We start from the raw sequence: 140,018 nt of genomic DNA, 5'->3' as shown, positions 1-140,018 counted from the left end.
CCAACCTCCGAGAGGAAAAGAAACGCGACAGTCGATGGTTCGTCTTCACTCGCCTGCTAAAGGCGTGTTCCTCTGCCCGCTGGCTTAGCTTTTTTGCAACATTTTTTGGAAAGGCTCCTCGGATCAGAAAGCGCAGGGCTGAGCACCTCCAAGTCCAGGTCTCCCCCAAAAAACTTTTTTCCAAAGTTGGCTTTGCAGCGGCGGCCCAAGCACCCGGGCAGGGAGAGGTGCAAACTCCCGCCCGGGCCGGGTGGCGGGGCGGGAGCGTGTGCGCCCTGGCGCGGGGCCCAAGCGGCGGGCACGGCTGCTCCGAGCGCGCGGCGCGCCCACTGCGCGCTGGGCCGACCCGGGCCGACAGGTGGACGCGGCGCGGGTCAGTCGGTCGATCCGCCCACCAGCTCGCTGCTCAGGGCGTCCTCTGCGGGTTTCGAGCTGCGGCAGCTCCGGCTTACTCGTTACAACGAGGCTGGGGGGTGGGCTTTTTCTCCCCTCCTTTCCCTTTTGCGCGTGTGTGTATGTGTGTGTGCGCAAAATATCTCTGGAGAAAAAAAGATGGGCGCTGGCGGCCGGAGGGGAGCCCTCAGGGAGGCAGCGGGGGAGGCAGGCAGGCTGCTCCCGGCTGCAGGAGAAGTTGCCACCCTTCAGCTGTTCCGGCCTTTATAAAGGAGAAGGGAGAGTGCAAGAGGTGGGTGGAGACAGCCTTTCCTCCCCTGGCCCCGAGTCAGCGCCGGGAGGGGGGCAGGAGCCAAGGGAGGGCCTAAGGCGAGGACTGCAGCTTAAGGGGTCTCTGAGAGCCAGGCAGCCCCTCTAGTAGTAAATCTAGCCCTTTGGCAAGTACTGGAGGCGAACCAGGGCCCCACCCCTTGGCACAGTGACCTGTGTTTAGGGGCATGTCTGCAGGGCCAGGACCAAGACCAGGAGTGTAGCCCCTGAACCCCAGAACCAGACATCTGCAGCCTGGCAAAGGCATGATGATGAAGGACTGGGGCTCCGCAACCTGGCAGCTTAGATTCAGTTTCTGTCTAATTGAGTAGCTGGGTCACCTTGGGCAAGTCACTTTCTTCTGTGCTTCACCATACATTTCTTTAAGTGGGGACAGGGTATTGGGTGGCTTAAATGTCAAAATGATCAGAAAGCATCTAGCCACACACCAGCCCCAAGGTTAAAACTCTTAAACCCACAGTGGGAACCCTTCAGCTCCAAACTGGGTCTGCCTCTCCTTGCTTATTGCCTGGCACACAGAAGGCGCTGCCATGCCAGCATGGGTTGGATTTGAATTTGTTGAACTGCAAAGTCACACAAACCCCCACAGCCCTGCAGCAAGCATCCTCACAAGGCTGCCACCAAGATGCCACCATCACCAGGGTGTTTACTACCTCCCTATGTCCCTCAGTTCCAGGCCCAGAGGCCACCCACCCACACCAGCACTCTCACAGTTAACACCTTCCACCCCCAGCTCGGGGAGCTGCTGTGTCCCTGCCTTCAGCAGTCACAGTGACACAGTCATACTCACGCTTGTTGGCCCAGCACCCACCACAAGACCAGCAGGCTCACTGCATTGCCTCCTGCCTTTAGGGCACCTTGTCCTCATCCACTTCTGCCTGTCATCTCTCCTTGGTCCCCATGTCAGCCTGCAACCCCACACACGCTGAGTGGTGCTACGGCCTCTCTTGACCCTGAAGAGGGTGGTGCTGGGTGAGGGAGGACCTCCCAGACCTCTTTACACATGACTCCAGGCATCCACTTTCCCAAATGACCAGCTAGCAGAGTGGCCCAGTGGCTGAAAGATCACCGTGGGTAGGTGACCTTTGGGCGGGTTATTTACCCTCTCCAGTGGTACCTTGCTTTCCTCCTCTGTATCTTGGAGATGCAATTGGAGGAAAAGAGGAATTTCAGTGGAGCCTGGGAAAACCATAGGGGGTTGGAAGTGTTTACCATCTTTGTGGTTGATGATAGGTCCATAGGATCGCGGGTCTAGGGGGTAGGTTTGTTGATTAAGTGCTTACATGAAGACCTGAGTCTGCTCCCCAGAACTCATCGAGAAAACTCAACAGAGCCGCACACACTTATAAGCCCAGTGCTGGGGAGGTGGAGATCAGAGCTTGTCGGTCAGCCAGTCTAAACTAATCAGTGAACTTCAGACCAATAAGAGATTTTGTCTCAAAGGAGGTGGACTACCCAAGTTTCTCTAGTCTCCACACTCACCTGCACACATTTGCACGTGTGCACACACAACAACGCACACACACACATTAACTTTGTTTTTTAACCCATACGTGCAGTTGGTTGTACCTCAGAGCAGTGAAAGGGGTTTGCCCTCCTCACAGGGTGGTAGGAAGCTCACAAAAGATAATCCTCCATAGGACCACCACTCAGGACAGACAGATGTGCCGGGAGACAAGATGGCCAGCCTGATTGTGAGGAGATAGTCCAGCACACTGATCCCATGTCAAGATTTAAAAATGCTTCCACCAGACAGCTGGGTGAGCTCCCCCTTACCATGTTCCTTTCTGGGAATACAGTGATAGAGCCACCATTGAGTGGAGCATACACACCCCCTTGGTGCTTCTGGGAGATATGTTAGTCCATTGGTACCAGCATGGACTCAGCGGCTTGGACCAGATCACGTGATACCAGTAAGTGGTGGAGCCACGGCTTGGGCTCCAGAGTCCAGCTACAGAGCTCAAATCTGTAACCCACCATTCTGTACTATTTTCTGCAGGTAATGGGATGATGGCCACAGTGGCACTATAATTTTTTTTTATGTATGTGTATAGTTTTGTGTGGGTATGTCACATGCGTGCAGTAACCATAGAGGCCAGGAGAGGGCGTCAGAGCCACTGGGCCTGAAATTACACGAGCCACCATGGAGGTGCTGGGAATTGAACCCCACTCCTCTGGAAGAGCAGCAACGTCCTTTAATCTCTCTAGCCCCGCCCCCCACACCCACAAGGGCATTTTTGCACAGAGGCAGGAGAGGCAGCAGGGACAGCAGGTGCTGAGATGACTGCTCCTTGCAGGGGAGCCTCTCCCAGGACCACCCTCTTCTCTCTCTCACCAGGATCGACAGACACAGCAGGCACCTCTTCCAGGAAGCCTGTCAGGCTTGACACTTGCTCCGGGCTCTCTGTATGCGCCCCCACAGAGTTGTCTGGACACTGCTCTTGTATCAGGACTAAACTGAGTTGAGCATAAATCGAGGTTCTTGGTGAGTATCTGCTGGTGCAGTAAATGAACGAGCAGATACCTTGCCTGTTTCCCCCTCTCCACCCTGGCCAGAGACATCTTGTGCGGAGACACCGAACCCTTCCTAAAAGGTGGCATGCTACAAAACTCAAGCACAGGGGATCCGAGATCTAAGGTGTATCCCGTCCTGTCTATCCATCTGTGTCACCTGCCCCTCTGCTGCCGCTGCCATTGTTACCAGAGGTGGATCTGGAAGTCTCAGACCTGGGAAGACAAGACCTGAATTCTGCATTAGGGCCAGGAAGGAACCAGATTCCCCTGTCAGCTCAGGCTAGAAATAGGAATTGACTTTGGAGTGGGGGGGGGCCTCACCCACCCCACACTCTGACCCACCCATATGAGCTAAGTGGTGTAGTGACTGCCAGACCTCTAAGTGCTGGGGTAGGTTTGCCCACAACGGGGGACTTAGCCAACTTTAGGGTGGTCTCAGCCCTCGTCCACTGAAACCATCTGACTTAGTTTGGTTTCTGTTGTGGTGATGAAACACCGTGACCAAAAGCAGTCAGTGTGGGAAGGAGAGGGTTGATTTGGCTTTCACAGCCTGATCACAGTTCTCCACTGAAGGAAGTCAGGGCAGCAACTCCAGGCAGGGTCCCGGAGGCAGAAACTGATGCAGAGGCAGTGGAGAGGTGCTGCTTACTGGCTTGCTTCCTTGTGGCTTGCTCAGTCTGCTTTCTTTTACAACCCAGGCCTACCTGATCTAGGTGGCACTGCCCACAGTAGGCTGGGCCCTCCCACATTAATCATTAATCAAGAATATGCCCCACAGACCCGTCTGACGGAGATGTTTTCTCAGCTGAGGTTCCCTCTTCCCAGATGTTCCTAGCTTATGTCGAGGGGACAAAAAAACTGACCAGGACACCATCTACACCTGGGTGTGGTCTCCTGAGGCCTGGCTGGAGCTAGGAGATGTCAAGGAAGAAGGTGGCTTCCCACCTTCTCTACCTTCCCAGGGTCTCTACCTTCAACAATGCGTGGCAGCCATGCTTTTCCCTGTTACAAATGAGCTTGCATCCAAGCCCTGAACCGTGCAATGGCAATGCCCATGCACTGCCCCACTGTGTATGGCAGCCATCCCCTGCCTTCCTGTGGAAGAAGCCTATGGTAAGATCAATGGGGTCTCCTCCCTGTTCTGCCTCACCTCAGAGCTGCCAGATGGGGAGAGAAGGCTGTCACCCACACTCATTTTACAGACAAGAGACCAAAAAGTCAAACCTCCATGGAAAGACTGCCTAGATCTAAAGTCCACTTACTCGCTGTGGGACCTTGGGAAAATTACTTAACCTCTCTGAGCCTCAGTTAACTCATCTGTAGCTGTGTGTACCAGTAGTAAAGTGATAGACTCCTCATTGGTTAAAATGACTTCACACACGCGACCACTGAAGGTGCAGCATGGGCACTATACAAATGCTGACCTTTATAATACTAAGGTGGTGCATGTGTGCACACACCCACCTCCAAACCCAGCATCCAGTGTTAGGAAAACAGTCCACGATTGGAAGGAGCATAGGCCTCCAGAAATGGGAGCAGCTTGTCCTCGTGTAGGGCCCGCGCCTTTCTGTCAGATAGATACTCCCTTCTTCCATGAGGCTCTGGGCCCTGTGCTGTGAGTCTTAGGGTGCAGGGAGCCCAGAAAACCAGGCAGATGGACCATGGGTCTAGGCTACCCACAGGAGCCTACCCTGCTGCCTTGGGCCTGTCAGGTACACAGGGCAAGGGAAGCCAGTGTTTGTTTACGCCACCAGCCAGAGCCGAAACATTTTTAGATCCTCCAGGCTCCAGACAAGGAAAAGGATGTGAATGTTTGGACCAGCAAAGCAGAGCTACCTACCTGGAAATGGCTGGAAGAAGCCGAGTCCTCCAGTGTCGCGGAGCCGGCCCAGATGGCTGGGAGGAGGCCCACCCACGGCTTTCTTACTGGAGTGAACAAAGGTCCCTTCTCCCTGGAGAAGACACCCCCCCACCAGCTGCGCCCGTGCCAGGGTTGGGGCACCAGCAAAGTACAGGCTCAGGTCAGCCTGGAGGCACTTCCTGGACCTCTGTCATGGCCGCCTCAGCTGTAGACTACAGCGGGGGGTAGGGCAGCTGTGCCCCTGGAAAGCAAGGACAAGGAGATGGCTGCATCCACCCTGAGCCCTGTTCCATGGTGCCTCCCATGTTGCCTGGCTCAGGGTGGCCCAGCTTTGGTATGTTGTGGGGTGCAGAAGACCATATGTGCTCCATGGAGGGTCCTATTAGAAGTGAAAAGTCAAGGATTCAGTGTACCCCAGGACTCACCCAGGGCAGGGAGCCACTTACTGGAGAAACGCACCTCGAGGGAGAAGCAGTGTTCTGGGGATGGGTTAGCCAGCTCTCTCTAAATCAGCGTCATCAGCCATGTTCTGAACATTCTGGAAGGAATGGGACAGGAGGGAGGGACAGAGGCAGCCCCTCTTGGTGGGGTACCAGCTTGCTTGACAGAACTGTGTGTAACTGTGGCGGGCCTGTGAAAAGAACAGGAAGCCTGTTACAACATAAAAGTCACCGATTTCCCATCAAAGGCTCACACTCTGAGGCCCAGTGCTCAGCAGGCAGCTTGCCCCGAATTCTCTGTGCAGTCACTCATTCAAGCTGCTCAGCCTGCAAGAGCAGGGTGTTCTCACAGGTAGGGACACCGAGGCCCTTAGCAGCCCTGCCAAGGTGCAGCCTATGCTGTGGCCCCTGCCTGTCCACCTGGGCTCTACCCTCCCCCCTCCCCCACTTTGGTGGACTGTCTCTGTACCTTCCCCTTGTACGCGCAGCAAATAAACAAAGCCTTTAAAAGAAAGATGTGTGTTTATTTTAAAGTGTGTGTGTGTGAGAGAGAGAGAGAAACAGACAGACTGTGTTTGTGAATGTCCGTGCCCTTGAGCTTCAGAGGCCTCAGATTCCCCGGAGCTGGAGTTAAGGCAGTTGTGAGCCACGTGATGGGTGCTGAGAACAGAACCCAGGTCCTCTGTAAGAGCAGTAGACACTCTTTACTGCTGAGCCGTCTCTCCAGCCCCTCCTAAAGTCTTTTTGTTTTCTTTCTTTTTCCTTTTTTCTTTCCTTTTTCCCCCTTGAGACAGGGTGTTACTATGTAGCCCAGGCTGGCCTTGAACTCACAGAGCTCCTCCTACCTCTGCCTTGGCAGCACTGGGATTAAAGATATTCACCACCGTGCCCACCTGGAGTCTTTTTTAAATTTTTTTTAAAGGAATGAAACCGATTTCATTTTTTTAGGGAGGTTGGTTGGAGACAGAGTCTCTTGTAGCCCAGGCTAACTTCTAACTCACTGTGGAGTCAAGACATCTTAGAACTCTCAAGTCTCCCACTTTTACTTCTCAATGCTGGGATGAAAGGCACGGACGACTATGCATGGCATTTTTATTTGGGGGACAGTGGTTTTTGGGGGTGTGGTTTTGCAGTCTGAGGTATATCATCAAGACTCACCTGGAACTAGCCATATAGCTCAGGGTGTCTTCAGACTAGGAATCCACCTGCCTCTGCTCCCAAGTGTTGATTACAGGTGTGAACCACCACATCTGGAAAAATACACTAATTTTTTTATGGTTTGCATCAACCTTCTCAACTGCCCAGTCACGTGGGGAAAGCACATTATCCCTGTGGACCAGACAGGAAAGTAGAATCCGGCCTTGGAGGAGCAATGCCAGAGACATCAGTGTCCTTGTCTGTAGAATGGAGATGCAGACACTGAGTGCCAGCAATGTGGTACCATACCATAGGGCTTCCTCATAAAGATCTGGGCATGACACTGCCTGCTCACTCTCAGGGCTGTCCGCTCTGTACTGGGGTCTGGAGGGTGGTTTACAGACTCAGAGAGCCGGAAATATCTAGATGATGGTACAGCTTGCGTCAGGTAGCCGGGTGACCGGTGGTCTCCGTGACCTCCACTGTCGGGGTGCAGTGCAGGAAGGAGATAGGCCCCAGCCATTGAGTGAGCTGTCAGTGGAGTCCCAGAAGATGGACTTCTCATCCCCTCCCCTTTCTCCTGCCCCTCGTCCCTCCTTGTGCCTGGGACTCTTTGGTACCTCCTTTATTCTACCATGGCTGCAAGCAGCACCCCTCAGGTCCCAACCTTTTGACCAGGACTTGTCCCATTCTGAAGCCAGCCACATTAGCGATGGTGTTGGGTTAATGGAATGAATGGAGGCAAATGTGTGGCACCAGCATACACAGAAGGGAACTGTGGTCACTGTCCCTCACTAAGGTTTCTGGGAGATTCTCTGCTACTTAGAGTTGGATCTAGGCTTGAATACCCAGGACTCCCCCTACTGTGCTCAAAGGAGGAAGAAGAAGAATGGTGTGGAGAGATGTCTCAGTGGTTAACAGCACAGACTGCCCTTGCAGAGGACCCAAGTTCAATTCCCAGCGCTCCTTCACCCCCAGAGGATCCATGGCCCCTTTATGGCTTCTTAGGGCATCTGTACTCAAATACTTGTGCATCCACGTACATATAACTAGAAATGAAATAAATCTTGGGTACAGCGACACACAACATTTAACTCAGCACGGGGGGGGGGGCAGAGGTGGGTAGATCTCTGAATTCAAGGCTACTTTGGTCTACAGAGTGAGTTCCAGGACAGCTAGGGGTACGTGGTATGTGCGCTTAAATGCAGAACTCAGGAGACAGGCAGGCAGATCTCTGAGTCTAAGGCCAGCCTAGTATAATAGCAAGTAACAGGTCAGCCAGTGTGACCCTGTTTTCACAAAAAGAACTGGTCTACAGAGCAACTTCCAGGACAGCCAAAGCTACACAGAGAAACCCTGTCTCGAACAACAACAAAAGTCAAAGACATGTTGGTTTAGTTTGCTTGTGACCGTCTAGCTTGGTAGCCAAGGCTATCTTCAAACTCTTGGTCCTCTTGCCTCAACCACCTAATTGCTGGGACTACAGGCTTGCGCCATCACACCCTGTCAGGAAGACAGGCAGATCCTTCTTTAGATGATTGAGCTATTTCCCTTGTGGAATAGCTTGGGTGTGCTGGGAGGGTAAGCATGCCTCTGCGACATGGTCTGAATGGGTCTGTGTGCATCAGAGTACATGCTGGGAAGAAGTGAGACCTTGAACACCCAGGGATGGCCAGGCTGGCTAGTGGGTCCCCATGTACAGGCACAGAAGGGCTTCCAATCCGGGAAGACCACCTCAGGGTGGAGAATGACACCTCAGCCTCCACACTCATCTCCCCTTCATCTCCCGCCATCCCCCACCTCCCCAGCTTCTTCCTGTTTTGATGGAAGGAAAAAATTTTCAGCTTTTTCCTTCTTTATTTTTCCAGACGGGTGACTCGCTCAGGAGAGGAATTCCCCCCTCCCCAGTCCCCATCCCCTGTCATCCTATGCATCGATACCATAGGTCCGGCCCATCCTGTTGTGCTGGGACAGTCATGTCTATTTTTGGGTGCTTTATGGGGGTGGCGCCTCAGGGGAGGGGATGTGGGGGTGCCTCGGCAGCCTCCTTCCAGTCCCCTTCCCCCTTCCAGGTTCCTCTCCACCCCCACCCATCCTCTGGCCGGCCAGGCTCTGGGAGGAGGGAAGGAAGCCTGCTTAGCCTGGGTATAAATAACTCAGGTGGTTACTCAGCCCTGCGAACATGACAATGTGAGTCACCGTGTGAAATCCAGAGGAGCAGCGAACAGCCTCGGAGCCTCCCAGGGCAGGGTTTGGGCTGCACGAGGGCAGAGTGGTACCCGGTACCCGGGGACCTGCACCGCGGGGCGCTGCCCGGCAAAGCCTTCGAGCAGGGTGTGGTGCCAGACCCTCAGGATTCCTCTTTAGGATTTCGAGGGGAGTGGCTTCATTTCCAAGGTCCCGTCTGAGCCTGGGAGCTGGCGGGATGCAGGACCAAGCTCTGAGCATCACCACGTCCCCTCCCCCTGCCTATCAGACGCCAGGATATAGAGCAAGTCTACTGGCCTCCCCTATTTCCAGGGCAACTGGGCCAAGCAGTGGACCTGTGGAGTGGGAGTGGGGACTGGACTGGAGGAGGAGGGTCTCAATACTTGGCCCGCTGAGTCTTCACCCCCGAGATTAGCTCTAAATGAGAACAGCAATATTACCACCTTCCTTTGGAGGCTGACTGTAGTGTGGGTGCAGAAACAGGACACCCTGAAGGATGTGTGACCCAACAGTAGGATTAGCCTGGGCAGCCAACAGTGGGACCCAACTGGGCAGCCTGCTGGGCTGTAAGCCATTCCTCAGCTTTGGCAAGCTAAGTCAGGGGCACCCTAGCCCCAGCTTCACCATCTCCAGAGCCACACAGGTCTGGAACATCGTTGCCATGGCAATAGGTTTGGGTGCCTAGGAAGGCCCAGCTTCTTCCGTCACTCTGCCTGACAGGCCTGGAGCAGGCAACAGGACCATGAGGTCAGGGAGACAACTAACACCTCCCCCAGGAGGAGAGTATCAGGCCAGGGACACTGTCGGGATAGTCCGGCCTAGAGCAAGCAGGACACTAGGGTATCTATCCATGAGGCCTTGGATGCAGTGTCCCTGGATCTGAGCCTGAGATCTCTCACCTGGACAATGGCAGAACAAGGTAGAGAATCATGACCTTCCTAGCTGTGACTTCACGAAGCTAAGAGTTGGAGATGAAAATCTGAAAACCGCCAGGGCTCCTCTGAAAAACTCCAGGGCATCTCCCTCCCACCGTTGAGCTTAGTCCAAAGGGCAGTGCTCCCCGAGCCCAGAACCTACCTCGCTCTACCCTGACCTCAACCCAACTTCTTCTCCAGCTCCATCTTGACCCCCAACCCTGCTCTCACCCCAGCCACCACCCCCCTGTGCCAGACAACTTGGCATGAAACAGGACTTGCCCTTTAGCAGGCGGCCTGCCCTCTGGTCCCTCACGAACAATAGGGACTCCAGGAATATTGTCTACCCGGACTGAATCAAACACTCTAAATTTAGTCTGTCTGATGCACCCTCTGCTTCCTGCCCCTGTTGCCCTCCTTTCAAGGCGATGAGGTCACCCCGGAACTACATGCCTTGGCAACCAGACCCAGGGGGTTTCCAGGTCCAGGGCACTCTCCTGCTCTTGGGAAATGGACCATGGGGGTAAGAGGTCCTGAGACTTTCCCCTTGCCCCACCCTGAATCTCATGAACTTCTCCAAAGTGATTTAGGGATAACCCATGCTTGCAGAAGCCAGCACCAGGGAGAGACTGGGAGCGGAAAGCCGAAAACGACCAGGCTTTGTCCCTGCCCTGGAGGTGACAGCCTGAAGGAAGGACAGTCAGCAAATAAACAGGAGTGAGCAGAGCTAAGTCAGCAGCGGTGTCAGGGTGGCAGAAAGGACGCACACCAGAAATCTGATCGACAGACACGGAGTGGGTGGAGGCCTTGGCTTAAGAAAGAGGTCAGAGCAGGCTTCTGGGAGGGTGATATTTGAGCTGAGGCTTGAATGCCCAGGAGGCTGAAGTCCTAGGTTGGGCTACTCCCTGAAGGCCGGAGGAGGCTAAGTGCAGAGTTCAGCAGGGAGACACTTGCCCGGTTGAGACACAGCGAGGACACCAGTGTGACTGGGTGGCAAGGGTGGCGAGGGAAGAAAGAGCGACACCCCCGTGATGAGGTTGAAGGGCTGCGATCGTGACAGGTTGGGCAAGTCTAAGCCCCCGTAGCTCAGACCAAGAGCATCTGGCATTCTAAACTGGCCGATGGAAGGCACCTTCTCAGGTACCTGCTTTGGTTGGTCCTTGAGTCACTGATGAGAGAGGGCATGTGTCTTGCCCAGTCACACAGTAAATCAGTCTCTTCCTATAACACTTTGGACAATAGGAAGAATAGGAGGCGCTGGCCACCTGGCCTCTGCCCAGTCCTACTGAATCCACAGCGGAAGAAGCAACCCCTGAGATCCATCTGGTGGATGAGAGGCCCCTCCCCCACGCTCCTCACATTGCTACCCTGAGCATCCTGAAGCCCCTGCTCTCCCATGTTGCCAAGAATCTAAGGTTGGCAGGAATGTGATGGGGTGCGGGGGGGGGGGCGTGCGTTCTGGAATGTTGCTTCCTAGTGCCAGCACCAACGTGCCAGCCTCACCAGAGGCCTCGGGGGCGGATGGGGGATCACCAGAACTTGTCTGGAATGGGGAGCTGGCAGCAGTGCCACCATGGGAAGGCAGGGCCCTGCTTGCCTGCCGAAGCGCGAGTGGAGACGTCCCCTTTTGAAACTGTTCCACCTGACCTCTCCTGCTTACCATGTAGGGTGACTCAGGAGTGCCACCTCGGTGCCTCTTGGGTCACACGTGAAACCCAACGCCAGGGAAGGTGAAGGGCTCCTGGAAACCTTCTAGACACTGTCTAGAGAAGAAAGCTTTGGGCGCAGGTCCCCCCTGAACTGTGATCATCTGTCTGACCTTGTTTCTCCACGGCTGCCCCAAGGTTCTGAGTGAGCACTGAACACCAGGACTCAGACCTTGCCCTGGCCTCAGCATACTTCAGTGTCCTTGCCATGCTCCCTGTGTCCCCACTGCCCCACTGGGTGTCTCCTCTCCCCGGAGAGGCAGAAGTCTTTGTGAGCGAGGATGAGGAATGGATATCCCAGGAAGGCAGAACATTACAGTTGCAGGAGGTGGCAGATTACCTGGTGAAGGCATCAGCTCGAAAGCCCAGAAGACTTCACTGTGAGCCCTGACTCCTCCACGGTCAGCTGTGTGGCCTTGGCAAATTACTAACCCTCTCTGAACCGCGGCTTCCTCTTGTGTGCAGGGATAACAATTACCATGAACACACCAGGGCTTGTGGGCTGTAGTTTTTACTGTGGAACCATTAGCTAATAGGGAAAGGAGGATACTGGGAGGAGGGCATGTCCCCATTGGTCAGGGACTGTTAGGGACTTGGGGAGGGGCAGCTCCCCTACCCCACCCTAAAAGTGCAGTGAGAAGTACTGCCCCACCCCCATACTGTTAGCCCAGAAGAGGCTGAGGGACCACCATGTTCCCAGCGATGCTGGTGGAAGAGCTGGGTAAGGCTCCTTATTCTGCCAGATGTCATTGAGCCCCGGGCCGGCACTGCCCCTCTGATCTCCAGTAGGGTTCAGGCCAAGAAACCTTTATTTTTAACCTTTGAACAATGGCTGGTGGGGCATAGCCTCTGCAGAAGACAGAGAGGGTGGGAGGGAGGGGAGTCTCCCTTCCCAGGCCTGCACTGTAGCCCAGGGAACCCTTCCTCCCTCCAAGAGAGGCATGGAGTCTAAGACTCCATTCCTCCTGCTCAACTTAGCCCTTCACTTCTTCATTGTCCATATTCTAGAGCCAACCATCACCCGCTTAGCTGGCACACATAGGCCTCTCTCATCAGACGGTGAGGGACACCAGTGGACATTGGGCCCCTCGGGGAATTAATCAGCACCCCCTCCATCTTTTACAACCTCCTGGAGAGAAGAGAGGATAGCTGTGAGGAGCCCACGCATCCAGCACCCAGGATGCCCACTGTTGCCCCTCATGACTCCCTTACACACAGCCCAGCATAAAACTCCCAAGTGTATCAGGAGACACTGTCCCCAAAGGTGACCAGAAGCAACTGTCCCCGAGAGCCTGACAAGAGAGGGTGGTCCTCTTTACTGGTATCTCCTGCTAAGACAGAGAGGATCTCTCCCTGGAGTCTGGCCTCATCACCAGCCCCTGGGGAACCCTGCCCCTCAGTGAGTAGGAGAGGGGACAGGGCATAGATGATGTGCCAATAGGAGGAGCTTCCCGTCCTCCCCACCTCTGTGTGCTCTTGGACTTGCTGCAAATGGTACTTCCTGTAGTTATTCTCTTGTGTGTCCTGTCCCCACCTCCCCACTCACCATAGGAGCACTGGAATTACAGGTGTTCATGTCACCACATCTGGCTTTACCTATGTTTTGGGGAACTGAAGTTCTCACACTTGTACAACAAGCCCAGTACACCCCCCCCCCCAAGCCATCTCCTCAGCCAAGTTTTGCCTTTGATATCTGTCTGCCCATCCATCTACCCATCTATCTATTTTTCTCTTGGTGGTACGGGCAGTACCTTTTCCCAACAGTAAGAACCCCAGCACTCTTACTGTGAGATGGGAAACAGAGACAGAAGAATCATCCAGAAGTCCTCAGGCCTGCTATCCCAGAATACACAACTCAGAAACAAGATGGACCCTATCTCAACCAGGGAGGAGAGAACAGATGCCCAAAGTTGTCCTCTGAGCTTCACAGTTGAACCAAGGCACACAGGAAGCTGTACCACAAACACAGTTAATTAATTTTTCTAATTGGAGAGATGTCTGAGTTGATACAATGTACAAGGACCTGAGTTCAGTCCAGCATGGTTACAGCATCCATATAAAAGTCATGCATGCATGTAGCCCCAGTGTTGGGGAGATGTAAACAGGATAATCCCTGGGGCTCTCTGGCTAGCTTGTCTAGTCAGATCAATGCACTCCAGGTTCAATGAGAAACTGTTCTTAAAAAACAAAGCAAAATAAAACAAACCAAAGTAGAAAACAATTGAGGAAGCACCCGTTGCCAACCTCTGATACCCACACACATGCGCACATGCACACTGCACCCCCAATCACACAGACACATGCATACTAAAATAAAAGTGAATACAAAATGTGATGAATGCTGGGCAGAGATGCAGAGAAAAACCAACAGACAGACGCTGTTGGTGGGACTGTCAGTTGGTGCCAGCCTCATGGAGCTAGTGTGGAAAGCTTCTCAGAAAGCAGAAAGGCTCTGCTTTGCGGTGCAGTCCATCACTAGGCACGCTAGGCATAGGAGGGGAAGTAGTGTGCTGGAGAAACCAGTGTTGTCCCCCTATCCCTAAAGCCAGAGCATGGAACCAGTCCTAGGGCTGTCAGCCCAGAGCCATCAGCTGATGACTGGAGAGAGATGTGGTACCTAAGTGTCACGAAGTCCTAGTCAAGGGGAAGAGAAGGAACCTCTGCCCTTCCCAGCAGCGTGCACAAGCCTGGAGGTTATTCCATTATGTGAAATGAGCTAGGCTGAGACGGAAACCACACGTTCTCACTTCCATGGGGAAGTTGAAAAAGTAGATCTCGTGGGAGTAGAAAATAGAGGCGTGCTTACCAGAGACTGGGCTGGGGGCAGGGAAAGGAGGGGGGATCGTGAACAGTTTGGGGTTCAGCTGGACAGGAAGAGTGGCTTCTAGTTTTGGACCACGCGGTAGGTGTATTGGTTACTTCTGGCTGTGACGAAATACTTGACGAAGTAGTCTTTAAGGAAGGAAGGGTTTATTGTGACTCCTCGTCCCCGGGTACAGTCAGTCCGTCGTGGTGCGGAGGCGTGGGGAAAAGAGCTGGAGGAAGCTGGTCACGCCGCCTCCACACTAAGGAAGCAGAAAGAGTTGGATGCTGGCACCCTGCTCTCTTTCTTTTCTATTTATTTTGGGACTCCAGTCCAAGGAGTGGTGCTGCCCACATGTTCGGTGGGTCTTCCCACATCACCTAATCCCTGAGAGACATGCCCAGAGACTTGTTTCCATAGTGATTCTAAGTGTCATCAAATTGGTAATTAAGATTAACCAAGGCTGGAGAGATGGCTCACCAATTAAGAACACAAACTGTTCTTCTGGAGGACCCGAGTTTCCAGTACTCACAGCTGGCAAGTGGCTCACGACCACCTGGATCTCCGGCTCCAAGAGAGCAGACGCCTTCTTCTGGCCTCCAGAGGCACTGCACTCACATGTGCAAACCCACACACAGACACATACACAAATTATATTTATAATTTGTGGAGAAATGCTATAGCCATTAAGAGTGCTGGCTCGGCTGGGCCATGGTGGCGCATGACTTTAATCCCAGCACTCGGGAGGCAGAGGCAGGTGAATCCCTGCGAGTTCGAGGCCAGCCTGGTCTACAAGAGCTACTTCCAGGACAGCTAGGACTGTTACACAAGGAAACCCTGTCTCGAAAAACAAAACAAACAAACAAAAAAAAAGTGCTGGCTCATCTTGCATAGGATCCAGCATCTATGGGTGTTCACAGCTCTCTGTAACTCCAGTTCCAGGAGAGCCAATACCTCTCCTGAGCTCAGTGAACGCCTACATGCACGTGGGACACAGACATACTCTCAGGCACACACATACACACATAAAAATAAATAAATAAATAAACAAATAAATGCCAAAAAACTAAAGCCAGGCAGTAGTGGTGCATGCCTTCAGTCCTAGTACTAAGAAGGCAGAGGCAGGAGGATCTCTGTGAGTTCAAGGCCAACGTGGTCTACAGAGCAAGTTCCAGGACAGCCAGGGCTACTTAACAAACCCCATCTCAAAAAAACAAAACAGGGCTGGAGAGATGGCTCAGAGGTTAAGAGCATTGCCTGCTCTTCCAAAGGTCCTGAGTTCAGTTTCCAGCAACCACATGGTGGCTCACAACCATCTGTAATGAGGTCTGGTGCCCTCTTCTGGCCTACAGACATACACACAGACAGAATATTGTATACATAATTAATAAACAAACAAACAAACATTAAAAAACAAACAACAACAACAAAAGACAAAGAAATGCTGACATTTACGTACAGTTGAGGAAAAGAAGCCTGGAGTCCACAGGACATCCAAAGGGGTCTCTACACATTCTCCATGCCCATGTTACATATTCTACAAATGCTGTAGCAGAAAAGCCATGGGTTGTCTGACCCTTCAGTGTCTGACCCCAGAGCCCCAGGTTAAATCCCAGAGCCACTACAGGCAAGCCAAGGGGACAGTGTTTTGCCTCTCGAAGTGTTTTGCCTCTCAATGCGTCAGTTTCCTGGTGTCTAACATTGGAATGACAGGGTGTGCCCTGCAGGCAGCCAATCACCTCCCCTGCAGCTCCTTACCTCTCTTGGCCTCTGAATCGAGCTGGTTCCTTTAAAGGCGATCCCACAATTGAAGCCCCTTAGAGGAGACCCCAGGAAGATGACGCCAAGGGGACGAACTGCAGTAGCTACCTTTCTGTCCCTGTGACCAAACGACCTGACACACATAGCTTAAAGGAGATTTCTTTTGTTCATGGTTTCAGAGAGTTCAGCCCATCCTTCTAGGCAGGAGGAGCAGAGAGGAGCCCGGGGTGCAGGTGAAGGAGCTGCTGAGCTCATGGGATTTCTCCTCTTTATTCTTCGCAGGCCACGGTTCACCAGCGTCACCCACATTCAAGGCAGGTCTCTCCCCCGTTAACTCTCTTTGAAAACTTCCCATAGTAGGCATACCCAGAGGTGTGCCTCCATCTCCTCAGAGATTCTAAGCCCAGGCCAGTTGATAGTAATCAGCCATTGTGCTGAGTGTCATGGTGCAGGTTAACCCCAATTTCCAGACCAACCAATGTTGCACACACTCAAAAAAAAAAAAAAAAAGTTAACTGGGCAGTGGTGGCGCACGCCTTTAATCCCAGCGCTTGGGAGGCAGAGGCAGGCGGATCTTTCTGAGTTTAAGGCCAGCCTGGTCTACAGAGTTAATTCCAGGCAAATCAAGGCTACACAGAGAAATCTTGTCTTAAAAAAAAAAACCCAAGAACAAACAAACAGACAAAAAGTTAACTCACAAGAATGGTTATAAGAGAGAGAAAGTGTCAATCCTGGCTGAAGGAGGAGCGAGCAAGTACAGAGGCCCAGTGGTGGGAAGGAGTTTGCTCATCAGAGAAGAAGACAAGGGGGAGGTGCATGAGGAGAGCAGTGGCTGGAGAGATGTCAGACACACTAGGGTACTGCCGGCCTCCCCTTTCCCTCCCCACTTACCACCTTGACCCACCTATCCCTACCTCTAGCCTTGACTTCCCCTTCTCATTGTGGCTGGGAAAGGAAGGACCACATCCTTTCCTAGATGGCACCCCCACCACCATTCCCTGAGAGTGGGTGGCCTCATTTATTCTCCTGGAGGCGTGAGGACCCAGCAGCTGACCCTCACTCTGGTCCCAGCAGCTGCCGATCCTGGAGATTCTTCATTTTTGCCATTCACAGCTAAGACACACACACACCCTCCAGACTCAGCATGCTGCGAACTCACCCCGGCCTACATGGTCCTTCCTGCCCTTCTCCATCTAGCCTCACTGTGCCCTGGGCATCCTGGGGTGGCAGAGAGAGTGAGGCTTATCCTTCTCTGTACCCCAAGGACTGGCATAGGGCTGCTCTCTGAGAAGCATCTTGAAGAACAGAAGGATGGACAGAAAGACTGGGTGGACATGGGCAAGAAGCTCGGCCACCTCTGATAGTTGACTCCTCTCAATATTCATGGGCAAAGATCTCTTCCCCAGTCTAGGACTCTAGAACCACTCTGGACCCCACATTAGTCTGCTGTGACCTTGGGAAGCCTTGAGCTATGCATTTATGAGAGCAGCCGCAAGAGTCTCAGTTCTCAAAGCACAAGCCCCAAGGTTGGATGTGGACCAGATAGCCTGGGGTCAAAGCCTGGCCTTGGTCGTTGCCAACCATGTGACCCCAGATATACTGAGATCAAATGGTTGGTTCAGTAGCCGAACCTCAGTACCCGTCTCATAGATTCCCGAATATTCATGGAGACAGCTCAACAGAAGCTCTGTCAAACAGGAGTCAAAGTTAGCTCTTAGGTGTGTGTGTGTGTGTGTGTGTGTGTGTGTGTGTGTGTGTGTGTGTACAGAAATGGGATGTGCCTGTAATTGCTTCAGAGAAGCAAACTGGGGTGTCCCAGGCTGCTGCTCTGAGATTTCTGCAGTGTCCAGAACAGGGGTGGGGTGAAACTTTGGCAGGGCCGCAGTATCAGGTGGCCCTTGCTGAGCTTGCTCGCAATGCAGGATGTGTGGACTGTCCATACACAGGGTCTTGGTGGACATACACACTGCTGTCCAGAGGCAGCTTCCACGCTGCCTTCACACAGACCTTCTGCAGGTGTACTGGAGACTGAGGGAATCTGAGGACAAACTTCTCAATGGCCTGAGCCTTCAGAGCCCCTGGAACATCTTTGTACCTACACATATTCTAACCCAGGGAAGAGGGCTCGAAACAATAGATTAGACAGGCAAGGTGTCAGCTACCCCAGGCAGAAAGGAGCACCTTCTCAGATCCCTGTATTCCTGCTCCAAGGAATACATGTGGAGACAAAACAGGGTATTTAAGGACCCAGGTGGTCCTGATAGCAGAGCCTACTGAACAGGGACACTGAGGCACAAGAAGGCTAAGTTACTCTCCTAAGCTCACACAGATGCAAGGGAAAAGCCGGCTCCGAAGCCAAGATTTTGACTCCTGACTGTGTGTCACCCCCTCCACTCCCCTGCACACCCCTCCACCCCCTTCCACACCCCTTCACCCCCTCCACACCCCCCACATACCCCCAGTGATGTGATTCTGGAAACTACCCCAGCTCTAATGTGCAAAATGAGTCAAGGACATCTCTACCTTCCGGGGTGGAAGACAATCAATTCCAGGGGCTCCCTGGCCAGAGACTGACATCAGTCTGAGTGTCTAGAAGAGCTCTTCTGGAGAACCTAACAATGACACTTTCTCCTCCTGCACTTTGCCCAAACCCATTGGGTAGGAATTACCGTTAAGGCACAAAGCATTTGTCCAGGAACACAAAGGCGGTCCTGGTCCTGACCCTTGGGCAACCTCCAAGCCCAGAACTGGCCCCGGGCCCGTTCTCCCTCAGACTCTCCAGCACCTGGGCAGATCTTGGGTGCTCACCCCCAAAGTCCAAATTCTCATTTTTAATGTCTTTGCTATAAAAGGCATGATGCGTGCCTACTTGGGAAAATCTGAAAAATGCAGAAACGTCAAAATAAGGAAGAGCGATCACCACCCACACCTCCACCACCCGGGCCCAGTCATTGTTAGGATTTGATGTATTTCCGTCCATAGTGTTTTGTTTGACGACCGTTTTAAAAAGCATAGCTGAGATCACACTGTATATTAAAAGGAAAAAAAAAGCCCTAACGGTAGTATCCTGCTTTTCTGGCCTGCCATTTTATCCCAGGCTCTTTTTTTGGATATTTGACTTCCGGCCTGGTTTCCTTTCTCCATCTCTGAACCTCATTTTTATTGGCTGCCTAATATTTTATCAAGTGAAAGTTCCATAGTTGACTTAGCCATTCCCTTGTTATTGGGCACCTCCATTATTTCCAGTTTGGGCGAGTTATGAATAACGGGCTTTGATGGGTATCTCGGTACGGAAAGTGTCCTGTTTTCCACAGTTAGGAGTAACTCCTTAGCTGGAATGGAATTACTGGGTTGATGAGGCATGTGTGCCCTGGAACCCTTAGCCCAATAGCTTCCCTGAGGACACAGCCACGCCTGGTCAACACTTGAGTGCAGAAGGCCTAGAGGTGGCAGCAGTGCCCACAGTCGCTTGGACGCTCAACAGCGCCGTTCCTCTTCCTCTGCAGCTCATTTGCCAATGCCATTCTTCCTCTGGCCAATCATTCATTCACTCATTTGATACATAAGGGGAAAGCAGCTGTCTCCAGGCGCAGGGCTCAACTCCAGGATGCTGCAGGAAGCTGAGCAGTCAGGAAAGACTCCGCCATCAAGATGAGAAGGGAATGCGCTAAGCAGAAGGAAGGTGAAGCATATGCATCTGAAATTTGACTACATGCAAATCAGGGTGCTACGAGGCTCACCCTCTCATTTGGGTGCCTCCCCAGAAGAGCGGGCAGGCAGAAGGTGACATTGATGTCCTTCAAAACTTGGATGGAAGACAGGAGGCTAAGGCAGGTGGATCTCTACAAGTTCAAGGCCAGCCTGTTCTACAAAATAAGTTCCAGGCCAGCCAAGGCTACAGAGTGAGACCCTGTTTCAAAAGAACAAACAAAGTAAAACTTGGAGGGTGCCTGGTATGGTGGCACAAGCTTCATTCCAGCAACATGGGAGGGTCAAAAGTTCAAGGCGTGCTTGGGCTAAAGAGTGAGTTCAAGGCCCACCTGGAAAACTTAGTGAGAAGTTAGCTTAAAATAAAAAGTCAGGGGCTGGAGACTTAGCAGTTAAGAGCCTACTCTTCCTCCAGAGAACCTGAGTTCAGTTTCCAGGACCCACATGGCAGCTCACAACTACCTGTACCTGGAGTTCCGGGCAGATGCGGCGCTCTATTCTGACCTCCACAGGCACTACACCCACATGGTGCACAAACGTACATGCGTGTGAAACACCCATACACATAAAAATAAGAAGTCTTTTTTTTTAAGTAAAAGGAGGGCTGACTCAGTGGTAGAGCCCTTGTTTACCATGTGTACAGCTCTGGGTTCAACTTCTTGTACTCCAAAGCAAAGCAAACCGTGGGTGGGTCTCCAATTTCCTTCGCTGTAGCTGTGATAAAATACTTCTAAAAACAGCCAGGGGAGGAAAGGGTTTATTTGGTTTATGACTCCAGGTCACAATCCAGCCCTGGGGAAGGCAGGACAGGAACTCAAGACAGGCGCCTGGAGGCAGGAACCATAGAGAAAGGCTACAGCCTGGGAGACAGACAGACTAGTGATCAGCTAGCTTCCTTACACAGCCTAGGACTATCTCCACCCACTGTGGGCTGGACCTTCTTTCTTTCTTTCTTTCTTTCTTTCTTTCTTTCTTTCTTTCTTTCTTTCTTTCTTTTCCTTCCTTCCTTCCTTCCTTCCTTCCTTCCTTCCTTCCTTCCTTTTCTTTCTTTCTTTTTAGTTTTTTGAGACAAGGTTTCTCTGTGTAACAGCCCTGGCTGTCCTGGATGGAACTCGCTTTGTAGACCAAGCTAGCCTCAAACTCACAGAGATTCATCTCCTCTGCTTCCCGGGTAATGGGATTAAAGGTGCTGGACTCTCTTACATCAATTAGCAATCAAGACAGTCCCTTGCAGACACACCCTCCTACCAACGTGATAAAGACAATTACTCAGTGGAGGCTCCTTTTTCATTCTAGTGCACATCCAGTTGACAGCGCTAACCGGTCAGGTGGTTTCCTCAAAGCCTGGACTTCTGGCTTCTTCTGGGCCCTGAAAACTATACCATGCTAGCCCAGTTCCCCAGGCGTCCCTAGGAGCTCAGCCACAGCTTCTGCTCAACCCCTGCTGGCCACATCCCCTCCCAGTGCACTCAGCTCTTCGGCCATCTTTCCCTAACACAGCAGCTCAATCACAGGCTTTAGAGCTACAATGACAAAGGAAAGATTTGTTTTGTTTTTGGGTTTTTGTGTGTGTGTGTGTGTGTGTGTGTGTGTGTGTGTGTGTGAGGGGGTTCAAGACAGGGTTTCTCTGTGGGCTTTGGTGCCTGTCCTAGAACTAGCTCTTGTAGACTAGACTGGCCTCGAACTCACAGAGATTCACCTGCCTCTGCCTCCCGAGTGCTGGGATTAAAGGCGTGTGCCACAACCGCCCGTCCAAAGGAAAGATTGGAACATACAAACAAACTCCCTGAGCCCACCACACTGCTAGTCCTAGGGGAAATCTTTGAGAGATGGAAGGCCTAGCAGGTGGACAGACTGTCCTGCCAAAGCCAGTGGCTGTTCGGTGTCTCCCATGGGGAAAGGGGCCTGGTAGCCGGAACTCACAAATCAGGCTGGAGATTTCCTATTCCTTTGACCTGGGATTCCCTCTGCTCAGAATGCTCTTGCCCTTTCTCTCCCAGCTTGACGTTGAACTGAGATGCTTCCTCCTCCAGGAAGCCCTCTCTAGCTCTGGCCAGGATTGGGGAGGACACACTGTACATCTGGCTTCTGAACCCTGATCCAGGAAAGAGGGGAAGCTGGGTCTAGCTAGAGGAGAGTGGATTAACCGTGACACGGATCCCAGGCTCATGCTCTCCCTCCCCGAGTGTGCTCTGTGAAGTGAGGAGAGGAAGGGACAAAAGGCAATGACTGATACCTGGCAGCCCTGAGAGTCCTGGGATCCTGGCTATAACTCCCAGCTTCAGGACCAGCATGTAGCATAAACCTTTGATCCCCGAGGAAGAGGAAGGAAGAACTCTGGTTTACACTGCGAATTCCAAGCTATCCATGGCTACAAGAGTGAGAACCTGTCTTTTTTTTTTTTTTTTTTTTTTTTTTTTTTTGAGACAAAGTTTCTCTGTAGCTTTGGTGCCTGTCCTGGAACTAGCTCTTGTAGACCAGGCTGGCCTCAAACTCACAGAGATCCACCTGCCTCTGCCTCCCAATTGCTGGGATTAAAGGCATGCACCGCCTGGCAAGAACCTGGTCTTAAAGAAAATTAAAAAAAAAAAAAAAAGGTTAAAAACAAACCAACACTTTCCTATTTCTACATGACCTTGAGCTTTTCTTGGTGGTTCTGTGCCTTGGTACTCGCCTCAAGCAGGCTGTCTGGAGAAAATCCCCACCCACCCCATCCCTGGCGGCTATCATGAGACCCCGTGAAGCAGATGAATGTGGGGCTTCCACGGGACCACCGGGAGCAGATCACCCTTAACGAGAGCCCTCAATCTCCTCGCCCTCTTTGACCTGGGTCCACTCCTCCTCAAAGGATTCTAGTAGAGGGACAGAGGACTCTTGGGGGAGAGCAGCTCTCTGAGCCGCACGCCCTGACACACAGTGTATGCCCAAGTCTAGGCACACACGGCCAGCTCCTGGGCCTTTGTCTCCCTGGGAAGAAATAACTTGTCAGAGGCCACCTCCCCTGGCCACGGAGGGTGGGTGGTTTCCTGGCCTGAACAATGGGGCTGGGATATCCCTCAGCTTCTGGTGTGCAGGGGTGTGAGGACATCTGAGTAGGATGTGATTACCATTCATTCAGGGAGCCTAGCAAACATGGCCTGAGGCAGGAGAATGGCCAGCAATCCAGGTGCCTGCAAGTAGTTGCCTGCTGTGGGCCACTGAGTCCCTATCTTCCTCATTATCCTGATCCTCGTGACTCTGAGCAAGAGACTTATCATGCCAGGCCTCAGTTTCTCCACCTGTAAAGTAAAGAATGGCAAGAATATTGACTCCATGGGGTAGTTGGAAAACTGAACAAAAAAAATTTGGGGGCAGGGGAACAGGGCTCCCACCACTCACATTTTACAAAGATTTTGTTGTTGTTGTTGTTTTGGGTTTTTTTTTTTTTTTGGACAAGGTTTCAAGGTTTCTCTGTGAAACAGTCCTGACTGTCCTGGAACTCACTCTGTAAACCAGGCTGGCCTCAAACTCACAGAGATCGCCTGCCTCTGCCTCCCAAGTCCTGGGATTAGCAGTGTGAGCCACCGCTGACCGGCTCACCAATTTTCTTAAAGGCTCAGCAGGTGGCCTTTGAGTTCACAAAGTAAAAGCGTGCGGTGGGGAACAGTGGTCACATGCCAAGACCCAGCCACCACCTACATGGGCGAGATTCTCACTGCATCACTTGCAGATGTGGGACCTTGGACAAGTCGCTTCTTTGTACCTGTGTTTCCTTGGCCGTAAGAGAAAGCTGACCACACCACAGTCTGTCTGAGGCTGGAGAGATGGCACAGCAGGTAGAGGTGCCAGCCAGAGGCTGACAACCTGAGATGGAGCCCTGGGACCCACAATGCTGGAAGACGAGAACAGACGCCACACATCGTCCTCTGACCTCCACATGTGTCATGGCATGTGTATACACACACACACACACACATACACACACACATACACATACACACACACATACATACACATACACACACACATACACACACACATACATACACACATACACACACACATACACACACACACATACACATACACACACACATACATACACATACACACACACATACACACACACATACACATACACACACACATACACACACACATACACATACACACACATACATACACATACACACACACATACACACACACACATACACATACACACACATACACACACACATACATACACATACACACACACATACATACACATACACACACACACATACACATACACACACATATACACACACATACACACACATACACAGACACATACACACACACACACACACACATACACACACACTTGAATCCCTCCGCAGAGAGATGTGTGAAAAGCTGAACAACACAGGCAGTGCTCTCTCGGATGCTCGGAGTTCCCAGAGCAGCCGGCTATTCAGTCTGGCCTCCTCACCTCCGGATTGCCATAAGCAATCATCATGGAATTGGTGGTGGTGTGGTTTGAATATGGTCAGTCTTTGCCCAATGTCAACTGAAGCTTAGGCCTCGGCGTAACCATAATGAGAGGTAACAGGGCAGGGGAGTGGGTAGAGCTGAGTTAGTTCTCATAGCACCGATTAGTTCTCACAGGACTGGTTAGTTCTCGCTGGCTGGGTTAGTTCTCACAGGCTGGGTTAGTTCTCTCAGGACTAGCTGGTTAGTTCTCACAGGACTGGTTGGTTAGGTCTTACAGGCTGGGTTAGTTCTCATAGGAATGATTAGTTCTCACAGGACTGGTTAGTTCTCGCTGGCTGGGTTAGTTCTCATAGGCTGGGTTAGTTCTCTCAGGACTGGTTAGTTAGTTCTCACAGGACTAGTTAGTTCTCGCTGGCTGGGTTAGTTCTCACAGAACTGGTTGGTTAGTTCTCATAGACTGGGTTAGTTCCCACAGGACTGGTTAGGTCTCATGGGCTGGGTTAGTTATCATGATAGAATTGTATTAGTTATCTCAAAAGCAAGTTCTTATGAATTGGGCTGCTCCTTGGGTTTTGTGCCCCCCTGTGCCTGCCCTTCCACTTTACCGTAAGCACAGGGACGAGGGGTCTTCCTAGAAGCCAAGCAGATACCCGCACCACGCACTTGGACCTCAGCCTCCCCTGCTGAGAGCCAGATAATCTTCTTCACAGGTTACCCCACCTCTCTATTCTGTCATAGCAATGAGAAATTCTTGATGAATTAAGAGGGCATACTTATTTTTTCTAGACAAGGTCTCAGTGTGTAGCCCAGGCTGGCCTAGGACTCCCTGTGTAGTCTGGGCTAGCCTCAAACTCACAGAGATCGTCTTGCCTCTGCCTCCTGGAACTGGGGTTTCAGTCTGTGCCGTGGCACACTTGCAGGTGACATGCCCAGGGCAGAACCCCATCCCAGACAGACAATTGCGGTGAAGTGGAGTGTCGAGGTATCCAGTAGAGGGTGGAGCTATCTGGGCATACCCCTGAGAACCAAACTGTGTGTACCTCGAGGAGGCCTCTGTGCTGTGGACTCTGAAATAATGACAAAGCCAGAAAAGGACCTGGGACATAGTGCCACACTTCTGTGATCCTAGCACTGGGGAGAATGAGGCAAGGAAATCAAGAGTTTAAGGCCAACCTGGGCTACAGAGTGAGACTCTGTCTCAAAATGTAAACTATAAATCAAAGCCAGGAGAGCATACAGAAGGATAAAGCAAAAACAGTTATTAAATATAAAGGGTGAAGGCACTACTACCAACATTATCCTGCCACCTAAACCTGGTGGTGACATCACCACCTTTCCCACTGACGTCCCTTTTCCTGCTTCAGGACCTACATGCCATTTAACCTGGCAGCCTTTATGGTCCTCTCCACATTTGATGGTCCCAGCAGGTGTTTGTCATTTTCTCTATCTTTATTTACAGTGTATGTGTGTCCCTGCTTGTTTATATGTGTATTGTGTGTGCAGTACCTGTGGGAGCCAGCAGAGAGTGCCAGAGCTCCTGGAACTGGAGTTACAGGCAGTTGTGAGCTGCCATGTGGGTTCTGGGCACAAACCCAGATCCTCTGCAAGAGCAGTGAGGATCCCAACCTCTTAACCACTGAGCTACCTATCTGTCCAGTCCAGCATTTTCATTTTAACCTTTTTATTTCTTCTTTTGTTTCTTTTTTTAACTTTTTTAAAAAAATTATTTATTTATTATGTAGACAATGTTCTGCCTGCATGTATGCCTGCACACCCGAAGAGGAAACCAGATCTCATTATAGATAGTTATGAGCCACCGTGCAGTTGATAGGGCTTACCCTCTGAGCCATCTCTCCAGCCCCACCCCCTTGTTTTTTGGGCTTTTTTTTTTTTGATACAGAGTCTCACTATGTAGTCCTGGCCTCTCCCCTCTCCTGCTCACAGAGATCCACTCGTCTCAGTCTCTCAAGTGCTGGTGCCAAGGCTGTGCTACCACAGCCAGCATCATTTTCATCTTTTCAAAATCCTGGTTATTTATTTGTATGTTTGTCAGACTCCTTGGAACTGGAGTTATAAAGGTTTGCTTATAAACCACATGTGGATGCTGAGAATTGGACCTACAATTTCTTGAAGAGCAACCAGTGCGCCTAACCACTGAGCCATCTCTCCAGCCCTTATTTTAACCTTTTAAAAACATGCAGTTTGGTCGGGTGTGGTAGCACATGCCCCAGGACTCCAGAGGTAGAGGCAGGCAGATCGCTATGAATTTGAAGTCAGCCTGGTCTACAAAGAGAGTTCCAGGACAGCCAGGGCTGTTATGCAGAGAAACCCTGTCTTGAAAAACCATGCAGTTCATCTTGCCCCTCCTTTCTGAAGCTCTGTGATCACGTCTGGCCTGGCTACTCCACCTGAGACTCGGTCGCATCTGCAGCATCCTGGAGCTGCATGTGGTGTGGGATTCGCGGGTTCGGAGAGTTACAGGTAGCAGATAGCAACAGCAGAGGGAGAAGGAGGGGCTGTCACTACTACATGGGCAGCCCCTTCCCTCCACACCTTACCGTCCCCGGTGCCCACAGGCCTGGAAGACATGAACTCCATCGCTCTTCAGCGATGCTCTTACCCAAGCATGTGACGTGACTACTTTGGAGTTGGTTCAATAGCAGCACTGTCACCAGATTCCCCCTCATTCACATCAGGTGACATACAGGGCAGTTCACAGGAGGGCGCATACTTCTTGTGTCCCAGCTGAAGCACTGTGAGCCACCCACAGATTCATCTTATTTTTTTTTCCTCTTTCTGATTTATGAGCTTTGTGAGTAGAATTATGAGGTTATATTATTTTTATTTTGTAATTTTTGGGGAATAGCCATTTTGGTTTACCAAGTAGTTTTCCCATTGATATATTTTTTTAATGATTTATTTAACTTTTTTATGTGCATTGGTGTGAAGGTGTTAGATCCCTGGGACTGGACTCTCAGACAGCTGTGAGCTGCCATGAGAGTGCTGGGAATTGAACCCGGGTCCTCTGGAAGAGCAGTCAGTGCTCCTAACCGCTGAGCCATCTCTCCAGCCCCCACAGATTCATCTTAAAACCAGGAAACTGAGGCCCAGAGAGACACACAAGGTCGCCACATATGCGTGGGCAGGCTCGACTCCTTATTGTATCGCTGCAGATTGTTAAAACTCTGGAACCAGGGGCTTAGAGTGCAGGTCAGTTGGTAGTGTTTTGCCTGGCATGCATGAAACACTCTGTTCTCTCCAGGACCACATTAAATGTGTATGGTGGCTCACATCTGTAATTTTAGAACTGAGGAGGTGGAGGCTAGAGGGCAGAAGTTCAAGGTCATTCTTGTCTACAAACCTGAACTACCCAGAGACTCCTGTAGGCCCCTTGCCCCATCACCCTAACAGCAAACCTTTCCGCACATTCCAGTCCCATTCAAGTTCCAGCAACTAACAGGTATTGTGAGCCCTAAAGGAAGCCCCGGCCACCTGATGCTTCTCAGCTCAGTCACACTGGAGTGGGAGTGATGGCTTGAGGTCCCCTGTGGTGTTCCGTTTGGTATAAGATAGATGGTCAGGGAGCAGGCAGGGAGGGAAGAGGCCTGGAACTCCTCCTGCCCCATCCCACCCTACTCCTTGCCCCTAGCTGTGGCCTCCAGGTTGGGGAGCATCTCAGGGCTACAGGTAGCTCCTCTTTCCTTGCTCCATCTCCCTGGGGCCTGGGATGAGAGGAGGCGGCAGGTACGGAACAACAGAGCTTTGAGGCGGTATCTGTAGAGGGAAGTGGGGGAGATTAGGGCTTCTCATTTTTCCCACCGTACCAGGAGGAGATAACCGGGTGAGGGCTTGTGACAGTGCTGGGTCCTCATGCCAGCTAGCGGCACAGTCATCCACCTGCCCCCAGGTCTCCCACCACCCATCCGTTCTCCAAGACTCCAGGCTGAAACCCAAGGAGCAGCTCGGAAGAATGGTAGAGACAGCAGATAAGGCTTCAGGCTGGGCTGGCCTATGCCCAAACTCGTAAACATCACCCGAACTGCCCTCACCCTCATTCATCTGCCCTCCCTGAAGCTGCCCTAAGGCATAGCCCCTGCCTGGAGCCATTCATCACTACCAGCCTCCGGTCCACATGCTGGAAACTAACCACGATCTCTGGAAGTAAACTCAGGAGGACTGGAGGTTGGCACAAGTTCAAGGCTAGCCTGCACTACACAGCGCTACCCTGTGCCAATGTCAGAAAACAAAACATGCCTGGCAATCCGACTTGGATTACCAGGAGAGACCCAACTCCACAAAGCGGTCCTCTGAACTCCACATGTGTGCTGTGGCATGCATACAAGTCAATGGGAAGGGGGTGTACATAGACCATATGTGTAGCTCAGAGACGGAATGCTCGGCCGATGTGTACAAGGGTCCTTCTGCAGCGGCACATGCAGGAGAGAACACTGGTTTGACCGTAAGTGTTGCCTCCCAAACTAAGCGGGCTTCGTACGTGAGGGGACGGGCCACATCAGGCCCCAGCATACTGTCCCCGCAGCGCCTTCTGCCCTTGCTCTTTCTGTTTTTCCTGATCCCTCTGGAACCCTGTGAAGGCAGGGCTGGCATTCTGTGGTGTAGACCCCTTCAGCAGATTTCCTGAGGAGCGGCCACTTGTGGGCAGAGCTGTCATGGGAGGCCCGGGGAATAAAGATGGTAGAAGTGTTCCTTGCACCTGGGCTGGCCACCCACAGATGGCAGGTGGGTGGGCGAACAAATGAATGAGTCAATCTACTCGTTTCTCAGCGGAGGGGGGGCTTCCTTCCCAGCCTGTCCACCCCCACCCTTCCCCTAGGGGAAGCAGCAGGTGGCTGGGGCGCCAAGGACTGAGGGACTTCTTCCCCTTGACCAGCAGTCCAGAGCTCCCTCCTGCTCCACCTCCCAGGTCTGAGCACTGGCCGTTATCACATCTGCTTTAGCACCAAATCTGGTTCTTTTAGCTGAACAGAATGATCGGAATGATCGTTAGATGGGGAAACTGAGGCCCACAGGAGGAAAGGCCTTCTTTGAGGTCACAGAATGCAATGAAGTAAATAGGAGTAGGTCTCAGGGGTCAGGCCTGCAATTCTAGGGCTCCGCAGACCTCCTTGTCCTGCCCCACGGCCTCACCTCTTACCCTTACCCCCACCTCCGGCGACTGGAATGCTGAGGACTCTTCTCCCAGTGGGGCCTGGCATGGGCCCAGAACTGCACCTGTGTCTCTATAGTTCTCCCTAGGGACTCTCAGCCTCAGTTTCCTTGTTGTGAGTGTTGCTGCTGATAGGCCCATGCCCAGCCCCCTGTAAACCTGATTATGATGCTGCAACCCTGTAACCCCAAGCACTCAAGAGGTAGAAATGGAAGGATCAGAAGTTCAAGGTCATCCTCTGGCACAAGCAAGTTAAGCAAGTTAGAGGGAGCAGCCAGGGACTCCTGAGACCTTATCTCAAAACAAAACAAACTAAGAACTACTCCAAGGAACCTGAGGCAGAAAAGGGATTTCAGTCCCGCTGGTGAGAGGATGTCCTAGGTCCCCAAGGACTCCACCCACATCCCTGTCTCCTCTTCAAGACTGGCTTGGCCCACCCCTCAGAGCAGGATGTAGCTTCTGAAGGTAGGTGGGGAAGAGGAAGGTGTGGGGGCAGGGTGCACAGGAATCTACATCCTGGGGACCAGGAGATGGCAACTCCAGGTGTTGGTGGCCCAGCTTCCGGCTTAGACCTAGGGGAGAAGCCATGAGTTGTGTCCTGGGATGCAGTCTTTGGCCCAGAGCCCAGAGCCCCTCCTAGACCTGGTGCCAGCATTTCCTCTTCCCTTTTGGTTGGGGAGACATCCTGGAGCCAGTGCTCAGGGTCTGGGCCCATAGGCTTGGCTTATCCTAAATCCCAGAACCTCTAAGTACCTGGCAAATGGGGGAAGCTAGGCGCTGAAGACAGGACCGGGGCTTCAGCCTCCGAGAGGAAAAAGTTCCCCCTGTGTGGAAGGCCTGTGAAGTCAGGAAGAGAGTGAGTGAGCAGCAGGGTTGGTGGGCCCGAGGCCGATTGTCTTAGGTGTGCGGTCTTGTCTCTAGCCAGCTAGTGCTAGATACTGGGGCTCTTGTTGTTGAATATAGAAATCTGTGTTCAATGTAAAAATCTCCAGATCTAGTGAAATTTTTTGTTGATTGGTTGTTTTTGAAAAAGGTTTTGGTGCCGGAGAGACGGCTCAGTGGTTCAGAACAATCCAGTTCCAGGCGATCCAATACCCTCACACAGACATACACGTAGGCAAAACACCAATACACATAAAATTAAAAAAAGAAATATATTTTTTAGAAAAATATATACTCGAGCTTGGCCTTAAACTTATCCATGCTGTAGCTGACGATGACCTTGAACTTCTGATTCTCCTGCTGCCGCCCCTTGACTGCTGGAGTCAGAAGGATGTGCCACCACCTCTGGCTTAAGTGCCAGGGATCAAACCCAGGGTCTCATGAATGCAAGGCAAGCCAACAGGGCTATATTCCCCAGGGTACTCTAAGGAAAGCTGTGTGAGCCAAATATGTGTGTTTGCAGGATGTGGCCTGCAGGCCACCCATGGACCACGTGATCTCCATGATGGCAGCCATCATCTTCCAGATGAGGACTATGAATCCAAAGGAGAAACACGTACCCAGTCCCCAGAGTGGAGAGAGAGAATCCTAGACTCAGACCCCGGCCTCCCCAGTCCCTAGCTCGTAAAACAGCACAGCTCTTTCCTCCAGAGTCTGGCTAGTGAACAATAGCACGGCCATCACGGCCACGGAGGGACCAGGAAGTGCTTCATGAGCTAGCTGATCCTCTGGATCTAGCATTGTCCATGGTGCAGAAGCAAGGCCGACCGGAACACAGGCTTCCAAGGAAGGAGTCAATACATCTTGGCATACATCTGCTCTCTCTGGCTCAGGAAGAATGCAGCAGAAATGGACTAGGGCCGTGGACGGGAGGGGCACTCTTTCCCAGGAACCTTTTGACGCATTTTGATTGTTGGCCACGGGACTTCAGCAACTTTTCCACAAGAGAATGGCCGTTTTGTTTGTTTGTATTTAACTGTTTCCTCTTCTTTCTGTTTAAGTCTCAAAGTCTGGGACATGAAAGGGGGTCTGCAGGTGTCCCTGAAGTCCCTGCAGAGGCTGGGGGAGGAGATCCCAGAAGAGCCCTCCTCTACCACGCTGCTCATTGGGTCCTCCACGCAGCTCTGTGAAACTAGGCATGATCGCCCCCGTTTTTTACACAGGAGGAAACTGAGTCAGGAACCGGATGCTGAGGAAGCTGGCTCAGGGACAGGCCAAGTCCTGGGGCCTCCCCTGTCTCAGCCAAGAATTCTCACCCAGGGCTTTGTAACAGTCCAGTTCCTGGCCCAGAATGGTTTCAGGTTCCTTCCCTGAGCCAGGGGGCAGTTCCGGCTCCTCCAAACCCCACGCTCCTGCTGTCCAGCTGGGCTGGGAGCAGCTGGTCTCCTTCCGGGAATGCCCTGGCCTAGGTCTAAGAACTGGCTACAGTCCAGTCAGACTTTACCGTCTCTGAACCTCTGGCCCAGCTTAGGGCTGAGCAACCCACAAAGAAGCCCATAGTTGGGAATCTGCCAGTACATCCTGCCCAAGTGGATCCCTAGGTGAGGCCTCCTGGGAGTTCGTGGTTCCCCTTGGGCCCAGGAAGAGCTAGATCACCATCTGACTGACTGCTTTAATGAAAAGACCAGAGAGATTAAGCCCTTTGCTTAAAGTCACACAGTAAAGAGACACGGAGATAAATTGCAGACTTCTGATTTGGTTGTAGAAGTCGAAGGATACATCTTCACGGGAAAGAGGCGTGATTTTCACGGGACGCTCCCACCCCTTTTGCTTCCTGCCCCCTTCCTCCACTTCACTTGTCCCTCACAGTCACATTGTGCTGGTTAGTTTTTTGTCAACTTGACACAAATCTGAACATATAACCCAGCCCACGATGGTCAGTGTCTTATACCTCCTGGCAAGTATAAGAAAGTGACCCCGAGAAGGCCGCGCAGCCCTCCTCTGAGGCTCCCGCCTCTGCTCCTGTTTGCGTGCCTGCTCTGCCTTCCCTCAGTGACAGACTGCCACCCAGACCTCTGAGCCTAAGAAACCCTTTCTTCCCCAAGTTACTTTCGTTCACGAAGTTTATCACAGTGACAGAAACAAGCTAGGACACCCTGGACATATCACTCCTATCTGGATGGCTGCTCTCTACCTCCCAGGAGGCATGGACAGGGTCCACTGTGCTCAGCTTGCATTTTCAAGCTCTTGAACCTTAAATGCCAGCACTTGGGAAGCAGAGGCAGGCAGATCTCTGCGATCTTAAAGTTAGTCTGGTCTACAGAGCAGCCAGTGCTACCTAGTGAGATCTTGACTCAAAACAAGGCAAACAATCAAAAAACTGGAGAGAGAAATAAAAACCAAAGGCTGGATATGGCAGTACTGGCTATAATCCTGTAATCCCAAGGCCTGGATTGTAGAGGCAAGAGGATCAGTAGTTCCAGGCTTTATTTTTGTCAGCACAGCTAGTTCAAGGCAGCCTGGGTTATGTAAAATATTCTCTCTTGTGCTTATCTCCCCCCACCCCGCTTTGAATGTGCATGTATGAGGTGTCTGTCTCTTTCTCTGTGTGTATGTGTGTGGGTATGTGGGCACGCTCATGACCACACATGTGCACTCCTGAGGCGGTCAGGAGTCTTTCTCCATTGCTCTCTCCTTTAGTCATTGAGGTCATGTCTCTCGATCAGATCCAGAAGTCATTGCTTTGGCTAGTTGTCTGGCTAGCTGGCTCCTTAGTGAAATCCCTGTCTACTATCCCAGCACTGGAACTACAGGCAGATAGCCACACCCATGTGACATTTATGTGGGTTCTGGGGATTTGAACTCTCCTCCTCATTCTTAACTCAGCAAGTGCTTTACTGACAGCCACCTCCCTGGGCATGAGAGTGGCTTTAAAAAAAAAAAAAAGATTGAGCGGTGGTGGTTCATGCCATTAATCCCAGCTCTTGGGAGGCAGAGGCAGGAGAATCTCTGTGAGTTCGAGGCCAGCCTGATCTACGAAGTGAATTCCAGGACAGCCAGGACTGTTACACAGAGAAACCCTATTTCAAAAAACAACAACAACAACAACAAAGAATTATTTTGTTATTTTGTTTTTTTCAAGACAAAGTTTCTCTGTGTAGCCCTGACTAACCTAGAACTCGCTTTGTAGACCACGCTGGCCTCGAACTCACAGAGATCAGCCTGCCTCCCCCTCCCAAGTGTCACTATTGCCCAGCTTGAACCATTTGTTTAGTTTTGCGAAAGGGGTTCACTATAGCGCTAGCTGACCTAGCCCTAGCTGTGTGCCTTTCCAGGTTCAGGGCCCTGGACCCTGGGTTGTCAGCACTTCTGAGGCTGAGGACTCCAGCAGGAGAGCGCTGAGCAGCCACAGTGGATGTTGGAGCGTGCACGGAATCAGAAGCTTGGCGAATCTCCAGCCAACATCTGTCCTACAGGCCTGTGGCTTTGTCCCTTGTAAAGGAGGACAACAATGACACCTCCTGGCCTACGGCTGGACCCTGTGAGGGAGCAGTGTGGATGGAACTTCAAAAGACACTCCAGGGTCTTACAAAGCCCTGAGACTGGATGCTGTGTAAAGGACTTGACTTTCCAGAGATTAGGGGGTGGGGTGGGCTCTGAGATGCTTGGCGAAACCTGAGCCTGACGGCCATGCTGATTGCCTGCAGAGGGCAGGGATGGGCACTTCCTAACTAAGCCAGACACTCCTCTTAAAGAGGACATCAACTTTTCATCAACTTTTCCAAAACCAAGGGTATGTCCAGAGCTGACAGGGAGCCAGCATGGGAGGAGGGCCCTACAGAGGTCTTCTGCGGTGAAAGTGGAGTGAGGAGCTGGAAAGTGAGGCCAGAGCTCAGGTGACCCAGCCCTGGCCTTCCTGGGAAGATAGTCCACCTTCAGGCCTTCTGTCACCAGCCTGTGGCCAGGCCTAGGCTGCTGATGCCCCTTGTGCTGACTCATGTCCGCATGCCTGGCCGGAGGCGGGGGTGGACCCCAATCCCTGCTTGACCTTATCAGGCCTTGCTTGTGTCCAGCTGCCTGGACATGGGCAGGGCCTTGGCCCTTCCCTCTCCTGTGGCTCTGGTTGAGCAAGGCTTGCATGAGGTCATGGGAGCCCAAGGCAGGGAAGGCCAGAGAGTTTGGTAGCCTGAGAAAGGACAAAGCCTAGCTGAGATGCCCTGTGAGCCCTGCCTGCTGGTCTCTGTCTCCTGGGATAAGGGTTGGGCACTGGCTATTTTTAGTTGCCAAATGAGAAATGGCAGAATCTGGTTGTAGCAGCTGCTACACTTACCCTGCCACAGCCTGGCTCTGGGCACACGGAGTCATGCCCCAGTGTCAGGGCACAAGTGTATGCAGGGACCTGGCAGTTAATGGTAGTGTGACCCATACCATTATCCTTTCCTGTAGATGCCAAACAGCATCCATGTGTGCACATGCTTGAATGAATACAACCCAAGCAGGCATGCCCATGGACAAAGAAACCTGTGTACTCTGAGGTAGGCAGCCTGGGCCACCGTCACAGCTTTATTAAAAAATCAAATCTCCAGAGCCCCACGCCCCATCAGTGTGTCCCTGTTCTCTGTCCTGGCTTCCAGGCCTTAGCCCTTGGCTAGCTTCTCTAAGGGTACCCACAAGATGGTGCCAGTGTGGTACACAAGCAATGGTCATGCAAGACGACCATTAGTCCAGGGCACTGGTGCCAATGCGCGGAGGTGGCCATGGAAGGCTTCTCGGAAGAAGAGGCTCCTGAAGAAACGGGCAGTGAAGACTTGCCTGGAGGAAGGAGTTAGCTACTGCATATGAAAATGATGGTGGGGCTGGAGCGATGGCTCAGCGATTCAGAGCACTGACTGCTCTTCCAGAGGACCCAGGTTCAATTCCCAGCACCCACATGGCAGCCCACAACTGTCTGTAACTCCAGTTCCAGGGGATCTGAAACCTCACACCAATGTCCATAAAATAAAATCAAATAAATCATATATATGAAAGGAAAATGATGGTAATGGAGCTAGGATCAGGTACTTGCCCAGTACACCCCGGGTTCAGCCCTCAAATCTGGGTACGGAGGTGCAATTCTAGCACTTTAGAAAGCCTAAAAGAAAAACAAACAAAAAACCCAGACAATAGTAATGATTTAAAAAATAAATACATAAATAATTTTATTTATTAATGTAATATAAAAATAAAAAGGAAAAGACAGCAATAATGCTAAGCCACAGCCATTGATGGCGCACATCCACATCCCCAAGTCCCTTGTCTTCAGTCTTGCCTTCAGCCACTCTCATGAAGTGAGTATTATTACAGTTGCCACCTGCAGACTCTGAAGCTGGGGCCAGGAGAGGGGCTTGGCACCCATTGACAAGTGTTCCCACAAAGCTCATGTTCCTCACCGGTTTACAGGCCATCAGTGGTGACATTATTGGCCATGGAAGAATTGTCATTTTTTTTGTTTTTAGACAGAGTCTCTCTATATGAAGCCAAAGCTAGTAGGCCAGGCTGGCCTCAAACTCACAGAGATTCACCTGCCTCTGCCTCCTGAATGCTGGGACTAAAGGCGTGCGCCCTCACACCCAATCTGAAGAACTGCAATCAATTATCTGTTGCTCTGGAGATACAGGCCTGAAATATTAGTTGAGCAGGAGCTAGGGAGATGGCTCAGTGCTTAAAATGCTTGTCATACAAGTACAAGCGCCTGAGCTTGGATTCCAAGGACAACGAAAAGTCTGCTGTGGCAGTGGTGGCTGGAATTCCCGTCCCCCTTGGAGAGAGAAGAGGTGGGGACAGATTTTCTCAGAAGCTCTTAGATCAGCCAGCCTGAGGAACTCGGCTGTGAAAGCAGAGACCTGGTCTCTAACAAGGTAGAAAATAAGGAATAGCAACTGAGCTTGTCCTCTGACCTTCACACAAGCCCCTGTGCACACAAGTTTACACACACACACACACACACACACACACACACACACACACATGGGCTTTTGTTTGATTTTTGTTTTTAAAGCAAGCATTCATCTGGCTCCCATATCTGCAAACTGAGCTAGGCACAGCAGACTCTTCTCTCCTCCAGGGGAAACTAGGGCCCTGGGCAGGCTTGATGACCCATTAGCGCTGCAGGATTCATGCCTGGAGTTCTGTCATTTCCCACATGGGGCTTGTCCTGGAGCTGTTGGGCTTCCTCAAAAACATGAAGGCTGGGTTTCCAAGAGCAGGAAAGTGGAAGGTACAGTTTGCTTGTTTTAAGGTTTATTTGTGCCAGGCACACACCTTTAATCCTAGCACTTGGGAGGCAGAGGTAGGCGGATCTCTGAGTTCAAGGCTAGTTTGGTCTACCAAGTAAGTTCCAGAACAGCCAGGCTCTACAGAGAAACCCTGTATCAGAAAGAAAAGGAAAAAGAAAAAAAAGAAAAGATTTATTTGTAGTGTGTGTGTGTGTGTGTGTGTGCGCGCGCGCGCGCGCACATGCGCGCGCTTGGGTACCCACAGAGGCCAGAAGCAGATGTCAGATCCCCCAGAGCTAGAGTTACAGGAGTTTGTGAGCCAACCAATGTGGGTCCTGGAAGCAGAATTCGGGTTCTCTGAAAGAGCTGTAGGCACTTGTAACCTCTGAGTCATCTCTCTGGTCCCCAAAGTTGCAGTTTCTTGAACCCAGAAATCTATCCACTGTTATTGTGCCTCATGGATTGTGCATCTACCTACAGAGAAAGCCCAGACTCCAGGGAAGGTCATGTGACCCTCATCTCTCAGTATCAGGATTGATAATAATTGGGAAGAGAGGCTGTTCTGAAATCATCACAGTGAGAATGCAGGCAACCCCAAAGCCGTGAACTAGTGTCCAGCCCAGGGCCTCCTGCCCAGTCCTGGACCCCAGACCTCTGCCAGGGCCAAAACTCTATTCTAGTACAGGCAGCCTTATTTCCTCTGCCCTCACCCCTGCCCTTTCCACTCACAGTTTCTTTTGTACCAGGCACAGAGGGACCATTGTGTGTGACTACAGAGGCCCCACTGCCCTGGTACCTCAGCTAGAAGGCGACTCCGAGAGAATGGAGAAAGAGGATACTCAGACTGGGCAGGGTACCCTCTCCGCCCTCGTCAGAGCTCCCAAGAAAGACCCCAAGGCTCTACAGCCCCTATTCTGCATCCTTTCCATTCACATGTCCCAGTGGATAGAGAACTGGATCAAGCCAGGTAGATATGGTGGGACGTGTCTAAAATCCCAGCACCTGGGAGTCTGCGGTAGAGGGATCACGGCAAGGTCATGTCTGAAGAATAACGGTGGAGGTTGGCACGCACAAGTGTAAACACCCGTCTGCACGTGCACACTCAAAGCACACTAAAAACAAAACCAAAACTCAAGCTTCCGTTTACATTCAACAGCTGTAGGCAAGCCGAGGAACAGAGCGGGCTGCAAAGGGCCGGGTGGCGGAGTGTGCGTTGGTCTCTTGCGTGACCACACACTGAAGCCTGCATGGCAGACACTTCCCACCATAGTGCCGCACACTGGACATCCAGCACCAGCAGTGAATGAGTGGGTGCTGCATCCGAGGACTTCGGCAAAAGTTGGCCTCTTTCTGCTCCTGGTGGCTCTTGGTGCCCACTCAACTCCAGTCTTTGCCTCTTTCCACGTGGCTTCCTCCCTTTTGATTGGTTTTCAATTATCCCACTCCTTCATCTCATAAGGGCCCTGCCTGGATTTCGGCCCCTTCCATCCTGGGACGACCTCATCTTGAGATCCTTCCTCTAAGTACGTGAATAACCCTACTCCTAATAAGGTCACATTCTGAGGTCCTGGACAGGCAGGAACCTGGGGGACCCTCGTCAGCCCACTACACAGGCCAGAAGCGCACTTGGACCTTCTGTTCCCATCTGCATGGAGAGAAAGCATGTTGGGGACTTTTTTACTTTTTGTTATGCTGAGGTTCACACTGGTGGTGAGCTCCCCAGAGCTATGTCCTGTCCCCTCATTTATGTTTTATTTATTTGTATGTCTTGAGACGGGGTCTTATTCTATAACCCAGATTGTCCTTGAATTCCCAGACAGGGACTTGTGGGGGAGGGGGCCTGGGGTATAGAGGAGCGGGTACTCTGGCTTCAGGCACCAGGTGCTCTCAAGTGACCCCGTTCAGGGTAATTAGTTGGTCATCAAGCTGTTTAAAGACTTTATAAGAACAGCGGGCAGAAGGCTTAACCAACGTGAGGGGTACTTGGAGTAGGGCATGGAGCTTACTCCACTACTTGGTTGTACCTGGACACCATGGCACAGGAGTGGGGAGGAGAGAGAGACCAGCTCTGCCTCCCTAGCTCTCCTGCCTGTCCCCAAGCCCCTGCTGCTTTCTAAGGAAGTGGGGTGGACTCCAAAGGGAACCAAGGATCTAAACCAGTACAGAGAGTCCTGCTCACCTCACTATACGAGGACCATGTGACTCCTCCCTTTTGAACCTCAGTTTCTACATCTAGACAATGAAGATGGAGAAGCTTTGTGTCATGCTGGTATAGCATAGTTAGTATTAAAAAAATGTTGTATTTTATCACGCTGAGGGTCACCCCACAAGGTTCACACCCTGAATTCCTAACCTCGGTCCTAAGCCCATATCTCCACGACTGCTCACCTGTGCCACGTATCTTAGCTGAAGGCCAGGTCCAGTCTCTAACAGAAGTCTCTGATTTGAGGGTCAGAACCCTGGGGGAGACTCTGCACCCGCAGGGCAGATCAAGGTGGCGTTTCTCCAGATGTGCCGCAGAGTATGTATACTGTCCAGTGGGTGTCAAGGGGTCTAGGGCTGTGTCTGGTTATCTGGGTTCCGGTTATCAGATGCAGCCTTGGATGTAGTGGGAATCCTGACTAAACTACTTTGACATGCCTAAAAGGCATTTTTTTTACTATGCGCATTTACATACTTTGAGAATGTATGTAAAGACTTCTTTTATTTTCATGTGCTTTGCCTGACTGTCTCTTCTTCTGTGGGTGCAGCACCCATGGAGGTCAGGAGAGGGCGTCAGACCTGCTGGAACTGAACGTATAGATGGCTGTTCACCTCCACATGGGTGCTGCAAATCCAAAGGGGCCCCTCTGAAAAAACAGGCTTTGAGAATTTGGGATAAGAAGGAGAGACTGTATCTACTGAGGGGATGTCAGGATCCTGATACAGAGGTACTCGTTGACAAGCCCCTGACCCCCACTCTCGGCAATTCACTCTCTTCTGAGACTAGCCCTGGAGCAGACAAAGCGGCCCTTTTCCCAGGTGGAAAGAGTGAGTCAACTTTCTCACCTCGGCCAGTTCATACTTGTCAGGGGGTGGGGCCAAGAGGAGACAGACTGGGATCTTCTCTTTTTTTGGCTCTGGTGCAGTCACGGGCCCTAGTTGGAGAATCTAGAAGACAGAGAGGTGGAGTAGGGGAACCACAGATAACCCGAGGGCCAGAAAGGGACGGGAATTCTCTAGGCTACACCAGCTGGGGCATTACCAGCTTCCTTCTGTCTCCCCTGTTCATTATTCAGCAGAGCCCAGACCTGCCCGGCACACCCCCACCCTCACCCCCAGGTCAAGTCCCGTTCCTCCAAAGGTGCCATAGGGTCAGTCTGTGAGCCATAGTGACTCAGGTGTGGGAAAGGCCCATGATGTCATCCAGCAGCCTGGGCCACCTTGGAGGCTCATGAGACTATCTCTGGACTCACTAGCTGGGGAAATCCCAGAAAGGATTGTGTCTGCTCCCCTGGCTGTGAGAGGGACACCCCACTGATGTAGACAGGGACGGTCCCTAAGGCACCAGACCCCAGCTGAACTCCCTGACCCCAAAATGTGGCCTTAAGCAAACAGGTTTAGGCTGCCCAACCCCTTTATCCCAGCTGCTCTGCGGAGAGGAGGAAAGGAAATGTCTCAAACAACACATCAAGGCCCAAGAGGGTTTGGGTCTGGTAGGGGCTGGTCATTTGTGTTACCTGATGAACTGCCTTAGCTTCACTGACTGTGACATCAGGGCCAAGGAACAGGCACAAGAGTACCATGGACAGCTGTCGGACCTGGAGCTCCCATCACGTCCCTGTCCCCCTCTATAAAGTGACAGGAATGAAAACAGTCTAGCCTGGTGATTGGGAAGAGCAAGCAAGTATAAGTGGGAAACACATGCAAGGCTCTGGTGGAAGCAAGCCTAGAGGCTGAGGGGTCCAGGGGAGGGAAGAAGGCCACCAGAAAACTACAGGGTGGCAGGCAAGGGACCAAAGAGGGGCAAGCAGAAAGACTCTCCTTGTCCACCGTCCATCCATGGGAATTCCCCTCCCAGGGCCCTGTGGGGCCTGTAGGAAAGGAGCTGGAAGCAGGCCTCATCTCAGTGAGAGGAAAATGCCTTCAGGCAGCACATTCTTGCTCCTTGGGTGAGCCCTGTGACAAGTGGCCATCATGGTAGGCAAAGTTACCGCTCTACAGGGAGGAAGGAGATCAATTGAGGAGGTGGTACAGCCACCAGAGGACCCCACAGAGTGATCAAAGGTGGGTAAACTGAGTCCCAGAGAGAGGTGAGACCCTGACTTAAGTGCCTCAGCCAGGAGGCGACACACCAGATCTGATGCCTGTCCACATTATTCCCCCAGAGACATGGCTTAGGCTAGGGAGCACCTTGGCAGGCCTGCCACACCCTCTCCATCCCCAGGTTCCCTTCTGATGGTCCAGGCTCTGACCCTTGACCCACAGTGTTCTGAGTACCTGGGCTGCCAGATGAGGGAGCGTGCCACAGGGGAGCCAGTCGGGGGAATAATGTGCTGGCATTCCCAGACAGGCCTGGCACATTCCTGCCAGGGTGTCACTCTGCCCCCCAGTGCCCCACCCGTGCCCCGCACACAGTGCCCATTGTCTGCCCCAGACACTTTGAGCTGCCGCTGCCTCGGGCCTCCAACACCTCCCCACATCCTCCCATTCCCAGGTGGGGCCCCACAAGTCCAAACATCCATCCCTTGGTTCCCGACCCCAAAGGGCAGGAGATGCCATTTTTCTGGGACCCGAGCAATGGTCAGAGTAGGAAAAGTGGCCTGAAGCAGGCAACTTAGACTGTCAGAAACCCTGAACCCCCCAATTCATGCCCTCTTCCACCTCCCACCCAGCCAGGTATGACTTCTTGCCAGCTTAGGCCTGGCTCCCTGTGCTTCTTCCCTCACTGGCCACAGGCGACCCTACAGCCCAGCCCACGTGTGCATACCTCTGTTTTACAGACCATGAGTGTGACTCAGGAATGGGAGCCCTTGCCAAGGCCACCCAGAAAGGAAGCAGCTGAGATCTAGCCCAGGTCAACAGCGTGAATCCCCAGTCCACGCTCTTTCCACCTCCTGCGGGGAACAGCTCAGTGCAGGGGTGGAAGGCGAAGGCTCGGAGAGCAGTCAGAGAAGAAAGTGGAAAGTGGATCCAACCACGCCTGGCTGGAAGTGCTTGATACACCAAGGCGGGGCAGGCTCACCAAGCCCGCCAGGACAGGCATGCTTAGTTATCCACCCATCAAACAGATGCCAAGCCAGGCCAGAGTGCAGACACGGTTCCAGTTAGGATCTGTGACACCTGAGAACAGGCAGTATTGCCCCGCCCTTAGGGACTGGGGAAATGAGGTCAGAGGATAAGCGCTCCACGGTGGCAAAGGCCACTCAGTCCAAGCCACCAAGCCCCCTGCTCCTCTCTCTATTTTCCCTCTGCCTTCACGGCTAATTAGCACTCACGACCGAGCTAGTATGCCTGCCTAGGTTCCAAGAGCCCACGAGTTTGCAGTTCCTTCCCTAGATACCCTTCCAGCGAATAACCTCCACCTTCCCTCTTCCTTTAAGACTGAGAAAGCTAGACAACCTTGTAATAGAGCAACTCTGCAGCCCCCTGCACCTGGCAGCTCTCCAGAACCTCCCCACAAGCAGGGCCCATTCAGTACCCAATACATAGGCAGCACCCTGTAGCACATAGCACCTACCCCAGCACTCACTTCCCCCCAGCACTCAGTGCTCCCATCCCTACCGTGGGTATCCTGTGCCCAGCTCTGTCAACTGCCATCTATGACAGGTTGATGTGCGAGTGTCTGCTCGCCCTAGAATAGGAAATGTGTGCAGCTGGGATGTTTAATCTCTTGCTGAGTGACATAGGGAGGGACAAGAAGAATCGAAACTAATGATCCTCTTTAACTCCACTTACCTGAAGAGCTGGTTGGTCCCCATAGCTTCTGCCCCAGAGACAGCACCAGGATGAGTATAGCCACTCCTGCCCCATGGGCATCCTCTCCAGGTCTCTTACCAGAAACCCCAGCTTCTGCTGATCTTCACAGAAATGGGGCCCAAGTGAGAGGGCCACCAGGGTACACATGGTCCTTTATTCCCGTTGGTTTTCTGCACCAGGTGAGATGTCGCCATGTTCTGTGCACTGGATACCATCGTGGTTTAACTTGAGCAGCCAGCGGAGAGCAGTGCCGGCCATCAGGAAGGTACAGTCCTGCTGGGTGTGGTGGTGCACACCTTAAGTTCCAGCACTTGGGAGACAGAGGCAGGTGGATCTCTGTGAGTTCGAGGCCAGCGTGGTCTACAGAGTGAATTCCAGGACAATCAGGGCTGCATAGAGAAAACCTGTCTAGAAAAACAAAATAAAACACAGAAAGAAAGAAAGAAAGAAAGAAAGAAAGAAAGAAAGAAAGAAAGAAAGAAAGGAAGGAAGGAAGGAAGAAAGGAGGAAGGAAGGAAGGAAGGAAGGAAGGAAAAAAAGAAGGAAGGAAAGAAGGAAGGAAGGAAAGGAAAGCTACGGTTTGTTTGGACCAAGAGCAGCGCCAGAGAGGTGGCAGAAGGCAGCTGGGCCCAGGACTGGGTTAGAGGCGACAACTGTGTACCATCTGGGCATGGGTGTCGTTTAAAGTCATGAAAGTCCATTCATCCTGTGCTTATCCACGATGTTAACAGAATCATTTCTTGTTGCTTCAAGCTCCAGAGCCACATAATCCGGTTCAGGTGTCCTGCCTCCTCTCACCAGGAGGAACCCAGAGCCCCCTGTTGGGATGGATCAGAAAGCTAGAGTGACTTGTACAAGGCCACACAGCTGGCCCAGCATAAGGCCCTGGAGACTCCTGCCCTCCCCTGCCCTCTAAGTGCTCCAGGTCTACTTGGAAAGGCCAGGACCACAATTCCCACCCCATACAATCTATAGCTCAGTGGTCAGAAAGGAGAACAACCCCTGAAGGCTCCCAGGAAGGAGCATTCCTGGCACTGAGCCAGAGGAGCCCGGGGCAGGGTAAACTCCCCCAAGTCACTGTCTCCCCAGTGGTGACATCACCAGCACAGCTGGACGACTGAGCAAGCAAAGGCAAGGCCAAGTGGGTGTGTACAAACACATTAGTTATAAGAAAAAAAAAAAGAATTAAACCAGGCAATGGTGGCACATGCCTTTAATCCCAGTACTCGGAAGGCAGAAACAGACTGATCTCTGTGAGTTTGAGGCTAGTCTGGTCTACAGAGCAAGTTCCAGGTTCAGCTAAGGCTACACAGAGAAACCTTGTCTCAAAAAAACAAATAAGATAAAATAAATAGAAAAGAAATAAATAAAACCACATCACCAGACTCAGTCAGGGACTACGAGCTCCACATACCTTGAGAATCAGAGGCTGTCAGGGTAGGGAAGGTTTTCTAGGTTGCACAGCCAATGAGAGGCAGTCCCGAGGTAAGAACTCTGTTTCCTGGCACTATGCCCTCCCTGCCTTCTAAGCCAGCTCCCTGGGACATTGGCCCTGAGAGGTCTACTTTCTCCTCACATCCATGGAGCTTTGGTGGAGCCTCGGAGCACCTCTGCAGATTTAAAACGCATTCACAACAGCTAGAGAGACAGCTTGGCTGTTAAGAGCACTGACTGCTCCTCCAGAGGGCCCAGGTTTGAATTCTAGCGCTTACAAGGCAACAAACCTGCTGTAACTTCAGCTCCTGAAGATCTGATGCCCCCTTTTGGCCTCCTTGGGCACTGCATGCATGTGGTACACAGACTTGGCAAAACACCCATACACATAAAATACCAAAAAAAAAAAGTCTTTAATAAAATAAAATAGCTGGACAGTGGTGGCACACACATTTAATCCCAGCATACAGGGAGTCAGAGGCAGATGTATCTCTAGGAGTTCAAGGCCAGACTGGTTCACAGCATGAGTTGTAGAATAACCAAAGCTATGTAGTGATACACTGTCTTGAAAAACCAAAAACAAAACAGAATAAAATAAAATCATTTCATACCCTCACCACTTATCCCATCCTAACTGCCTCTCCACACTTCCTGTCACTGGTGTTGGTGACCACAATACCCCTTTAAGATCAAAGGTCAGGTTGATGGTAGTGCTCACTTTATTTATTTAGTGGGGGGTTTTGTTTGTTTGCTCTTGGTTTTTTTGTTTGTTTGTTTTATGAGAAAGTGTTTCTCTGTAGCTTTGAAACCTGTCCTGGAACTTACCCAGGCTTGCCTTGAACTCACAGAGATCCGCCTGTCTCTGCCTTCCAAGGCTGGGATAAAAGGAGTGCACCACCACCACTACCCAGTTTGTTTGTTTTTTGAGAGAGGATCTCATTATGCAGCCCTGACTTGCCTGGGACTTGCTTTATAGGCCAAGTTGGCCTCCAACTCACAGAGATCCACCTGCCTCTGCCTCCCAAGGGCCGGGATTAAAGGTGCACACCTCAGGCAGGCGGTGGATCTCTGAGTTCGAGGCCTGGTCGACAGAGTGAGTTCCTGGACGGCCAGGGATACAAAGAAACTGTGTCTTGAGAAACCAGAACAAATGAGTAAATAATGAAGGCACATACCTCCGCACCTGGCTAATCTTAGGCTTTTTTTTTTAATTTATTCATTTTATACACACTGGTGTTTTTTGCCTTCATATATATCTGTGTGAGGGTGTTGGGTCCTGTGGAACTGAAGTCACAGACAGTTGTGAGCTACCATGTGGTTGCTGGGAATCGAACCCTGGTCCTCTGGAAGAGCAGTCAGTGCTCTTAACCACTGAGCCATCTCTTCAGCCCCTAGGCTTTTGTTTTTTAAGACAAAGTCTCACTGTGTAGGCTTAGCTGGGTCTGTTTGCTATGCAGACCGGGCTAACTCCAAACAGACATCTTCCTGCCTCTGCTTCCCCAGTGCTGGGTCTAAATGTGTATGCCTCTGTGCTTGACTTATTTTAGAGGTTTTTTCTCCTACTGGGAGAAAAAAAGGCCCAGGTCTGGCCTTGAGCTCTTGTTCACCTTGCCTCCACTTCCTGTATGCTGGGATTACAGATGTGGGAAACCACCCTGAGTTACAGTGCTCTATTTACTCCACAGCAAATGGCAAATGCTACTAACTCAGGATACTGTCTCCCACCAGGGAACATACATTAGTCAACACAGCTCTGCCCACATCCAAGCTAACTGTAGGGCTCTCTCTCTCTCTCTCTCTCTCTCTCTCTCTCCTTCTCCCTCTAGAAGTTGCCACCTCTGTCCCTCCTGGGCCCATCCTCCTTCCTTCTTCACCTGTACCCTGTACCCCTCTCTACCTTCTCCCAGTCCAGCCTCCTCCTAATAGCCCCCAGATCCTCCTAAACTTATAAGATGGAGCTGGAGAGATGGCTCATGCTTAAGAGTATTGGCTGCTCTCACAGAGGAGTCAGGCACCCACACAGTGGCTCACAGTCATCTACAGCTCCAGTTGTAGGGGATCTAGCGCCCTCTTCTGGTCTCTGCTGACACCAGCATGCACATGACATACACTCAGGGCAAAATAAACAAAACTTAAAAATTGAATCCTGTCTGGCTCTCTGTCTTCCTCCCAGCCTTGGGTCTCTGCCTGATCTATGCTTCCTCTGGGATTGGTCCAACCACTGTGTCTCCTTCCCGCAGTTCCTAGGCAAGGTCTCATCTCCCTCATGGAGCAGGTCCTGCCCACTCTCCACCCCAGCACCCACTGGCTGTATCTTCCCATTAAGTGCTTTTCTCCTCACTTTCCCCCTACACAGAGTACTCTCCCCATGGAAGGTAACCCTGTGTGGATAGGAATTCTCTGTCTCGTGGACTTCCGTCCCAGCATCCAGTGCAGGCCCAGGATGTCCAATAATGTGCAGAATGGGTATAGCATGGACTCCAGGGAAGGGTACAGAAGACTCAAGTTTTGGTCATCTGTGCCCATGGAAGGCCTGTAATGGTGAACTAGGAGGTGAAGGGACAAAGTCAGAACCTGTCCCTCTCCAACCCACCTGCCAAATATCTCCAGGACATAGTTTCCCTCCTCCCATTCCCATTGCCAGCCTCTGCCTAGCTCTACTCATAGCAACCTCCTGCCCCAGGGTTTGTGGGGAGCAATCAAGAGGAATTCCTGGCCCGGAGTCAGAGGAGGTGCCCCAGCAGGCTGACAGGATGCAAGAGTATGCATATGCCAGGAGATGCTCCAAATTCCAGTTCCCACAGCCAGCCCTGTGCAGAGCCCACCAAGGGAACTAAGATGGATGGGTGCTCCCCCAGAGCAGGGGGTGCACTTAGGAGGTTGCAGGGAGGGTAGACTAGACAGGCAAGTACAAAATGCAGCAGGAGTAGGCAATGACAGTCCCAGTGAGAGGCAGACAAGATGTGGGTGTCACTCTGTAATCAGACACCAACAAGCAGGAAAAGAGCAACCCCCAAAATGGTTGATTACTATGAGACCCATAAGAAGACTCCTGGCTGACCCCAGAAGGTCCTACTTGCCATTGCTCTGTATGGGACATGGACTACCCCACCACTGGCTGTGCCTCGGCCCCAGCTTATTCAGAAGTGTCTCCAAAAGGGCTCTAGCATGCTCCAGCCATTATACGATCAGAGGCAAGGAGGGTCCAGGTGTAGTGGTGCAAAGTTTTAACCTCCACACTCAGAAGGCAGGTGAATCTCCGTAAGTTCAAGACCAGCCTGGTCTACATACTCAATTTCAAGGGAGTTAGGACTACGTAGTGAAACCCTATCTCAAAACAAAATAAAAAACAAAAAACCAAACAACAACAAAAAAAAAACAAGCTGGGTGGTGGGGGCACATGCCTTTAATCCCAGCATCGGGAGGCAGCAGGCGGATCTCTGAGTTCCAGGACAGCCTGATCTACACAGAGGAATGGGGGGAGAGGGCATGACTCAGAGATTGAGAGCACTGGCTGCTTTCCCAGAAGACCCAGGAACAGTTCTCAGCACCCACATGGTAGCCCACAACCATCTGTAACTCCAGTCCCGGGATACCTGATGCCACTTCTGATCTTCTCAAGCACCAGGCATACACAAACTGCATATACATACATGCAGGCAAGCGCTCATAAAATAAAAATAAATTTTTAAAAAATTAAGTAAGAAAGAAAGAAAGAAAGGAGGGTGGGAGGGTGAGAGGGAGGGAGGGAGGGAGGGAGGGAGGGAAGGAGGGAGGGAGGGAAGAAGAAAGCAGGAGGAAGGTCCCAAGTGAGAGAATGTAAGGCTGAGGGAGAAGGTTCCCTTCTGGTCTCTGGGCCCCTGGTCCTTGTCACTCCCCTTCCTGGGCCAGGGCCAGGTGTGATAGGCTCAGACAACAGCCCCTGCCCAGCTGTCAGCACTCAAGCTGCCACCAACGCCCACAGCTGTGCACCTGGCCTGCCACCATCACAGCCACCATCATTCCTCCCAACCTGCAGCATGGCTCTGGAACCACAATGCCTTTGCAGAAATGTTAACACAAGTTATTCCAGCGAGAAAACTCCAGGACCGTGGAGTGCTGGATTTCCAGCTCTGGCCCCGAGAATTTTGTGACTCACTCTCAGAAGCCTGGTGTTTCTTCTCTTCTTCACCTTTTGGCCAAGTCTAGAAGCTCAGAGCCTTACAGACAAGGATTATAACCACAGAAATCTGGGGACCGGGGATCTGGGAAGCAAAGCTCTTAGGAACAGAAATCTTCCAGTCATAATCCCTGTGCTCAACCCAGGAGCCCCCCAACCTTCCAGCCATCCAGACTAGCGAGCTGCAGCAAGACAGGACAAGTCCTGGTTAGGAACATTAGGCCAGTACCTTGAGCCCGGGCTGCAAACAGGATGGGACAAGAAAGAGACAGGGCACTTGTGAGCAAAACTAGAGTGGTGGAGGCTTCTCCCCCCAACCCAAGAAGCTCCCCCATGGGGCCAGGAGAGACACAGGAGAGAAGGAACGTGCAGATGCCAAGGGGTTGGAGGGAGGGTGTGTGGTCACTGGGGGTGGCAAGATCTTTCCCTCCCGGCAGCCAAGCTTGGAATTTTCTCCTGGCAGGAAGGCCCACCACCATCCTATGAATGGAAAACAATCCCTGGCATCTGGCCCCTGAGGCTGTATGGTTTCTGACAATCCACCATTATTATCCTCCCTGCCTCACCCTAGTCTGGTGCAGAGGGGAAACTGAGGCAGGCAAGCAGGGTCTCTGACTAAATTTAGAAATTTGACTCACTCTCTGCAAGATTCCAGTTTTCTCTATTCCCGGCATATACAACGCTAAAACTGTGAGAGGCTGAGAGAGGGCTCAGCGGGTAAGAGCACTGGGTGCTTTTCAGTAGGAGCCAGGTTCAGTTCCCAGCACCCACATGGAGGCTACAACCAACTCTGACCCCAGTTTGAGGGAATCCAACTCCTTCTTCTGGTTTCCTCAGGGCCAGGCACATCTGTGGTTAACAAACATACATGTAGGCAAACCACTGAACCCATAAAAACAAATATCAAAAGAAAATAAATGTGAATCTGACCTGGTGGATCATGCCTTTAATCCCGGCACTCAGTAGGCAGAGGCAGGCAGATCTCTGAGTTTGCGGACATTTTGAGGACAACCTGGTCTTCAGAACGAGTTCCAGGACAGCTCGGGCTACACAGAGAAGCTCTGTCTTGAAAAAAAAAAAAGAAAAAATAATAATCTTTTTAAAAAATAGGAAATAACTTACTAAAAAGCAAAAGCAGCAGCAGAAAAAAAAACCACCAACCACCACAACCACCACCACCAACAACAACAACAATAGGGTCAGGGTTAGGTGAGCCCTGGCAGGGTAGATGGAATTAAGACCAGAGAGGGTAGTAATTTGCCCAAAGTGTGCCAGCATGCTGCTCTTTACAATTTGGTTTTGCTTAAGGGTTGTGTTTTCTTTGTTTTGTTAGCTACTTTTCACCTTATTTTGAAGCAGGGTCTCATGTAGCCCAGGTTAGACTCAAACCAACTATGTAGCTGAGGTTGACAGAAATAAGCCACAACACTCCACCTACGGTTCTCTTACTGTCCCTGTGAAGGCTCACATTCAGGTCCTCTCCCCTGGGAAGCCCTCATGCCTCATCTTTTCCTGGACCCCCTTTGTCCCTTAAACTTTTCCCATGCCTCCCTTGGCTCTCTGCTACCCTGGGATGAAGTCCAAGCTCCCCCCTGTGGCTGCTCACCTTAGTCCCACTGGGCCGGAGCTAGTCTCTCACTGGTGTCCTCTGCCTCTCCTTCTCACTGACCAGCTTTCCCCAGAGCCCTTCCCATGACCCTTCTGGAGCCTTTCCTAGTGGCTCTCTGGAGCCCTGAAGTCCCATACATGGCATTGATGGCCCTTCTGCTTCTGCTGCTCACGGAGTCCAGAAGTCATCTGGAACACAGCCTGCCTGGGTCTTAGACTGGACCCGAGACCAAGGTCCAGGGGTTCAGTCACTTGCTGGGACTAGGAACTTTTAGGGGAAGGGAGGACAGAGGAAACAAGTCCCGCAACCCTGGAGTCTCAGGGCATCTGGGCTGCAGAGAGGCCTTCGTGTAACCCTCACCTCCAAGAACGAGAAGCACCCCCCACACCAGTCACACAGTCACCCTGAGACACAGCCCCCACCCTCATGCCCGGGCTGAGTTACAGGGAGCACTCTGCTGCCCAAAGCCGTTTTCACTTCATCTTTTCCTAATTTTGCTTAGAGGAAGTCACGGCGGCTGGGCCTTTTCCCCTTCTCTCACACACTTGGATTGCTTCCTTTTCCACCCTCACTTCTCTGGAAGCTTAGATCATGGTGACCGAAACAGAAGGCCCTGCCCTATGGGGCAGCAGGGTGACAGTGAGCAGGATGGAGGCAGGTGCTAGCAATGGTAGAGAAGAGGTGTGCAGGGAGCAGCCTCTAGAGTGGACGTGGCACTGTGCCTTCTTTGCATTCTAAGGAACCAAAAAGCTAGGAAGCAGGAGAGCCAGCATGGAGGCCCTGAGGAACAGCTGTGCTCGTAGTTTAGGGCAGAAACAATGTCATTCATTCTTCAGCGTCTTCACGCATGCCGTGGTCTACAGATCTTCCAACAGATTTGGGGGTACAAGAACCGGGCAGAACAACAGGAGGAGGGGTGTGGCTGGGACCCAGGGCCAACAGTAGCAAACATGGTGACGCGGGGACCCACGGAACACAGGATGAAGGAGCCTAGAGAGCAGGCTTCAGGGAGGGGGCACCAGGGCGAGCCCCCTGCCCAGTGTGGAAAGGGGATGCATCCATGCGAGGGAACAGCTTGGGCCACCTGCTTCTCTCCCCAGGGGAGACAGTACTCGCTCAAGCCTGGCTCTCTGCTGTGAGCAGGGGTCCCCTTAGCACCTGCTTCCCCAGATATGAAGAGTAAACGGGACTGTGTGAGACAAAAGCAAAGTGTGCTCTAACAGGAAGAGCCTTGTCCACCCAGCTCATCCTGCTTTGAGAAGAAGGCCTTGCGTGGGCTGAGACGGAGAACCTAGATCCAGGCAGGGAGGTGGTGACTCCTAGTTTCCATCCCTCACTTTCTGCCTATTGTCAGATTGTCATTGTTGTTATTACTGTGTGTGTGTGTGTGTGTGTGTGTGTTTGAGGTAGGAAGAGGCACAATGTACTTATGGAGGTCAGAGGACAACTTGCAGTGGTTGGTTCTTTACTTGTGCTGGAGGATCAGTTCTGTATCATCCTCAGTTACATAAGGAGTTCACAGATAGCTTGCAACATAAGAGTGTCCCAAATAAACCAAAATTAAAACAACAATAAAAAAAAAACCACAGCACATCCAGGCTGGTGAACTTAAACACACAGTAGGCACTTCACTTGGCCCTTTGTGCCTGAGTACCCGCTATGTGTCAGACCCTGCTCACATTGCTCTGAGACAGCCCAGCCTCAGGTGGAGACCACACGAGGCAGGACAAGCAGCAGAAGACAATAGCTTCAGGCTGCTGTGACCACACAGCCCAGCATCCAGCCTGTTCTACAGAGTGAGTTCCAGGACAGTCTGGGCTACATAGAGAAACCCTGTCTCACTGAGTGGTGGTGACGCAAGCCTTTAATCTCAGGACTCAGGAAGCAGAGGCAGGCAGATCTCTGTGAGTTCGAGGTCAGCCTGCTCTACAAGAGCTAGTTCCAGGCCAGGCTCCAAAGCTACTGAGAAGCCCTGTCTTGAAGGAAAGAAACCCTGTTTCAATAAATAAATAAATAGGAAAGAAGAATGAAAGCACCTGTCTAAACTGCTCTGCACTATCAGTTGGCTTGGGCTTGTTGGGGATCTTGTAAGACCCAAAGGCCAAGGTCAGTGGTGAGATGGGAGATGGCAGCTCTCCGGCAGAAGGGCCTAGATCTACCATGGGTGAATGGGTGACTGGCTTGGTTGGTTAACCAGCCTTAGGGCTGCCGTTCTGATGTGGAAAAAGGTGGGTGGTATGAGCATCAAGGGGCACATGGTGTGAGCATGGGGACTGCTGTCCTTCTGCTTGGACTGTCATCTGTGAAATGACAGGGTAGCTTCTGCAGAAGCACAGGTCAGCCACTGTCACCCAGTACCCTGAGCTATGCCCCAGGCTGGAAGGGCCATCTGGCAACTGGGTGGTGGCCTCAGGGATGGGGAAGTGGCTGCTTCAACTATCTTTAGCGCCTTCCCTCAGTCTTTGACTCGGCCAGACTGAGCAGAGCTAAAGTGGGGAGATGGAGGCAGGGCCACTTCTCCATAGTCACATGAAGCCAGTGGTTACCCGGGGACCCAGTGTGGTAGCTAACTCCTCTATGCCTACTGTCAGGGGTGAGCACTGTGTCACCCCCATGTGTGAAGGAAGCAGGGCCCATGGATGAGCTTGGAGAGAGGCTGCAGTAGCCCCTGGGGATCACATCCCTCCATTCCTCATGAAGCCTCAGTGACCCTGCTTGTTGGGGGCAGTGGACACAGTCGTCAAGACCTTAGCTTCCTGAGGCAGCATCTGCTTCTGGGAGTCTCACCAAGGGATGGTTAGTCTCATCCTGCCTCAGTTTCCTTCTGTGAGCTGTCCTAGTGAAGTGTGTGTGACCCGAAGATGCTCGGAAGCAGCTGTGACCTCACTTCTCCATCTGTGGAATGGGAAGGACAGCTGTTGGACTGCAGGTGACCCTGAGCTAGCACGAGGTGTGATGCCCAGTAGGTGCTCACCAGACTTCCGGCTCCTCCCAGCACCCAAACTCAGCTAAGAGACTTAGTCCCAGCAGTGCTACCCCTAATCATGCTACTTAGTCTCTCTTGACCTCAGCTTTGCATCTGTACCATGGGGTAGTAACAGAACCCATTCCAAGGAGTGGCCCTAAAGGTTCAGAACTGAACCAGACAGGCAGATCTGTGAGTTCGAAGCCAACTGGTCTACAGAGTGAGCTCCGGGACAGCCAGGACTACACAGAAAAATGGTCTTTAATAACCAGTACACACACACACACACACACACACACACACACACACACACACAGTGAAGGTGTGAAGATCTCACGACAGGCAGGGGTAAAGGAGCTACCTACCAGGGTTTTGGGAGCTGGCCAGGAGTCAGACCACAGACCAGGCCTGATGTAGAGAGGTCTACAGGCAGGTCTTTAGGAGAGGGCAGGACAGCTAGGGGGATATGAGAACCTCAGACAAGTACCTGCATGCTGAGAACTGGCTGATGAGGCTGCCTCTACTACTGAGGACAGCCTGGGGACCCATTTCCACCCCAGCAGGGTCTAGAACACTTTGAGGTGAACCTAGGAGGTAGCACCCAGTTGGCTATCCCTCTACCTCCTTGGGCCATCCCTAGTAATTTGTGAAGACTCTGGCTTTATCATACCTTTTAAGGCAATGGTGGCTCTTGCCATTACCTCCCTGTTCCCACTTGCTCAGAAACTCCCAGCAGGTATTTTTTCCAGGATTGGAATGCAAATCCTTGTTTTGCCACCACAGGATTCCGGTGAGACCTGTCTTGGAATTTTAGTGAGGAAAGTGACAGGAACAAGACATAGGCATGGGAGATGTGTGACACACATGGAGACTGGTTGGGAGAGGCAATGCAGTCCAGCAACCGGCACAAATGCTGGTGACTCCTATCCAGGTACAGATGCAACACTCAAGTTTATTGAGCGCCTATGTGTGCCAAGCTCCGTCCTAGAGAGGCCAGGGGAATCTGCGGGCAACCTGGCAAACACAGGCTGCTCTTACAGCTCTCCTCCCTCAGGTGCTAGGACCAGAGCCCAAGGCCTGTCCTAGAGCCTCTGCCACACCAGAGCTTCGTTCTTTGCTGCAGACTGAGAGGCCCCGCTACTGGCCTGCTTTCTGTTAATCACTTCTCAGTCTTGTCTACATTTCTCATCTGCCTCCAAGAGGTAAACAAGTTCCTGAGAAGTCCTTGCAATGGTGCTGGGTGTAGTGAGCACTGGCTTCCAGAGGCCATGCCTGTGGTAGAGGCTGGAGGTGGGTGCCCATGCTGCCCAAGTATCAAGAAAACTACAGCCCTCTGTGCACTTACTGGATGCCCCTTCTCTACAATCGCATTCCATGCCTGGTGTTATCATGGAGCTGCCTATCTTAGGCAAGGACCAGCTTTCAAAGGCTGAGAACCAGAGTGCAGCTCCCAGAACCCACATGGGGGCTTGTAGCCATCCTTAACCCCAGTTCTGGTCTCTTATGGCTCTGTAGGCACCAGGGATGCATTTGTTCCATAAATATATGCTAAACAAGGTGGCCCAGATACCACCAGAATAAATTTACACCTCAAGGTCTCTTAAGATCACCTCACCTTTCCCCAAGCACAAGCTCCTGTCACTTTTACCTAGAGAATCTTTGTTCCCCAGACATGCTACTGATCATCTCAGTCATAACTAGGGAATAAGGCTCTACAAAGTCTGGATGTCCTTTAGTGCCTCCTACAGGCCTAATAGGGCCCTGAAAGCAGTCCACATGAGAGAAGAGTTCTTACTAGGATGTGCCTGGGCCAACTGGACACCACAGTAAAGCTGGGCTGTTTGCAATGTACTGTGCCCATCCCCTGGTGGCAAGGGGCTAAGTACAGGCTCAACTGTCACACACCAAGTGACCACTGAACCACAACTTCAAGGACCCCAGGGTTTCACTACCCTCAAGGGTGCCTGGACAACCTCCAATCTAATGCAGACATAAGGTGCGTGACATACCATATTGTAGTAACCTGTACCAATCTAAATAGGTTTGTAATGCTGGTACTCCAGAGAAAGCCTGGCACCTACTACCTCAAGTGATAGGCAGTTGGCTAGCATTAATTCCAATTTCACAACCAATTCCAGCTTTATTAGAGTTGTGGGCTAATAACCACACACACTATTTAAGCAGTTCAAGGCTAACCTTAAATCAGGGCCTTGGAGCTGTTCTATACTATTTGCTTGAGCTGAGCAGATGACATTGACTCACTATGCTTCCTGCAGGCAATGGACATCAAGTATTTTTAGCACCCCTGTTTGGAAGTATTGAACTTTCCCTCCCCCATTAATGGTTGGTCATTGCCCTAGAGAAAAACTAAGGAGCCAATTTCATTGAAAAAGTTTTTATTGAGACCAGCCACACCAGTCAAGCAAATTCTGGCATTAAGCACCTTCCTCCTTGGCAATGCGGTCTTTCTTGAGTGGTCCCTGTGAGAGAAACAGCAGGAATTTCAGTTTATATCCCTAAACACAGCCATGTGGACAAACAGTCAAGACAAAACTGGAACATGTAGGTCCTTACCATGAATGCTTTCTTCTCCTCCATGGTCTGGAAACGACCATGGCCAAACTTGGAGGTGGTGTCAATGAATTTCAGGTCAATCTTCTCCAGAGCCCGCCGTTTGGTCTGCACCAGCAAGGACTGGCACACACACACAAAAAAATTGGTCAGTGACTGATATCCAGAACCAGTTCTGTAGCACAATATGCAGAACTCATGCAAACTGTGGAAAATGCTATGTGAGGCCAGATTCCACCCCTAGGACAGGCCAGTATTTCCATAGCGAAGGACCCTGTTCATAGCCACCTGGGCCCTGGGTTTTACCTTGCGCAGAGTGAGCACTCGCTTCTTGGTTCCCACCACACAGCCTTTGAGCATGATGAAGTCATTGGTTACCTCACCATAATGGACAAAGCCACCCTAGGGAATCATAAAGTTACTGGTTAGTGTAAATTAAGAAGCCAGTTAAGTTACACATAGCCAACCAACAGCAAAGCTGTTCTCAGAAGGAAGGCAACAGGGAATGGTTCCTCAGTTTTACTCGGGCGCTGTGCCCAGCGCACATTCCAGAGCCTCATCACAGAACAGCTACGATGGATCCCCACCCTGCTAGGAACTACAGGGGTCAGGAAAGCCAAATGCCACCCCACAGAAGCATCTAGGTGTCAGCACTCACCAGTGGGTTGATGCTCTTGTCAGAAAGGTCATAGTCAGTAGATGCATTGTTCTTGATCAGCTTGCCATCCTTGATAAGGTAGCCCTGACCAATCTTGTAAATCTGAAAATATAGCATCAACAACTGAGAAAGCAGTCCTAGGAACCAGGTCAATAACAGAACAGAGCAACTAGCCTAGTACTCAGACTCTGAAAGCAGGAAGTCCAGTTTTCCAGATAGGACAGACCAAAAACACTACTGCTGCTGGACACATTTGTGTACTCTCCAAAAGGTCAACGTGCTCTTCAATTAGCTACAGGGGCTTACAAACTAATAATGCTAGGTATAACGGCAGTTCACACCAATAACCCTGAGGTCTGTCACCTCCAAGGGCATGCAGAAACACTGTTCATATAAATGAACCTTTTAAAAATCTCCCTGGAGCCAAGTGGCACTGGTGCACTCAAGAAGCAGAGCCCGGTGGATCTCTGTGAGTTCAAGGCCAAGCTGGTCTACAGAGCAAGTGCCAGGACAGGCTCCAAAGCTAGAGAAACTTTCTCAAAAGATCTGAACACACCAAGCTCCCTGCCCGGGAAAGGGTTGGGGCTGTGGGTTCTGCCCCACAGCATGAGAGCCTGCCCAACCTGCAGGATCCCAGCCAGCCTTGTCACGTCTCACCTTCTTGTTGATCTCTGTCCGATGATGGTAGCCTTTCTGCCCAGCCCGAGCCACAGAGAAGGCCACTCGGGCAGGGTGCCAAGCGCCAATACAGGCAACCTTGCGCAACCCTCGATGGGTCTTGCGGGGCAGTTTCTTTGTGTGCCAACGACTGGTCACCCCTAAAGAGAACATGTCATTGTTACAAGGGACCAGGGAACAACTTTGTCCCTCCCTGTGAGTGCCCAACTGGTCTTTAAGGTACTTTTGGAATATTACTAATTATCTGCCAAAAGGTAAGTGAAAACCAGATTACATTTCACATCTGATTTTATATGCAGCATCAATACCTGCATTATCACACACACACACACAGAACTTAAGGCCAGAGATTGCCATGTCTTTGATTTTAAGGCAGTTTAATATTTAATGTTCAAAAGTAAAACCAACTGTCATCCCATTCCCTAGAACCTAGACAAGGAATGCTATTCTCAGAAGGAAGGCAACAGGGAATGCTTCCGCAGTGTTACTCGGGTGCTGTGTACAGCACATTCCAGAGTCTCATCATAGAATAGCTAGGTCAACCCCCATGTATCACCATAGAACCACAAACTACTAAAGCTTACCTTTGTAGCCTTTGCCTTTTGTCACTCCGATGACATCAATCATCTCATCCTGCCCAAACACCTGGTTCACAGGAACCTGCTGCTCCAGCCTCTCACGGGCCCAGTCCAGCTTCTCGGCCACAGTCCCCCCATTCACCTGGATCTCCATCAAGTGTGCCTTCTTCTGGCGCAGAGGAAGCAGACGCATCTAGAAGGGGAGAAAGCTCAGATCAGGTTGACAGCAAAGCAACCTTACAATCCCACTTTGAATTAGAGTGGTTGTCTGGCCTGAGATAGGTGTACTTAAAATGGTTCCTGTAACCCACCTAACCAACCCTGTGTTTAGAAAACAAAATACATGGCCCAAGCACACACCTTCATTTTATTACACGAGTTTCGAGTTTTAAAACCACGGATACAGCAAGATACCTGACACTGAGAAACCTGAACTGCATGTAACAGCCTGCAATCTTCAACTAAATAACCATATCATTACAGCAGTGCCAGCACCTTAGAAGGACCCAGGTTAAGCATTTCCACTGTTGCCATGAGTCACCAGTGTGCTGATTAAATGATACTTAAGATGGAGTAAAGTGCCACAGTGCCCTCTGCTGGTCAGTAACACCATGAGATTAAGCGCTACACATGGGCAATAGTCAAGTTCAAGCAGCAATTAAGCTGCTACCTGGACAAGACACTGAAATGTCCTAATACCCCTAAGTCTCAGATAATAAAATCCCTATGGAATGACAGAAAAAAAACCTCACTCCTAGGTTACAGCAGGTGCTCACCTGAGTGTGGGCAATTATGCGGATGACTTGGCAGTACTTCTTCATGCTGTTGAAGTCCTTCTCCAGCTGCTTTTTGCCCATGTCATCCTGCCATTTCTTACAGTACTTGGTGAAGGCCTTCTTCTTAGATTTGTGCCTTCAGGAGCAGAGCAGAGTTGGGGGAGGAGCCCGGTGCAGGCCATCATCACCCTTGCAAGCGGTGAGAGGAAGGCACACTGGCACCATGTGGGCATGAGGCTCATTGCTGGCTTCTAAGGAGCCTTTTCCACCAGCAAGCGGAGCCTGGATGGAGCTCATCGGGCAGAGCCGAGCGGAGCTGAGCAGAGGTCCACAGGTTAATGAAAGCCACACATATACAGAAAGCTGTTCTTGCTCCAAAGCACCATAATCTCCCTTTTTCTACCCAGGGGATCACCTCACTGAAATATTAGGCATCAGGCAGAGGCAGGAGACTTGTCTGGTACAGTTTCAATCTCCAAACCACAAAGAACCTCAACTAAAGAGGCAGACTAGACATGTTTGCTTTCTAGCTTTATCTGCTACTTTTCAGATCAAAGCATTAATGCCAAACCCACCAGGTTGGTTGGAGTCAAGATCTCAGGTCAAACAAAAACCAAAATACAGGATCTGTCTTCACAACCGTTGAAGGTTCTTACTAAGAAACCCAGCACTAGCGAAATAAAGGCAGGCAAATTGCCAGGTGGTCTGGAGTTCCAAGACAACCAGGGCTACAGAGAAACTGCTGGCCGGGTTGTGGTGGCACACACCTAATCCCAGCACTCCCCTTGAAAGGGGAAGAAAGGTGTGCACCGAGCTGTGGGAGCACACCTGAGAGGCCAGCCTGGTATAAAGAGCGAGTTACAAGACAGATTCCAAAGTGGTAAACCCTTGTCTCAAAATACTAAAGGCGAAGGAAAGAAAAAGCCCAGTACAATATCCACAAAATCCTAAATCCCACCTCCCCAGTGTTCCCCCTCCTTACCAGTTCTTGTAGAAACGCCTTTTACACTCATCACTGATGTGCTCAGCAAATACTGTCTTGAAGGTGCGGAGACCTCGTGGGGTTTCGACGTATCCCACGATGCCCACAACTACCATAGGTGGCGTTTCCACAATGGTTACAGCCTCCACAACTTCTTTCTTGTTCACCTCTGTAAAGGCAAACAGGTATCAGTGTGTAGACAACTACCAACATTTTAATGCCCACTCAGCCAGAAAGGCTCTCTGCCTCTGCATCAATTATTCAGTCTGCCCTTCAGGACTTTACATCTCTAGGCTCCCTAAGTTTTCACTGCAGTTGAACCCTAAGGTCCCAGGTGTCGCACACAATACCTCAACTACACTTCTTGTTCAGTGTACTCCCTGGTAGTATTGAACAGACATTAAACCAGGCAGCAACTATCACCTATAATCCCCACCATTCAGGAGACTTTCTTTGACAAAATACATCAGCTTCCCCTCACACTTGACATAAGCTTTGCAATGAGGCTATGTCTGGCCCGGTTTCAGATCTCATTATAATCAGTCCAGACATCAAACAAGTGTCTAGACAGACGTAGGGAACAATTCTTGAAGCTCAGGAGGAACCAGCTGCTTTTAGAACTAGGCTTTGACGCCCAAGCATGCACGTGGTTAGGAATGGCCAACTTTAGACTTTGCCCCCACAGGATTTTGAACGGGCCCTATCTGCCTAGCACAGCCTTTCTTAGTCTCATTAAGTGGGCATCGTCAGCTTCAGAAGGGGAACACCTGCTGTGGCACTTTGCAAATTCATTCCTTGTACCAACCATTCCCGAACATATACCCAGCCAAATTGGAGATTGAACTCTTTACGTACTGGATCCTGGTCTGTCAACCTCCCGAACAATGTGGGTCATGCCAGCCTTGTAGCCTAGAAAGGCCGTGAGGTGAACAGGCTTGGAAGGGTCATCCTTAGGGAAGCTCTTCACTTTCCCACGATGCCTGCTGCTGCGCTTCCGAGGCAAGAAGCCCAAGGACCCATGCCTGGGAGCAGAGAATTTCCTGTGAGACTGGGGAAGAGAGAATCACCATTACCACAGGGCCTTCTCAACTGCTCTGATTAATCTCATCACTTAACCATTAATCCCTGGAGAGCATGCCACTTTACACGTGTGAGATCTCACGACACGCTTCGAAAGCCTGCCTTTACGGGTAGGCCTCTAAAATTCCCAACGCCAAATCAGAACATGACAATCAGCACAGAGTTTCTGTCCGCCCGTCAAAAGGTTCATCATTTGTGGCTTCTGGGAATTTGGAAGACCCACTTTCCTTTAGCGGAATCAGGTCCCAAAATTGTAAATTCGCACAGTAACTCCCGTTTTAGTTAGTGCAATTCAAAACACACGGAACTTCCTACCAGGCTACCCATACGCACTTTTGGGATAAAACTGATGTCAAGACCCAAAAATAATTCGTTTTAAATAGAGGGATCTTTAGGCTTGGGCTCAAGGTAAGGCCTCTCCCACAGGCCCAGGCCGTCCCCTCCGCACGCATTCTCAATAGAGGTCTAGACCCCGTCGCGGCCCCCGCCATGTCCTCTGTGCTCCTAAAGCACCTTCCCAGTGATGGTCAGACCAGGATGGCGCCGATGGGACCACGCTAGCACAGAACTGAAGGGCCATCCGCCATTGACACACGTACCATCTTGCCACACGCCGCCGCCGATAGAGGACGGGCAGGCCTTGGAGAAGACTATATAAAGCTTCCTGATGGCTCCGCCCACTCAACGTGCGTGCGTGCTGCCGCAGAGGACGTCGGATCAAAGTACGCGCAACGAACGTCCCTTTCCCGCCCACTCCGGATTGACAAGTAACCTCGGTACGGCAAGTGGTTGGGTTCAAACGTTGCAAAAATCCTCATAAATGCTGCGGTTTCTAATGTAATGAATCTACGGCGTTCTGCAGTAGCCAAACTTTATGGTAATGAATCAAAATGGCTGCATTGTTTGTGTCGGTGTGCTACGCTGTCACCTCTAGAATTCAGTCTCCAGATGCTGTCCCTTATAACTCTACACAATGTCGAAAGCGACGTCGTTGAGATAGGCTTTAGTTAGACGAAACTCGTTTGCTCTCTGACTAGCCAGTGATTTTAATACAACAACGACCTGCCTTTAATACACCGTGATTTCGGGCACACCTCTTTCAAGTTCGGTCTCTTCCATTCCAGTACCTAGATGCCATGTCCCGTTCACATTTTGTTATTTTCTTTTCTTTTCTTTTTTTATTTTTAAACGTGTATTGGTGTTTTGCCTGCGTGTCCGCCTGTCTGTCCTTGTAAGGGTGTTAAATCCCCTGGAACTGGAATTACAGATCCTTGTGAGCCGCCGTGTGGGTGCTTTACTTGAACCCCTGGTCCGGAAGAGCAGTCTGTAATCTTCGGTTCAGCCCCATATTTTGTTCTTAATTTTTAGATTTATTCATGTTATGTGAGTGTATGAGTATTTTGCCAAGGTGTATGTATGTGTACCGTGTGTGTGCCTGGCGTCTGCAGAAGTCAGAAGAGGGTGTCAGACCCTGGAACTGGAACTACAGACAATTGCGAGTGTTGTAAACGAAACCCCAGTCTCCTGGGATAGCAGCAAGTTTTCTTAACGACTGAACCATCTCTTCAGATAAAGAAAAAAATATTTATTCATTTTTAGGAGCATGAATATAGCGTTATTAAAAAAAAGTAAGAAAGACATTCTGAAAGTAGGGGTACCAAGTGCAGAATATCCTTTAAGCCATTATCTAGCATAGGACTTCAATCCCAGCACTTGGGAGGCAAAGGTAGGCAGACTGCAAGCCAACCAAGGCTATGTGGTGAGACTATGTCACAAAATAATAAAATTAAATAAAAAAAAACACTTAAAAAAACAGAACTTTGGGGCTAGAAATTGTGCTTCAGTTGGTAGAGTCTTTGCCTAGGATTCATGAAACTATTACAGTGTAAAAACAGGCATGGTGTTCATGTCTGTAATCCTAGTACTTGACAGATAAGAGCCAGAGAATCAGGATTTATAGGTTGTTCTTGGCTACATATTGAGTCTGAAGCTAACCTGGAATACAAAATACCCTGTTTCAGAAACTGAAATAAAGGCTCGAGAGATGGCTTGCTGATTAAGACTGTACTGCTTTTCCAGATGACTCCAGCTACTGTGACTCAGACATCTTCCGGCATTCTCAGGCACCTGTGCAAGCATGCACACATGGAGACACAAAAATAAAATCTGGCCTGGTATGGTGACACACAGTGCAAGGCCAGACTGGTGTACCCAATGAGACCCTGTCTCAAAACAAACAAGACAAGGTTTTCCTGTGTAACCCGGACTGTCCTGGAACTCTGTAGACCAGATAGGCCTCGAACTCAGAGATCCACCTTCCTCTGCCTCCTGAGTGCTGGGATTAAAGACGTGCACCACCACCGCCCGGCTCATCTATTTGTTTTTTGTTTTTGTGGCATGGCCTTGAACCCTCTGTGCAGCCTAAGGTCACCTCAAACTCTGGGTCTCCCTAAGATGTCTCCCAAGTGCTGAATTCCAGCCTTATATAGCCACATCCAGTTCCAGCTTCAGACGTTTTTGAAAACACCAAGCCAAGCTGGAGACTTGCTTTACCAAAAATAGTAAACATATTACAAATTCACAGTAGTGAAAACAAGGTGGCAGGGGAAAAGAAAGAAAAAAGGAATAGAACATAGACATCAGAGGTGTCAATTGTCAATTTTTGTTTGCTTTTGTTTTTGTTTTTTGAGACAGGATTTCTCTGTGTAGCCCTGGCTGTCCTGGAACTCACTTTATATACCAGTCTGGCCTTGAATTTTTCCACCGCACACATGTGCGCACATGCGCGCACACACACATACACACATGGATGCACACAGTGAACAACAATGCTAACACACATTGAAAAACATTTTTCAAAAAATTGTTATTTTTATGTGTATAGGTATTTTGCCTATGTGTATGCCCATGTACCACATGCATGCAACGTCTTCAAGTACCCTGGACTGGAATTATAGCTGGTTGTAAGCCTTCATGTGGATGCTGGAATTGAACTCCTGTCTTCTGCAAGAGCAGCTAATGTTCTTAACCACTGACCCATTTCTCCAGCCCCCACCACCAACAGATACTTTTAACCCCAGAATCTTAGAAACACAAGCCATAAAGAATAAAGTCATTAATTATATTTGATTATGTCAAAATTAAGGGTTTGTTTTGGTTTTCGAGATAGGACTGTGTAACAGTCCTGGTTGTTCTAGAACTCACTTTATAGACCAGGCTGACCTTGAACTCACAGACATCTGAAGTCTCAACCTCCCTAGTGCTGAGATTAAAGGTGTACATCACTATGCCTGGCTTTTATTTTTCTTTTGTATCAGACAGATGCTATACCACATGCTTTATAAATATTAACTCTCCCAGGTTGGTGTGTTTTACATCCTCTGTAAATGAGTAAGCTGATCCACAGAGAGGCAATATTGAGAGCCTTACCAAGCCCAAGCAGTCTGGCAAAACCCAGGTCGTCAGCCAGGCAAATGCTCTTCGCTTTCTTTGAAGGGTCAGCCAGAAATGACCATTTCTGAACATACAGTGGCAGAAACATTCAGCTAAAATCATCTGGACAGGTTCTGCAAGGCGGCTGAGCCTGTGAAGGAGCTTGCAGACTCTCTGGAAGACCCAAATTCTATCCTAGGGACTCAGAACCAACACCCACAAGAAGTCCTCTTAAGCTCCACAAGCACTGTGACACACACAGATACTTTTCTGAAAATCTGAACAAGCACCACTTGCAGGAGAAAAACAAAACAAAAAACTCAATGTAAAACTTCATCTAAACTTTTCAGCTGATTTAAATAGGAACTTGTGAAAAGCTATCACAGCTGTGAGTCCGTTCTCTCTGGGCAGTTGATAGCCCGTGAGATGATCAATGCTTTTCTTTTCAGGTCACTTTCGAAAAGCTTGTCATTAGCATGTGCTAGTTACAGGTAATAGTGGTTTTCACTGTGACACCCTTGCACATGTGTATAACACGCTACAATTGAGCTTACCCCTTATTGCCCTCTTTTGGCCCCTCCCACTCTTGCCACTCACCTTTCTCTTCCCAAATAGTTCTCTTTCCACGTTCTTGTCTTTCCTGTTCTTTCTTGTTCTGACTGTTGGTGACCCAGTGAGTTTTATCATAATTACTTCCGGGGTCATGGGTAGTAATTTATATATGGGAGAAGTGTGGGTGTATTAGCAGAAAGTGTCCTTCTCCTAGCAACCATTTAGCAGTTTTTAAATCTTCTTGGAGAAATGGGCATCTGTGAAGTCTTCTACTCTTCTTGTAATTGGATGGTGACAGGCCAGATCTTGTGCAGATAATCATAGAGAATTAAAGACTGCAGTGGCCACATCATTCTGGGAGGACCGCATTCGGCTACTCCACCACCGCATTCAACTCTTAGAGCTGTGTCTGCCTTCTCTCCCTTCCGTGTTGTTCCTGAGCTTACGAGGGTTTTCTTTTGGGTTTGTTCTTGTTGTTGCGTGTGTATGTGTCTATGTGTGGTGTATGTGTGTGTTTCTGTATCTTTGTGTGATGTGTGTTTGTATGTGTGTGTGTGCGTTTATTTTTGAGGCAGAGTCTCATTTATCCCAGGCTGGTCTCAAGATCACTACCTGTATAGTTAAGGATGACTATTCCTGATCCTCCTGCTTCTACCTGAAGAGAGCTAGATTACATATATGTGCCTCCATACTTATTTTTGGGGAATGCTGGGAATTGAACCCAGGATTTTGTGCTTGTTATGGAAGCCAGAAGAGCTATATCTCTAGCCCAATTCGCATTTGTTTTTATTATTGTATTTAGTATATAAGTGTTTTGCTTTTGTATGTAAATCTGTATGTCTGTGTGTACCTGGAGCCCATGAAGGCCTGTAAAAGGTATCTGGAGTTACAGACTATTGTGAGCCACTCTATGGGTGTTGGAAATTGAACCAGGGTCCTCTGGAATAAGAGCCAGTGTTTATAACTACTGAGCCATCTTTCTAGTCCTTTATTTATTTTGTTTTGTTATTTAGATTTATTTATTTATTATAGTGTTCTGTCTGCATGTATGCCAGTGGGCCAGAAGAGGGCACCAGATCTCATAACAAATGGTTGTGTACCACTATCTGGTAGATGGGAATTGAACCTCTGGAAGAGAAGCCAGGGCTCTTACTTAACTGCTGAGCCATCTCTCCAGCCACCTCACCTCCCTTTTTTTTTTTTTCCGAGACAGTGTTTCTATTTGTACCCCTGGCTGTCCTGGAGCTAGATCAGGCTGACCTTGAACTCACAGAGATTCACCTACCTCTGCCTCCTCTGGGATTAAAGGTGTGTGCCACCACTGCCTGGCTTAGTTGTTTTTTAAAATTTTACTACTTATCCTCTCTATATATTGTCACTATTAGTGTGTATGTATGTGTGGTGTGTGTGTGGTGTGTGTTGCTTGCAAAATGTTTAAGGAGATCAAAAGGGGATCAAATCTTCTGGAATTGGAATTACTAAATTACAATGGTTGTGAGCCACAGTGTAGGTGCTGGGAACTGAACTAGACTCCTCTGCAAGAGCAGCAAGTCATCTCTCTTAACTGCTGAGTCCACTCTCCAGCCCTTCTTTTAATTTTTTATCTTTTGAACTGAGGTCTCACAGGTAGCTGCACTCCGTGTGTACGCTAGGCTATTTGGAAACTCACTCAGCTCCATCTGTCTCGGCCTTCACAGTGCTGTTTGTTTCCGCCTTATTTGTGTTGTTTTGTTTTCTAGATAGAGTCTCTGTGTAGGTAGTGCTGGCTATCCTGGTACTCACTTTGTGCTTTGTAGACCAGGCTGGCCTTGAACTCAGAGACCTGCCTTTCTCTTGCTTCCTCTTTATTTTTGACAGAGTCTCTCAAAGAACCTGGAGACAGAAGCCATTTGGGGTGGGCAATATGGCTAGCCAGTAAGTTCCCAAGATTTGTCTGTCTCTAGCTCTGGGATTACAAGTGTGTCCTACCATATATATATATATATATTTATATTTTTTTTGAGCTTCTAGATAAATGATTCTTTTTTTTTGAAAGTAATTTTATTAAATTATAAAAGTTTCCATTTACGTCCCTCTTCCCAACACCCTCCCACTCCCCCCACTCCCTCTCCTCCTCCCTCTTCGTCCCTAAGGGCAGTCAGGGTTTCCTGCCCTGTGGAAAGTTCAAGTTCCTCCCCCCCATATATATTTTTTTAATGTGAGTGTTTGGGATTGAAACTCAGGTCCTCATGCCAACTCAGGTCCTCATGCCTGCAATGCAAGCTCTGTACCTACTGAGTCATTTCCCTGGCTTGATGGGAAACTTTTTTTTTAAATATTTATTTATTTATTATGTATACAACATTCTGTCTGTGTGTATGTCTGCAGGCCAGAAGAGGGCACCAGACCTCGTTACAGATGGTTGTGAGCCACCATGTGGTTGCCAGGAATTGAACTCAGAAACTTTGGAAGAGCAGGCAATGCTCTTAACCACTGAGCCATCTCTCCAGCCCATTGATGGGAAACTTTTGAAGGCAAACATAAGGAGGATGTATTTCCTTTGTAACTTTTTAAATTTATTTACTCATTTATTTTATATGTATGATCTGTGTAATGGGTGTGTACACCGGAATGCAGATGTCCACGGAGACTATAGGCGACAGATCCCTCTGGAGCCGGAGTTACCCACTGCAAGAGCAGCGTTTGCTCCAGGCCCCTCTCTCCGGTCTATTTGTTCTTTTGAGACAGTCTCAAGTAGCCCAGGCTGACTGGAACTTAAGTGCTGAAGCCTAAAGCCAGCCTTGAACTGCTTCTCCAGTCCCCACCTCCCAGATTCTAGGATTACAGCCAACCTGGTTTAGCAATAAGGGGGGTTACACAAGACATTTTGAAACTATAGCCTTTTTCCAGAGGGCTTGATAGCCAAGATGACGCTACTCTGATGGGGAGTAGCACTGCTATGCGGATGTCCTACCAGAAGTCCTTTCTGCATAAGGTATCCAGAGCCTCTGAGCAGGATCAAGGCTGAGGCTCCAGTACCCTCATTAGCGTACAAAAAGAGAACATGAGTCTAAGAACTTTAGGGGCCACGTGGCAGGAAGCAGGACCAGGACATATACATAGAATCACATATGTATTTCACCAGGACCAACTACATATGGTGAACACATCCTCTCTAGCTGATTGGCAGGGGCCCATCACACGGAATGCCTGTGGGAGTACAGTAGGTGGGTGTGAAGACACCCCCAGATGACTCCTTATAATCTGCTAGATATATCCTTCACAAAGTGGTCTATGCCTTGAATCCAACATTGGGGAGTCAGAAGAAGGTGAATCTCTGTGAGTTTGAGACCAGCCTGGTCTATAGCGCTAGTTCCAGGACAGCCAGGTCTATTACACAGAGAAACCTTGTCTCAACCAATAAATAGCTGCATAATGGTGGCACATGCCTTTAATCCCAGATGTCCGGAGGCAGAGGCTGGTGGATCTCTGTGAGTTCGAGGCCAGCCTGGTCTACAGAGCTAGTTCCAGGACAGCTACGGCTGTTACACAGAGAAACTCCGTTTTGAAAGACAAAAACAAACAAACAAAAACCCAAGAAACAAACAAAAAAACCCTAATAAGTAAATCAAATAAATAAACACGAGGGCTGGCAAATAAAAATAGATATGAGGCCCCTCCAAGCCTGATGACCTGAGTTCAGTCCTCAGAACTCACTTAGTGGAAGAAAAGAACTGACTCTGAGCAGCCAACTGATCTCTATACACATGATAAATATAATAGTAACAAGTTAAAAATGGGGTCTTGAGAGATAGCCAGCAGTTAAGAGCACCGGCTGCTCTAGTGGATTCCCAGCACCCATATGGTGGCTCACAATGGTCTGTATTTTGAGTCCCAGTGAATCTGATGCTCTCATCTGGCCTCCATGGTCACTGCAACATGGGGTACACAGACAAACATGCAGGCAAAACACCTATACACGTAAAAAAATAAAGTTTTAATTAAAAATAAATGGAACAGCTGTTGCTGGGCTTTAAGCTCAGCCCAGTCCCTTGCTGTTGACAAGGCTTACTCCCGAGCCCGGCTGCCTCCCCGACGGTTTGGCCCTGGAGCTGCTCCCGCCAGGCTTGTCCTGTCATCCCTGCAGCTGGCTCCGTCTTCACTCTCAATGCTGATCTCCAGTGATCTCTACAGCAACATCCTCTTCTGAAGCTGGTTTGGTTCCTTATCTGATTAAGGCAGACTCTGTTTGCATTTCTGTCGGGCCACTTCTGAAACCCCTTCAACGACGCAGTAGCCCATTGAACTGCACACTCCTTGTGGACAGCACTTGTGTGCAGCGAGATTGAGTGATTTCCTGTGCGATGTGTGACGAGAGAGTTAATTTTAGTATTTAAGATTAGAATAAGAGCAGCTGCGTTTACCTTAGCTCGATCACCGAGGTCGGCAGGATTATCTGGCAAACAGGTGCTGTTGAAAACTGCTCCACCGGGCTGGAGAGATGGCTCAGTGGTTAAGAGCATTGCCCGCTCTTCCAAAAGTCCTGAGTTCAATTCCCGGCAACCACATGGTGGCTCACAACCATCTGTAATGAGGTCTGGTGCCCTCTTCTGGCCTGCAAACATACACACAGACAGAATACTGTACACATAATAAATAAATAAATAAATAAAGAATTCTTAAAAAAAAAAAAAGAAGAAAGAAAACTGCTCCACCTTATTGCTATTGGATAAATTGTGACACCAGGGAAAGACAGCAGCGCGTTCATCTATGTGTTGTGGCATAGAACTCGGGACAAGGTCGAGACAGACAAGAGGGAGAATGTTTCAACAACCTTCAAGAATGCGTAGTAAGGGGCTGGAGAGATGGCTTAGTGGTTAAGAGCACTGGTTGCACTTCCAGAGGTCCTGAGTTCAATTCCCAGCACCCACATGGTGGCTCACACTCATCTGTAATGAGATTTGGTGTCCTCTTCTGGCATGTAGGCATACATGCAGAGGAACACTGTATACATAATAAATAAATCAATCTTTTTTTTTTAAAAAAAAGAATTGGCATAAGAACAGACAGGAGGACCACTGGAACTGAATAGAAGACCCGGATATCAATTCACACATCTTCGAACACCTGATCTTTGGTAAAGAAGCAAAAAATATCAAACGGAAAAATGAAAGCATATTTAACAAGTGGTGCTGGCATAACTGGATATCAACATGTAGAAAAATGAAAATAGACCCATATCTATCACCATGCACAAAACTCAAGTCCAAATGGATCAAAGACCTCAACATAAAGCCAGCCACACTGAACCTTATAAAAGAGAAAGTGGGAAGCACACTTGAACGCATTGGCACAGAGAACCACTTCCTAAATATAACCCCAGCAGCTCAGACACTGAGAGAAACAATTAATCAATGGGACCTCCTGAAACTGAAAAGCTTCTGTAAAGCAAAGGACACGGTCAACAAGACAAAACGACAGCCTACAGAATGGGAAAAGATCTTCATTAACCCCACATCAGACAGAGGTCTGATCTCCAAAATATACAAAAAACTCAAGAAATTGGACACCAAAAGATCACATAATCCAATTAAAAAAATGGAGTACAGACCTAAACAGAGTTGAGAATGGCTGAAAGACACTTAAGAAAATGTTCAACATCCTTAGTCATCAGAGAAATGCAAGTCAAAACAACTCTGAGATTCCATCTTACACCTGTAAGAATGGCCAAGATCAAAAGCACTGATGACAATTTATGCTGGAGAGGTTGTGGGGAAAAGGGAACACTATGCATTGCTGGTGGGAATGCTAGCTGGTACAACCCCTTTGGATGTCAGTGTGGCGATTTCTCAGAAGATTAGGAAACAACCTTCCTCAAGACCCAGTAATACCACTTTTGGGTATATATTCAAAGGATGCTCAATCGTGCCACGAGGACATGTGCTCAACTATGTTCATAGCAGCTTTGTTTGTCATAGACAGAACCTGGAAACAACCTAAATGCCCCTCCATCAAAGAATGGATAAGGAAAAATGTGGTACATTTACACAACGGAGTACTACACAGCAGAAAAAAATAATGACAGCTTGAATTTTGCAGGAAAATGGATGGAGGCTAGAAAACATTATTTTGAGTGAGGTAACCCAGATACAGAAAGACAATTATCACATGTACTCACTCATAGGTGGTTTTTAAACATAAAGCAAAGAAAGTCAGCCTACAAACCACAATCCCAGAGAATTTAGACAACGAGGACACTAAGAGAGACTTACATAGATCTAATGTACATGGGAAGTAGAAAGTATAAAAAGACAAGATCTCCTGAGTAAATTGGGAGCATGGAGACCTTGGGGGAGGATTAAAGGGGGGAGGCGAGAGACAGGGAGGGGAGCAGAGAAAAATGCAGAGCTCAATAAATATCAATAAAATAATAATAAAAAAGAATGTGTAGTAAGCCGGGGTGGTGGTGGCACACGCCTTTAATCCCAGCACTAGGTAGGCAGAGGGAGGCAGATCTCTGTGAGTTCGAGGCCAACCTGGTCTACAAGAGCTAGTTCCAGGACAGGCTTCAAAGCTACAGAGAAACCCTGTCTCAAAAAACAATACGGGTTGGCTGCTCAGTCCAGGAATCCTGGCCACACACAGCTTTGCGCTACTGAGCAAATGCTTTGCTAGGTGTGGTAGCTCATGTCTGAGATCTCAGCTCACAAGATTGCCCCAAGTTTGAGCTGAGCATGGGCTACATAGTGAGTCTGATGACTGTGTGAGATCTTGTTACAAAACAAAAGAGCTGGAGAGCACTTGTTGCTCTTGTGGTGGACCAGAGTTTGGTTCCCAGCACCCACAAAAAGTAACTCGAGTTCTAGGGGATCCCATGTCCTCTTCTGGCCTCCCCAGGCATTGCATTTATATGATTTACATACAAACATGAAGGCAAATGTTAATGCAAAATAAATGAGCTGGATGGAGGTGGCACCCAGGCACCCAGGCACCCAGGCAGTGGCAGGCAGATCTCAGTGAGTTCAAGGCCAGCCTGGTCTACCAAGCAAGTTCCTGGATAGCAAGGACTGTTACGTAGAGAAACCCTGTCTCAAAAAACGAATAAATAAATAAGTGAAGGAAGGAAGAAAAAAGACAAAGACTCTGCCTATCCACAAAGTTACAAAGATTTTCTCTTGCTTTCTTTTTGAAGTTTATATATATAAACTTATATATATATATATATATATACACTTTATATATAGCATAGTATAACAGCTCCCTCAGAGATTTCTCATTACAGATGTATATGATAACACAAGGCTGAAACACCGTAGCTGGAATGAAGAAGCAAGAGAATTGAAGTTCATCCCCCTCCATATGGCATGGTGAGTTCCAGAAGTCAGCCTAGACTACAAGAGATACTGTCTCAAAAACAAACAAACAAACCCTTGAGCCCTTAGGTCAAATTGTGTTGGGATGGGGGGTGGGGAGGAGAAGGGTAGGACGATGATGAGGGCTAGGGTGTATTTATTGACCACCTATTGTTTGTGAGGACTTTGGATATAGCAAACAAGACATAACTTGGCCAGCTGGACAGCCCACAGACAAGCAGAGAAGACAATGAAAGAAATAATTACATAATTAATTACTTGATTAAGGAAAGAAGCAGGGAGCTGTGGTGTAGGGGAAAGGAATCTCACAAGATCTGTGGTTTCCCGCTCCCCCAGCTTTTGCCTCCCTTACAGGTCCCTCTAGACGGGGGTGCGCAAGTATGACGTCATCGGTGGAGCTAGGAGGCAAGGTGGTTCTGGGGGCCAGTGGTTCTGCAGGTCTCTTAGAGAGGGTCATTCTTGAAGCCAGCGATTTAGCGGTGCGTTCATTGAGCCACGTAAGGTCAAACAGAGTCTCTTCGCTCTATTTGAGGAAGACAGCGACAGGAGAGGCAAATAAACAACAAACAAACAAATAACGAAGGGGGTTTCCTGGAGAGCTACAGCTTGGAGTGCTCCCGAAGGCGGGGACGCGTCTGCACTTTCTGTCCACACCCCGACCCAGCGCCACCATGCAGACAGAGATCATCCCGCTAGCAAGGAGCTAGCCGGGCACTAAGACCCCCGCAGCAGCACGCGCTCCCGGAGCGCGCGCTTCCGAGAGCCTTGCCTGCCCTGCACGAACGCCCCCTGGCGGGAGCCCCGAACCACACCAGCCGCGCGCAGGAGAGGGGGCGGGGGCGCCGCGCACGCGCACGGGTCGGCGGCGCGCGCCGAGCGGGGGGCGCCGCGCGGTGCAGCCACGATGGAAGGGGGTGCGTACGGAGCGGGCAAAGCCGGGGGCGCCTTCGACCCTTACACCCTGGTGCGGCAGCCACACACCATCCTGCGTGTCGTGTCTTGGGTAAGGACGTAGCAAGGCGGGCTGGGGCTCTGTGCGCCGGCGAGCAGCGCGACCTCACCTGGCCAGGGCGGCCCTGCCGGTGCAGCGAATCCCGGCCGCACGCTGCTTCCCCGGCCACTGCGCCGAGTTCCTCAGTTCTATCGCGGTGACCTCCAAGCTGTCGCTGCTTTGCGGGTAGCAGCGCGGCTCGCGCGCGTCCGTGGGGACGAAGCCCGAGTTCAAGGCCGCTTTTGGGGGGCGCGGATCAGGGCGTGGATCTTCTCGGTAGGGCGCACGCTGCACCTGCCTCTCGCGTTCTGGGCGAGGACCGCGAACCAGGTTTTGTTGCTTACCCCTCACATTGCAGAGCCCTGAGTGTGGTGCTGTATACTGGGGTTCCTCCAAGACCCGCAGCTGCTAAGCCGCGTGACCTTGGGCAGGGAACCACCCAAGAAAAGATCGGGAAAACGAGGGATTCTGTTCCGAGCTGGGTGGGGAGCGTCACCTCTTCTGTCATGCCTTAGTGTCTCGATTTATAGGGGTGGGAGGAGCCTCCTTGAGGCCCCCTTGGGCTCTGACATTTTGTGAATCGGCAGTACTCCCACCCCAGCCGCAGCATATACCTGAGTGGCGCCTAGGTGTTGTCTGGAGAAAGGTCCCTTCCACGCAATGGAGAGCACGGAGGGCGGTCTGTTCGCAACCTTCTGCCCTCCTAATTGGTGCAGGACCCCCAGAGCTGAGTGGGGCTCAGCTCAGACCTGGGGAGTGGGACAAAAACAGCTTGAAGGGAGAGGCTCTGGGGTTTGCACCCGAGGGAGAGGAGGTCTGTGGGCTGTGGTGCCCTTTGGGGTTGGCTGGCTTCGTGGAGGAGGGTTTTGCTACTGCAAGTCTGGGGCTCGCTCCTGAAGGGCTAAGACCGGAAGAACCTGGATTGGTGGCACAGGTTAGGGACCCTTGGAGTTGTGATTGAAGTCAGCTGTGACCTAGGCTTGCTGAGGTGCCCTTCTCTCCTGGTTTTCAGGGCCATATCAGGGTCTGATGGGTGCAATGGCTTGGGATTTATTCTGGTCTTAGAAAATGTTTAAATGTCCTCCTTATGGGGAGCCTTGTTTCTGGCACTCTTTATGGCCGTGCAGCCCAGTTATGTCCATGAGGATTTGTGACCCTGAATTTCTTTATTCTTAGCACTCCCCATGTTGCAAAAGTCCCTGCAGGCACTAGGTAAAGTGGGAATCCTGGTCATGTGGGTTGACTGTGTGCTGCTTCTTCTGACCTCTCTGGGGCACCTGGCTGGGAGGGGGAAGCACAAGCTTGGTGAGGGGGTGTGGGCGTTTTTTGTGCTTGGGTCATTTCTCCCGGCGATAGCTTCATTTAGCAAAGCTTTATTGAGTCTGCCAGGCCCAAAGGGAAAGCAGCATGACTCAGGTTCAGCCCTGATGCTCAGGGAGCCCACAGTCCCACCGGGGAGGGAGTCAGGACAGGGTCTCCCTGCTGTGGAATTGGGGTGCTTTGTGGAGGTGATGTCGTGTTGGATCTAGTGGGATGCACAGGCCATACACTTGTATACACGGGGTAAAAGGAGGACCTGGTGAGCAGGAGGGAAAAATTATCTAGATCTAGCACCTACTCAGTGATCCTTGAGAACAGCAGGCAAGCATTCGAATCCAAATCTTGTCGCCAAAGGACTGGGTTTCTGCTGCAGGGGAGATTGCCAGTCCTATAGTTTCCAGGTTGGAAAGAGTGATCAAGTCTAACTCCGGCCCAAAGAGTTCTGTGATCTCCCAGCCCTGCTCAGGCACCTGGATTCTAGGTGCTTTATACTTTTAGCAAAGGCGTATACTATAGGCTGGAGAAAAATGTTTTTAAAATCTAGATAAAAAGCTTTGCTCCTGGGTGGCGGGTGGCACACACCTTAGATTCCTGCATTTTGGAGGCAGAGGCAAGTGGATCTTTGAGTTCAAGGCCAGCCTGGTCTACAGCTTGAGTTTCAGGACAGCCAGGGCTGTTACACAGAGAAACACCCCTCCAAAAAAAGAAAAGCTTTGAGCAATGACCTCTACCTTTCATCTCAGTACTCAGAACTTAGAGGTAGGAGGATCAAGAGTTCAAGGCCAGCCTCAATTACATAGCAAGTTGGAACCAGCCAACTTGACAAATCTCCAGACAACAGGAGATTGTCTAAAAATAAGATGATAAAGACCCCCCCCCAACTGACATTAAAGTCATACCTGCTGGTTATTGGAAAGCACAAAAATCATGCATGGTGATTGGACAACATGGGATATATAATACCACTGACGTATACCTTTAGAAAGGATGAAGATGGGCCTGGGGGTGTGTTTAGTGGCCGACCACTTGCCTAACAAGTGTTAAGGCCCTGGTCTCTAACCTCAGTTCTGGGGCGGAAAAGGGAAAAGAAAGAATGAGAGAGAGCAAAAATTTCCTGTCGTGCTGTGTTGTTTTCATCCCACCTTTTTGAATAGTCTGTGGTATGTAGAGACATCCTAACAAATTTTGGAGTGGGTCCCCAGTGCCCTATCTCAGCAGTCATGGTGTTACAATTTAAAAACGCGGCGTGAGAAAGACGCCATGCGGCAGAGTTCACGTGGAGGGTTTTTTTTTTAATTGGGGGAAGGGAATGGGGAAAGGGGGGAGGAGAGGGGAGAGACTGGTCTCTGGGGATAGGAGCAGTGGAAGAGAAGAGAGAGGCAGAGAGAGAGAGAGAGAGAGAGAGAGAGAGAAGGGGGAAGAGACATACACAGAGAGAGAGAATGAGAGACACACAGGAGGTGGGCAGAGCCCACCTTTTAAAAGGGAACGTAGTGAATGTACACAGGAGGTGCTCTTAGTGGCTGCAGCTGAGGATGTGTCCTGTCAGAACATCGTCCAAGGGCAGGCCGGTACTGATGCCTGAATACTAACAATGGGGCCACCAATGCCCTCTCTCATCTACTGTGGGGTCTGACAGCCCTAGACTTCTTCATGGAGTTAAGGGAGCCTGGGTTTTGGGTCTGAGGGCACCGATTTGTTCAGGTTTGCTGTAATTCTCCTGGCTTAGCATAACCCCAGATTCCCAGGCCATTCAGTCCTGTCGAACTGGGACCATTGGTACCCACACTGGTACCCAGGACTCCACCGCAGCCACGGTCCCAGCACACAGACTAGTGGGTTTGTAGAAGTTATACCACGTCGTTTTTTTCTGTTGTCTTTACAAAAGACGGCCTTGAGACCCTTACCTTACTAACACTGGGGCCTCACTCAATATGGACCTTGAGTCCCTGGAGCCCCTTGACCCCAATGGGACAGAAAAAATAGGACTTCTCAGAACCCACTTGTCCCTTGACTGAAGCTGTCTCTTCTCTTCCCTGTCACTCCTTCCCCCAGGCTGGGCAAGGCCAGACCGCACCTGATGGGGATGGCCGGGTTGGGACACCGTCCAGGGCAACTGCAAGCTGTTGCCTCCATCTGCTTTTTAATCCTTCTCTCCCCCACCCCCCCATTTTTTTTTTTTTAAAGACAGGATCTTTTATAGCTCAGGCTGGCCTCAAACTTGGTGTGTAACTGAAAATGACCTTGAATTGAATTCTCCTGCCTCCACCTCCCTCTGGCTAGGATTATAGGCTGTGCCACAACACTTGCTTTTGTTAAGTGATGGCGATGGAACTCAGGGCTTCCTTTATGCCTGGCAAAACCCTCTACCAACTAGGTCACATCTTTAGCCCGTTTAAATGTTTTTTTTAAAATTTTTTTATGATTTATTTATCTTATTTTATGTGCATTGGTGTGAAGGTGTCAGATCCCCTGGAACTGGATTTTCAGACAGTTGTGCGATGTGGGTGCTGGGATTTGAACCCGGGTCCTCTGGAAGAGCAATCAGTGCTCTTAACCACTGAGCCCTTTCTCCAGCCCCCCCGTTTAAATGTTTTTAAAGTTTAGTTTTTTCTTTTTTTTTTTTTTTTGTTTTGTTTTTTGTTTTTTTGTTTTTCTAAGACAAGGTTTCTCTATATAACATTCCTGGCTGTCCTGGAACTCGCTCTGTAAACCAGGCTGGCCTTGAACTCCCAGAGATCCGCCTGCCTCTGACTCCCGAGTGCTGAGATTAAAGGCGTGTTCTACCACTGGCAAGCTAAGTTTAATTTTTTGTGTTTATGTGTGTGCACCTTTGTGAGGGGGATTCGGCGGTCAAAAGAGATCGTCTGAAACCCTGGAGTTGGAATTAGAAGCATTATGAACCTCCTAGGATGCTGGGAACTGGGTACTGGTCCTCTAAAGAGCAGCAAGTTGTCTTAACTGCAGAGTGGTTTCTCCAGCACCTTCTGCTTTTTGTGGTCATTTTTCTTTCAAGACTGGATTTCTCTGTGTAGCCTCAGCTATCCTGGAACTTGCTTTGTAGACCAGGCTTTAGACCTTGAACTCAGAGATCCACCTGGACTAAAGGTGTGCGCCACTACACGCAGATAGACTGAAAAACTGATTTTTTTGAGGACTCAGGGAGAATTCAGTAAGTATAGTGGGGCTCTTCCCCTTCCACTTTTGTCCATCTGTATTTCCCCCAACCCCCCCACAGACTTTCTCTTTCTCTGTGTAGTGCTGGCTGTCCTAGAATTCACTTTGTAGCTGAGGCTGGCCTTGAGAGCCTCCTGCCTCTGCTGGGATTCAAGGTGTACCTGGTTTCTTTCCCCCATTTTTTAGGTTAGCAGCAGGCTCAGCCAGGTGACTGACTCTCCAGGTCGAGGAACGTCCGGGCTGCAGGGCTTCATGCTCCTTGCACTCTCTGCAGATGTCTCCTGGAGGCCTGGCTTGGGTTGCATCTGGGGGCAGGTGTCCTGGCTGGAAGTATGTTGTCGCGTCCAGTCAGCTTTCTCCCAGTGCCAGACACACTCTGGCACCCAGACAGGAAGGCTTGACATCTGTGACTGTCCACCCTGGAGCCCTCCTGGCCTCTCTGGTGGGGCCAACTCTTGAACTCCTGTGTGTGTCTCAGGTCTAGGGTGTGGTGAGTTGTACACAGGAGGTAAGAGGTTGGGCCCCTAGGTTTCTGATGTGTATTTTGGTACTTTCCTTGGTGTGTAGACAGCTGGAGGCCTGAGGGGCCTGACAGCCTGGGTTTTAGCCTCAGCAGCATTCCTAGCCTTCATTTGTGTCTTAGGGTTGGAGAACCTGGAAGGTTTGTGGCAGTGGTGAGCTGGTGAGCTCTTTCTTGCTTATATCTTTCCTCCGTGTTATTGTTATTATTTTGTTTTTGTAGTTCCGAGCTTCATGCCTGCTAGACACGTGCTTTAACACTCATTGTACTATACCTTCAGTCAACAATTTTTGACGTTTTTCTTTGTTTGTTTTTTGGTTTTTCGAGACAGGCTTTCTCTGTAGCTTTGGAGCCTGTCCTGGAACTAGCTCTTGTAGACTAGGCTGGCCTCGAACTCACAGAGATCCACCCGCCCCTACCTCCCTAGTGCTGGGATTAAAGGTGTGCGCCACCACCACCTGGCTGTTTGTTTTGTTTTTTGGTTTTTTGTTTTTTGTTTTTTGTTTTTGTTTTTGTTTTTTTTTGAGACAGGATTATTTTGTGTAGCTCTGACTGGTCAAAGGTGTGTACCCCCACTGCCCAACTTGAGACAGGGTCTTGATGTTTAGCCCAGGATGTCCTGGAACTTCTCACCGGCTCCCAATGAGATTAGAGGTGTGCAGTCCCCACTTCAGATGGCAGTAACTGCTGGGATAGGTAAGCCAGTCCTCAGACCAAGAGGAGCAAAGCTGAGCATGGGGGGTAAAGGCAGGAGGACGAGGAGAAGCCAGGAAGGAGGAAAGAAGAGGCAGATAACAAGGTAGTTGGAGAAGCCAGGCTTGGAAGCCAGACCTGAAAAACCTGCTATCCCAGTGGGAGAGAAGGTAAGCAGGGCACAGGGCAAGTCTTCAGTGGCTGTGTGGCTAGAGCAAGATATTCTCTAAGCCTCAGTTTCCCCATTCATTAAGTAGGAAAGACAGTGACTTAGATTTTATTTATTTTATTTTATGTGTATGAGTGTTCTGTCTCTATGGATGTTTACCCACCACTTGTTTGCCTTGTGTCTGTAGGGATCAGAAGGACCTAAGGACCTGGATTTGGATCCCATGCATCCTTGTATAAGCCAGGCGTAGCAGCATGTGCCCGTAACCCCAGCACTGGGTGTGGGCAGACACAGGCAGGTCCCTGGAACTCTGCCAGCCTAGCTAAATCAATGACCTGCAGGCTCACTGAGAGACCCTGCCTCAAAAAATAAGATAATAGAGGAGGGTTTCCTGCTGACCTTCGGCCTCCACATGTGTGTGCGTGCACACACTGCAGCAGAGGGAGGCTCCTTGCACACATGTGTGAACAGAGCAGTGTGTTGCTGGAGCTTGGCAGGCTGGTCATACCTCCTTATTTCTGGGGGAGCTTCTTTTCCAGGCATGGAGTTTGGCTCATCTCCTCTGAGGAGGCAGGTGCAGGGGAAGTGACTTGGGGGAAGAGAGAACTCTTTGGCTGCTACAGTCCCAAGCTGTCAGCCCAGGCTTGGGGAAAGAGTAGCTCATTGGCTGGTACAGCCCCCAGCTGTCAGCCCAGGCTGGGACTGTGAAGGACCCCACCAAGCCAGATTGCTGAGGTAACCTGCAGTCACAGAGCAGATGGACAGGGACTGTGCCCTGCATTTCTATCTCTCCTGAAGTCCTAACCCCTGACCTCCTCATGTAAATTCTCTGTAACCTGGGCTACCCCGAGCCCTTATACCCTGAAGCCACTCAATACTGGTCATTCTCTTCTTCCCACCTTTCCTTTGTCAGGCCTGAGGTGAGCAGGCTCAGGGTCCTTCTGTCCCTGAAGCCTCTTGGACTTGAAGGCCTTCCTCCAGCTTGGGCTGCCCAGCAGCCCTGAGATCTCCCTTCCCTTCTGACACACCAGGACCAGGGTGGCTCCCCTGGCCTCACACCCCTTCCCTGGCCTGGCCTCACACCCCTTCGCTGGCCTGGCCTCACACCCCTTCCCTGGCTGCAGCTCTTCACTGTGCCTACCTCTCTCCCCCTCTCTTTTTTCACACCTGGGCCTGCCCTCCTCCATGTCTCGTCCTCATCTGACACAGACACAGCCACCAGCCACACCCTAGGCTGTGTGCATCCCCTTCCCATGCCCAGTTGTCCTCAGCCTCTTGTCTGTCCCCTCACCTGAGCCCTGTGATCTTGTACCTGAACCTCTGAGCCGATGACCTCCCCATACCTGGCCTTCATCCCCCAACTCTCTTGTCCCTGCACCTTGCCTCTCTGGCACTTCTGCGCGGTTGCACTTACCTGCCACAGCTGGGTTAAATCCAGTCCTGCTCTCCATCTTTGCCTTGGACCGGCTCCCTGTCTGTTTGGTGGCTCAGCCTCCTGGATATTGGCCCTCTTGTATGCTCAAGTTCCTGTGTCTGCATCTGGAGCTTCCCCCCACATACTCCTCTTGGCCTCTCCATCTTCAGGTTCCCCTCTCTGCTCCTGGCCTTTCCCCCTCTTCAGCCACTCCCTCTCCATTTCCCTGGTCTCTTGGAGGGCTGAGAGTGCTCAGTCTAGAATGGCATTCAGCAGGCTGCCTCTCTCCCTCCCTCCCACCTCTCTCTGGTCGGGCTCATCCATGACCTTCACATTGCCAAATCCTGTGGCTGATCCTTATAAATGAATCTCCACGGTGCCTGGCTGGCAGCGAGGGCTTCTGTGTGCCCTTCCCCTGAGTCCAAATGCATAGGATGTGGGCAATCTGTCCTTCGATTTAACCTATACTCTGTTTTGCTTGCTTTAGGCAACAAAGGCTTCCACACTAATGAGAGAAATATGGCCCAGAATCTAGTTAAAATATGATGCTGTGTGTGGAGAACCAGGAGGAAGTGCATACCCTTTGAGACTTTGAGACAAGAAGGTGACACTAGAGTTAGCAGGATAAGAACCAACCAGCCGGGCTGGAGAGATGGCTCAGGGGTTAAGAGCATTGCCTGCTCTTCCAAAGGTCCTGAGTTCAATTCCCAGCAACCACATGGTGGCTCACAACCATCTGTAATGGGGTCTGGTGCCCTCTTCTAGCCTGCAGGCATACACGTGGACAGAATATTGTATACATAATAATAAAAAAAAAGAACCAACCAGCCAGAAGTAGCTGATGGCATAGACTGAGGGGCATAATAGAACTGAGTTGGGGACAGGGAGTCTGTCAGACCCTAGTGCTGGGGTGATGGCTGACTTCTTGGGAGGATTCAAACTGTGGATGTGGTGGGACCTGTCCTACTCTGCCCCCTTGTTTTATCAGAACTGTCACCTCCCCTGGAAGCCTTCCTGGCTTCCCCAGCTCCCTCTCTCCTCATTGCCCTTGTCCACTGGGCAGATAGTTGAGAACTGGCAAGGCTGCACCCTTTTCTACGTTGATTGTCTCCAAAGGGGAGCCAGGCTAGGAGAAGCGGCGGTGTCAGCCTGGGGCTGGCATCACCTGGCAAGGCTAGAGGCAGCACCTGAGTGGTGAACCCTGTCCCCACTAGCTGAGGAAACTCCAGAGCCTCGGTTGTCCCGTCTCTGAAGTGAATTCACCAGTGCCCACCTTGCTGGATGCTTGGGTTCAGCAGTGACAGGGTCAGACAGTATGGACATCCTCCACTTCTTCCTTCCAAAAGGGGCAGAGATGGCTCTGATGGAGGAGCCCTGGCCAGTCAAGGCAGCCAGCCCTCTGGGTCTCAGTTTTCTTCTTGATGAGTGTTTCAAGCCCTGTGTTTTCAAAGCCTCAGGAGGGGGTAGTTGGTTAGCACCTCCGCACTCAGTGAGGCCTGGTCCATGTGCCCTGCCCAGCCAGCTCACCCCCACTACTGAGACCACGTGAGGACAGCCTATGGGAAGATTACCACCTAATCCGCAGTGGCTACATCTAAGGCTGCCAGGAGGAGAGGCCCAGGCTTTCTAGGCAGATGAGTTACTGCTGGGCGCTGTCACGCGTCCCTGTGCTGGCTTCTCTGCTTCCCTCACATGATCTTGTGGGCTGTGGACTTGTCTGTAGTAGAGCCCTTGGCAGCCTGACTCATCTCAGCATGGTTGCCTGTCCCGGGGCCCAGGAGGCAGGATTGGGCTGGGGAGGGGACTGCAGCCCAGATGCTGGCCGGAAGCCAGGCTCAGCTCACAGTCAGTTTTGGGCGTGAGTACCTTGTATTCAGGGGTGAGCGCGTGGTACCCTACTGACCAGGGGGTACCGAGTTCTCTCCTGGAGCTCTGCACTGCCTGTGCCTGTCACGCTGGCTCCTGCTCCCCTCCAGGCCTCTCTTGACCTTCCTGCTGGGCTTGGGGGAGACTGAACCCAGCTATTGAGCTATAGGGAACAACTTACGTAATGATGCGACTAAGGGAGCTGATTGGAAGCTGCCCTGGATCTGAGAGTCCTGAGGGCTTCCTGGGGCGGTGTGGTTCCGGTGGATGCAGAGGAGCTGGCCTCCTTGGGAAGATCTGGGGAAAGATCCAAGGGCCAGCCAAGGGCGAAGGCTTTGAGGTTTCACAGTCTCAGGAGGGCGAAGTTGATAAAAGCCAGAGTAAGAGGGTAAGGGCCTGGTGGGAAGGGTGAGTTCACTTCCTGAGTAAACGTCAGTTTAGCAGGAGAAACTAGCATTCCCCTGACTTAGGTTTAATGAAAGCATCTGGTGTGACTTCTGGCATGGCCTGAAGATCTGTGGAGGTGGCCTGGGTCCAAGCTGGTAACACCAAGTGTTAGAGAATCTTGTGGGGAAGCCGAGGTAACAGGGCCAGGTGGCCAGATTGGTGAGGGTTGAGGTCTGGCCCAGGTCTGGGGTCTGGTAGGTAGATGGGACCCTGTGAATGAGTGGTGGGTGGGGAGGAGGAGGCTAGGGGCGAGACCCTTGCTTGCCTCATAATTGTGCTGGAAGATAAAGAGGGTATTTGGGGTTCATGATATCTGCCTAGCTGTTTTCTGGGGCTTGGGGCTCAATTAGAGAAGACCTTGAGGTGGTGAGCAGGCTGTCTGACTGCCTACACCAAAGCAGGTGGAGGGCAATGGGGACCAAGCAGGCTCCTCCCAACCACCCGACTTAGGAATCAATGTCTGTGCAGGGCCAGTGGAAGGTATTGTTGGGAGCTTAACAGGCATGGGTGTTTAACAGATGCTATCTGCAGCTTAGCTGGGTAAACCTGACATTCATCTACAGACCTTTCCAGACTAATGTGGTGGTACATTCCTGTAGTTCCAGTATGCAGAAGGTTGAGTCATCATGGGGACTGTTGCAAGTTCAAGGCCAGGCGGGGTTACGTAAGCAAGTACCAGACTAACTAAGACCCTGTCTCACAAAGGAAGAGAGAAGGGGCTGGAGAAATTATCAGTGGTTAAGAGTACTTGCTGGGGGGCTGGAGAGATGGCTCAGAGGTTAAGCACACTGACTGCTCTTCCTGAGGTCCTGAGTTCAATTCCCAGCACCTACATGGCAACTCACAACTGTCTTTAACTCCAGTCCCAGGGTCTTTGACACCTTATACAAACACACGCACAGGCCAAACACCGTTGCACATAAAATAGATTAATTAAAAAGCATAATAAAGAAATAGATCTTTCAAAAAAAAAAAAAGAGTACTTGCTCTTCTGGAGAATCCAACCAAGTTTAGTTCCCAGCACTCGTGTTAGGTGGCTCCCAGCTGCCTGTAACTCCAGTTCCAGGGTATTTGATATCATCTTTGGCTGCCTGCGCACCCACACACACGTGGCATACACCAACACAAATAAAAATAAATCTAAACATAAGGATGGAAAGATTTATTTGGGGAAAAAAAACAAAAAGGAAAGTAAAACACCTCACCTTTAATAGCTAGGACTTCAGGAGTTGCTGATGCCCCTGCTGGCTGAGGGACTGGTTGAGAAGGGGAGGTGTTCTTAGAGTCCTGCAGTTGGCTCAGGCACAGGCCTCCTGGCTCTGTTCTCTAAGTATACTGACCATTTGGTCCCTTGGGAATTGGGCAGGTTACTCAGGGCTGTCTATCATGGTGGCCTGGAACTGCGGTCTGGAATTTGCCCCCCTTTGGGAACAGTTGTGAGTTGGGTGCTGGCTCTATCCTGGAGTGCTCTGGAGGGACAGGCTGGTTCAGAGGCCATGTCCCACCTTCTGCTGAACCTCAGCTTCCCTGTTGGGTACCAGCTACTTTGTTGGGATATATGGGTCTCGATGAAGACTAATGGTCAAATCTGTGAGGTACTTTCTATTGGCTTCTGACTCTCTGGAATTCCAGGTTGGCACAGTGTATCATGGGGAGACAAACAGTAAACATCCCAACCCCTGAGATCAGGGTGGGGAGAGTCACTAAGGAGGTGTCCAGAAGGAGGTTGCCAGGGTCACCACATCTTCATAGGGTCTCCAAAAGTGAGACGGCATTGCCTTGATTTGTTAGATGAAAAAAGGAAGGAAGGAAGCAGTGTTTGGAGTGGGAGCTGCATGTGCAGAATTTGCAGCACCCTGCAGCTGTGCGCTCTTCCCTTCCAGATGATTGACAGGGCACAGAGGTCAGGAGTCCCAGAGGCGCCGGGCGGTGGTGGCGCACGCCTTTAATCCCAGCACTCGGGAGGCAGAGGCAGGCGGATCTCTGTGAGTTCGAGGCCAGCCTGGTCTACAAGAGCTAGTTCCAGGACAGGCACCAAAAACTACAGAGAAACCCTGTCTCAAAAATCAAAAAAAAAGAAAAAAAAAAAAGAGTCCCAGAGGCTCAGGGCTTCTGGGGTGTTGGATGCTCTGCACCTCTGAATTTAGCAGCCCAGTATCCTGAAATTCTCTAATCTGGTTTTTCTTCTGAGTTGTCTGTGGGTCTCCACCAAGCACCATCTGGACTGTTTCTAAAGACAGAATGGATGGATTCAGAAGCGGGCGGAGCCCATGGCAGAGGCACGCTGTTTACCTGGCCATTTCTTTTCTGTTTTCTTCCTGTGTTCTGGAGTGTCCGCCACAGCACACGTGTGGAGGTCAGAGGACAGCTTTAGATTTCTCTTTCCACTGTGTGGCTCCCGGGACAGAACTCAGGACTCCAGACTTTGACAACATGGGCCTTTTAGACCTGCTGAGCCACCTCACTATCCCTTCCTCGCCATTTTCTCCAGCTAGTTGGATAGAAGGAGGTTCATTCTGAACCTGCCACAGTCAGGCAGCCCCCTTGGGTCCTAGCCTCCTGTCTGGGTCCTCTGCTGTTTTTTGGCCCCTGGCTCTGCTTGTGAGAACTGTTTCCCCTTCCCCACGGCGCAGCCAGCTACCACAATGTGTTTTCCCATATCCTGGCTTCCACTGGATCCGTATAGAGTTTCCGTCTGGTTTAGTTTCCGGTTCTCTGGTGTCTGCTTACGCTATGTGTTCCCTGCGGTCTCTGCAGATCTGGCCTTAACAAGCTACCCAGGGAGGCTTCCTGGCACAGGGCACCAGCCCTGGATTCAGAGAGTCTGGCATGCCAGTGCTGGCTCCACTGCAGCCTGGGTGACCTGGGAGTCCCCAGGCACAGTCCTAAGATAGGAATGAGTCTGTCGGTCTGGTGGGGCTGAGCATACCTCAGTACACGCTGTACGCCCTTCTCTCCACATCTGTGAGAGGCCGAGTGGCGGCGACACATGAGGCCCTGTCCCCTGCTCTGGGGCTTCCCACTCGGGTGAGAAATTAGATCAGCACTGCAGGTGAGACTGAGAGAATCCTGTAGGCGGCTCTGGAGACCTTCTGAGGTGGTAGGTCCTTGAAGACAGTCTGTCCATCCATAGGCCTGGGCCTGCAGGGTGTAGGGTGTTTTCAGGTGCACCTCTGTCTGTTTGTCATCAGGTTCACCTTTGAGTTCAGGATTCTCCTTCACTGTGTGGGACCTGAGCAGGTCTGCACGCTGCACCACTCCTGCAGCCTGAGCTACCCCAGTTTGCTCCCTGGCTCTTTCCAGCCTGGATTCTGCAGGAACTCCCTGCAGTCTCTCTGAGCTGACCAACTGGTTCTTTGCAAACCCAGGTCAGATCAGGTCAGTCAGTTCCTCAACTGCTTCTGAGTCCGAATTGGCTCCTGGACCCACCCTGACCCCAGGGGACCAGCCTTTGCTTACCTTGGTGACCTTAATTCCCAGATGTCTTCCTCCGGCTCTGTGTCACTTCCCTTACCTCCCTCTTAACACAATGAGTTTGTTTGCACCCTAGGGACTTTGTGCTTGTAGCTCCTCCCTGGGCCATCATTTTTGAGATACCGATTAGGCTGGGGTCTTTGCTGCTGCCTGACTCAGCGGTCACCTCATCAGCCACTGGGCTGTCTCCTCTTATACTAGTTAATGCTTCTTCATGGTACATTTCAGAACTCACTTGCATATCTGTCTCCTTTGGTGTGAACAGGGACCTTGGCTGCCTTGTAGTTTTGGTGTAGGTAACGTGAGGTGCTTAGGAGTTGCAGTTACTGACCTCTAGGAAGAGGCCTCTCGGGCCTCACCCCGACACAGTGCAGATCTCTGTGTGTGACACAGTCAGCTCCCCAAATAGTGCACCCCTGCGATGTGTGTGCTTTCCCTGCAGCTGTCACAGAGGCCATAAGTTTGGGGTGGGACCTGTGCTAGGAACAGTCTCCAAGGAAGAAGACCTAGAAAGGGGCCTGGGACAGGGGAAGGAAGTGAAGCACATAGCTGAGGGGAGCAGAGCCCCCAGAAGTGAATGGGGCTGGTGCCCAGTTGGCCTCTATACCTCGATACTCAGGATATATGCAGATGGTAGAGAGGAACCCCAAAAGTGATTTTTCCAACTTCCAATCTTCCATCTTCCGGTGGGGACACATCAGAAGGAGCAGAGACAGTGGGAAAGGATCTGTGAGTCAGGCCTTGTCACCCAGCTCCTTCAAATCCCATGCTTATTGCACCTGAAGACAGTGGCCACCCCACAGTCCGTCAGGCCTGTACCCCACTGATCACTGCTTCGGCTGCTCTCCCTCCCACTCCCCCACCATATCGTTGGTCCACCTCCAGCCTCTGCTTCCCTTACTCTGCCCGGATTATGGGTGCTGACCCATGCAGGCTCTTTCTCAGTCCATCTCAAAGGGTCCGGCTGCAGAGCTCTTCCCTGACCACTGATGCATCGTCTTGACCTTTTTCAGGACCTGTTGTCACCCTAAGCATGCATTCCCCTTGTTACACATTGGTCCAGCATGCTTCCTACGCTCACTGGGTGGTCCCCTGTGGGCCTGGCATGCATGGCTTTTGTGCCTCAGAGTATATTGGGAGCCCTGGGCTGTTGTTATTCCCTAGACCCAAGGCCAGGCAGGGATTCTCTGATTGTATCCCAAGGGTCACTCCCCACAAGAAGGTCCTAGTGTCCTCAGTGTCCCTTTCTGCAAAGTTTCAGGCATCAGGAAGCTTATATTTTGTGGTGAGTGCCTGACCAGAGCTGGAGCCTGCTGCTGTTGGTTATGGGGGTCACAGGCCGCCCCATTCTTGTTTTCAAGGGTGTTTTGATCTTGCTCCTCACCCTCCTGGGGACTCATGTCTCCAACACCTTTTTCCTGGCCTCTCCAAGGACCCCCTGCTTGGTTCCCCTTAGAGACCCAGTCTTGATGGTTGCAGCTGCCAGAGCCAGATGGCTGTGCCTAGGGAACTGAATAGCAGTTGGTCCAGGCAACTGTCCCTTAGAGCCTGCCCCCAACAGTGTCTTTGAAACCCTGGCTTAGGCCACTCCCCTCCTGTTCCCTGAGCACCAACCTGGACTCAGTCTTGCTACCTTAGCTATTGTATTGTTGACAGGTAGATCTTTATGAGTTCAAGGCCAGCCTGATCTACAAAGTGAGTTCCAGAACAGCCATGGCTACACAGAAACATTATCTCGAAAAAAAAAAAACAAACCCAGGACCTCATGCATGCTAAGCACACACCTGCCACTGAACGCTGCCCTTAGCCCTGTGTCTAGTTTCATTACTTAGCTCAGCACTTTGTTCCTTTTTTTCTTTTTCTTTTTCTTTTTCTTTTTCTTTTTTTTTTTTTTGTCCGAATCAGAATCCACCCTATGAAGGGCTGTGGTTTCTGTTTTCATTCTTCCATCAACATACATTTAGGCCATGATCTTCCATGTCCTGACCAGTGGTCTCAAGCTTATTCTTTCTCTTCTCAGGAAAAACCTGCATAAATCCTGAGCACGACTTTGTCTGTCTTCTGTATATGGCTGTGGTCTGCACCCTTTCGTGTCTTGTAAAGTGCGGCACCACTTAATGGAGATTCATAAAATAAAAAGTTCAAACACCTCAGTGTGCTGATGCCTGGAGGATGTCATGAGGCAGCAGATGAATGGGACCACTGTTGTCTGATGGTAGACATGCGAGAAAACAGTGTGAACGGTTCTTGGTTCTTCCCCTATTTCGCAATGTCTCTGCCTTACAACCCCTCCTGGGTGTGTCCACTGTGGCAGAGAGCATGCCTGGTTGATAAGGAAGGATAGTTTTTTTGTACCCACATGGAGGCTCACAACCATTTGCGAATCCAGTCTTGGGGAATCGGACGCCCTCTTGTGGCCTCCATGAGCACTGCACATGTATACAGACCAACTATCCATGCATGTAAAATAATTTTTTGGGGGGGCGGAATTTTTCAAGACAGGGTCTCTCTGTAGCTTTGGAGCCTGTCCTGGAACTAGCTCTTGTAGACCAAGCTGGCCTCGAACTCACAGAGATCCACCTGCCTCTGCCTCTGCCTCCTAAGTGCTGGGATTAAAGGCCGCCACCTGGCTGTAAAATACATTTTTAAATAAACGTAAAGTAGGGGTTGAGAAGCAAGAACTTGGTAAGTTCTTGCTATGTAGACATGAGGACCCAAGTTCAGGCCTTCATAGTTAACTAAAAGCTGGGCACAGTGGCCTGAGCCTGTAATAGCAGTGATGGATAGGCAGAGATGGCAAGATCTCTGGGGCTTACTGGCCAGACAGTCTAGCTGAATCAGTGAGCTCCAAGTTTAACGAGAGATCTTGTTTCTAAAAGCAGAGGAAGCCCCCAGACATTGACTTCTAGCCTCCACATACACATGTGCAGTTGTCTACATTTGCTGGTGATATTATATATTGGTTAGCCATTGCTACATAATACATTGCCCCCAAATGTATTGCCTAAAACAGTCACAGGTTACCTCAGTTTCTGTGGGTCGGGACTCTGCTAAGGTGGGTGCTGTTGCCTTCAGGTCTCTCACTGGCTAAAGCCATGGGGTCAGCCAGGGCTGTGGTCTCATTTGCTCTCCTGTGGATGTGTTCACAAGCATGTGTTCTGGTTTTAACCCACCCCCACTCCATGGGCTGCTGATGCTCCCTTCAGGCCATCAGCTAGAGACTTTCCTCCGCCCCTTGTCCCAGCAGCTTCCTTCCAGTAGAGCAGGCAGGGACAGGAGGCCAGAGAGGGAGCCAAGTGGGAGCCAGAGGCAAAATCTCATCGCTTAAATTATCCTTTTGTAACTTCAAACTTATATAATGTACTTTGATTATTTCCCCCCAGTTATTCTCCCTCCCGCCAAACCCCTCTTCCTAACAAGCTCTTGCAGTCATGTCTTTGATTATTCCTGTTTTATTTATGTGTGCGCATTTGTGTCTTTGTATGCCATGTGAGTGCAGTACCCACAGAGACCTGTAGAGAGCAGCAGATCCCCTGGAGCTGGAATTACAGAGAGATATGAGCCACCGGAAATGGGTATTGGAAACTGAACCTGGGTCCTCTGGAAGAGTAGCAAGCACTCTTACCCGCTGAGCCGCTCTCCAGCCCTGTGTCATGAGCGCAGTAGGGGTAACATTTACCTGGCAACGGCTGTTCACCAGTGTTACACCATGAGGAAGATGAAAATGGCTGCCCTTCCCCTAGCAACCACCTGTAGTTTCTCAGAGCAGGGTGGGGCCTTATGAGCCCAGACTCTTTTTTTTTTTTTTTTTTTTTTTTTTTTGGAGGGGGAGTTCAAGACAGGATTTCTCTGTTCTGCAATTTGCTTTGTAGACCAGGCTGGCCTTGAACTCAGAGATCTACCTGTCTCTGCCTCCCAAGTGCCACTACCACCCAGCTCTGAGATACCTTATAACCACAGTTTGTGTATCAGGTCTAGCCACCATGGGGTGTGGCCTGCAGGAGGCAGAATCACTATGGCCTGAGCTAGCTGCCAGTCCAGCTGAAGTGACTCGGGTTTGTTAAGACCGTGAGTGAGGTGGCTCGTGGGACGTATCTGGCAGGATGGCTACCGCTATGAGCTTTTGACTTCTCACTTTGTTCACCTGGGGTAGGACCAGGACTCGTGGCCCGAGACACCAGACTAGAACAGCCATATCTAGGCTGTTCAGAGAGGGACACAATACTGGGCTGGGTGGGTACTAGGAACTGTAGAAACTGACCTGGAGGATGGGGAGTTGGCAGGGAGCCCTGGGGACCCTTGGTGTCAGGTGGTAGGAGGGGTTGCATGAGCAGTCAGAGGCCCTTAAGCTCTGTAGCAGTGTTAGGAAGTGATTGATGCTGCCTGTGCTGTGTGACCTCAAGCAAGTCGCTTCCTTCTCTGGGCCCACCTACCTTGCTGACAGGGTGGGGGAGCCTGGCTGTGCTCACACTTGCTCCGCCCTGCAGGTTTTCTCCATTGTGGTCTTTGGCTCCATCGTGAATGAGGGCTACCTCAACAGCTCAGAGGAGGAGGAGGAGTTCTGCATCTACAACCGGAACCCCAATGCCTGCAGCTACGGCGTGACCGTGGGAGTGCTGGCGTTCCTCACCTGCCTGCTCTACCTGGCTCTGGACGTGTACTTCCCGCAGATCAGCAGCGTCAAAGATCGCAAGAAGGCTGTGCTGTCTGACATCGGTGTCTCGGGTGAGCCTGCTTGCATGGTACCCCTTAATAACATGTGAAGAGTCTTCGCTTCCACCCTCCCGTGAAGTGTGGGTAGTGAAGCCACAGATGAGGGGCTGCGGCTGATGAGGAGAGGAGCTCAAGTCAGCTCTGGTCTCAGTGCCCTTCGGCACCCTTCTCTGGAGATCACCAATCCCTCCTTCCCTTGGTCCTCAGCAAGACTTCCTCCCTTTACCGGTCTCCCACCCATAGAGTCCCAGAGTCAACCTGGTAGCCACTTTGGGCAGGAGACTGTGGGCCCTGCTTCCAAAGGAACTGGGGACCCTTTGACCTTCCAAAAAGACCTAGGACTAAGTGACCATTCCCTTGCTTCCATGGATTTCCCAGAAGCTCCTTTCAGGGATAGGCTGGCACATGCCTAGGCTCTGTCCTGGACAGCTCTTGGGAGACCCTGGGTACCCACAGAGGATCTTGATCTTCTACCCAGCCCACACACCTCAGCTACAGGGGGGCTCCTTTTGGGGGGCTTCTGGAAGCTGCACATGTGGGAAGTGGAGGTCCAGGCTGTAGGCTGTGCGGTCACTATTGTCCTTGTTCCAGTTCTCCAGAAGTCTGAGCAGGGCTGCTGTATCCTGCTCCTTGCTTTGGCATCCAGGGATGTGGCAGGCATTAAGAGAGGCCCCTGATCTGGCTGCCCTCCCCCTCCCCTCTCCATGGTTTTCCCTGTGCGTCTACTTGCCTTTGACCTGCCTTCTCTGTGCCCCACCCACCCCAACTCCATCATTCCCAGTCTGCTCCTTCTCTCTGTTCCACCTCCTTGCTCATCATTTGGGGGTCGGGGAGCATGGGAGCATGCTCTTGACCTGTGTCCCTGTTCCTCGGTACCCTGTTTTCTCCCCCTTCTCTGTGTGTGTCATTGACATCTGGCCTGACCCTGGACACTCCAGCCTTCTGGGCCTTCTTCTGGTTCGTGGGTTTCTGCTTCCTGGCCAACCAGTGGCAAGTCTCCAAGGCCCAGGACAACCCTCTGAACGAAGGGACGGATGCCGCCCGGGCCGCCATCGCCTTCTCTTTCTTCTCCATTTTCACTTGGGTGAGTATGGTGCCTGTGGACTCCCCATGTGCTCTAGCCACACCCCAAGCTATGGCCTGTTGAATAGGTAGGCTGAGCTCTGCCTCCTGGCGGGAACCTCGCTCCGGCACCACCCACTGCCTCCCTGAACAAGGCAGACCCTTGCTTTGCTGTGTGGCAGCTTTCCTAGGGTAGTGAGGTGAACGTCACAGTGCAGCCCAGACTGGGCCTAAACTCAGGGTCCTCCTGCCGTGGTCTCTGCACACAGGCAGGGCCTTTGCTGCTTCCCTTGTTTTCTTTGCTCATGTCAAATCTTCGTTCACGGGGGCTCCCCACTTCAGGAAGGTTCCTATTGACTCTGCTTTCCGAACAGGGAAACTGAGGCTCAGTCACGTATCAGTGTGTTTGTCTATTTTTGGTTTTTCAGACAGGGTTTCTCTCTGTAGCCCTGGCTGTCCTGGAACTCGCTCCACCACACCCAGCCTAAAAGTAATACTCCTTAAAAAGAACAAAAAATAAACTGGGTGGTAGTGGCGCATGCCTTTAATCCCTGCATTTAGGAGGCAGAGGCAGCTGGATCTCTGTGAGTTCAAGGTCAGCCTGGTCTACAGAGCTCCAGGGCTTTTGTACAGAGAAACCCTGTTTCCAAAGCTAGAAATCTTGCAGGTGTGGGGAATCACATCTGGTGGGAGGTCCTGGATTTGCTGCAGCCTGTTTTTTGCAGGGCTAGCCCAAGGTCTCAAGGACCCCATGGCACAGTAAGGCTAGCCCCTCTTTGTGTGGGTCTAGGTCATGTCTATTTCCTCCTTCTTTAATCTCCCTCCTGTTGAGAGGTTGGGTCTCAGCAGCTCCCTTTTCCCTGTCCCCACTCTCCCTGGAGTGACCTCTGTTTTTTAAAAGGACCCCAACACCCATTTTCTGGGGCATCTGCAGCCCCCAGTTTTGGGAGCTAGAATTCTGTGGTTCCCGGAGACCAGCCCTGGTAACCATAGCTGTTGATGCCTTCAGGACTGGGCAGAACAGTCAAGGTGACCCCAGGGATCATTTGGGAAGAAGGTATCTGGAGGGGAGTAGGCCTCTGACTGAGATGGGCGGAGCTGACCAGAACTTAGTGACTGGACCTGAAGGACTGGTGCTGCTGGCCACAGCTGGCCTTCTTAAGTCAGCTCTGCCCTTCCACCTCCTCAGCGGCCTCACCCCTGCTCTCTCCGGCAGAGCCTGACTGCAGCCCTGGCCGTCCGCAGACTCAAGGAGCTTACCTTCCAGGAGGACTACAACACACTGTTCCCCGCCTCAGCTCAGCCATAGCCCCTGAAGGGCAGGAGTCCAGGCCCCAGCAGGGCTCAGGTGCAGGAATGGCCCAGTGCTGGAGACGGCTGACCGCTAGGACAGGAAGGACAGGATGAGGCTAGCTGGAGGAGTCAGCTAGGCTCAGGGCTGGCTCACTCATGCTGCATCACTTCCTCGGTTTATTCTTTACGTTCACTCCTTCATTAAACATTTATTGAGCAACTGTTTGGTGCCTGTGTGGATTAGACTGGTCCCTGGTCCCAGGAGCCTATAGACTGGGGAGGGAAAGATAACCGACCTTCCACAAAGTGGGGTGACCTCTTAGAGGGTCTGAAGTGCCTCCCTGGAAGGGGCTGGGCTTGGACAGTGTGATAACCTGTCTGCGATTGTGGTGTGAAAGGCCATCTACTGTCCCCCTGGGACAGGTAGCCCTCTGACTACCTGCAGAGGGCTGGCCTGGAAAGTTGGAGGACCTTTGACCCAGCTCAGCTTTCCTGTGCTATGTGACCCAGAGCAAATTCTTGCACCTCTCTGAATCTTGGTCAATTTTCCTAGCCTGACTGATAATGGATGAACTTCTTCAGGCAGGCAGCTGAACAGGCTGAACAAGGGCCTGCACAGGCCTTGGCACAGGGATGCTCAATAAATGTCAGTTCTGTTGTTCATTCATTTGTTCACCCATTCATTCATTCCTTGAGTCAGGTGCATCCCCATAAACTCTCCTAGGGGAGTGGGTCTTCTAGTGAATAGTTGTTCTCTCAAAAGACTTTGGCCTCTAGGTCCTCCTCACTGCCTCCTCTGGGTCCCCAGAATCTGGACAGCACCCATCCAGAGCTTACACTCTCTGCAGGCAGTGAGGATGCAGTAGATGCAAGCGGACTCCAGAGCATTGCTTCTGCCTTGCTGTTGCTGAATGCAGAGAGTGAGCCAGCAGGCCTTGGCAGCATGCAAGTACAGACAGCCTGCTGCCCACTGAGATATCATGTGGAGTACAGGTCCCAGAGAGCTGAACAGAGCAGTCTCTCTCTTGTGATTGCTGGGTCAGGTCCTTCTCCCTTTGCACTGGGTGACCAACATAGGCATTGACTCAGGGACAGGAGATTGGCCACAGACACAGTCTCCAGTGTCTCTAGAGCAGTGGTTCTCAACCTTCCCAATGCTGCGACCCTCTAATACAGTTCCTTATATTAGAGTGTGAACCCCCAAGCCATAGACCTATTTTGTTGATACTTTTTGACTGTGATTTTGCTACTGTTATAAATTCTAACTTAAAGAACTGACATGTGACCTCCAAAGGTTGAGAACCACTGGTCTACCTGGTGGCCTCTCTCTTTCTCTCTCTCTCGAAAGGATTCGTGGGAGTCATCGCTCCAGCTTCCCGCCTCTGCAAGCATCATGAAGCCAGGGAGTACAGGGAAAGCCTGGCCTCCATAACTTCTCTTCTGTTTCCTGCCCTCTCACCACTGCCCCAGAGAGCCCTGACAACTCCTCAGTCCCACACAGGCCAGGGACTGAGCTTTTGAGCCCTCTGGCTTTGGGGCTGAGTCTCGGCACTCCTCCTCTCTGCCTTCATCTTCCTAGCCATGACCCAGGACTATGGGCCGGAAAGGTCTCGGGAAGGCTTTCTCTGTGAATTGCAGAGCCGATTTGAAGTGGTCCCTGTGGTCAGCATCCTGTCTTCTCTCTGCGTGCAGCTGCAGGCAGTCCTTTCCCGGACTCTGTGCTGAGACAAACAGGGCCCCACATGTATCAAGCAGTCAAGGTTCTGATGAGTCCTGTGGTTCTGAGACGTGTTTTACTGCTTCGTTCATTCCCCAGACTTGTCTGGCTGTGTGTTTCAGCTGGAATTAGCTTTGGTGGCAAGTGATTTCAATTCCAAATAATAATAATAATTTAAACAAATTTCAAACCTGGAGAGATAGTGTGGGGCTGGCATAGTGGCTCTGGATGCGTTCAGCGATTAGACACATCCTTCGCTCTTACCCATCGTCCATTTTAGTGCGTTTTTAGCGTTGAAGCGCCAGCTCTCACATCTGTTTTCCAGGCATTATACCTGACAGTGGGTCATGGAATGTGGTTGTGCCCCATTGGCTAGAAAGTAACCACATGACTGTGCCTAGCTGCAAGAGAAGCAAAAAGATGGCTTTTAGGAGATGCAAAGAGTTCTTTTTTAGGAGGCTTTTCCTCCCATTTCACACAACACCCCTGAGAACACAGTTTGGGAGCAGGCTGTGGGCCTTTGGGCCATCTTAACCCTCCGAGGCTGAGTCTTCTTGGCTTGGGATACTTGGGGCAGGTGACTTCTGAGGTTTTTTATGGCTGGATGATGTGGTCCTGGGCCTCGGAAGGGTTGGCTGTGTGAACAGTCCTTCCCCTTAGTCAGGCTTGGTGGTTTGAACATCTGTAACCATCTGTATCCTGTCAACTAACCTCTACTAACCCAATACTCTTGTCTGTCTCTCTCTTAACCATCCCTCCTACCTGTCCTCGTCCCTGCCTGCCCCCATCCCAGGCGGGCCAGGCTGTGCTGGCCTTCCAGCGGTACCAGATTGGCGCCGACTCGGCCCTCTTCTCCCAGGACTACATGGATCCCAGCCAGGACTCCAGCATGCCTTATGCACCCTACGTGGAGCCCAGTGCTGGGCCGGACCCTGCTGGCATGGGTGGCACCTACCAGCATCCAACCAACGCCTTCGATGCTGAGCCCCAGGGTTACCAGTCACAGGGCTACTGAGCCCCCATGATGGTGGTGACAGTGACCACCTACCCTGCCCCTGCCCCTTCATCCTAGCTCCCCTTTCAAGCACCCTGCTCCCTCCCAGGTGACCCTGCCTAGCACCTGCTCAGCCTCCAGGTGACTCCACTGAGGCCCAGTGTAGCTGGGGTGGGTCGGGGGGTGGAGCCAGGTGGGGTGTGTCTACATGTGTGTGCAAGTGTGTGCCCAGCAGGGATCTAGAGGGTGGGGCCCAGGGGTTGCAGTCATTCATTGTGTCCTTGAGCATTTGCTGAGCACCTACTGTATGCCAGGCCTTGCTCAGCTGGGGAGTGAGGGATGGGGGACAGTGGGCTGAGGAGGCCCTGCTCCAGGTGCAGGAAAGGCAGGACAGACAGAGACGGGCAAGTTTGACTTCAGGGACTCAGTCACAAGGTGAGTGTGGTCAATCACAGGATGGGGACCATCATCCCCAGAGTCCTTGGTATGGAACAGTGGGTCCTCCTGGAACTGCCACGGCCATCTGCATTTTATAGTTGAGGGAACCAAGGTCTGAGAGGTCAGAGTACTTTGTCCAAGGTCATTCAAGGAGCTGATGGCAGGCCGCCTCCAGGTAGGCTATCTGCGGAGCTCCTGCCGGCCTTTCTATTCCTGCACCTAGGCTTTGCCGCTCAGTGTTACTCTAATTCGGGGGGGTGGGGCTGCTTCAGGACCTGAGTCCAGCGAGACACACGATCTGCTGCAAACCAAGGGCCTCTTCTTCCCCAGTTACTTTCCTCCATTCAGGTCCTCTCCTCAGTCCTGGCCTTCTAGAGGGCTCCCCAGACCTGCCCCTGTCCCCTTGTGTTGCTCCATGCTCAACATGCCCCACAGGGAACTTCTTTGGGGTGTGCCAGCAACCTCCTTTGCAGTCTCCCAAAGGAGCGGTGGCCATCCCTGCCTCTTGGGCTTGCTGTGCACATGACTGGGTAGACAGGAGGCTGGGGTGGAGACCTGTTCCCCCCCCCCCCCCCCCCGAGGTCCCTGTGCTAGTGGTAGAGCTGGCCTTGCTGCCTGAGTTCATTGACTCCACCCATTCAGCAGGTGACTCCACCCTTGTCACCACCTGGGACACTCTCCTCTGCTTGTCTGGGTCAGCCAGGGTTCAGGACAGCTTTCAATGACAGGTTCAGTTTGAGTGCCATAGCTAACTAAGGTCCCACTGCCCCAGATGACTCGTAAGTGAGACACGAGAGAATAGACTCAGGGAGATCTCGGGCCACAGGAAAGAAAATAGCAGGTTATCTCAGATACTAGAGACAGAAAGGAGAGTGGGTGGGGCCTATAGAGACAGCAAGGACACATTCTCACAAAGGTGCTTCCCTCTGTGTGACAGAGAGAGCCCAGAGGGAGGGTGTCTATGCCACCGTCCTGTGTGTGCCTGGTATACACCAGCTGGTTACTTGTGAAGCAGGGCAATGGGCTGCGGGTCACAATGGGTGACCTCAGCATCTCACACTGTGCCCTACAGGACTCTGACAGGCATGTTTTCTCTTCTGGTACCTATGTTGGTGAGCTGTCACCGAGGATGTCTGTGGCGCCTGTCCTCTAAGGGCCTGTGAACTACTACATAGAGGTACAAGGCCCATTACGGTAGGAGACTTGGCATGAGTGCAGGTCTCAGGAAGACAGCCAGCGAGGGGACAAACGCTTCAGAGGCATAGAAGGAGCACCACTGCCCCCTCCTGAGCAGAAGGGGAAATCGAGTCTCTGTGAGTGTAGAGAGTTAGCATTGGAGATTGGATCCTAACTGGGGTCTCCAAGTTCCGTAGGGGGCCACGGTGTTGGGAGAGGACTCCAGGCAGCTGAGTGACAGCTGGCTGTTGCTACCTTCCATTTTCCACACCTGGGAAGGGGCTCTGTGTACAGCCCCATGCCCCAACCAGGTGGGTTGAGCAGGGACAGCTTGGGTGACTTGACTGGTTTCAGACCAGAGGGGAGACAGTGGCCACAGGAACGTTTCAGTGCCACCAAGAGGCTATGAGAAGTCCTGGCCTTTGCGACTCCTGCTGGTGAACTCTATAGAGATCTGAGGCTGGCCCGTCGGTGTCTCCCTAGGCAGCAACAGGCAGCTGGCCATGCCAAGCAGAGGGCAGAGTGCTGGTTAAACTCTGCCCAGCCTGGGTGTCTATCATCGACCTTAGACCTCAGGCTGCGGAAGTTTGCGGGACCAGGAGCTGGGCTGCTAGGACCTCAGCAGGCACCCCCCTCCTTTTCCAGATGCATGCCACCATCATGGTAGCAATGTCAGACAGCGGACAAGAAGCCTAGGAGGATTTGAGTCAGACCCAGGCTTCTGACTCAATGGTTTGGGAGGGATCACAGCCCCATGCCTCCTTGGACAGAGCATAGTCCTCGTAGGACCCAAGGCCAGCAGCACCCTGGTTTCCTTCCCCTCTCCACTGCATCTGCTTTTCTCTCCCCCACTCTCCATGGAGACACTCCCCCACAGCTGGGCCCTATGGACTTGGGGCTCCCTGTTCCCTGTCAAGCACAAAAGAAGGTCTGGGAAACATGGATTCTACAGGACTTGATAGTTGCAGGGGTCTTTCAAGAGACTCATGTCTCATCCAAGGTTAAGCACAGAGTGAGAGATTGGGAGCCCCATCTTCTGCCTTCTGCGATGACATAGTCTGCACAGTCACAGGCCATCTCGCCTGGGTGGCCCCCAATCTACCTGGAATGTAGCAATCAAGGGGCGAATCCCCAGGGGGACTGGCACCAGTCTCTGCTCCATCTGCCCCTAATGACTCTTGATCTTCAGAGACTCTTGGGGTTCCAGGCTTTTCCCATGTAACCAATAGATCCCACTTGTTACCCCTGGGGCACCCCTAACCTTGATCCACCACCCCTGTGATCTCTAGAGAGTGTGAGCAGGAGTCCCCAGAGTTTCTGGAGGATGGGCTGGGCTAACCATCTCCTAGTGCTACCCCCGCCCTGACACTCCCGCCCCCTGGTGCCCACAGCTCTTGTCTGGGTGCCCCAGCCCCTCCCGCAGCGTTACTGCCTGTGTATAGTATAAATATATATATTTTCTATATATAAGATGTATAATATAAGGCTCCACAATATATCTGTGAGTGTGTGCGTGCGTGTGTGCAGTGAAGGGCGGCCCCCCAACTTGGGCCCTGCTCTAGACCCTCCCCCACCTGGTTAAGCCTCTCCAGAGTGGATCCAGTGGCCCTGTGGCATCCTCCTCTATGACATCCATCCATCCGTGGTGAACCAAGTGAAGGTGGTGACTTCTGGTGATATAGTAATAAAGTGAAGACTTCCAACTCACCGGGGGGCTGTGTCACTGCTTCTTCGTCGGCCCCACGTGTGGCTCCATCTTGTTTATCCCTCCGTCTCCCTGACCCTGGGCCAAGTTTTATCTGTTTATTATTGTTTGGTTAACTTGTTTTTTTCCAAGACAAAGTTGCAGATCTTCTAGGCTGGCCTCAAATTTGCTCTGTAGCTGTGGATGACCCTGAACGCTGTGTGTGTGTGTGTGTGTGTGTGTGTGTGTGTGACACACATGCCATGATGTGCCTGTGGTAAGCAGAGGACAAGTTTGTTCTACCTTTACTTGTCTTCAGGGGTCAAATTCAGATAGCCAAGTTTGTGCAGCAAGCACCTTTGCCCACTGAGCCATCTCACCAGCCCTTCACCTTAGTGTTTTGGGACATGATCTTCCCCTGAACCTGGAGTGCACCAATTAAGCTGGTCAGTAATGCAAGAACTCCAAGGATCCTCCTGCCTCCACCTTCCCATGCCAGGATTATAGGCACACTCAGATCCTCGTACTTAGATAACAAGCATTTCAATCGTTCTGATCCTGCCCCCACCTCCTGAGTGCTAGGATGATAAACACTTGCCAGCACTGCTTGTTTATGCAGTGTGGGAGAGAGAATCCAGGGCTCCGTGTGTGCTAGAGCACTGTACAGACTAAGCTATATTCCCAGCCCAAATAGATTTTTCTAAACATTTACATATTTACTGGGGGGGGGTGCTCTAGCTCACATGTTGATGTTGGAGGACAACTTCAGGGAGCTGATTCTTTCCTTCCACCGGATGGATCCTAAAGATTAAACTCCAGTCACTACGCTTGACAGCAAGTGCCTTTACTCACTGAGCCATCTCACCAGCTCCACACAGATTCTTTGTTTGAGTTTTGTTTTTTTGAGACAGGATCATCTCACTATGCAACTTTGGCTGGCCTGACATTCTTTACATAGACGAGGCTGGCTTTAAACTCCCAGAGATCCTCCTGCCTCTGTCTCCTGATTGTTGGGATTAGAAGAGTGTGCTACCACTCCTGGCTCATTGTAAATGTTTTAACAATTTATTCATGCAATTATAAATATTTATTCATTTTTATGTGTGTGAGTGTTTTGTCCTTGTGTGTATATGCGCATCACGTGTGTGAAGTCCGTGTAGAAATTAGAAGGGGCATTGGATCCTCTGGAACTGACGTTCTCTGTGGCTGTGAGCCATGATGTGGGTGCTGGGAATGGAAACCAGGTCCTCTGCAAGTGTAGCAAATGTTCTTGACTGCTGAGCCATCTCTCCAGCCCCCAGGTTGTTTTTGCAATTTGATTTCCTCAATTGCAAATAAAAGGTTATTGTAAAATTGCCATTGTTAATAATGAAGCGTCTTGAGGACACAGTTCTCTTTTGCAGAGTGTGGTGAACTTTTAATTTGATTTCTGTGATATTTGCTTTTAAGAAGTCTTTCCTGGGGCTGAAGAGATGGCTCAGTAATTAAGAGCACTGCCTGCTCTTCCAGAGGACCCAAGTTCAATTCCCAGGACCCACATGATGGTTTAAAATTGCCAATAACTCCAGTCCCAGGAGATCCAGCACCCTCTTCTGGCCTCTCTAGGTACCAAGCACAGAGTGATTCACAGATAAACATTCAGGCAAAATACCCATACATGTTAAAATATAAAAATAAATAAAAAAAGACTTTCCTGGGGCTGGAGAGGTGGCTCAGTGGTTAAGAGCATTGCCTGCTCTTCCAAAGGTCCTTAGTTCAATTCCCAGCAACTGTATGGTGGCTCACTACCATCTGTAATGAGGTCTGGTGCCCTCTTCTGGCTTTCAGGCATACACACAGACAGAATTATGTATACATAATAATTAAAAAAAAAAAAAGACTTTCCTTTTTGGTTCTTTGAATCAAACCATGGGCTTTAATGCAACCTTCAGGTACATCTTTTATTTTACAATTTGCTATCAAGAGTCTCTGCCCATGTGCTGGCTGTCCTGCCCGTTCCCCGGCACCAGCGCTGCGTTTGTGAACACCCCACACCGTCAGGCACTTTCACATGAAACTTTCTCTTACCGTGGCCCTGCTGGGCTTGTGCCATCGCCCACTGTTTTATTACTCTTCACCTGGGCACAGATCCTTGCTCCCCATTCCCTTGCAGCTCCACGGAATCACAGACTGCTCAGCCATATGAGTGCATGCCAGGTGGACAGGCCAACTCCTAGGCACCTGTGCTGCCTGCCACCTACGACGCTTGCTGGCCTGAGCCTGCAGAGTGCCATCTGGCATATCTCCCCTGCTCGTCGGTGTATTACTTTGTATACTGGATGTACTTAACAAAATACAAGTGCAAAATAAAGTGCAAAGGGAGAGTAAAGTGCTGTGCAAGCGTGAGGACCTGAGTTTGACTCCAAGCATCCACAAGAAAGGTTGGGTGTGACTGCGGGCACTAATGGCTTGTATTCTCAGGACTGCGGGCAGATGGTGACACCAGGGCCCTGGGCTTTGTTGGCCAGCCAATCTAGCTGAATGTTTGAGGTTCAGTGAAAGAACCTGTCTCCAAAAACAAGGTTGACAAAGTCGACAGCTCCTGAGGAATGACATTAGGTCTCCACATACAAAATCAGATGAGCATGTACACATGGGAACACATACATGTGCACATGAATAAAATTATTTAGAAATTCAGGATGGCTAAGTCAGAGTGCTGACTCAGGTCTTCTTCTAAGGACAGGACACTGTTTAACGACATAGGTGGCATGTCCACAAGTCTGTCCTGTTTAGAATGTTAACTCCAGTCCTTTCATATTTCCTTTTTTTTTTTAGATTTATTTATTATGTATACAGCATTCTGCCTCCATGTATGCCCACATGCCAGAAGAGGGCACCAGATCTCATTACAGATAGTTGTGAGTCCACCATGTGATTGCTGGGAATGGAACTCATGACCTCTGGAAGAGCAGCCAATGAGCCATCTCTCCAGCCCATGTCTCCTTTGTATGATTTTAGGCCTTCGTTTTCTTCTTTCTGTTTCCTTGTCAGTTAGCTCCACCTGACCGTGGGCTAGAGCTACGCTGAACCCTTTGTAAAGCATAATCAACTTCACATCTTTCAATGTCCATGACAGGTCCCATTTTCTAGAGGAGCTGGGCCATGGCACGGGGTGACATGAGCAGAACCTGACCCCACTGCACACCTGACTCTTGCTCTGAAACCTGCTGGGGACTTAGCTCCTTTCTGCTGAGCTCATTCGGTCACGCTTCATAAGCTGGATATCCTTAGCTTGTTAGTTAGTTTTGCTTTTGTTTGTGTGTTTATTGGCAGTGGGGACAGAACCCAAGGCCTCATACATACCAGTGAGCCACATCTCAGCCCCTTAGAACTTGCTCTTAGGGCAAAGATTCCCCGGTTCTGTATGTTTCTGAACTGATGACTTCTCCCTTGCTCATTATCTGTCTCCTTTGCTTCCCAGCTCTAGTCTCTCCGCCAGCTGTGTCCCATTCGTATCCCTAGAAATGCTCCTAGAGCCGGCTGCTAGTGGGAGGCAGAGGCAGGCAGAACTCTGTGAGTTCAAGGCCAACCTGGTCTGCAGAGCGAGGACAGGCTCCAAAACTACACAGAGAAACCTTGTCTTGAAAAATAAACAAAAAAAAAAAAAAAAAAGAAGAAGAAGAAGAAGAAGAAAAGAAAGGAAAAAAATCTAGAGATGCCAGACAAAACAGGAAGCCATTTCCTCCAAGTTGATTCGGAGTCCTCAGGTTTTCCTTGTCACCTACTTTTCCTGGGCCAGGCCTGGGTGGTGCTCGCTAGGACAAGGTGACTTTACACAGGTCTTGACTAGCCTATCTGGTTCCATGGTTCCTTGACCCAAGACAAGTTTTTGTGTGTCCCAGGCTGGCCTTGCTGTATACTCTGTGACTTTAAGGATGAGCCGAAGTTTCTGATTCTCCTGCCAGAACCTCCCAAGTGCTGGGGTTACACGTGCATGGTTTACGCAGGGTTGGTGATGGAACTCAGGGCTTGGTGCGTGCCCGGCAAATGCTGCCAGCTGAGTCACATTGCCAGCTTTGGTTTCACACCTTTAGGTTTTTGTGTGGCCGAGCATGGTGACACACACCTTTAATACCCAGAACTTGACAGGGAGAGGCAAGTGTATCTCTGTGAGTTCTAGGCCAACCTGGTCTACAGAGGGAGTTCTGGGACAGCTAGAACTACATAGAGAGACCCTGTCCCACCACCCCAAAATGTTCACATATATTGACCACTTATTAGGCAAAAACTATGGCAAGAATCACAGGAAGCAAAGGTTTGTACCACTATCACCAAAGCATTAAACAGTACCTCTCCACAGAGAAGGGCCAAGTCAGTGAGGAAGGTATGGGGCCTCTTTTTTTTTCCTTTGGTTTTTTTTTTTTCTTGGTTTCTTTCTTTTTTTATTATTATTTATTTATTATGTATACAATGTTCTGTCTGCATGTATGCCTGCCTACCAGAAGAGGGCACTAGGTCTCATAGATGGTTGCGAGCCACCATGTGGTTGCTGGGAATTGAACTCAGGACCTCTGGAAGAGCAGCCAGTGCTCTTAACCTCTGAGCCATCTCTCCAGCCCTTTTTCTTGGTTTCTTAAGACAGGGTTTCTCTGTACCTTTGGAGCCTGTCCTGGAACTAGCTCTTGTAGACCAGGCTGGCCTCGAACTCACAAAGATCCACTTGCCTCTGCCTCCCGAGTGCTGGGATTAAAGGCGTGTCCCACCACCATCCAGCTAGGTGCCTCTTTTGTTATGGGCTGAATTCCTCTCTTCTACCATATAAGTCCGAACTTGGGCCATCAGGGTTGGCAGCAAGGGCAGCAAGTACCTTTATCTGACGAACCAGTTCACTGGTCCAGAGCTAGAGTTAACGAGGAGCAGGGCAGTGGGGGTGCATGCCTTTAATCCCAGATCTCTGAGTTTGAGGACAGCCTGGTCTACGGAGTGAGTTCCAGGACATCCAGGATTGTTGCATAGAGAAAAAAACCTGTCTTGAAAAACCGGAAAAAAAAAAAAAAGCAGGGCTGGAAAGATGGCTCAGAGGTTAAGAGCACTGACCTCTCTTCCAGATGGACCCAAGTTCAATTCCCAGAACCTGACACCCATGGCAAAAATACCAATGTACATAAAAATAAAATATAAAAAGAATAAAGGTAAAGTAGTTTTAAAAAAAATTTATTTGTTCTTGTTCTTATTTTATGTGTATTGCCTGCATGTATGACTGTACAAGTGCGTCAGATCTTGGTGTTACAAACAGTTGTGAGCTGCCGTGTGGGTTCTGGGAATTGAACCTCTGGAATAGCGGTCAGTGCTCTCAACTTCTGAGCCATCTCTTCAGCCCAGGTAAGGCACCAAAAAACAAACAAACAAACAAACAAACAAACAAACAAAAACATGCTGTCAGGCAGTGGTGACACGTGCCTTTGATCTACTTGGGAGGCGGGGCAGAGGCAAGAGGATATCTGTTAGTTCAAGGACAGCCTGTTATACATAGTGAGTTCTACAACAGCCAGGGATGTGTAGAGAGACCCTGTCTCAAAAATAAAAACAAGGTGCTGGAGAGATGGCTCAGAGGTTAAGAGCACTGACTGCTCTTCCGGAAGTCCTGAGTTCAATTCCCAGCAACCACATGGTGGCTCACAGCCATCTGTAATGAGATCTGGTGCCCTCTTCTGGTCAGCAAGCATACAGATAAAACACTGTATACATAATAAATAAATAAGATCTATAAATAAATAAATAAAAACAAATCAAGCAAGCAATAACAACAACAACAAATCCCAATAAGCCAGGCAGTGGTGGCACACTCCTTTAATCCCAGCACTCGGGAAGCATAGGCGGGGAGACAGATCTCTGAGTTTGAGGCCAGCCTGGTCTACAAGAGCGAGTCCCAGGACAGCCAGGATTGTTACACAGAGAAACCCTGTCTCTAAAAACAAACCGCAACAAAAAACAAAAATACCAATAAACAAACAAGAATCACCATGGACAAACACCTCTGGGTGGTTCTATGAGAATATTTCTTGAAATGTTTAACTGAAGAAGGAAGACTTACCCTGAATGTAGGTAGCACCAACCCCTGGGCTAAGGTCCCTGACTGAATAAAAGGGAAAAAGTGACCTGGACACCAGCTTTTAATTGGCGTGTGTGTGTGTGTGTAATTGGAATATATATATATATATATATATATATATATATGTAATAGGTTAATAGGTATATATTTTAGTCAGCCCCACCGAGCCCAGGCTGGCTTGAACTCATGGTGATCCTACTTCCTCAGCCTCTCAAAAAAGTACTGGGATTCCAGGCATGCGCTACCATGTCTGGCTCTGAAAATTTTCAAGTACATGCAACCAAAGAGCCCTGCAACATGAAATCCCCTCTCTCTCCCAGTCCAGATCCTTTAGGGGTCAAGCCTCGATCCCACTAGCTCCATCCCTTTCTGGTGCTTTCCTTTGTTAAAGGATGATAGAACAGTCCCCTCCCCATAGTTCATCATGCTGTTGTGGGGCTGATATTAGCACTGAAAGCAAGTTTGCCTGTGACCATCTCCAGTAGCAAAAGAATAGCTGTATCTATTAAAGTGGCCGGTACTGGATGGACATGGTGGTGAATGCTTTAATTCCAGGACTTGGGAGGTGGAGGCAGAGGCAGGCGGTGAGTTCAAGACCAACCTGGTCTACAAACTAAGTTTCAGACAGCCAGGATTGTTAGTCTCTGGCGTGGGGTGGGTAGGGTGGAAGAAGCCAGTACTGACACCATCCAGGCACATGGCAAAATTCTACAACAGAAAATACAGAAAGAAGTCCTGTTCAGTGGTACTTGCCCTCTTGTTGGGGTCCTAGGCAAAATGAAATAATCCAAGAGGAAGATGAGGATGGGAGAGGGAAGATGACAAATCTTTTATTGATGTGGGATTGCAGCCTCCTTACAACATTTTACTTTTCAGTGTCCTCTAGGGTCCCTATATCACCTGCTCAAGCCAACATCTGCCTGCAGCAGCAGAACACCAGGTCGGGGATTGACTAGAACCCACAGGTGGGGTGGGGTGACAGGTGCACAGATGGCCTCAGTGCAGACTTCTGACCTGATCTCAGGTATTGCTAGTCTTCGCCTGCTATGCTGTCGTATATAGCCTTCGTATGCTGTCGGGGGTGGGGAGGTCATCATACAGTAATTGGATGTTCCAGAAAATGTGTGCACCCCAAGACAGCCTGCCCATCTGGAGACTCACGATAAGGCCATGAACCAGCCTTAAATGGTTATCAGGACCAGAAATTGCAGTAGAAGCAGATCTTGAGCTGATCAGAAAGAATCTGCATGTGATACATCCGTCTGTCCTGGGGAAAACAAGACCCATTCTAGAGCTTGTCTTCTAGGCATACAGAGGGGCAGTAGTCCTCCTTATATGAATCAGCCGGTCCTTGGAAGCTTAGAACCTGGCAAACAGAAGGTGCTAACTTAATGCTTATTCTGCGAAGTGCCATGCTGAGCCCAGGGTTGTCTTCTTCATGTCTGGAAAACTACAGAGAATCTGGTATGAAGAGACGATTGTGAGGAGCTACGGAGGCTCCAAGCTGTAGTTCAAGCTCCCCACTTAATCTCTTGGGGACCATCAAACCAGCATGCCTCAGTTTCCTTCATTTATCAACATACTGATTCCTCTCTGCTTGGGCCTTTAAATAATTTGATGTTGTAAACATTTGCTAAGCCTTAAGGAGACCTAGGATCAAAACCAATCAACCAACCAATCAACCAACCAAACAAAAAACCTTGGTATGGTGGTGCTCACCTTTAATCCTAGCACTGGGGGGGGGGGGGGCAGAATCAGATGGATCTCTGAGCTCGAGACCAGCCTGGTCTACAGTGATTTCCAGGACAGCCAGGGCTACGCAGAGAAACCTTGGCTTGGAAAAGAAAAAAGTCCTCCTTCACTGCCATGATTCCTACTCTGTCTCCTGTTCACCGTCCATAAACTCTGGACGCTCTAAGGTCTCCATGTCTGTATTCCCAGCCAGCCCTCGGGTCATTGCAGCTCACACTATTCCACCTGAATGATCTCAGCTCAAGCCTTCTAAATGGAATCCAGTTAGCTGCCAATCAAATCTTTCTGAAAGACCTCACATCATTGCTCACATCCTCCTTGCACACTCATGTCCTTGCACACTCCTCCTCGATCCTGCCCACCCTTGCCATCCTGCCCCTTCATCTGCACCATCTGAGTTGCTTCTGCAGGCTCAGCTTCTGTTCTGAGCTCTAACCTCCTATTGACTTCTCATCTCAGACAGTAAGTTCAGCATGCTGGAATGGAGCCCACTCCCTTCTTTCTCCTCCTAACCCTGCCTGCTCCTGAGAAAAATCTGCAGAGATCTCTGACACCTCTTCCCATCACACTGCCTTAGGCCGTTTTTTGTTGCTTTAACAAAATACTTGATACTGGATAATTTATTTACTGAAATAGGGTGTCATGTAGTCTAGGCTGGCAGCAAACTTCTGATCCTCCTGTGTCTCAAGGGATGGCATTGCAGGCAAGTGTTCACCATGCCTAGTGAGACCAGATAATATAGAAAGAAAAGAACTTGTGTTTGGCTCAAAGTTCTAGAGGTTGGGAAGCCCAAGGGCACAGCTCCTGTATCTGATGTCTTCCGACTTCATCTCGGCATGACAGAGCATCACGTGAAGAAGGAGCAAGCATGTCATCTGGTCTCTACTAATTTCATCACAGGGCCCTGACTTCATTTAATCCTAATGCAGCCATCTCCCAAAGACCCTACCTCAATTACAATGACCAGCTACTATTTGAGTTTTAGGTTTACATTTCCAAGAGCTGAACTTTTAGAGGATGCAATTCAGACTACCTGAAACCAATACTCAAGCCCCAGTGATTTTATACCTTAAATAAAATCCACCCTCTACCACTAGCCAAGTCGATCACTATTGTTGCTCGCCTACAATAGCCCTTTTTACTTCACCTTTCTATCCATTCAATTTCTGTAAAACTTTATTTTGTTCTCCGTAGTCAGAGAATCAATGAATCAATGGGCCTGTGTTAAGAGCTTGCTTAGCAACCAATGATTTTCTCCTCCTCCTCCTCCTCCTTTTTCTTCTTCTCCTTTTTTTTCTTTTTTCTTTTTCTTTTCTTTTTCTTTTTTTTTTTTTTTTTTGAGACAGAGCCTCTCTACACAGCTCTGACTGTCCTGGAACTCACTATGTAGATCAGGCTAGTTTTAAACTCACAGAGTTACCTGCCTTTGCCTCCCATGGCCTGGGATTAATGGCATGTGCCACCGTACCCTGCACAGCTCAGTAACTTTCCATTCGACCTCCAAGTGAACGTCCAAACTCCAGCCTGAAGCCACATTCTCTTCATTCCTTCTCCATCTCTGTTTCAGCCTTTGGGCTGTCTGTGACCTGGCATGCTTATGTTGTAAGTGTTTTTCAGATAGGATCTTGTTATGTAATTGTTACAGGGAGGTCCCCAGTTCCCTTTGTTGTCTGATACCCCAGCTGCAGTCTTGGTTCTCCTGCTCTTGGGGAAGATGAATTCAGGCAGGACATAGTAAGCAAGTTTAATTAGAGCAAGCAAGGGCGCATACAAGAGAAAGAGCAAGTGAACCCAAGCACCAACTACCCCATCTTAGTGGACAAGATGCTTATATACTTCTTTTCCTTATTCTCTACCCTAGGGTGGGCATTTCCAAGAGAGGAGCCCATTTTCTCCAGAATTCACCCTGGCTGAATTCTGAGTATGAGATGCAGGAATACGTATGAGGCTCAAAGTACCATTAAAATGGAAAAGTTCACTAGAAAAGAGGGTAGCAGACTTCTGCCCTCCTGGAGAGGACGGTCTCTAAGGTTGCTTTGGTCTGACCTGATTAAGGTCCACCGCTGTGACTCATTCTTGACTTCCTGTTGTTGACTTCCTGGAGTGGCCCATCTGGATTCGATCATTGTCACTATCTTTATGTCTTGAGTGTCAGCCCACCGTTATCTTTACATCCTGTTTCGGGGCCCTGAGCTGCCACAGCTGAGGGACCTAATTCTTCAGATCTTATTTTTGGGAGCCTATTTGTCAGTTTCCTCCAAAACAGACCTGAACCTGTATAACATAGCTCCAAACTTGTTATCCTTCTGCCTCAGGTCCCTAAACTCTGAGATTACAGGTGTGGACTGGACACTCTCCACGCCCAGCTTCTGCACTGCTCTTGAACAAACATAGTCCTGCGTTGGGCACCAATAGTTCCTGTCAGGTGCCAGTTGACGCAACATTGCCTTGCTACTGCTCATAAACTTCACTTCGGAGCATTTACAACTACCCGGAATTGCAGACTTCCCCAATTCGAAGGTCAGCTAGTTTGGCTTCCTTTGGCCTCCACCATAAGGTCAAGAGGTCACCCAATGCTCCTGTAAACCTAATCATTCGCTCTTCCCTCCCCCATAAAGCGCCTTAAATGGGATCTCAGGATCCTCATCTCAAAGAAACCTGGAGAAAGCGTGCAGAGAGATCCCAAGGATTAAGAAAGTGGACTGCGAAGGTGCTTCGCATACTTTCCACTGGGGGCAGAGGGTGAAAAACGCGCCCGCGCAACGCTCCTCTGCTTCACCTCCTCCGCTCCGCAGGGGGCGCTGTGGATAAGGGGTGTGGGTGGGAAACACAGTCGGGACCGCTCTAGCAACCCATTTCGCTACTCAGAGAGACTGGCGCACCGCGGGGTCCTCCAAGATGGCGGCGCAGAGGAGGAGCCTGCTTCAGAGTGTGAGGAAACCGACCCGCTCTCCGGGCTGGGAGGGTTGGGAGCTCTCGGGTGTATCCTCGGCGCAGGAGCGGTTATCTTTAGATGGCAGAGTGTGGACCCCCCGCCCCAGAGATCAGTGGGTGCTTGCAGCGCCCCCGCGACCTGTGCGAGGCTGGCGACTCGCCCGCTCTGCGCGTGCGCACCGCAGGCCGAGCCTTTGGGGGTCAAGGGCGCCGGGGTCCTGCGGAGTAGGATAGTCCTAGAGCCGGAAGGGGACGTGGCTCCGCGGAGCAGGCCATCCGGGGCGCGGATACGGCTAATAATAAATAGCCCTGGCTGTGTAAGGCGCGTTGTATCTCTGGCATTGTGTGGACCTCCTCACGATCGTGAGCTTCGCAGCAGCATCCGCAGATAGCGAGATACAAAAGTTATTTCTGTTTTCCAGATGAGGAAACCGAGGTCACACAGCTGGTGAGCGGCAGGAGCAGAACTAAAATCAGTCTGCCTCTACAAATAATCCCCAAGCTTTAGGTTGCTCAAAGAAGTGATGTCTTAGGGTTTTGGTTCTGCCTCCCAGTTCACCAGATCCCCTTACCCGGGGTCTTTTCTCCAAGGTGAGAATAGGTAGGATGTCGGACTCGGTAGTCTGGACCTCCACGGGTCTGACGCAGTCTTCCTGCCCCTGCATCGTTCTCACACGTGCGCACAGTTACACATACATGGTAGCCGCACAGAACTTTTGACTATGACGGAACTGACAGGACGCTGGTCCCCTGGTCGTGGTACTCTGTAGGAGTTGCCTGTGAATGATGGGCTAGGTTGTGGATTCCTTGAAGACAGGGACTTGTCACCTTTTGCTTAGTGTGTTGACTCCACCGTTGACTGCCCTTGCATGATAGGCACTTGGTCGGTGTTTGGTCTAGAGCTAGGCTTTGGCTTTTCAAGGATGAGGGGAAATAGCGTTCCTGCCTTTGAGGGTCCGAAGCGTGAGAAGTGGAGGGAGAGTGATGGCCTTTACTATTGCGTGTCTGTGCAGGCTTTTGTACAACTCTGGGAGCTGGGAGGCCTGGCTTTCTGCTTTGTTAGGTCCCGGAGGGGCAAGGCCCTTGTATAAATGTCTCCATTGTAGAAAGCATCCAGGGAACACTGATATATTGTGGTCCTGAGAGAAAGAGGGACTGGAAAAAAAAATAGTAAATGATGCTTGCTAAGGAGAGAGTAGTCACCCAGAGAACGCCAGTTTGGTAGAAGGTAGACTTTTCCCAGCACTAGAACGGCTTCTCTGCTGGTGGACTGAAAAAAGGGGGTGGGGACGGAATAGCTTTTAACACATAGTATCTCTTTTGTTTGTTTATTTTTTGAGACAAGGTTTCTCTGTGTAACAGCCCTGGCTGTCCTGGAACTCGCTCTGTAGACCAGGCTGACCTTGAACTCAGAGTTCTGTCGTCTCTGCTCCCCACTTCCCCCAGTACTAGGATTAAAGGTGTGCACCACCACTGTCCATCTAATTTAATTTTTTAAAAATTCTACATGTATGAGTATTTTGCTTACATGTAAATGTTGTAGGTGCATGCTTGGTGCCTATGGAAGCCAGAAGAAGGCACCAGTTTCTCTGGCGATGAATTCAGACAGTTGTAAGCTGCCTTGTAGGTGCTGTGAACTAAACATGGGTCCTCTGGAAGAGAAGCAAGTGCTTTTACCTGTTAAACCATCTCTCTAGTACGGGATTTGGTTGATTGGTTGTTCTGAGACTCAAACAGTGATAAAGCATTGACTTGCCCCCAGTTCACTACTTAGATCAAGTTGGCCTTGAACTCAGAGATCTGCTTGCTTCTGTTTCTGGAGAGCTGGGATTAAACACTACATCACCACACCCAGCAAAGAAAAGTGGTTTTAAAGAAAACTTTAGATCAGTGGATTTCAATCTTCCTAATGCCATGGCCCTTTAATACAGTTCCTCATGTTGTGGGGTGCCCCCCAACCATGAAATTATTTTTTTGCTATTTTGTAACTAATTTTGCTACTGTTATGAATTGTAATGGAAGTATCTGATATGCAGGATATCTGATATGCTACTTCTGTGAAAGGGTCATTCAACCCACAGTGGGGCGAGACCCACAGGTTGAGAAAAAGCTGCTTTAGTAGAACCCAGCATGTGGAAGGCAGAAGCAGGCAAATCTCTGAGTTCAAGGCTAGCCTGGTATATAAAGTGAGTTCCGGGATAGTCAGGACTGTTATACAGAGAAACCCTGTCTCAACAACAACAAAAAACCCCAACCCAGTCCTTGTGGCCTGGAGAAACCAAGTCCCTGATGGCTCAGTTCCCCCAATCCAGAATGACTCCCTGAAGAATTGATGCTATTAAATAAACTGTCAAAATACTCTCCAAGTTTGGTAACACTCAGCTGGGGGTGGGGGGGTGGCTCTGCAAACACAGGGCCTGCAGAGTGTCTGAGTAAAGCAAGAAGGAAATCCACCTCAACACGGCTTAGCTGGTGTTGGTTCAAACTTCTAGAGTGTAACTCTGGGCAGTTAGTTTATTTTAGATATATGTAAGTACAGTACAACTTTGGAAAAAAGTTTCCTGGTGACAGTTATCACAATCATGCTCAAGGCGTGACTACTCTTTTACAGAGCCCATAAGAACAAGTTCTGCTGACTGAGAAGCAATGCTCAGGACAAAGGTCTAGGGAGGAAGACAGACTCTTCTCCAACAATAGTCTGGAGAGTCAGCTGTGGCCTGGCCCTGCAGATAGCACGGGTCACCAGTATGTTATGTACATCCACTCTCAGCTTTCCAGGCAGAAACCGATATACAGCCTTTTCATTGAAGAGACAACCCCGCGTGTTTAACATTCCTGGTCCCTAGTGCTCACCTGTGAATACAAGGATCTTGTGCCCTCTACACTCAACCACAAACTTCTGCCTTCAGTGCTGCTGAGAGTGATCCCCGGAAGTGTCTGTGAGTGTTCCTGCTCTGCCAAGCATTGTGCAGGTGCTGGGGATACTGCCCTCCTGCAGCTTCTGTTGTCGTGACGGAGTACAGATTGTGTATGATTTAATAATAGCTAGTGCACCCTAAGGTCCAGAAACAGCAGGGCAGAGGCTGTTTCTAACAGGGTGGTAGGGATAGTATCTCGACATTTGTTGAGATAGGGGTGGGAATGTGGGAGAAGAAGAAGTATTTGAGAGCCTGCCCTTTTCAGGAGTCGCCAAGGAGGCTGGTGTGGCGACTTCACCATTTGGGGAAATGATAGCTGTGGTCTGAGGTACTATTGGCTTAGTGATTGCTGCTGTAACCTTCAGATTCTGAGTAGTTTTCAGCAGGGGCCTGAGGACATCTGACTTTTGGTTAGAGAAAAATTACTCTTGGGTTATGAGTGGAAGCCTGGGGCCCACTGAACCTCTGGCTGGTGTGAGAAGACATTGGTTTGGCCAGGATGATGGAGTCAGTGGGAAATAGCAGTATGGCTGCCCTTTGGAGACAGCCGTTGCGATTACTGGTGAATGGAGTTGCCTGCGAGGTGTGTGACCGATGGAGAAGGGCTAAGGACTCCAAGGGTCTGTTTGAGCATCACCTGTGCTGTGGGTAAAGTAAGGAGTACCTTTGGAGCAGGGAGAACTGAGAGTTTGGTTTGTGACTGTGGTACATGACTGTAATACCGGTTGCTCAGGAGGCTGAGTTGGAAGGGCTACTCGAGACCAGGAGTCTGAGGCCAACCTCAGTAACATAGTAAGATGATGTCTCAAAAAAAAAAAAATATATATATATATATATAATGAGTTCGAAAAAAGAATGTCAATCTGAAATCGTTTTTAGACTTAGATTTGTCCTGAGAAATTATATTTACTAAATCACAGGTGCTACCTAAGATGTTTTTTCTTTTGGTGTACCTTAAATAAGTACTGGGCTGGCGGGTTTACTCCATTGGTAGAGTGTTTGCCTAGTATGTGTGAAGTCCTGGGCTTGATTCCCAGCACCTCATAAAACTGAGCGTGATGGTACAGGCCTATAATCCTAGCACTTGGGAGGCAGAAGCAAGAAGGTCAGGCTATGTGAAGACCTTGTCTCTAAACAAATTTGTTCACTGAAATGAAAACATTTATTTTGGAAGAAGAAGAAAAAAGAAGAAGAGTGTTTGCCTAGCGTGCACAAGGCCTCGGGTTCCATCCCAACACTGCTGTGCTGGTCCGCAGAGACCATACCACAGTTATTAGTAGACCTTTGAGCATATATCATGGAGTCTAGCAGCAGCATAGAGAGTATTTGATGGAGGCTCTGGAGGGCAGTGGGAGCCTGCAGTGACTTGGCCTCAGAGAAGTGGGTCACATGGGAGGTTTTTGTGAAGGAAAGAAACTGCTGTCCCTTATCCTAAGCCATCTTCCCCAGGGCATTGTTCTCCCTTCCAAGCTTCCTTTTGGTCTCTTTAGCAATGGCTGCTTTCACCACGGAACACTCAGCCTTTCATACCATAATTTGATATTCATGCTGTGGCCTGAACTGGGAACGGGGCTTTGTCCACTTGTCTGCCTGGGTTTTGAGAAGAGCCCGGGTGGGGACAATTATGTACTCCTTGATTTCGATAAGAGTGCATAAGAATTTGAGGAACTCATGCTTAAATAAACAGCACGTGTGTGTGAAGCCTCTGAGGCTACACACAAAGGGGTCACTTTTCAAACCACAGCAGACTGTAGGAGACTCCTCAAAATCAGGCTGGAGTTAGGTCCTTTGAAGTGGCCTACTCTCTTAGCATGTTTTCTGTTGAATTTTATAAATAGTTCTTTTAAATGATGGAGGAGTCGTGTGTGTGTGTGTGTGTGTGTGTGTGTGTGTACACACGGCTCTGTACTGAGGACTTAGAGTGTGAAACACCCCCTTCTCAGCTTCCCCAAGGCTAGCGCCCCCTGAGCTCACCGGCCTGGCATTTGGGGACGTGGGAGAGAGTATGCATCAGTCAGTGCAGGGGCGGAGGAGTGGGTGGTTTGTGTGAGTAGCAAATATGTGACCTTTCCAAAAATTGTTGAGTAGTGTGGAGGAAGGATGAGACTTGGCAGACGTGCTAATAGAGTCGCTGGGGAGGCTGCTCATGGATAGTCCTGCAGAGCAGGAGAGGAGTAGGAGAACACGCTCTTAGCTCGCTCAGCCATAGCACAACAAGAGCGCTTCTGAGTGGGTCAGTAAAGTCAGGAGGACCAGATATTCCCTGGCTCACACTGGCTCAACCTTCTGGCATTCTCTGGCTACTTGCTACTAAATCAGTGTCTGAGACCCAAGGCCACTGGGCCTCCCATTGAAGGAGCACCCTTCAGGAGAAACTGCCCATGTGTCACAGGGCCTGAGACCCACTGTATTAAGGTTGAAACTATCCTGTACTACTAAGAAAGAGCACATTAATTACCTTATAACACTGTATCTAGGAATTATCACACTTGAGTAATACAGGCCTTCAGTTGGTCAACCGTGTAACAGTGCAGGCTGTAGCATGACAGTGGCCAGAGGCCCCATGTTTAGTGTCCTGAGAGTGGAATGCCCGGTACTCATGCTGAAGCCACTGAAAGCAGGCTCTGGGACCTTATGCAGTGTTCTCCTGGCGCCTGTGTCTCCATTATGAGGTTTAGTATGTGTTGGAGAAGCAATAAAGAAATGATGATTGGGAAGGCATTTGATTTTTCAATTCCCTTCAGATTTCAGATGTTGGCAAGAGAAGGGTTCAAATTTTTGTTTTGTTTTGTTTTGTTTTTCGAGACAGGGTTTCTGTTTTTGTTTTTTGAGACAGGGTTTCTCTGTAGCTTTGACGCCTATCCTGGAACTAGCTCTTGTAGACCAGGCTGGCCTCGAACTCACAGAGATCCACGTGCCTCTGCCTCCCGAGTGCTGGGATTAAAGACATTATCCACCATTGCCCGCCTCAATTTGATTTTTTTTTTATGCTCTCAATACTGTTATGACATTTGCTGTTCTCTCTCTCTCTAAAGACTTGCTGGGCAGTGGTGGTTTACACCTTTAATCCCAACGCTTGGGAGACAGAGGCAGGCAGATCTCTGTGAGTTCAAGACCAGTCTGGGGTCTAAATAGTGAGTTCCAGGACTGACTCCAAAGCTACATAGAGAAAGTCTGTCTCAAAAAACAAAACAAAATAAATTTTATTTGTGTGCGTGCATGCGTGTGTGTGCATGTGTGTGTGAATGCAGGTGTTAGTGGAGTCCAGAAGAGGGCATCTGATCATCTGGAGCTGGAGTTCAGGTGTGTGTGCGCATGTGTGCATGCGTGTGCGTGCAGGTGTTAGTGGAGTTCGGAAGAGGGCATCCGGTCATCTGGTGCTGGAGTTCAGGTGGTTTGAGCCATCCTGTGTTCTGGGAACTGAAATTTGGGTTCTCTGGAAGAGCACCACTGAGTGCTTTCCTCCCGCCTCCTGTCCTCCCACTTTGAGCACTTTGGCTAGCCTGTACCAGGTTAGCCTTGAACTTGTGGTGGTGATCTTTCTACTTTTTCCTCCTGAGTGCTAAATCTAGCTGCTAATCTCCTTTAAAACCTAGATGATGGGGCTGTAGAGGTGGCTCAGGAGTTAAGAGCCCTTGCTGCTCTCTCAGAGTCTACGACAAGCAATGGCTTGAGTAGATTCTCACTTTTGGTCTTCTAGATGCTACTGTAAGTCACACTGGCTTTCCACTTAGCGTAATACTGGGAAAGTTTGCATTCAAAACAACGTCATCTGAGAAAGAAACTGACAGTTTAAAGATTGGAAGTAACGTCGTGGCTTTTAGATTGATGTCAGCCTTTTGGCTAAGGTCAGATGTAAAATTGGAAGTGTATAATGTATTGAGGATGGCCTGTGCCTGACATGGCCGCTCTCCCCAGGTGGGTTGGAGCAGGGTCTTGGGGTAGGTGAGACTGAGAAATACAGACAGGTGAGTGTTGCCTCTCCGTGTTTGTTGTGTAAAATTTGTCGTTGTCTCACTAGAAAGCCAAGGCAAACTGGCCAGGAACTTACTGCCTAGCGGTGACCAGTGTAAAGTAAGTGGGACTTGGCTTAGCAAGGAGCTCTGGCATTAGTTGGCTTAAGGGTAATGCTTACCTGTGACCGAAGCACCGAGACCAGAAGCCTCTTCGTTTTAGGCCCCCAGTGTATCAGGCTTTGTGAGTGAGGGGTGGATGGGGTGCATGAATGTTCTGTAGAGGTTAGAGGACATCTTAGAGTCGTTTCTCTCCTTCTACCATGGGGGTGGATTCTGGGGTTCAAACTTGGGTCTTCAGGCTTGGAAGCGAGGGACTGAACCATTTTGCCCACCCTATATTGGGCTTTTTTTGTTGTTGTTGTTTCGATTTTTGTCTCTATGTAATCCTGGCTGTTCTCAAACTCACTCTCTAGACCAGGCTGGCCTCAGACTCAGATCCACCTGCCTCTGCCTCCCAGAGCACCGGGATTAAAGGCATGTGCCACCACACCTGGCTCTGTGTTGACCTTTTCAAGAAAAGTAAACCCTTGGTGTGGATCCCTTGTGCCAGAAGTGAGTTTGCTTCCCTTGCCTTTTGTCTGGGCAAGTTTTTAGAAGTCATTTGAAGTGCTATGTGGAAGGCTTTAACTGAACAAGCTTGACAGCTATGTGAGAAGTTGGCCTGTCAGAGGGTGAGATTCAAGCTTTGTCAACACTCTGGAAGACTGGAAGGAGTGCTAAGGCCTCATTTGACCTATGTGAATGTAGGTTGAAAGCCTTCTGCAGGAGTGTGGTTGGGGGACACCAACCTGCCAGACTTCTCAGGAAGAAGGACTTACTTTATCTGACAGCAGGTGTGCGCTGCCCCTGAGAAACCAGCTGCCTCTCCTCTGACTCAGAGCTCTCGTCTCTCACGTGTTACCTTTGTTTGTTTGTTTGTTATTAAGACAAGTTCTGTCTTTGTAGCCCTGGCTGTCCTGGAGTTCACTATGTGGACCAGGCTCAACTGTCTATGCCTCCCAAGTGTCAGGGTTAAAGGTGTGTGCCCCTGCATCCTGCATGTCTTGTTTTCTATCTTGCCTCTTGATTTCTCCCCATTGTTTTATTTTTATCATTAACTTTTGAGGGCTTTCAGTAGCACTACCGTGTTACCTGCAAGGAGAAAGGCTTCTATTTCTTTTTCAAATGCATGCTTACTTGGCAACTTCTTGCCAAATTGTCTGGGCTTACACATCCACTTGAATGTTAGGTTGATGCTGAAAGTAGGCAGCCTTGTTGTGTTCTTATGAAAATGGAAGTCTTTCCTCTCTGAGTTACCACTAAATGAGATGCCGGCATCAGCATTATGACAGACAGCACTCGGGAGGCAGAGGCAGGTGGATCTCTGTGAGTTTGAGGCCAGCCGGGTCTACAGAGTGAGTTCCAGGACAGCCAAGGCTACACATAGAACCTTGTCTTGAAAAACCAAAAACAACAACAAAAAGGAAAATATCAGCTAGGGTGGGGCAGGTGGCTCGGTTGATTAAAACACTTGCTGCCTAAGTGTAAGAACCAGAGTTTGAATACCCAGCACCCATGTCAAAGCCAGATAGCTGTGCTGGCCAACCTGCAATCCCAACACTCAGCAGAACTGGCTGGAATTGTCCATTTCCAGGCTTAGTGAGAGACTCTGCTTCAATGAATAGAGTGGAGAGCAATCATGGAGACTCAGTGTCACTTTTAGCCCTTTGCCACATACCCAGAACACACACACATTCACCCTATGTACAAACAAAAAGAAAAAAGTATCAGTAAACATGCTTTTGGGGTGCTTTTTTCAAGATGAACAAAGACTCTGCCTAAGTGCACAGAGGTGCTGGGGTCTTGACAGAAATACTGTTTGCCAGCTAGTGAAAGGATGACTCTCCAGAATTTACTGACTCAACATTGTAAAAATCAAATATAAAAAACAAACAAAAAAATGATTTAGAGTTGGGCATGGTGGCGCACACTTTTAATCCCAGCACTTGGGAGGCAGAGACAGTAGTTCTCTTTGAGTTCAAGGCCAGCTTGATCTACAGAGCAAGGCCTTCCAGGCCTACACAGTGAGGCCCAGTTCCAAACCTCCCCCTGCAAAGAAAGTTTATTTTTATTTTATGTGACTGGGTGCTTTGCTTGGATGTCTGTGTGCTGTGTGTGCTGTACCTATGGGTGCCAGCAGAGAGCATCAATTGGAGCCTCTGGAGCTGGACTTACACAGGCTGTAAACCACAATGTAAGTGCTGGGAATTGGACCCTGGCCCTCTGGAAGGGCAGCCAGTGCTCTCATCTACTGATTCATCTCTCCAGCCCCTGAAAAAGAGATTTTTAAAAACATAGTGTAGGAGTCTCCAGACAATAGTTGTAATTACTGAAGGCCAAGGTACCAACTAAGTTTGGTATTGTTATGCTTATGGGTTTCTGATTTGGGAGAGTTTGTTATTCCCACATCAGCTAAATATGGCCTTGGTGGTTGGTACAGCCTTGGCCCACCCCATAGCATCTTTCTGGGTTCCCACAATACTTCCTGAGTAACATCAAGACAGGTCCTTCCATAGGGTGTGTGTCCTTTACTTGCACATGGTAGCAACTAGCTTTTTCCTTTATAATTTGCAGTCCTGTGTGTGTGTGTGTGTGTGTGTGTGTGTGTGTGTGTGTGTGTGTGTTTGCAGACATGCATATAAAGGTTGGAGGACAGCTTGTAGAAACTGGTTCTCTCCTTCCTTCATGTGAATTCTGGAATCACATTCAGAAAATTAGACTTGATGGTAGGTGCCTTTACCTGCTAAGCCATCTCACTGACCCACTGTGTATCCCAGACTGGCCTTGAACTCCAGGCTTCTTGCCTCAGACTCCCCGGGGCTGGGATTACAGGTGTATGCCATTAGGCCCAACCACTAGCCTTCTTACTACTGTATCTCTAACACTGAATTAGTTGCTGAGGCAATACTTGCTTGTTGCTGGTAAGTATGGATGTTAGAAGGCTTCTAGTCCCGGAAGCCTGTATGAGTCCTTTTGTGAGTTAGGTGCTGGCCAGGGAAGCACATTGTTTGGAACGGTAGTCTGCGTCACAGATAACACTTGGTATTGCCTGTCTCATATTAGAGGGGTTCAGCCCATCTTAATCTCATCTTTAATGCAGACAGCACTCCCAAACCATTGTCCACACTTTAAACCGTCTGCAGCTTGTAGGGTGCTGAGTAGTACCTCCTTGCCCATCTTTTCTCAAGGACACAGGATAATCCTGGCTGAAAAGGTGCCCTGTGCTTATGTGTGTCTTAGGTTTAATTTTTTTCTCACCACAGACTTTAGGCAGAGCCTAGAGAAGGAACTTCCTATGTCAGGTCCAGTGAGCCCTGAGTGAAGGTCCTGGCAGTAGAGATGTAGTCACCAGATCTAAAGGGATGATTGGTAACACATGAGTTCAGAGAAATAATTAATTCTCTGGCCTTTACCTCCTAATCATGCCCACAAAGTCTGACACTGTCCGCAGGGCCATGTGCGCATCTGTGCAGACCCTCAGGTCTCCAGCTGCTTTCCTCATCTCACTGTGGACGCCATACCAGCCTCTCTTGTTTCTTTTAGTCAGGCGCTTCCTCTTTCCGCCTCAAGGTCTCCGCACATGCTGTTCCCTCGGCTTGGAAAGCTCATTCCCACTCAGGTCTGGCTTACAGGTCACCTGCTCTTCTTACCGCCTCATCTGACAGTGCACCTCATCACTTTCTATCCTGTTTTTGCCACAGCCCATATTCCTAGCCAAAATTGTCATGCAAATTTATTGTATTATGTGGTTAGTGTCTCTCTTCCCCTAGAAGGGAAGCTTCAAACAATGAATTTCCTTGTTTTACTTTGTTGTACTGTTCCTGGGACTTAGAGTAACGCCTGCCTGTTTTAAGCAGTCAGCAGGGAGGTTTGTTGAATGAGTGTGTATGTAAACTAAGTATACCCCAATCGCATAATTCATGTGGCTACAGTGATGTGAGTTCCCACTTAAGTTAGAAGTCAGGAACAGAGCTAGACAGTGTTTTGTGGCCAGGAAGCAGTTTTCCTTTTGCTCTCACTTGACCTAATCAAATCCTGTGGTGAGATTGTGAGTAAAGCAAACATCCCGTGAAGAAAGCATGAATGAGTGTGGAGACATACCATATTCATGGATCAGAAGGTTGGTACAGTGGAGATGCCAGTTCTCCCCAGGCTGGCCTGTAGATTTAAGTAGTTGTGATCGTTTATTCATTTATTTCTGAGACAAGGTCTCACTGTATAGTTCAGCATGGCATCAAACTTGTGATCCTACTGCCTCAGCTTCCCAAATGCTGGATTTACAGGCGTATACTCTATGCCTGGATTCCCAGCAAGGCTGTGTGTATGTGTGTGTTGTGTATGTGTTCAAAGTCATCGTAAAATTTATATGGAAAAGCAGGAAAACTAGACTAGCCAAAACAGTCTTGGGAAAAAAATACAGTAAGAGAAATCCCCGTGGGTCAGTGGTTCTCAACCTGTGGGTTCTGCACCTCAGCTATTACATTACAATTCATAACGGTTGTAACTTTATGGTTGGAGATACCACAACATGAGGAACTGTATTAAAGGGTCACTGTATTAGGAAGGTTGAGAACCATTGCTGTAGGTGAATTTAAGACTCTATATCAAAGCTGGAGAGATAAAATGTTCATCATAGAGATGAACGGAACAGAGTTCAGAAACACAGCAGGATGAGGTGTGATGGGAACTCAGTGGAGGAAGCTGATCTTCAAAAGTGATGTTAGAACCATTGGCCACCCTAATGCAGAGGGACATTGACCTAAGGCTGCCTGCTACAGAAATGAATTCAAAAGAGGTCTTGGGTGTAGGCGTAGAACTGTGAAATTTCTAGTGACTGTGAGGCTCTCGTGGCCTGGGCTGCTCAAGGAGCCTTTGGATATGACTCTAAAAGCACAACCATAAAAGGAAGAAATCAATAAAATGGAAATCATCAAAAATAAAGTTTATTCTACCAGAATCAATATGGGGTAAATGGAATGGCAAGCTACCGACTTGGGAAAATATTTACAAGTCATATAGTCAACAAAGCCGTGTGCTGCAAAATATGTAAAGAACTCTCAGAGCTGTGTTGTTAACCCAGTTTAAAAGGAGGCATAAAATAAAAAGTTACCACAGGGGACCTGTGGGTAGCAACTGAGCACTTGAAAAGATGTCAGTGTCATTAACTGTTAGGGAAATGCAAATCACACCATACAATCAGGCATGTGTTAGAGTGCCCGATAGAGAGCACACAAGTGACACCTAGTGATGATCATGGTGCCGTCCACTGGGAGTGCTGGCTGCTGACGGGAGGACACATGGCACAGCTGCCCTGGAAAATGGTATGACAGTTTCTTCTAACGCTAAACACTCAGGAGCTGGAGAATGGCTCAGTGGTTAAGAACCCTTGTTGCTCCTCTAGAAGACTTAAGTTTTGTTCCTGGAACCCATGTCCAGTGACTCACCACGCCTCAGGTTCTAGCTCCCTCTTCAGGCATTCAGGAGTATCCACACATGTGGGGCATTTAAAGTAATAAATACCAACCTATCTTTGTCCTATTTGAGACAGGGTCACTGTATAGTTCTGGCTGGCCTACTGCCCAACTACTGGGACTAAAGGTGTGTACTATCATTCTTGGTCCAATAAAGAAATTTACAAGAAAAAGCTAAACATTCATTTACTTAGACCTAGTACTTTATATTTTTGTATGTATGTGTGTGTACCACATCCATGTCAGCCTTTCAGTAGATGTTTGTGACCCAAGCAGCCTGAACCCTAGGTAGTTACCAGAAGAAATGAAAAGTTACACTCAGATAAAAGCTTGCACAGGAGTGTTGCCCGAATGTAGGGATAAACAGACTTCTCTGTGGTCCAACAATGAGAAAGGAGAACTACACAGTGCTGCGGTAAAGATGAGCAAGCTATTAATGCGCCCAGGCACCGGTGTGGCTGAATCTCAGGAGCAGCACGCACTAAAGAAGCCAGCCTTACAGGGTTATACGCCACATGCTTTGGCAGATGCCATTCTTGATTTTTTTTTTTTTTTTTTTTTTGAGACAGGGTTTCTCTGTAGTTTTTGGTGCCTGTCCTGGAACTAGCTCTTGTAGACCAACCAGGCTGGCCTTGAACTCACAGAGATCCGCCTGTCTCTGCCTCCCGAGTGCTGGGATTAAAGGCGTGCGCCACCACCGCCCGGCTTCAGATGCCATTCTTAAAAAGGCAAAACCACAGGATGGCGAACAGGCCAGTGTGCCAGCCTAGGGTGGGTGGAGCATTTGAAGTGTCAGGCATTCTGTGTCCTGACTGAAGGTAGCAATACAGATGTGTAGTGTATCAGCATGACTGCGTACCCAAAGACATCATTTTACTCCCTGATCATTTAAAACAAAATAGACCCCTACACCTAGTAACAGTTGCTCCAGGGCACTAAGTACTGAACAAAAGCTTTGAACTAGATGAATGTGGCATAAAAGCAATTAATTGGAGGATGTGTATGTCTATAAACTGAGTTCTCACTATGTAGATAAGCAGAAGGTGGACTTTGTTATAGAAGCTGGCCCCATATCTGTTTGGACCAGCCGGCTGAAGTGGTTTTACATTTTTTTTTTAAAAGACAGGGTTTTTCTGTGTAACCTTGACTGCCCTGGAACTTGCTCTGTAGACCAGATTGGCCTTGAACTCAGAACACCTGCCTCTGCTCCCAAATGCTAGGATTAAAGGCATGTGCCACCACCACCCACCTGTTTTTACACCTTTTTTGAAGATCATTACTAGTAGAATGTAAGAAGTTGCATTTGGTGGTCATAATTGTTTAATATTTCAATAAAACTTTACAACTTTTTCAGGGTATTTTATGTGTGTGAGTGTTTTGCTGCGTGTGTGTATGTGTGTGTATGTACCTGGCATGTGTGCTTGCTTTCTGGACCTTGAGATAGCCTTTCAGTGTGTCTTTATGCTGTCTCAGTCTAGGCTTCAGATGCACATGGAAGGTGCTTTTGGGAACCTCAGGGCACACTGGCCACTGCTTGTTTACCTGAGCCAGGTCCTTCTGTCCATCCTCCCTAACTTCAGAGTGTAGAATGTAGAATTGAGGCCTTGAGCAAGACCAAATTCCCTGGCTGCCAGAGGGGCTTTTCCTAGTTTCATGCATATGAGCCTGAGACACGGCTGATCCCATCCTCAGATAGTCCTGAGTTCCGCACTCATTAGGACTTGCATTGTGTTGTTTCCTACTGCTGTGTCTTGCTTACTAATAAGTCCTCCATCCAGAAAGAAAGGGGAAGAGAAGGGAAGAAAAAGGAAATACACATGCTTAGGGGCCACCTCTAGGAACTTTACAAAATTAAAAATTGCCAGGCAGTAGTGGCACACACCTTTAATCCCAGCACTCTGGAGACAGAGACAGGCCTGGTCTTCAGGACAAGTTCCAGAATGGTTAGGGCTATACAGAGAAACCCTGTATTTAAAAAAAAAAAAAAAGAGTTGGGATATTTAGGCTAAGATTTGGACTGTGTGTGTGTGTTATGTGTGTGTTTGTGTGGAAATGTCTGCAGTGATTGTGTAAAACATCCTGATTTGAGATCTCGTGGGATAGGATAAAAGTCAGGTATAGGCATGAGAGGTGGAACCAAGGTGCAGTATGAGTACACAAGGCCCTGAGTTCCAGCAGTCCTGCCTAACAAGAAAAAGGATGTGCACAGGCCTTCAAGCTATTAGAGGAGGAAATGGGAAGGGACACAGGTGGAGGCCTCCATACTAGGAAGAAGGTCAGACTGACTTGCAGGCTTGAGTTTCTGATGGCCAGGTCCTTACTACCTTCCTGAAAGCATGTGTGGGAAGCTGTTTATGACACAGACAACCTGGGCTGCACACAGGTCAGGCATTGTGCTGGCGGGGCATATGTTCTGCAGTTGGTTTCCTTTGTGCTGCCCAGCCCGAACCTTTGTGTGGGGAGTGTGGCCAAAGAGTGTCCTGTGTGTTACACTAGCATTTCCTGCTTTGTAGTGAGCTCTGTGAGAAGCCATGCTGAGCTTTCCACTTGGGAATGCTGCAGTTTTAGGATTCCTATGAGAGCCAGTTTGTGGATACACCGTAAAAACAGGAAGCCTTTTGTAAGTGTCTCTTCAGAGAAGCATCTTTTCCCAGACATAACCATCTTGTGGGATCCAGGCCTTCCTTTGTCCTTGTTGGGGAAGCAGGAGCATGGGATGGTAGGCTTTCACAGTTTCCTGCTGTTTCCCCAGGAACAACAGCCAAGCTGGACAGATGACTTACCACTCTGTCACCTCTCTGGAGTCGGTTCAGCTTCCAACCGTACCTATTCTGCTGATGGTAAGGGCACTGAGAGCCACCCTCCAGAGGACAACTGGCTCAAGTTCAGGTATGTGTGGCATTGCTGTACTGGACAGAGAAAGTCAGTTCATGAGCAAGAAAAGATACTGTCTTGACACTACCATGTACAAGGCTTGCCTGTGAAGTGGGGCCTGTGGGAAGTGTCTAAGCCAGGGGCCTGCTATGGTAGAGGGATGGAGTAGACTAAGCAGGTCATTTTCCTAGTTAAATGATGACTACCGTGTGGGTACCCCAATGAGCACCTGTAGCCTTTTCTGCCTTTAGTCCCTCCCCAGTTCCTTCTTCCCCATTACCATGCTGGGTCTCAGTCCTCTTCCTGCCCTCCCTCTGCTAGAAGTGAAAACAACTGCTTCCTGTATGGGGTCTTCAATGGCTATGATGGCAACCGGGTGACCAACTTTGTGGCCCAGAGGCTCTCTGCAGAACTCCTGCTGGGCCAGCTCAACACTGAACACACTGAGGCTGATGTGCGGCGGGTCCTGCTGCAGGTAAGGGGATTGGCCTGGCTGCCAGTGGCCTGTTCTGCTTGTGTGTCCTCTCCTCCCTGGCACTTGGGCCCTGCAGCTGTAAGTGTAGACAGGGTGATCTGAAGATTGCCTGCTTCTTCATCCCCTACCAAGGATCAATTCTAGGTACAGTTCATGGAAGCAGGGTTCCTCGCCCCCAGGAGTCCAGGACAGTCAGGCGCAGCAGTTTTTCCATTGGTAGCAGGGCTGACCTGGAGGAGACTCGCTGGGAGTGGAGAATGGAGGACCTGTGGGGATATGGTCCTTAGCAGTGACCGCTTGACTTGGGGTGTGGTCAGGTGCTCCTTCTCCAGTGCTGACAGCACCTGACATGCTCTGCACCTCTCCCCACTCCTGTTCTGGCCTGCACCTCACTGGCCAGGCCTGGGTTTCTTCTGTTGTGTGTTGGGATTTCCTTCTCCCCAGGAAGGCTTCTTGGTCTTTGAGAATTGCCCCAGCCTTTTCCTGTTCTCTGTGGCCTCAGGGCTCCTCGCTGGAGCTCGGCAGAGGCTGTCCCAGGAGGAGCTTTCAGCTTCGTCATTGTCCGGCAGGTCCTGACCAAGGCCTCTTCACCACTACAGACTCTCATTGACCAAGCACCCCTCTGGGCCCAGTGTTGGGGGTCGATTTTCTCACTTTCCATGAACCCAAATGTGCAGCACTAGAGTTTACACCTCACCGTCTGAAGCACATGACCTGGCCCTTGCTCCTGCCTCTCTGATTCCTGTACAGGCTGCCTAAGTAGCACCCTTCTCCCATCCCACAGCTAAAGGTCTTTGTCAGACCGTGAACAGAGAAGCTCACATATGAGGCAGAAATGATGTGTGTTACTTACCCATGGTAGATCACAAGATCTACCATGAATGCTGTGGATCTGTTACTCTCCATAGGGACATCTTAGCAGGAGGTGATGGTATTGTTTGAGCAAGCCCTTGCCTTGTCCTGTGTCCCTTCAGGCCTTCGATGTGGTAGAGAGGAGCTTCCTGGAGTCCATCGATGATGCCTTGGCTGAGAAAGCCAGCCTCCAGTCCCAGCTGCCAGAGGTAATGGTCTATACTGCTTGCTGGGTGCCAGCATTAATCCTCTGTGTCGCTTGCCACCCACGGGCACAGCAAGGTCTACAGCAGGAATCATGAGAAAGCATCCTGATGGGGAAGTTGGGGTGGCAGTGAGAGTATCCCTGTGGGGACTCTCCGAGTTTCATCCTTGGATGGCAACAATAGATGGAAGGAAAGGCCTTTCTAGGTTCTGTGATCTGGCTCAGTTCAGAGCCAGGATCACCTTCATGCTGCCCTTGGTTAAAGAACCAGTGGCCTTCCCGGGCATCCTACAGGTATCCAGCCTGGCTGTGTCTTTGCTGATAATCTGTCTGTCTTGGCTGCTCAGGGCCCTTGCTGCTTTCTTCATCTCAAGGGACGGAGAGGGTTGGTTAGATGGTCCCCGAGCACCTGCGCTGCTCTGATGTCTCTTGATGATGACTTGCAGGGTGTACCCCAACACCAGTTGCCACCTCAGTATCAGAAGATCCTTGAGAGACTCAAGGCACTGGAGAGGGAGATTTCAGGAGGGGCCATGGCCGTTGTGGCTGTCCTTCTCACCAACAAGCTCTACGTCGCCAATGTTGGTGAGCCACCTACCCACCCCGTGCCAGTCTGCTTCTGTGCAGGCATACCCTGAGCTTCCCAGGGCTGTCGGCTGCTTTCCCCATCACTCTCTTGTTTGTGTCAATCCTAGATGGAAGGCAAACAGAGGAGGCAGGGGTAGGTGTCCTCCCTCTGGATGAACTGCATCCATTTTATTTTTGTTTTTAATTTATGTGTATGAGTGTTTCATCTACATGTATGTCTGTGTACCACATATTTGCCTGGTGCTTGTGGAGGCTATAAGTGGGCATCTGATTTCCTGGAACTGGAGTTAAAGATGGTTGTGAGCCACTGTGTGGGTACTGGGAATAGAACTGTATTCTTTGGAAGAGAATTCAGGACTCTTAACTACTGAGCCATCTCACTGGGGGAGGTGGGGCAGTCTCTGCAAACACCAGGGCTAGCAGAGTAATGATCATTCCCTGTGAGGCCAGAAGGAAATCCAGTTCAACATGATTCTGTTGTTGGTGCAAACTTGTAGAGCAATGTTCCCAACCTGGGGGTCGAGCAACCTTTTCACAGAGGTCGCCTGAGACCATTGGAAAACATGGATATTTACATTATGATTCGTAACAGTAGCAAAATCAGTTATGAAGTAGCATTTTTATGGTTGGGGTCCCCACAACATGAGGAACTATATCAAAGGGTCACAGCACTAGGAAGGCAGAGAATCCTGCTCTAGAGTCTGCGACCAGGCAGTTTATCTTGGGCATATTTAAGTACAGTATAGTTTAGTATAACACAAACCCGCGTGCACAGTGAGGCTCCTTTTCTTTTTTGAGATAGGATCTCTCCTAGCTGTCCTGAAGTTCACTATATATAGACCAGATTGGCCTTGAACTTACAGAGATACCCTGCCTCTGCACCCGACTGCTGGGATTAGATTAAAGGCATGCACCACCACACCCAGTGAAACTCTTTTCTAAGTACATGTCACTTCCATGAAGATGTGTTGTATAGATAGGCTACATATGTTAAGGCCTAGGGGAGAATCTGGTGCAATTTGGGGCATAGAGGTAGTGTCGAGGTCCTGTTTGGAGGAGCCTGGGAGAGCTGCACACAGCCTCGCCCTATAGATAACACAGAGGTCATCTAGGCTCTTAACCAACTCCATTCCCAGCCTTCTGGGCAGAAAACAGGTTATTTATCTCCGCCTTTGAAGAGACAGCCTGGCTCCAACATTCCTGGTTTCCCTAGTGCTTATCTGTGAGTGCAAGAACCTCTGTGCTCCCAACACCTCCAGTGTCTTGGCCTCTTCTTTTGGAAGAAGTTACATGAAGTGAAGGCCTGTTCCACACCCTCAAAAAACAGCAGGAAGCTGGGTGATAGGGACGTTTGGATTTAAGGCCAAAGGAGGAGTCATCAGGGGACCCAAGAACCTGTGCAGGTTGCATGTCACTGTAAGGACTGTCTTTCTGTTGTTGTGAAGAGACACCATGACTACAGCAACTCTTGTAAAGGAAACACATTTAATTGGGGTGACAGGGAGCATGGCAGCCTTCAGGGAGACATGGTACTGGCTACATCTTGATCAGATGGTAATAGGAAGTGGTCTGTCTCACTGGGTGTTATCTTGAGCATATATGAGACCTCAAAGCTCACCCCCACAATGACACGTCCTCCATCAAGGCCCCTACTTCACACCTATTAGTGCCATTCCCTTTGGGGGCCATTTTCTTTCAAACCACCACAAGGGTTTATGGTGTCCCTGACCCTCCTTCTCCTTTTCTTAAGATTTCCTTAGGAATCAACTTGCAAAATGTAAAAGAATTGATAACAGTAGTTAGTGAGCCACCATGCCCCATTCCAGCCCCCACAGTTACCATCCTGTGGCCAGTCTGGTTTCATTCAGAGCCCCTTATTCCCAAATTGTTTGAAAACAATCACATGATGATCTGAAGACTTGGTATGGGTCCCTAAGGACAAGCATAAACTCAGTCCTGTGGTCACACTGTAGCATGTAGCCAGCTTCCCTCCTAACTCATGTTCTTGCCGGCGATTTACCCCTGTCTGAGCCCCCTGGTATGTGCCATCTGCTTGCCTTCCCTGTTGGGTCAGTGGGTCCTGTTTCTCCCTCTGCTTAATTATTCTTGATCAAATTGTGCTGCAGGTACAAATCGGGCACTTCTGTGCAAATCTACAGTGGATGGGTTACAGGTAACACAGCTAAACGTGGACCACACCACGGAGAATGAGGATGAGCTCTTTCGTCTTTCCCAACTGGGTGAGTAGAGTAGGCTGGGCTCTGGGGGACCTGTGGGAACAGGGGACCAGCTCCTGAGCTCCCTCTGTGCCTATCTGGAGATGGAGGTACATGCTAGAAGGACTGGGCCTGTAGCCAGGGCTGGATTGGCTGTTGGACAGCCTTGGAAACCTCCATCTGTGTGGTGAGGGTGGTGGTAACATCCTCTTGGGAGAGTTAATGAGTATAAACTGCTGCTCAGAGGAGTACCTGACACATGGTAGGCACATATCCCTGTACCCGAGAGAGACTAAGAGAGCAGAGATGTTCTGCAATCCCACTGTCCCCCGAGCAGACATGGCTACCTTCTGGACTTTGGGCAGAGGCAGACAGGACTGCGCTGCCTAGTGCTGTAGCACCTGCAGGGAGAGGCCTCTATTAGAGCTGCTTTTCTCATCATTGTAGCAGGTACCTGACATAAGTAGCTTAAGGGAGAAAGGGCTTTTTTGTAAGTGCTTTAGAGGGATCCTGTCCATCATGGCAGGAAAGCATGGCGACAGAAGGATTCTGTGACAGCAGATTACTAAATCTTAGCAAATCAGGAAGAGAGGGGACCAGAAGTTGGTTAGCCTACACCTTCCAGAGCCCAGTCTCGAGTCCTCCCCAACGAGACCCCATATCCAAAGGGTCCCGTAACCTCCCAGAACAGCACCAGCTAGGAACTAATCTCTGAAACACATGAGGCCATGGGGACATGACACCTTCAGACCACGGCAGGGCCTGAGTGAGGGATGTTCTGTGGAGGTTGGGGCTGAGAACAGTGGGGCATGGGATTGCTGTACTCTGTGGTACCCTGGCATCATGTTCATTTCCTGACATTTTGTCTTCACTCACCGTGCGTGTGGACACCACACCGCCATCCCCTTTTCCTCTTCACTGCGGAGAAATGGGCCTGTTGAATTGTCCTCTCTCTGGTAGGTTTGGATGCAGGAAAGATCAAGCAGGTGGGTATCATCTGTGGCCAGGAGAGCACCAGGCGCATTGGGGATTACAAGGTCAAATATGGCTACACTGACATTGACCTGCTCAGGTAGGTGGCCATGCCTGCAACCCCAGCCATTTGTGAGACCAGAGGACCTGGGGTTTAAAACAGATTTCAGGCTGCAGCGGCAGGGGTGCTATTGAAAGTTCAGGCCCAAGGAGGTACTTTCTGCCTCCAGAAAGCGGTGTGGAGTGGGGGCCGAGGCCAGCAGCAGTCTGGTCCTGTGAGCTAGGCCCACAAGGGTCAAGGAAGGAGCTGACCAAGTCTAGGGCAGCAAAAGTGCCACAGAGCCTAGCAGGAGAACCAGTGACAGCTTGAGGTACCAGCATGAACAGGAAATGACAAGACCAAAGGGCAAGGTAGAGCTGGGGGGTGAATCATCCATTTCTTTCTGGGCCATTCCTTCTGGGTGCTATCCAAGTCCCCATGGCAGTAATAGTCCTGATGATTCTTTGTCTTGTCTAGTGTGCTCACTCCTTATGCATGACCTCTTGTTCACCTCTTACTCGGGCCCCCTAAAATGGGTGTTGCCACTGGGCAGTGGTGGCTCATGCCTTTAATCCGAGCACTTGGCAGGCGGATCTCTGAGTTCAAGGCCAGCCTGGTCTACAAGAATGAGTTCCAGGACAGCCAGGACTGTTACATAAAGAAACCCTGTCTTGAAAAAAAAAGATGGGTGTTGTTATTACACCTCTTACTCAGGCCATTATCCCACAGGCGTGTCCATGAGAGGAAACTGAGGCATGGAGTCATCCAGGACCCTGGCCAGCCCTAGCACTGGTGATGGACCCAGGCAGCCTGTATTTGGAGCATGAGTCCTTCACCTCTGGCTAGCTCTGATGGAGACTCCCAGGTGTCTCTGTGGTGTCGGTCCAGCATTGTGTCACAGTTAGAAAATGTTACCAGGCTTCCTGACTCAGTTAACCCCCCCCTGCCCCAGAATCTGAATATCTAGTATTTGAAAGCTTTGCCCCTAGTTTGCAGGGATCTGTTTACTTTATTGGGTAGGAGGTCTTAACCTCTTAAACTTAAAACTCTTCAGCAAGGGTGCGTGTAGCCTTCTCTCCCAAACCAGACCCCCCAACCCCAAAGGCTACTAGTCCCTTATGTATCCCGCCTCCAGGTGTCTTAGTGCACACATGTGCGCCGTGTGCTTGTGTGTGTTGTAGAAGGTGAGGTGCCCCTCAAGCTTTCCTAGGGCTCTGCCCTCTGTCTTCCCTCTGGAGCTCTTTATTAGCATCTATCTGACATGGAAAGGAGCAGCTCAGGGCGGTCAGGACAGGTCCATGAGGGTGTCTGCCCCTCCACACTTGCCTTGTAACAAACACTGACTCCAGCAGATGGAATGACACTGAGATGTTTCCAGACTTCCGTCCTCTCATGGTTTTGTCAAGAATGTCCTCACGGGACATATGTGCTGGAGTAGTTTGATACTATACTGAGTGACACACATCTGCCGTGGTATCGTGTGGGATCTTAGTTGGAATAGACGCTTGTCTTGGCATAGTTCAAGTTATAGCAAGAGGGCAGATATTGTTTTTAAATTTATTTTTATTTCAAAATAGGCTCTTACTAGTAACCCAGTCTGAGATGGTCCATAGGTCATGCCTGTGTTGTATTGACTTGGTGACATCGTCTTCTGTCACAGCTGCCTGAGTCTGGGAATGCAGGCATTCATTCATCATGTCAGCCATCTGACAGATGGGCTCGTGAAAGACAACCTCCCAGCTGGGTGCTGTGGTGGTAAAGTTTGTCATCCAGCACTAGACAGAGAGACAGAACCATTAGGAGACCAAAGTCATCCTTAGTACATGATTGTAAATCAGTGGAGGCTACACGAGACCTTATCAAAGAACAAGTAAATAAGTAACAGCCATTTTGATGCTCCATTCCCAGCCTGCCCTGCTGCAGCCAGGCTGTGGCAGGAAGCACAGAGTGGAACCCAGATCTGACCTTTGTCTTCATGGCCCCTGGGCTTTTCTTCAGTGGCTGCCCTCGGAAGACAGGCCCATATTCTTTTCTCTTTCCCTCCATCCCTTTCCCTTTTATCAAGTCAAATTTTTTTTGTTCTGAGTGTAGATTCTTACCCTCAGCAGACACCGTGCCCCTGGGAACATTGCCACACAATGCCTTCCCTGTACTCTCTCTCATAGTGCTGCCAAGTCCAAACCCATCATCGCAGAGCCGGAAATCCATGGCGCACAGCCTCTGGATGGTGTGACAGGCTTCCTGGTGCTGATGTCTGAGGGACTGTACAAGGCCCTGGAGGCAGCCCATGGGCCTGGGCAGGCCAACCAGGTGAGCTGGGTAGGGCAAACTGCTAGCATGGAGCATAACAGGCTAACCCATAGGCAGTATGCTGGTTACCTGGACCCCTGATTCTCAAGTACTGTCACCTGGCATCTTTTTAGGGTTCAAAGCCAGGGCCTGAGGCAAAAAGGGGGAGGTGGGAACTATACTGCCCTGGAGCTTCAGGAAAGGAAGGTCACAGAGTCAGAAAGGACCATGACAGGGCTGGAGAGATGGTTCAGTGATTAAGAACACAAGCTGATCTTCCAGAGGTCCTGAGTTCAATTCCCAGCAGTCACACCACTTGGTAGCTCACAACCATCTCTAGTGAGATCTGATGCCCTCTCCTGGCATAAGGTGTACATGCAGATAGAGCACGCATATATAAAATACATACATTTTTAAAAGAGAAAAAGAAAGGGCCATGATCTGCTGCCCAGGGGCTGCCTTTCCCTCCTGTGTGGCAGATTCTCGCTTGGGAGGAGACTATGAGGAGGTCAAGGGTGAGAGGATAAAATTATTCAGCTATTGGGAGCCCCTTATTACTCTACACCTTAGAGATATAAGACAGACAGTAGCCATCAGCGTGACGTCCAGGGTCACACAGCATTTGAGTGTTCTTGAGGCTGCTCGTCAGGTGCTCTACCACTAAGTTACAGTCACAGCCCATTTTATTTTTGTTTCGCGACAAGCAGTTGCCTATGCTAGGCTTGAACTTGCTTTGTAGCTCAGGCAGGCCTCAAACAGCATCCTCCTGCCCTAGCTCCTCAGGTAGCAAGGAATACAGGCCTGTGTATTCCACAGAACTCAGCTAACATTTGAATGGTAGCTGTCTGTACTTTGAGCTGCTGGGTGGCAGAGTTCAGGTACGCCTCTCTTTGTTGTGATTCCTGCACGTGTCAGAAAGCAATCCTTTTCTGCTTTCTTTCTTTCTTTTTCTTTTCTTTCCTTTTCTTTTTTTCTTTCTTTCTTTCTTTCGATGGAATCTTGCTCTGTAGCCTCGGCTATGGTGAAACTAGTGATGTAGAGCAGGCTGGCCTTAAATTTGGAGTTCTCCTGCCTTTGTCTCCTGAGTGCTGGGGTTACAGGTGTGTGCCATAACATTCAGTTCTGCTTCCTCTTCTTTAACTGAAGCCTGGCTGTCACCTAATCCCTGTGTTCAAGGTTTCCTGCCCATTGTTTTTTATCCTTCACTCCAGCAGCCTCTAGCATAGAGGGCCAATGGTTACTTCCTTGTGGAGACGGTCTAGGGTTCTGTCTCAAATGGTGTGACTTGCCAGACAACAGTCAAAACTCAGTGCCAGGTCCAGGTCCTTCCCCTTCCCTATCCCTGTTCCTGCTTCCAGGAGGTGACAGTCAGTCTCAGGTAGAGGGCTTGAGTTGGTGCTTTTGGTCTTTTTTTGTTTTGTTTGTTCATTTGGGTTTTTTTTGAGACAAGGTCTGGAACTTCCAGTGGAACCCCCCCCCCCCCCCCGCGCTTTTGCCTCCTGAGTGCTAGGGTACAAGTATACACCACCACATCTGCTGAGCTTTTGATCATTTGGGGTGTGTGTGTGTTTCCCTTCCTTTTGGTCTTCACAGTAGATGCTCTGAGAGGCTTCTACTAGATTGAGACAGAGGCCCTGTTGGAGAGCAGCTTCTGAAGATGCCTTGTGTGTGGAATAGGTGTTTTCTCCAGGTAAAGGCATAATCACAGCCTTTACCCTGCGTTTCTTAGCAGTCTTCTGAGTGCCCTTGCATCCGTTCTGTTATGTAATCCCACTGAGGTGAATGTTACCCATTTAGAGGCGTGGAAGCCAGCAGAGAGATCACAAGCTCCCACACCTTTTCTCATCCGTGTGTTCCAGATGGATTATCTGGAACAGCTTGAAAAGCTCAATTACAGTTTAACTGGCAGAGACTTCCTTCACCTGCTAGGCCAGTGATCCCTAAGTCTCCTAAACAGGGCTCTGGAATTTTGGCCCCTTCCCTTAGGTTACCCTGCATTCCTCATCAAGCTCTCTCTCCACACCCCCAGGAGATCGCAGCAATGATTGACACTGAATTTGCTAAGCAGACCTCCCTGGATGCAGTGGCCCAGGCTGTGGTAGACCGTGTAAAGCGTATCCACAGTGACACGTTTGCCAGTGGTGGGGAGCGTGCCAAGTTCTGCCCACGGCATGAAGACATGACCCTGCTGGTGCGGAACTTTGGCTACCCATTGGGTGAAATGAGCCAGTCTACACCGACCCCAGCCCCAGGTATGTACGCCATGTACTGTACAGACCAGAGCATGTAAGAGGAGTCATGGGCTGGAGGCCGCACAGAGTGGCTGATGAGATGAGCTCACTGCTTGGCAGGCAGGTGGAGCTTGTGGCCTAACCTTGCTCAGCACAGATTGTCAGGCTTGTGGACTCTTGAGCTACATGTCTGTCCTTAGTCCTTTTGTCTGTAGAGTGAGGACATAACACTTGCCTAGGCCACCCCTAAAGTCTTGACGCATGAGCACACCATGTCTAATCACAAAGGCAGGTAGCAGAGGTGCTAGCTGCCACCACTGATGGTGGATTTCCTCCTAGCTTGTGCCCTACCAGGAGCATGGTCACTTCTCACCCTCATTAGCAACCCTAACAGGAAAGAGAAGGGACTTGGATGAGTCAGGTGTGGGGACAGATGGTCCACCTCGGAACCTGGCACTGTGTCGGACCCCTTTGGGCCAAGAAGACATTTCACTCTCTCCCTTTTTCCTCTTTAGTCCTTGAATAAAGTTGCTTGGACAGAGGTGAGACCTTCTGTACATTTCCTATTCTGTTTTTAAACAAACCTGCCTCCGCATGAGTTTGCCCTCCCGTGGACACCCGGGTTACTGGAGTTCTTCTGGCCTGTTACTGCAACCATATTTTCATTGGATCAACCTCAACCAGAAACAGACTACCCCCTGCATCAAGGCACCCCTGCAAAGCCAGGCAGCCCTTTCCTTGAGTCGTGCAGCATTTCATTCCCTTCCTGCTTTGATCCAGTGGGCTTCCTTGCTGGAGGGAGGTCCTGCTGCTGTTCTGGAAAAGACTCTACCAAGGGACATCCACCCTGGGCCACCCCAAGGGTAGAGGGCCAAGGGCCATGCTGGGGCTTTAGAGGCCTCTTAGCTCTCACATAGCCCTTGTCACTCAAGAGCAACCTTGGGCCTACTACCCTGCCTCCCTCCAGACTGATTTCCTTTCCCCTGCTCTCTCTTCTATTGCAGGGGGCCGTGTGTACCCTGTTTCTGTGCCCTACTCAAGTGCCCAGAACACTAGCAAGACCAGTGTGACACTCTCCCTCGTCATGCCTTCTCAGGGCCAGATGGTCAATGGTGCCCACAGTGCCTCCACCCTGGACGAAGCCACTCCCACCCTCACTAAGTAAGCTGTCACATTCTAGAAACAGTCCTGGGCCCCTGGAAAGAAACAGCTTGCACAACCAAGCCCTAGGGCTGAGAGGAGCCCTGAAGTCTGGGGACCCTGGGGTCTTGAGCCTCTCCAATTCCCTGCCTCTACCTCTGGGGTAGGGAGTCTCCCCAGACACAGGCAAGAAGGAGCAGTACCATTTGTTCTAGCAGGTATTAGAATTGGACCTGGGGCAGGTGGAGATTCAGGTCAGGGTGGACAAGGAGACCTGAGAATGGAGCGAGGCAGCTGACTTCATCCATGGGCAGCTTCTCTGGTTTTTTCTCCTGTTTTGGAACTTGTAACATAGGGTCACTGGTTTCATGCATCTGTGGTTGGGGAACATTGCCTGGCCTGTACTGGCTCCTCGGAGCTACTGCTCTCTCACTGTGATTGCCATCACGTCCAGCTAGCTGTAGTTTAAAGGGCGCTGGGGATGGAAGTCATGGCCTGGGAGGAAGGGCACAGTGCAGATCTCCTGACAGGTCTATTATCCACTGGCCCCTTCCATTTCTGTGACTCTGCACCCTGCCCCTACCCTACCCAGATCCAAGGGGATCTGGTTTCCACATTCCAGCTCTGAACTGATGGAATAATACAGCTGCCACACCCAGCCCCTCTCCATGGATAGAGCTTAGCCGGATGTGGCCAATTAGAAGGGCTGGCGGAGAGGAGTGTCCCTGTTTTCCTCTGCCTCTGCCTCTTTAGAGGGCCTCTCTTCTGTCCCCAGGTCTTTGCTGCACCCACATTTGTGGATGTAAGGGGCTGGTAGACATCTGGGCACCTTGGGTAGCTGCGTGTTGTCCCAGAACAATCAGGGTAGCCTCTCCTCCCCACCAGGCTTCCACAGGAAATGGCCAGCTGTGTCCACAAAGCCAACCAAGCAAGACTTCATGCTTCTCTGTTTAACTTCCTGAACCTCACAGATCTCCTACTCGCCTGACTCTGAGTCTTATTCTGTCACCTAGGCCAGCCTTGAGCTGGTTCAGGACAGCTCAGAGCTGTCACATAGCAAGCTAATGAATAGCTCCGTGAAGAAAGGAGGACCATTGGTGGGTGTCTCTTAGTGACCAAGCGGTGAACTAGCATACATGAACTCCTAGGTTCAATCCCCAATAGTAATTCTTGCTACCATAGTGTTAAAGGTGCTGGGGCAATACATTATGGGCTGGAGAGATCGCTCAGTGGTGAAGAGCACTTGTTGTTTTTCGAGACAGGGTCTCTCTGTAGCTTTGGAGCCTTTCCTGGATCTAACTCTTGTAGACCAGGCTGGCCTTGAACTCACAGATATCTGCCTGCCTCTACCTCCCGAGTGCTAGGATTAAAGGTGTATGCCACCACTGCCTGGCTTAAGCACTTGCTACTCTTGCAGAGGACCTGAGTGGTTCCAAGCACCCATATCAGGTGACTCACAACCACCTATAATTCCAACTCCAAGGGTCTGATGCTGCCTTCTGGCTTCTATGGGCGAGGGGTGCCCATAGAGAAAAAGAAAAAAACCGGATGTTTGAAGACTGTTCATAGTAGATGCTAGTGCTCCAGCGCTTGGGAGAGTTAGACAAAAGGATCAAGAGTTCTGGCTGTATAGCAAGACCCTCAAAAAAAGCAGAACAATGCACTTGCCATTTTATTTATCTCTGAGAGCATCTGACCCAGCTGGCTTTTATGGGATCTTTGTCAGAGAGGCATGTTACTAAAGGGCCAGTCGTGTCACTAGGTTGGAAGTTGCAGTCCCTGATGCAGCTACCCCAGACTGATTTCCTCCCCTCTTCTGCAGCCAGAGCCCCACTCTGACCCTGCAGTCCACCAACACACACACGCAGAGCAGCAGCTCCAGCTCCGACGGGGGCCTCTTCCGCTCCAGACCTGCTCACTCTCTTCCACCCGGGGAGGACGGCCGTGTTGAGCCCTATGTGGACTTTGCTGAGTTTTACCGTCTCTGGAGTGTGGACCACGGTGAGCAGAGTGTGATGACAGCGCCTTAGCCTGGCCTCGGAGTGCAGCCTTGACACGACTTTGTGGAGGCACAGAAGGCTAGCGTCAAGGCAGGACATGCTTCCCGACCTTTGCAGGTGCCGTGGACCCGTGGGCACCTAGTCATCGATGCAGCAGGTGCTGTCCTATGGCTCTGGGTGCTAGCGTGAGTGTGGACTGCATTGCTGGTCCACACAGAAGACTGGAGGCCAGACCACAGGCATCCTTAGACAGGGCCAAGTGTGGAAGCTGCAGGTGGCTGGCAAACCATCAAGAGTGCCTCCTGACATGTTCAAAGAACAGCAAGAAGCTGTCCTGTGGACCCCATCAACCAAAGGCCTGAGAGACACTGCTCCCTCAAGACTGCCCTCCCTGCCTCAACCTCCCCTGTAACCTCTGCTAGTACCCCTTGCCTCTGGATGGCTATCCCCTTCCCATCTTTCAGCCTAAACTCCTAGCTCCTGAGAGCAATTGGAGTGGGTGCCTGTCTCTGGAAGTCACTGGAAACGTTTAGGAAAGCCAGGGAAGCAGTGGGGCCTGTAGCAGCCACAGGGCAGCAGGATAGGGAAGGACCAGAGAGAGCTGGCCAAGGAATGTGAGTCTCAGGCTGCAGGACAGCCAGCTGGCAGCTGACCTAACCCTGGGAGAGTTGGCTTCTCCATGGGGTGCAGATGGTGAGGGCAGGCCAAGTCAGAGAAGCAAGTGCCCACCAGCCTTCCTCCCCGCTGGTCCTGGGGAGACTGATGGGGAGTGCTGAGTGTAGCAGCCTTCATGCCGCTAAGGACGCTGGTCGACTCTGGGCTCTGCTGAAAGGAGAGTAGAAGATGACTGTGGGGGGAAGAAGTTGAGTCTTGCCCGCCCAGAAAGGCCAAGGGCACTGAGGATGTGGCGATATTTTTGGACATGAAGGAGAAAGATGGCGCTGGTCAGGCCCTGAGTTGGTCCAGTTCATAGAAGTTTCCTGCCTTTAGTCAGGAGGGCTACCATGTGACTGCCTACAGCATGACTTCCCCCGTGCTCAAGAGGAAGCAGGCCTTACCTGAGCCCTGCAATCAGGATTGGAGTCCAAGCTCAAAGCTGTGGCCTTGTAACTGGTATTCTGCAACCCCTTCCCCACTCTGTGCAGCTGCTGGACAGAGTGTCCAGTGTGTTTCTTGTAGGCAAAGGCCAGTTCAGAGCACTTCTTGCTCAAATTCCATTTCCCTAAAGTGAGGCTGCTCGCTCGGTGCCAAGGAGAAACTGGGGTTCCAAGTAGAGGAGAAAGAAGCTTTCCTTGCTACTCTCCACTAGAAGTCACCTGCCCTGCAGGCAAGCAGGGTTCAGCTGGTGCATGAAGACTTGGGACAAAGGAGATTCCCTCCCAGGACAGTGGTGCTGTTTGGTCTCTAGAAATAGAACTATGTTTCTGATGAGTAAACTAAAGATGTTTGTCCTCTTGTCTTTCTCGTAACCCATAACTCATAAACACCCAGGAGGTGGCTGCCGCCTGTTCTGCTCAGGAGGTTTGAGAACCAAGCCTTCCAGACTGGCAAGTGGCAGGGCTGGGATTGAACTCAGGTTTCCTGGCTGTCCACACCACTGCCCGCATTAACTGAGCGTGGGTTTTGCCACAGGCCTGCTGTCTGAACTAAAGAGGGCAGTTCTATTGTCCTCCCCAGGGAGATGGGGGTGGGGTAGGCTCGGGTCAGGGGTCAGGGGCCTTGACCCCCCCCTCACCGGCTGGTTGGTTTTATTTAGCTTTATTTGGTTGAAGAATATCTTTAGCATGCCTCTTTCTCATCTGAGGACTTTACTCATCCCTCTCAGGATTGCCTTCCTGTAGGCTAAAAAGCTGTGTCTGCTTAGGAACAAAGCTGGGCTTTGTCCACTGTGGTCACTGGGTCCTCCACCCTCCCCTCTGCTGGGCAGAGGCTCTTAGCAGAGGGCTCCACTTGCAGACCTCCCTATCAGGGTCCACAACCCTCCTATCCAGCTCTGCTCTCAGGTGTCCTGAGGGCTACTGTGGCCCTCAGTGCCCCAGTGCTGTCTCAAGGGAGACACGCTATGTTCAGGGCCAGCTTTGTCTCACCGGGCTGGGGCACTGTGCTCTTAGCCTTGTGCTAGCTCACCCTGGCTTTGGCTCTATCCCATGTACAATTCCATATTCTTTCTGTGGGGGAAGTATATTCTTTCAACCCCCCAACTCCCTTGCTATGAGATGGCTTGGGGCAGACTGGAAGAGTCTGGAAGTCTTTGAATTTCAGGAGGAGCCCAGTGTTAAGACCAGAAAAACCTCTCAGCAGCTAGACAGAGCAGTGTCAAAGCCAGGTAGGTCAATGGCCTGTGCTGGGCTAGGGCCCTCTCCATCCTTGGCCTCATCTTTCTTGAGGCAGGGACACTCACACTCACAGTCCTTTATACCTTGTCCACTCCCAGAACACAGTCC

General features: G+C 50.2%; 4 protein-coding genes, 3 long non-coding RNA genes and 4 other non-coding genes across 17 annotated transcripts in view; 4 read left to right on the top strand and 7 right to left on the bottom strand.

Annotated features, from left to right (window-relative positions):
• The window catches only part of Pdgfb (platelet derived growth factor subunit B), a 19,007-nt gene extending 18,368 nt beyond the window's left edge, over window positions 1-639 (bottom strand). The window contains exon 1 of the mRNA XM_085678405.2: window positions 1-639. This exon is cut by the window's left edge and continues 408 nt beyond it. The gene's annotated coding sequence lies outside the window, so the exon portion shown is untranslated.
• Window positions 1-6,052, top strand: part of LOC148118952 (uncharacterized) — an 8,090-nt gene extending 2,038 nt beyond the window's left edge. Inside the window, exons 2-4 of the long non-coding RNA XR_015735634.1 lie at window positions 2,364-2,483; window positions 3,062-3,208; window positions 5,013-6,052. This is a non-coding gene — a long non-coding RNA (uncharacterized LOC148118952). The remainder of the gene's footprint in view (window positions 1-2,363; window positions 2,484-3,061; window positions 3,209-5,012) is intronic.
• Window positions 6,053-55,040: 48,988 nt separating this feature from the next.
• Window positions 55,041-60,665, bottom strand: Rpl3 (ribosomal protein L3; the record flags this gene model as incomplete). The annotated part of the gene is made up of 10 exons (XM_085679210.1): window positions 55,041-55,141; window positions 55,236-55,355; window positions 55,539-55,634; window positions 55,891-55,992; window positions 56,548-56,708; window positions 57,153-57,339; window positions 57,923-58,058; window positions 58,905-59,073; window positions 59,760-59,952; window positions 60,498-60,665. Coding segments are annotated over 10 exons (1,377 nt in total), but the record flags the coding sequence as incomplete, so codon positions are not given.
• On the bottom strand, window positions 55,710-55,803 carry LOC125413484 (small nucleolar RNA U83B). Its single transcript, XR_007235955.1, has one exon. It is a non-coding gene; the product is annotated as a small nucleolar RNA U83B (small nucleolar RNA).
• LOC125413485 (small nucleolar RNA U83B) lies at window positions 57,011-57,102 on the bottom strand. Its single transcript, XR_007235956.1, has one exon. It is a non-coding gene; the product is annotated as a small nucleolar RNA U83B (small nucleolar RNA).
• On the bottom strand, window positions 58,059-58,113 carry LOC125413486 (small nucleolar RNA U82P). The gene has a single exon (XR_007235957.1). It is a non-coding gene; the product is annotated as a small nucleolar RNA U82P (small nucleolar RNA).
• LOC125413483 (small nucleolar RNA SNORD43) lies at window positions 60,119-60,182 on the bottom strand. Its single transcript, XR_007235954.1, has one exon. It is a non-coding gene; the product is annotated as a small nucleolar RNA SNORD43 (small nucleolar RNA).
• A 67-nt stretch (window positions 60,666-60,732) lies between the features above and the next one.
• LOC146890953 (uncharacterized) lies at window positions 60,733-62,346 on the top strand. Its single transcript, XR_014997884.2, has 2 exons — window positions 60,733-60,861; window positions 62,006-62,346. It is a non-coding gene; the product is annotated as an uncharacterized LOC146890953 (long non-coding RNA).
• Window positions 62,347-67,923: 5,577 nt separating this feature from the next.
• Window positions 67,924-73,169, bottom strand: LOC146890954 (uncharacterized). 3 transcript variants are annotated; one of them, XR_014997887.2, is made up of 3 exons: window positions 72,926-73,169; window positions 71,579-71,843; window positions 67,924-68,562 (listed from the first exon to the last, which is right to left on the bottom strand). It is a non-coding gene; the product is annotated as an uncharacterized LOC146890954 (long non-coding RNA). The 3 variants fall into 3 exon arrangements; XR_014997885.2 differs by having other exon boundaries at window positions 72,382-73,168; XR_014997886.2 differs by having other exon boundaries at window positions 71,673-71,843; window positions 72,382-73,168.
• Syngr1 (synaptogyrin 1) lies at window positions 72,167-98,491 on the top strand. Of its 4 annotated transcripts, none has more exons than XM_048454751.3 (4): window positions 72,167-72,323; window positions 89,879-90,116; window positions 91,043-91,188; window positions 94,970-98,491. In XM_048454751.3, the coding sequence occupies exons 1-4, from the start codon at window positions 72,225-72,227 to the stop codon at window positions 95,189-95,191; spliced, it is 705 nt and encodes a 234-aa protein (XP_048310708.1). In that variant the 5' UTR covers window positions 72,167-72,224; the 3' UTR covers window positions 95,192-98,491. The 4 variants fall into 4 exon arrangements, with proteins under 4 accessions (XP_048310708.1, XP_085534534.1, XP_048310709.1 ...); XM_085678408.1 differs by lacking the exon at window positions 94,970-98,491 and adding an exon at window positions 93,808-94,372; XM_048454752.3 differs by lacking the exon at window positions 94,970-98,491 and adding an exon at window positions 92,383-93,122.
• A 10,602-nt stretch (window positions 98,492-109,093) lies between these two features.
• Window positions 109,094-139,015, top strand: Tab1 (TGF-beta activated kinase 1 (MAP3K7) binding protein 1). Of its 2 annotated transcripts, none has more exons than XM_048454750.3 (11): window positions 109,094-109,245; window positions 124,445-124,581; window positions 124,888-125,041; window positions 126,016-126,102; window positions 126,545-126,683; window positions 128,813-128,926; window positions 129,863-129,974; window positions 132,080-132,224; window positions 134,233-134,455; window positions 135,439-135,595; window positions 137,397-139,015. In XM_048454750.3, exons 1-11 carry the CDS (start codon window positions 109,213-109,215, stop codon window positions 137,602-137,604), a joined length of 1,509 nt encoding a protein of 502 aa, XP_048310707.1. In that variant the 5' UTR covers window positions 109,094-109,212; the 3' UTR covers window positions 137,605-139,015. The 2 variants fall into 2 exon arrangements, with proteins under 2 accessions (XP_048310707.1, XP_048310706.1); XM_048454749.3 differs by lacking the exon at window positions 109,094-109,245 and adding an exon at window positions 124,206-124,312.
• The last annotated feature ends 1,003 nt before the right edge of the window (window positions 139,016-140,018 follow it).

This window comes from Myodes glareolus, chromosome 19 (assembly GCF_982192425.1).
Source record: "Myodes glareolus chromosome 19, mMyoGla1.1, whole genome shotgun sequence".
Lineage (NCBI taxonomy): Eukaryota > Metazoa > Chordata > Mammalia > Rodentia > Cricetidae > Myodes > Myodes glareolus.
Note: the sequence above shows the minus strand (reverse complement) of the source record. Positions and strands in the feature narration are given on the sequence as shown.

Bases quoted from the DNA above. Each gene is read 5' to 3' on its own strand.
- Syngr1 (XM_048454751.3), top strand. From the start codon at position 72,225: ATGGAAGGGGGTGCGTACGGAGCGGGCAAAGCCGGGGGCGCCTTCGAC. The intron at 72,324-89,878 runs GTAAGGACGTAG...TCCGCCCTGCAG, and splicing joins TCCTGCGTGTCGTGTCTTGG to GTTTTCTCCATTGTGGTCTT. The intron at 90,117-91,042 runs GTGAGCCTGCTT...TGGACACTCCAG, and splicing joins GTCTGACATCGGTGTCTCGG to CCTTCTGGGCCTTCTTCTGG.
- Tab1 (XM_048454749.3), top strand. From the start codon at position 124,268: ATGAGAGCCAGTTTGTGGATACACCGTAAAAACAGGAAGCCTTTT. The intron at 124,582-124,887 runs GTATGTGTGGCA...TCCCTCTGCTAG, and splicing joins GACAACTGGCTCAAGTTCAG to AAGTGAAAACAACTGCTTCC. The intron at 132,225-134,232 runs GTGAGCTGGGTA...CCACACCCCCAG, and splicing joins GGCCTGGGCAGGCCAACCAG to GAGATCGCAGCAATGATTGA.